Genomic DNA, 144,179 nt, shown 5'->3' on the forward strand with positions numbered 1-144,179 from the left:
GGATATTTATTTAAAACAGGCCACGCTTGAAAATGGGACATCGTGTCTCAATGAGATTTACCTGTATGAATAATGGTGAAATAAACTAAAATAAATAAACATTGGGGGTGAAAAACACAAATAAACATATCAGAAGGAAAGAAAAATCAAACAAAATCAACAATCTTGTACACAGCAAACAACAAAAGTCTTGAAAGACTACTTCTTTGGTCAAATATCTAGCTAAGCAAAGAACAGTCTCTATCTTTGTCAGAGTCTCCAATCAAGATTCACATTCATGAATGGAAATACACAGAGTTTACATCCTGGTGCAAACCTCTGGTTACACTCAAGAACGGAAACAGGCCGAGTTCTGGAAATGGTCAAATGAAAACTAGATGAACTTGTAGCAGAATGATGGAAGAGAAAAGTATGAAGAAGAATAAAAACAGCTCATGATCTGAATAATATCACATCATTTGTAAAATATGGCGGAGGCAGCAGTGAAACTGAGTCACTGGTGTTTACTGACGATGTGACTGCTGATAGAAGCAGGGTGAACTGTTAGGTGTACAGAGTTATACTCTCTGCTCAGAATCAGCCAAATGCTGCAAAGCTACATGAACAGCACTTCACAGTACAAATGAATTATGACTGAAAAGTAAGCGAAGAGTTTCTCAAGTCAAAGAAATGAAATATTCTTTGATAGCCAAGTCAGTCACCTTATCCCAGCCCAATAAAGAGTCATGTCAGAGACTGAAGGTAAAACTAATTACAGTGGCCCACAAACAAGTGAAAGTAGCTGCAGTAAAGGCCTAACAGAGCATCTCAGTGGAGGACACAAAGCATTCTGTGACATCCACAGGTTCTGGCGATCAGGTAGTCATTAACTGCAAACGATTTTTCTTCCAAACATTCCTTATACTTAAAATTATGCTAGTTTTTCCATTTAATTTTCAGGCTCTGAAAATGGGGGACTATGGATAAAAAATGCTACAATTCCTAAGCACTTACTACAATAAGAAACTACTTTCAGCTGCTCCCTTATTCACATGGGATTTGGCAGATTTGTACACCGGATGCTCTTCATGACGCAATCTCAAAGGGATTCGTGTCTCCTCCAGGATCAAAGCAAGGGATCTTTTGTTTGTTAGATAAATGTGTAAACCACTACACCATACTATTGTTAAACCCTTTAATTTAAATCTAAATCTGCACTTCAACCACATAATGACTGTTTGATTCAAACAGCTCTGAAATAATTAAGAAAAATAGGAGAAATGCAGAGATGCGAAATGAAGAGGAAATACAGTCACAACCCAACCTTCTCTCCCTGAGACAGGTAAGTGTTTTTGCAGAACATTATGATGTTGCAGTAAAGCTGAATATTGAGCTTTTGGATCAAAAATGCCATCAAGGCCTCATCTATTTCTATTACAGCTGCACACAATTTGTGAAATTATAAATTCCAGAGTTAGTGCCAAAAGCATGTTTTGTGAGGTCGCAGTGACCTTTGACCAGCAGAATCTACTCACTTCATCCTTGAGTCCAAGTTGGTATCTTTCCCAGATATAACGAAATTCCCCCAAGGTGTTCCTGAGATATTCCTTTCACAAGGATAGGACAAGGGGGATATATGTATAGACAGGAAGCCTGAAAACAATATGCCCCTGGCTATGGCCTTCAATGGCATATCAACTGACTGCTTTTAAATCCAGTGTCTGCAGCATTGACCATAAACATGCGTGAAGGCATTCTAATGAGACTGGATCATGTCGTAAAGTACGACTTCACTCTGAGCTTATTTCAGGAGGATGGAGTCAATCTCCAAGAAAAACAGGATTGGACTGTCTGTCTGATTCCCTGACAAGTTCACTCAACCCCAAGACAAATTTCACAGCTCTCCCTCTCTCTGGTTTTATATCATTCAGAACCGAAGAAAGACAGCGCAATCAAGGCAAGAACGCTAGACACTCCTGAGGCACTTTTCCAAAGCAGAGTCTAATTTCTCCATTGTTCTGCGCCCCACTTCTCCGGATATACATACAGACATTCGCCCTGATTCGCTCACCCTGCAAAGGGTCACTGCTACCGAAGGGGTAGAATTTTCAAATCCAATTGTAATGTCGGGGGCGGTTTTCTTAGGCAAGACAAATACTGCCTTTCTGATAAATACATCTTCTCGAGTGTGCATGATGACTGAAATCAGGCGTGGAGCAGAGCACCAGGTTGCGCTCTGAGGCTGAACTGAGTTCATGGCGCCGTCACCACAGAGAAATTATTTAACATCACTTTTAATTAAGTCAGCTAACACAGCAGCTCATTACAATGGAAGGTTGACTAACTCAGTGTATTTGGAGCTCAGTTCAGTTCAGTGGCGCTGATGCCTGTGCCTCCATCCGTTCAAGCTCACCCACACACGCAGCGGTGTCACTGTGGGCCTACCAACAGTACAACAGACATGACAGCAGTAATATGGGAACTGACAGCAGAATAAGAATAGCACTGGTCTTTGCAATGCATTAGTCTAAATGACCCCTTAAGAGATAGCAAGTTAAAGGCTGTATAGGCAGCTTGCTCATGCAGTACTTTTCTGAAGGTTAAACTTTCCCTTCATTGAATTAATTCATTCTTCATGCACCAGCTTGGTGAGCAGTTTAGCTAAATGTTTTTGAGGGCATATCATAGAGGTGGGACTCCTCATCCTGGCAACACAGTAAAGTAGAAAAAGGAGGCTTGTAAGAACGTGGAATGTGGTGAAAGGGTCTATTGTAAGATAAATGTTTTTTCCCCTAAATCTAACCCAAGAATGACTGGAACCAAAAGTAAAAAAGCTACTAAAACTAACGGTGCATCTAAAATAATCTGAACAAATACTAATGATCCCACACAGCATATGAATAGAAAACCAAGCAATGAGCGAGCAAGTGTGTGAGTAACAATGGTGTCACACAGGATCAAACTCCTACAGCTGTTCTCTTTTTACCTTCTTTTTTTATTTGTTTTTTGTAAATTACACATAATTTGTAGAGAAGAGATAAGACCAATCTAGCCATTAAAGACTTTGACTAGAAAGCCATGGGGGGGGGGCATCATTAGGAGTTGCTATTCTCCCTTGTTGGGCGACCAGCAGGGACAAACAGTCGGAGCGGACAGTAGATGTCACGGACGGCAGCAGTGGTCTCAACATGGGTTCATATCTAACGTACAACACAAGGACATTGGCAGTGCTAGCTTACGGCAAGAGGATTCCTGTGACCGAGGTTGGAGGCCAGAGATCGAACAGGCCTGTTTGGGAATTTGTAAACCCCCAACTGACCTAACGCTCTCCAGGAGTTCGGAAGCAACGCACAGAGACAAGCTGTTGCTGCTCGCCCACAACAAACAGAGAAAATGACTAAGTGTGTTTCTGCTGCTCAGCTATAAAGAGTGTTTTATGGGTTTTAAGAAGCTATTATGGCTTTGCTTTTTTTGTTTGTTTACTTTATTTTTCATGTGACTGCCATTTTTTAGCTAGTTCTAAGATCTTAAATGACATTTAAATGATTCTCAGTTGACAATAAATGTCCTGGAGTGTGTCAAGGGAATTCCCCCCACACCACCACCAGCCTGAACCCTTGATATATGACAGGATGGATCGATCCTTTCATGTTGTTTACACCAAACTCTACGCAACCTACCATCCAAATGTTGCAGACTCATCAAACCAGGTGACATTTGCCCAATTTTTGTGAATCTGAGCAAATTGTAGCCTTGATTTCCTGTTCTTAGATAACAGGAGTGGCACCCATGTGGTCTTCTGCTGTTGAAGCAGTCTGGTGATTCTCCTCTGACATCTGGCATCACCAAGACATCTTTTGCCCAGAGAACTGCCTCTCACTGGATTTTCTTTGTTAGACCTTTCTTGTTTCTACGAAAATAATCAGAATACATTTATACAGTCATTTATATCACCTTCCTTCCCCATTGTGATGCTCGGTTTAAAATTCAGCAAGTTATCTTGACTATGTTTTTTTACATGCCTAAATGCCTTGATTTATTTATTTAGCACACATGGGCACTTGAACAGGTGAATCTTAGATAAACCTCAAGTGGCCATTTAAGAAACAGCAGCTTTTGGCTCTTTCTCTGTGGCGCCTTTTTCAGCATCAACAGTTGCCACTTGGCATCAAACTGGACAAAAAGAGTGGCTGGCCAACTTAATTTATAAAGCACTTAAAAAGCAGCAACCACTGACCAAAGTGCTGAACACAGGAATAAAATTACACTAGAGTAAAACAAAATGAACAAAATCAAAGCATTAGTGCAATACAAGACATTTTAATATGAGTTAAAGAAAAGGTGAGTGAAACAAGGATAGTCAGAGAGACTAATCCATGTTTGTAGGGATTTATCTTCATCTTTCACAGCCTGTATCATGCTCAAGGCTGATATTTTCCTTCATTATAGTCAGGCTGTTGCAAATTTGTAACCACAGACAAAAAATCTGAACATCTTTAGGTCTTAATTTAGCTGTTTTGTTAATGTTGCGCTCTATGCATCTGCAAGTTTCGTTAATGTAACAGTCAAATTTAGGGAGGAGTTTTAATCTTGCCATTTTTACAGATTTGATTGATTATTGAATATCATCAACTTTAAAATAAAATGATGAACAATGTTAAAAATAGATTTAATTGTATGCAAGCTTAACGGCACAGCGCTCATCCAATTTCTGCCGTTGCTGCAGTACCGGCCTCGTCGTCACATAATTCCTGTCCAGATATTGTGCCCGTTTCGCAGAGTTTTATGAGACCCCGTTTTGGAAGCATTGGCATTTAGTTCATTAAATATTGAAATAAACATAATGTATTACCTCTCCACCTGAGGGCTGCATTAGCCACTTGCATTTGGATGCAGATGATTTTGGCCAACACAGCAAAATAGCTTCTTATATAGCTGGCAGAGAAAGCCCTGTTAGTGGTAAAGTACAGAATAAACAATTCCTCCAGTGTAAAGCGACATGTTTTTCACGGCAGACAAAGCTGGGAATTGATGGGGTTTAATAAGAGAAAATAAGCTGCGTGCTTTGTTGCTAGTTGTTGTCGTTGCAGGTCTCACAATTAACATGCGACACCAGCAACACGGAGCATCGCAGGGGAAGGAAACAGACCAATTAGTGATTTGTAATCTTGATACATACTGCTCTATCACTCCTGATTCTGGCTCCATTGAACTAATACCAGACTACTAAATTGGACATCATGTATATCCCAGACTGAATGTCACAACTTTCACAGGTAACCATGGTGACAGAGGCAACTGCCTGATTGGTAACCCATCTCTTTTTTAGAGAAAAGAGATCACAATGCCACTCTCTCCATTATGTATAGTAATAACGACACTGCACGCTGGTCTTTTCATCTGCACTGGTACCATATTAGGAAGCCCTCGCCCCGATCCACAAAGAAGACGTGGTTGTGCTGCGTAACCGTGGCCTTTGTTTCACCACCAGCCAACTCGCTGGACCCCGAGCAAACATACAGTTATGTGGTTGAACTAACTCTCGACCTAATTAGCCACAAATCACTGAGTGCATTTGAAAATCATCACCAACCTCACCTATAAAGAACACCAATAAAAATGAGCAGGTCTTCGATTAAAGCATTTAAAGCCCATATGTAGAGTGGGGAAGTGGAGTACATTAAGTGATTGTAGTGGATTTCTATTGACATAATGCTATGAGGAGAGAGAGAAAGGAAGCACACCCACACGATGCAACAACATTGAACTATGTCCATGCTTTATTGTGGCGTGCTATACTATACAAAAAAAACCTGTAAATTTGTTTGCTTTTCCATCATCCATTTAAACATTTCATAGGCCAAAAAAATAAAATAAAATCATACCATCATTCCAAACTCTGCTTTTCACGGCAAAATAACATTTCAAAGAAATAACGTTTCATAAGATGGGTCTTTGAACAATTTCAGGACACCTTCTCACCCCTGTCCCATTGAAAAATACAAACCAGGATAAACACTATTAGTAAAATCAATAGGTCACGAGCATGCCTCCCAGCAAGATATGCCTAAATAGCCTTCTTCACACCTTCCTTTCAGAGCTCTCCAAAATCCTCTTGACCTCTTAAATCTGTGTACAGTTTGTGTGAGACACTTACTAAACAAATAACGGTGTTGCTTCGCAGCCCGTTAGCATCAAGGCAGACATGTAAGGACACATTCCCTCAATCTCCAAATGCAGAGAATATGTCTGGCGATTTGATTAATGCTGCAGCTGGGAGCGAGATCTAATTGTAAAAGCAGGATAAACACTTACTCAGAGAAAGGAAACGGTGCAAATCAGACCACTCCCCAGAGTACTGAGGAAGGAAATTGGTTTAAGGATGAGACACAGGCTTGCGTACCAATGCGGAGCCTGTCACCCTCCTCTTACTCTCTCAATCTAACCCTCTCCAGTTCTACTGCAGCACCTCTGATTCAGATTTTCACTAGAAACTGGGGAAGTGACACAGCACCCCCCCTCCCTTATATTTGCAATGCTTGTCCAGCAAGCACAAAGTCAGATCCTTGGATCTGATTGTAACTGATGACTTGAGAAGATATAAATCACACTTGAATTGCAGCCCTGAGATGTCAGCCATTAAAATACAGTGCTGGCTAAAGTGGGTACCCAGAATATATATGAGATGATTGGTAGTCAGCAATGCTGTGTGACACCACTGGATTACCTTATGCAAAGGTGTTCACTTGAATGTTTAATATGTGGCTGTGTTTAAATAGCTGTCAGGATGTATTTCAAGTATCACTGAGGAAATCTTAACACCCAGAGTAAGGAATATATATATATCTATATACATTTAAATTAGCCATTCTACAAGTTTATAGAAATCGAGAGCTGAAGAGCTGGTCGAATAAGTCCGGCACCAGACACTGGATTTAGGTATTTGCAAATAATCCACTGGCCTTGACTGGAGACAGCATCGCGCCATGAGGGAAAACCTGAGTGCCACAAATCACTGGAGCCCAAAGTCAATTAAAGAGGCAGCTAAAAAGCATTTTACATCTAATTACATCGCACAAATCGTCCCAGACAGCACACACATGTTCACCACCAGTCATTTATGTGCAATACACTGATGGCAGCACTCGCTGTACGGCTTACAGTATTAAGCTTTTTTCCCCCTCCTAAAGCGTTTGTCGTGAAAGGAGTTTTTAGCATAATTACCTATGTCTGTGCCACTGCTGATTCTATTACTTTTTACTGCCTTTTTTTTTTCTCGTGATTCCTTGGGAGCTGATTATAGAAATGACTTTAAATGAAAAGATAGTGCCAGCATTAAAAAAAGCACTATTTCACTGAATTGCATAGCACCATATTCTACAATAACTTTAGACACAGATTCACATCACGGAAATAAATAGCCTGGAACTACACTCACATTAAAAAAAAGATCTCAGATCTCAGAAGCTATGACGTGAAAAGATGTGTTTAGTGATATTACTTCAAATTAGGATGATTATTTTAAAAGGGTAACAGCAATGGGTTTTGTAGGCTTTGTGAAGTCCTGTTTTTGAACTCTGATGTTATCGCTATGATCATGAGCATCTTTAAAGCCAAGAGCTTGTTCCTCTGCTGCCATATTTAGTGCCTCTTTGCTTTCTTTCAGTCAGTTTTGTCCACTGGTAGGATTTCCCAGTATCAGCCACTTCTTCTATCTGCCGGTGGTACATGCCGTGCAGGGGCCCGTCCTTCCATGATGGTTCCTCCTCTTGCTTCTCTTCTTTCTCTGGTTCTGCTGCCTGAGATATTCACTGAGCCATCAGTGGCCATCTTCCTGATGTATTTGCAGATCTTTAATGTCTCATCCTGGACTGTGGTATTGACACTCATTGGTCCTTGCCATCTTTCCTTCTGCTTAGCTTACAGTCTCAGGGTGCTGGACTTGGGGAGAAACCCTCCATGCATGGTAAGGATGTTCCTTGTCTTGATGTCACAGTTTTCCATCTTCTCCTTTGGCCAGCTTATTATCCCAGCCAGGTATCTGATCATGGGAAGGGCGTAGGTGTTAACTGCCTGGATCTTGTTCTTCCCATTCAGCTGACTCCTCAGGACTTGCCTGACTCTCTACAAGTATTTGGTGGTTGCAGCTTTCCTTACGGCCTCTTTGTGACTTCCATTTGCCTGTGGGATTCTTGTAGCTTGTACTTGACACCTTAATGTCTGCAATGTTTCCTTCTGGGTTTAAAACCTAGTGCTTTGGATCGTTGAGTCGATCTCTCCTTCACTCCTGGAATACAGTTTGATTGCATCCATTTAGAGGAGGTGACTGAGGTTTGCTTCATTCTGTAGACTGTATGTGTAGACAGTCTTGTTAATGATCTAGCTTTGGGCCACTGCAGAAGAGCAGCATCTCATTGGCAAATCCCACATTTGATGGTGACTTGTGCAGCTGGCTTGAGGTTGGCCTCTAGTGTTGTTCTCCACATCCTGAGTTCCTGATGAAGGCTGTTAGGGTCCTGTTGATCTTCTACAGTTTTAGGCATTCCTGGCTGTAAACATGTTTATCTCCTCATTTAAACATGTGGCTTCTAAAGGGCTTGAAAAGATGTAGGATCTGTATCATCCGAACTCTGATCTTCATGTCTTTTGAAGAACTGAGGCACAGATTTAATCTTTAATTTAATTTTTAAATATCTGCTGTTGAAATCTATTTCAGGCTAGACATTCTATACTCCTCAAGACACTTGCTGAAGAATTGTTGACAAATGACACATTTTCAGAATCATTACAGAGCCCATATTATAATGCATGGAAAGAATGTTTGGAAATCCAAGCAGAAAGTTGGGGGGTTTTCTTGAGGTGATATTTTTATGCAGTGAGTGTAACTCCTGCGGATTTCAATCATTACATGAAAATATACCAAGCAGAGGTCCTTAACGCACAGAGTGAAGGAACACTGCTTCTGTGTTTGGCAGAAAGACTGAAAAATTTTTGCGAATAGGTTTGAGTGACTTGTGAAGAAAATCTATTCAGTAGAAATTCCACTGGACCCAGAGCTATTTCCACTTGGTTTGTATCCAACACCACAGAGTTATAATAAAAACGAACCTTTTTAACAGCCAAAAAAGTAATAGCATTGGTTTGTGTGAAGTAACCCCACCCCCTCACTATTACTACCAACATCCCAAAGAGGAAAAACAAACAAATGAAAAAAAGAAACCAAAATATATTAATTTCCTCTTTTACTCAAATTTTGTGCAGTCGATTCATTTCAGTGCCGTGTGCGAGCCTCTAGTGCATTCTGCAAGCATTTATGCCTGTGCTAGTTTCCTTCCACTGCTGTCACTGTGTGTGTGTGTGTGTGTGCGTGGGTGTGTGGCACAAAGCACAGCACAAAGCAAATTAGAAGACAGACAGAAGAGAGAATAGCTCGTTAGTCTACAGTAAGCGCATCGAAAATTTTCCAACAAATGCTAATCCATCTAAAACCGAAGATGGACCAATTTCAGCCAACCACAGACATCTGCAAGTCCAGCGGTCCCCAACCCCCGGGCCGCGAGAGTTGAGGCTTGGGTGTGAAATGTATGGTTTTCAGGGTTTTTATCGGTTTTCAGCGTTATTTTGTTATCGTTTTTATCGTTAACTCGGTTTTCCTGGGTCTTTTCACGTGTGTTATGAATGAATCTTCTTTTTTTCGGTACCGTACTAGTTTTATTTTGTTGTATTTATCCGCGACACCTTAAAGGCCGGCCCGTGAAAATATTGTCGGGCATAAACCGGTCTGTGGCGCAAAAAAGGTTGGGGAGCGCTGTGCAAGTCTGATAATAGAGATGCACTGACACACACACCTTCATACATCAAGGTACTTTTTGCACAACTCACTGTCATTGTTGCACTTTTCTATTGCACTGTTGCGTCTGCACTGTTTTGTGGCTGTTTCTTTTGTAATTTTTGCACACTTGCACTTTATATAGTCCTATGTTGATTGTCTGTTATATGAAGCACCATGGTTGCCTTGCTTCACTGTACCATTGCACATAGTTGAAATGACAATAAAATCACTTGATTTGACTTGACAAGTCCTGGTTATAGTTCCCCATTGTGGACCTTGTACCTATGGCTTAATTTGCGAGCTCTGGATACAATACCGGCTGTATTTACTTAAAATGTAAGAATTACAAGGTAGAGTAAATAATCTATCATATCAATCCAGTGGTTTGCTCCCCAGCTCCTTCAGTCTGCATCTCAAATCCTTCGTAAGCGACTGAACCCCGAGCTGCCCCAAATGCATCCACTGGAGTGTGAATGTTAGACAGGGTGCTTAGGTATGGAAAAAAAGCACTTGTATCAATACGTGTATGATTGGGAGAATGAGGCTGGCAGTAAAAAGGGCTTTGAGTGCTTAGTTAGAGTAGGAAAGCGCTATGTAAGTACCAGTCCATTTAATAAATTACTACGAATATCAGTGCTTAAAGGCACTTCCCAAAGCCTGCAATATTTCACATTGTAGCCCAGTCTTTACCATTTTAAGCAATCCTGAGGGGCTGAGATGTAGTGATGCCTGGCATGGTGATGGTGAACCCCTTCTTGTTTTTGGCTAAAACAGCTGCAGACTGTAAAAAAATAAAAGACTCAGCAATCACAATAAAACCTCTGACCAGCCAGTAGATGAATGCTGAGGAGACTGAAAGCCCCATGCGCCATCACTAATTACACTTCCACGAGGAAAAGGAAAATGAAATCCCCCGTAGGACAATACTTATATTAAACATGACAAGTGGGTTACTGTGCTACTATAAACCTGACACGGCAGGCCAAAATACAATGCGGTAACTTACAATAGCTACAGTTTCTCCTGCTGGCCCTTGGGTGATTAATATTCTTTCAGATTCCCCTCTTTCCCAGCCTGTATGTGTGGTTTAGGTGAACTTGCGGTGCCCTTTTTTGTGTCATCTTATTAATGCGAGACTGTCAGTATTAATGACGCTCTTAGAAGGTTGAACTCGTGAGGTCAGGATCACTGATGGAAGACCTTGAAACTAGATTAAACACATCCCGTTTGTTTCCAGAGTTTTGACTTTGCTCGGATACCCCCACAGCTTAACAGAGAGGAGATCTGTCACTGCTCTAACTGTTGAGAGGCGTGTTTGAATAAACAGACTGTGATCCCTCGTGGTTTTAGAGTGTACAACTGAAACCTTCACCTGTCAAATTATCCCACTACAAAGTAGCCTGGCACCAAATAAAAGAGCCTCTCGGTGTGTTTGCTGGCATTGGAGAGCATTCACAAGTTCAGAGTGAATGACCGTCTCCCCAGGTGTCCCTGCTGGACTCAGTGGGCTACTGAATTCTGTGTAAGGCTATTGACATTTAGCCGGGTTAGCCGAGACTACCTTATTTGACATGATTGTACTCTGGCATCTGGATGGTGGGGTTCACAGGCCCTTTCAGCCAGTCATATATTTAACATTTATACTCCAGATAACAGAGCCAAATCTGAGACATCCACTGACAGACTGACAGCCCAGCATCCTGTGTTTATTGCCAGTTCTCTCCCACTTGGTTCAGGGCTAATACTTCAGAAGTCCCTCTGTTCCTCTGTTTATGTACTGCATCGCTCGACAGCAATAAGTTCAACTCAACCATTCCCCAACAATCTGCTCCCCCCCCCTCCTCCTTCACTCTGCCTCTCCACACCCCCACAGCGCCTTTCCTCTGGTTTTAAAATAATGCGAATCTCTCGGAAAACGTACCCTATTGATTAAACTGTCATACCTGACCGCCGTGATTGATAAAAGTTCATTCACACATGTCATGCAATGACAGCAGCCTGAATGATACAGCAAATGGGGGGGAAACTAGCAGCGGGGGGTTTTGACATGACGAGCTGCTCAGCGGTGTCACCTTTGCATCATATCTGCATTCAAATGCCTCATGAAAAAGAAACATCCTGCACTGTTTCACTTTACAAGTCCTCGGCAGATTTAGGTGTCCTCCTTCACGTCAGAGGAGAATCCGTTCTCCTATTAACTGTCAACGCTCAGTCTCTGGAAAGTGGGCGGCCATATTTACAGAAATATAAATTACATTAAAGCTAATCATACTTTGTTCTGACCAGGGGCGTAATTTCCAGGGGTGTTAGGGGGGCTATGACCCCCCCAATAATCAGACCCAGCCAATATAACCCCCCCAATAAAATTATAAATTATCTTGCATAGATAGGCTGTTGATTTTTTTTACTCATTTCAGTTATTACCAGCAAAACAGTTGCATGTTTAATCATCTGATTTATTTATTTACTTAGACAGAGATCTTGACCCACCCCAATGTTGAGCACAACGTTACGCCCATGGTTCTGACCGATCATATTTAGTAGAATTTAGTAGAACATGTTAAGGAGACTGCTGCAGCTCACCTGGAAACCAGGAAATCATAATATAAATAAATATGTAACTGCACATACTTGTAATACAGACCTTGCACACCTTTAATATCGGCACATCCTCCACAAAGAAAATAACTGTCAGTTATATAATATATAATATATGATGAGAGGGGCACCTCAACTTCAACTTTATTTCATATTTAATTTTCTGTAATATTTTGCAATATATTGTATTATTTAATATTCTCATTAACTCTGACTACATTATTTCCTCTGGAATTAATAAATTATTCTGACTCTGATTCTGATTCATTTCAAACTGAATTTTCGTTATTACTACGACCTGCCTGCAGTAACTTAGTGGCCCATCAAGAAGCTCCGGCACACACTTTGGAAATCACTGATCTAAGGTTTGAAACTATGTGTGAGAATAGTTTTAAAAGGTATTAATATTGAGTCTAGATGGAGACAGCCTCGACCTCCTAGTGCATTGAGTTTTTCATCTTTCCACCTGTTTGTTTCGCTGTTCTCTCTGACCTCCACACCTGTATCAGTGTCACACTGGCTCTCGGTCAGCTTACCCGCTGTACGGCTGATGATCCAGTATCTTTTATTTAGATTGAGTAAGGATGAACACTGTGTATCGTTTGGTCTGGTTCTATACACAAAAACACTGAAGACTGCTGATGTCACAGTTATCCAGACGTTCCCTGCTGAAAAAGCTGGCTGTTCACATGCACACTGCTGTATTCAAAGTGTGTTAATAGAAAGTTGATGGTAGGGAAGCAAAAGGGATGATGTTAGCGTTAGGGTTAGGAGAGGATTGCCGAGAAAAGTCAATTCGAGGAGTGGACCAAGAGTCAGCACACACGGGCTTCTTCAGGAAGGGAGCTATGAATGTCGCATTCCTAATATCAACCCACTCATCAACATCAGAAGCATCCTAGGTAGGATGAAAGGAAGGAGACTTTGTGCTCAGTTTGCTCAGCCGGTGGTGTTTGGTCCACTGTGTTTTATCAAGTCAAGAGTCAAAGCAGCATCTACCAGGAGATTTTCGACCGTCATGCTTCCATCAGCTGACTAGCTTTGTGGAGATGCGGATTTCCTTTCCTGGACTCAGAACCTGCTCACACGGCCAAAAATACAATTAAATGGCTTGATAACCATATTATTATTGAACTTGATTGGCCGGCAAACTTGCTTGAACGGAACATCGTAGACAAGTTCAGTGAAACGCTCGACCCAAAACTGCAGACGAGCTGAAGGCCACTATAGACCTCAAAGCACTACTGTATTTTATGGTAAAGCACTTATATATATGTGTGTATGGAAAAATGCATACAGAAAGTCATGTTTAACCTCCTGAAGATGATGAATTTTCCTCCACTTAATGTATTTAATTACTTTGAACATTCAGGTTTTCAGTGAAGACATAAGAACACCTGTATCAGCTTAAGGTCCTGCATCCTGCTTTGTGGAGAAACACAGGTGGAAATACCATGATGTGAGGTTTATTATTACCAGTAACTGATGTTTACGGTTTCAAAATTTACTGCTTCTTCCTACAGCCTGGCTAATTCAGGCTGCCCTGGATCTGTTAACATTAAGGGAGCAGATTTATTCCTCATAGCTCCTCATAATAGTGCGGGTTTATTTTAATATAAAGAGGAAGAGTTATACTTTAAGTACTTCTTACAATGAACTTAGGGTGCAGGCCCAAACACAGAAATGTAACGCTCTGTGAAAACCAAGGCTGCCAAGACAGTTTTCCTCCTACTCATTATTATGTGCAAGGGACGGCATACTTTATGACATGGAAGTTCCCCTGAAGATGCCAGTGAGTCGGATTGATTCAAATTTATTCATTTATTTTCAGATACTTTAGTAAAAGTAGCAACACAAAAGGGTGATAAAGTTCTGCACTGAAAGTCTTGCAAGTCAAAATTCTACCCAAAGCTACCCTTTGACTACCAAAAAGGATTTAAGCCTTACAAATAAATAAATAAATAAATAATAAAATAATAATACTACCCAGCTCTCATTCAGGTGGCATGGCTCATGTCGTCATGACTCACGTTGTCATGGCTCCCATTGTGGCCCATTTGGATGGACAGAAAGGTTCAACCTTGATGGTTTCAAGGTCAAAAGTACAAAAACATAACTGTATGAAGAAAGGCAGAAAGTAGCACGTGCACAGTGAGCAGGATAATAGCGGAACTGAACAGAAGCAGAATAAAACCGCGGGGTAAGAATAAATAAGTTTCACTCACCATTAGATAAAGTTGAAAGTGTTGAACCGTCTCTGGATAATATCCCTCCAGTCATTAGTGCACTTGGCAGGTAATGCTTCTCTCAAAGGTCAGATGGACTCCCAGCGAGGCTTCTAACTGGTCTTTCAGTGTGTAAAGCATGACTTGCCGCTAACACTTGAGTGCCATTTACCATTGTGAATCTCACTAGGTGTTGCCACACATTGGTTTGATAGTCCTCCCTCCCTGACTGCCACAGAACAGCAGAAATGAGCAGGAGAAGAGAGAAGATGGTGGCTAACATGCTGCACCCGACCAGAGTCAGCTGGCAAAGTCAGCTGGTGTTAACGGGTTCATCGTTTGGGTTATTGCATGAAAAGCAATCGCTAACACGAAATTCGATTAAGTCTGCGGCTGCAGTAAAAGCCAGGCAAACTATCAAGGGAGGAAATGTAGCAGTTGGTGACATCCACGATTCCCAGATTGTAGGCAAAGCATTTACACCCAAGTATTAAAATCAATTCTTGTGTTTATAATTGTGAAACTTAGTCCAATTATATTTGGGCCTGTGAACATGGCAGCACTACATTAAATGCTATCTTTTTTGCTTCATAAGGGAGCTGCACTTGCAGGATGTTCGGCCAGTACATTTAAAACTAGGCTCAAAGCAGTTATCGGATGGCAATTATACACCTGGTCTGGGTTGACTATACTGTTGGCCACTGTCTTTGTCCACTATGACTCTGCTGAAGCAACAACAGCATGCAGACGTTACCCTTTGCGCACGCTTGAAGCTGGAAACGAATCAGCGCTCTTCAGTTCCTGTCCTCTGAAGGAGACTGTGTAAAAATCCTGCATTTGCGAAACGGTTAATTCACTATTTTTTCCTTAAACCACTGCTGACTTTCACAAGTTGGGAGCATCGTGTCATTGTTCAACTTATGGAGGGGACTGTATTTCACTTTGACGCAGCTGCCCACGGTGGGGTATTCGCAGCCATTATTGTGACAGTTTGTAGATGTCTTCTTTTCACCAAGTGGGAGATATCACAGCTACCAAAAATGAACGATGGCCATCTTCAGTTGGAATAGCTTTGCTGGGACGCTTAATGGAACTGGGCTGTCATTACTCTCATTAATTCCACCTATGCTTCTCCCCGATCTGAAGCGAATATGTCTGCTGTGACAAAAGCTCATTATATCCTTATTCCATATCTGCTGTTTTTTGTTGTACCTTTCAGAAAGTTCCAGGTACAAATGTGTGAAGCACTGACCCAATTTGCTGGGTCCTCCTGCACCCTTTCAATTCACTACCCTCTTGTGCTTTTTTTCCTGCAGCTGTATGTATATCATGTTGTTGTCTGCAGTGAGATGAAATACCGTAATTGTAAATTTAACACGTCACACGGTCACGAGGGATTATATGACCTATAATCTTGCCCAGGGGGTCTTTTTTCCCAAAAGACCTTTAATTCCAACCCATGCGGAAAAATGTGTGTCAGTAGATACACAGCAGCGGCCCCACTTTAAGTCTTACTCTGGCTTTATGCTGACTTAGACACTTTTTATGTAGTTACATTTATAACTTTTTAACTGAGATGTACACTCACTGCCCACTTCATCAGTTATACATTGCTAGTTCCAGATTGGACCCCCGTTTTCTCTCAGAACTGCCTTAATTTTAATGGCATAGATTGGTTGATTGTTGTTTTGAACAGGTGCGCCAAATGATTTAATTTATTTTCCAGCTATCACCATGAATCAACCTTTTTAGTCTTTCTATTCAATGTTCCATGTTTGCCAATGTTTTTTTTTTTTTTAAGTAAATGTATTCACATCAAATCTTATACAAGGAGCTGGAAAATATGTATTCTTTCCTAATACCGCTTTGAAAAACAGTATAATTACAGCCATCAGTGATATGGAAATCTTTTACTGCATCCATTTTTGTGTGGTTTTTTTCTAAGTGATTCTGGGAAACTATATATTTTATTAAGTCGATTTAAATGAGGTACAGTTAAAAAAAAAAACAAAAAAAAAAACTGACGGACACACAATCTTGCAAATCACCATACTTAAACTGACTTTCATATTTAAAAATGTAAAAAAAAAAAAAAGGTGGTTGTGTCTTCTCAGTGTCCTTACAATGACCCAAATATACTCTGATGTGTGATTACTGCAGCAATGTAAATTCTTGGCTGCTTCACATATTGCAGTCCAACTTCACTGGCTATTGTTTAATAAGCACCAGCACCAGGCTAAAGAAAGTGTTTGATGTTAAAAGCTGCACTTTTAATAAACAACAGCAGCAGGTCCCAATGTATGTTGCAAAAGAATGAAGTCTATATGGGAGGCGTACAACATAATTATGCAGAGCAGCACATTACGCGGCATGCTAAAACTTGTTTTGAGAGCAAACATTACTCTTCTGGGCTTTTCCCCCCCCCACATACTATAATGTGTTACTACAAAACAAATTAAAAGTGGTACAACAGGGGGGAAAGTATGTAAGAAAAGCATGGCTCAAGTGAGGGGAGAAATAAAAATAAATTAAAGGAACGTGTTAATCAGAGTGTAGCATCATGTCAGTTAAACTTTGTAATTGATCTGGTCAGTTAAATATCAGAGGGTGTAATCAGTTTCAGCTGCTTTGGTGTTAATGAAATTAACAACAGGTACACTAGAGGAGCAACAATGACAACCCCCAAAAAGGAATGGTTTCACAGGTGGAGGCCCCTCACATTTTTCCCTCCTTTTCCCCACTAGTTTTGGTTAGGGTCAGTATCATTATTGGTGGCATGATGCAAAACCTGGACCTTCGCCCCTACAGAGGTTGCACAGGTAGTCCAGGATGGGACATCTATATGTACCAGAAGGTTCACTGTGTCTCCCAGCAAAGCCTCAAACATGGAAGAGATTCCAGTAGACAGATTGTTAATCAAGGAGAGCTGGACAGGAACATAGAAGGTCCATAAGTCATCGGCAGGACTGATAGCTGGTCTTTTGTGCAAGGAGGAACAAGAGGAGTACTTTGAGCTACAAAATGACCTCCAACAAAACACTGGTGTGAAAGTCTCTGACCAAACAATCAGAGGGACAGGAATGGTCTGATGAGGCTAATCCATTTGAAGCATGTACAGCCTAGGCAACAACACCCTGACTTCCATTAGTTATCGAGGATGAAATTGTCAGACCCTATGCTGGCGCAGTGGTTCCTGGGTTCCTCCCAGTGCACAACAAAACCAAGCCTCACATGTCGAGTCAGTGGGCACCTCCTGGAGGATAAAGGACCCCGTCCTCACCTGACTCTAATTCAGTAGAACACCTCTGGGATATGTTTCGGTCCACCAATGCTATCAACTGGCAACTTGGAGTATCCAGGGGCTCTGGCTCTGGCCCAGATGTGGGAGACCAGGACACAGTTTGATAAAGAGCGTGCATACAAGCATGTGGGGATCCTGCAAATGACTACCAATTTGTAATTCTGCAATAGTAATTTCAGCAAAATGGACTGGCTTCATATTCTTCCACTTTGATTTTTGGGGTGTCTTTGAGTTCAGCCGTCTGCAGGTTGGTAATTTTAATTTCCATCAAATGATGGTTTTCAAAGTGTTTAATTGTTTTGAGCAGTGCACATTACTTTAGTCAGCAGTGGTACAAAGACAAATTACGAAATAACAGATTAGATTCACTTTAAAGTTTATTAAGATATAAAGCAGACACATTAAATTTACCAAGTGTCCACTAATACGTCAGCTCTCAATAACAAAACAATCCACAGCAATGTAGTTTGATATCAACTCAAGACTCAAATACAGCAAAAGGTTAACAGTAGGGAGGGAAAAAAAACCCTAAATAACAAAAACGCTCAAAATGCTCAGTTCCCTAAAAAAACATGCATGCCCATCCTGCTATGGTTTACAGATGTCAAATGAGCAAAACAAATTCAGTTCCAAGATCAAAACAGCAAGATTTAAAGGCCTTGCTGCAAACCAATGCACCACCATACATGTCTGCAAACCACGCTGCTAACAACTTCTGCTTTTATTTGAACTCTGTAAAGTCTAACAAGTGGTTTGTGTGTTTTCTTAAAGACTGTGCATTATATATAAAATCTTAATTAGTTTAAAGGATAAGCAACAATAAGAGTTAAGAGGCAGATAATCATTTCCATACCTTGCCAACTTCTAAGATGTGAAGAGAAAAACATATTGATCCCTCAGTTTGGACATGTTGAGAATGTAGTGGTGTTTGGTCTCATTGACAGCTAATGAAAGCTTGTGGGCTTTGGACAGTACCAACAACTGTGTATTCATTCTTTAGCCCACTGGCTTCTCTTAAACACAGAGGAGTTATTGCTAATTAACAAAGTTTGACTCAACTGCTGGAGACCTGTGCCTTAAAGTGTAGGTTCACACAAGTAGATCAGTTATGTAGCAAAAGAGAAGGGTAAGAATAAACCGTCACCTTTGGTTTCTGAAGACAATACAATTACAGTAATAATAATAATAAAACTCATTCAAATACAATTTGAGATGGTTAAATTAAAAGGAAATATCCTTTGACAATCAAGGGGTACAAATGGATCAAATTGTACGGTGCTGACAACAAAGTTTAAAGTTGGTCTGATTTTTTTTATAGTGTCATAACAAAATACATAATGGCATAAAGAAAAATGCAGGCACACATGGAAATATCTCGACTTGGCTGAACCAAAACATGTTTAAATCCTACCAGTTAGACTCCCACATTCAAATTAACTGCAGTTATGCCTAAAGGTAAAAATAAGGCAGTTGAAATTTTGCATAGCTGATATCTGCAGTACAGAACTCATTTTGCCGTAATCAAGCCTTACACCCTGGAGACCCCACAGTTTTATTCTGAAACTGGTTAGGATACAAAATAACCACAAGCCCATATCCATTAAATTCACCTACTGAATAACATTGTCCAGTTGATTTCCCTTTCTGAAGAATAGACACTTGATACTAGACAAGAGTACATTTGAGCTGGTGGAATAAAAATGAGGCAGTGGAGGAATATATTGGGTCAAACAGACAAGCGGTCTATGGAAAGATAGAAGAAATATGCTAAAAGCTTCTCTCTTTGATAGAGTGACATGCTCAATCTATAGAAAAACTCATTGGTCAAAATCCTTTGTTATTTTTAAACAATAAATGTGTGGGGTTGGAGGTCAGGGGTCTAGATGCTATCCATAGCTTTGAATTCACTCAAAGCCTGCACAGGGTTCACGTGCTTCCTTTGAGAAGATCTCTTGACTCTGTTGGTCTGGCCATCATCCTGCTTCTCTCTTTTCACCAGAGGCTTCTTCTCAGGAGCTTTCATCTTCCAGGAAACAGCGGGCATATTGAGTGCCTCCATGCCCTTGTTCTTCTGGTACTTTGTAGACGCGACGTACGATGCCTTGACAGTGGACACCACGGCATTCATCAGGTTCTTTGCTGCTTGAATGAGTGACATGGCGCTGTCCAACTGATACGGTGGAGGAGATGTTGGGGGGGGGAGAGAAAAGAAGAAAAAAAAAAAAATAACAGGGTCAGCTTTGTAAAATGATAAAAGCAAAGGCTGATTAAATCGTCTTTAAGCTCATATCAAGTTAAAAATGAACTAAATCCATCTTTACAGCTTTGTGGGGAAGAGTTCAGACTAAAGCATTAACAACCAGTCCCTTGTCTGAAATACAAACACGTGTGACAAAATTTTGAATATGTAAAAAGGTCACACCAATTTAATCCCCACACTTAACAGCCCCAGAGACGCCACTCACACTTGACTCAAAGTAGTAGAAGGATATTCTCATTTCTGCCCAACAGAAAGGAGGAAGTAATTCATTATTCCCTGCACAGATATTTAAATGAATTTAACTGGCAAGTAAGTGGTTAATTAGTGCTTAAAGGACTTGTAATTTTTTTTTTATTGCAAAGTGCTATCTGAGGTAGTAAAAAGGTTAGGAAACATCAGGGCAACATTAGTCCTTTCCAGCACAGAGAAAGCCACTAAATGCTGTTATGTGTTTATTCAATTAAAATTTAAGCTGCAACTTCTAGTTCAGAGAATAAATCATTAAGTAATCACAACCAGCAGCCGGTGTCATTAAGCCTCTGTATTTTTAATTTATTTGGGCAACAACAGATAAAACTTTTAAAAGTAGCTGTGGGATTCTATTGATTTAAGAACTGTTGTAGAAATTAAAGGCATTCCTCTGAGATTTCACTATACACAAGTGCAGTTCTGTTTACATTGATTATCCCATGAAGCTGACAACAAAGCAGCTCAAGTTTCCTGAAACCTGCACAGTTTGCACCACTACTCAGTCTCTTCATTCTTCTCAATTACTGCCACTTTGGCCACGTTTGAAGCTGCATCACTGTCACCAAGTTTTACCAGCCTGCAATCTTCAAAACAAAAATCCGATCTCAAACTCAAACTCAGTTCAACACTCGTTTCAGCCTGATCCGATGTGAGGTTGAAAGATAATGAAAACTGGAATATGCAACTTAAAGTGCTTGAGGATAAAATGAAAAGGCTAAACTTACCCCAGAGACAACCAGCTCTCCTCCCAGGTTCTGAACTTCGGCCTTGACTTTACTGCAGATGTTAAGCTGGTGGCAATACAAGGCAATACGCTGCAGGTAGGCGTGCAGGTCCTGCTTACAGCTGGAGTCAGGACACTATGAGAGAAAGACACACACACACATACAGGTTACATGCAAGCATCCTTGTTATGCACAGCTTTCTATCAATAATATTACCTGTTTGCATGTAGCTGCTAATCAGTTTAGTCACTTGCTGGCACTGTTAAATTTACTATGAATGCAATTATGTTCAGCTTTATCAGGATAAGATAGTAGCATGTCTGTGAAGGTTCTCAGTCATCCAGGTCATCGTACTCTAAGGAGCTTGGAAAGAAAAGCGTCTGGACTTCGTTGAGTTGCTTGAAGACGTTTCACCTCTCATTCGAGTCCAGACATTTTTCTTTCCAAGCTCCTTAGAATAAGATAGCAGTGTGACAGGTAAGGTAGACACGCACAAAATCAAAGTGCTCTGAGCAAAAATGAAAAACACACGCCCACAACCTGGTAGATAACTCATTTTCACAAGGTTAAATATGATCAAGTCACACAGAATGCAAATTCTAGTAGGAGGCAAACATTGCTGTCAGTCAATTAGTGTTGATATGAATGTTGTGTGAAGTCTTTTTTTTTTTTTACTGAAAGTGTAAACCCAAGCACAGTTCATTGATTGTTTTCAAAATGCCTTCAGTAATTTGAGTTCTTAGAAGAAAAGAGTTTGAAAACACCTTCATGCCAACAACTTAAGCAATGACCTTGGGCGTGAAAGTGCAAATAAACTTCTCAGGGCTGGAAAAGCACTCAAACAGGCTTCGGTAAATACAGTATAATCAGTGAGTGAGCATGTAATGGTGCAGAGAAACCTTAAAATGCGCAGTTAAACAATTTGGAGACCATAGGTTCATGTAGGTTTTAAAAAAAAAAAAATAAAAATTTTTTTTTAAAAAAATTAAAAAAAAAAAAAAGGGGGGTCTTACTTTTGTTCCCAAGGCCTATCAAAAGCCAACCAGAAGCAGACAAAAAAAAAAAAAAAAAAAAAAAAGAATACACTGAAGCATTAAAGTTAAACGCCATTTCAAAGTGAAGAGCTTCAAAAACTGTATTCTGTTTAGCACTGGCAACCTTTTTGAATTATAGCATCGCAATTACACTTGGGCTCTACCTGGTTTGCTAAACAAGCCCCCTGCTACCAGAGTAATTAGGCCACAGTACTCTTAGCTGCTCATCAAGTGAAGGATCTAAGCAGTCTGATGGGGCTCCGATGCTTTACATCAGATCATTACAGTGACTTGAGTCACAGCTAGCATGTCAGCGACAATCAGACTGGCTATGCTATACAATCAAAGGCTGGCAATTGTCAACATCACCTACCAAACACAAAATATCTATGAAAATATTTGGGATGACCATGTCTGTGAAAAATGTCAGAGGGAGGAGTCCTTTGGCAGCTGTTAATTTTGAGCGCACAGAAAAAGGTGAAATAGAGATAATTAGGGCCAATCTTTTAATTGATAAAAGCTCTCTGGGACAGAGCTTGTGAGGTCAGTGCTAAAGAACACGAGTGTAAACGAGTGCTTGCATGTCTTGGGATAAACAAGAAACACTGTATATAAGCATGCAAATGACACAGTGGGGCATAGGGGTATCTCCCACTTGGCTATAATGGCTTTTACTCCTCTTCAAGTGCGTCAACCTAACCAAAGGCAACAAAACCCCCGTTTTCGTTTCTGTATCAAAGGAGGGAGGAAGAGGAAACATAAGTAGGATCCTGATTTTTGGACACTTCAAACAGACTAGGACTTATGATGCGTCTAATCCTGCTGAGCGCATCAGTATCCCTAGTGGGAGAACAGAGTGCACGGCTGAGTATAGTGCACTCACTCCCAGCCATACAGCCATGCATGCATGAATTTAAACACCATCCCACCCAGTACAACTGTACTCCTTCATACGTGATGGGTCACCACAGCAGAATAGAACATACAACCAACGCATCCTTTAACTACTCAAATAGACCTCATCTACATATAGGACACAAACATCCTAAAGAATCTACAATTACAATTTATTGGACAGTTCCTTAGATATTCCATGTACATTTTAATAACAACATTCCCGTTTTCTGTATTATCACCATCTACTGCTGACTAATAGGACAGGCTAAGCAGAGAGGACAAATTAAGTGTTGACATCCTATTAAAAACTGTATGGAAAGAGATGATTATCATTGTACAGCAGAGGACTAATACAAGGCTGTGAGACCACAGAAAATGGTAGAAAGAGGAAGGTTTAAAAAAAAAAAAAAAGAAAAAGAAGAAGAAGCAAAGGGGGGAAAAAAAAAAGAATAAGTAGGAGAAAAGACAGGGATGAAGAGTGAGCCAGAGGGGGAACAGAGTGGAGGAGTAAATAAGAAGTAGAAATCCAACTGGGGAAAAGGAAGGTAGACGAAAGGATTCAACTGTAGTTGGGAGGGGCATTTAAGTCAGAGAGAAACAGAGAGAGAGAGAGAGAGAGAGAGAGAGAGAGAGAGAGAGAGGCAAACGCAAAGACCTGGGATGAGGCTGAATGCAGCAGCCATGCTAATGAAGGCTTGGGGAAGTATTCAGATGGCTGGAAGCAGGGCACTGTGAAAGCATCACTTGTGCTCATACTCAGCTCAGCTGCTGGCTTCACTTAGCACTCAGGAAACTCTGCAACGCTGCTCTGACTGTGACATGTGAATACATAAGTTGCAAAAAGAAGAGACAAGAGCACCTTGAATTGTTTGGGTGCTGCAAATGAAAATAGAAGTGCGATAAATGCAGGTGGTAAAACCAAGGTAGTTCAATAACTACCCGCACTGTTACGTCAACGCTTCCTTAAAACCAGGTGGATCAAAGGGCAACATATCTCTGCTTTTAGACTTTATGCTATAAATAATTAATACTTCAGGTGTAGTTTTACAACCTAAATGTTATTGCATCTGCAGGCTGTGCAAGCACTTTCCCTTGGTAGTCAAGTTAATAATCTAGCCTGTTATTGAAACTGTTCACTCAACAAAATCTGCTCTTGCGTGAGTTTTTAACTATTAGAACACACCACTCCCTATTTTTGTCTTGTCTGTGTGCTGCTCTAAAATTGCATACAAGCCTTTTTATCTAACCTTTTAGATAAAAGGTTAGATAAAGTTTTGCAAGGATCTTGCAAAACTTTAGAATTATAAAAAAACTTAAGGATTTTTATGTACCACTCACTGGATGTAGTGGATTAATGTGATTCTTAGGAGATTTAGCGATTCAGGTTAGTAAGACAATCTAATGTTGGGAATGAGTGTAGATTATCTGGTGTTTGGGAACAAACTTATAAGCTGTGGGTAGTCATTTGTCAAATTGAGCTGCGCAAAAGCTTTCTTGTAAGTGATCATATTGGAATTTGTATTTTAATTTATTAGTGAATAAACTGAAATTAAAAACAGTTGTTTAATAGGACAGTCAACTTTGCCTTGCCAGCTACTGTGGAGAGATGGCAAATCAAGAATAGGTGCACTAGAGACAATTCTGGTTATCTTTTCAGAACAAACTAGAAGGACAAATCTTTTCAAAAGCAGCCAGCAGTACAGGCAGAAATGTCAAAGATTCTAGTGTAGTTTTGCCTCCCCTTCACTTCTTGAAGTACCTTTTAAAGAAAAAGAAAGGTGAAACAATGGATGACATGGGGACAATGGGTACCAGATCAGTATTCTAGTTTGCTAATTGAATCTCTTCAGTAACAATGCCTTACAAGACTTTTAGTGTACTACACATTTATGTGGGTCTGAAAAGAGTGGGTAGCTCTTTCTTTCCTTTGCATCAAAGCTGTAGCTCTAGAGAAGCTCACATCACAATCCAATCAAAAGCAAAATGTATTTCTTTCCAATCCACTGCACACAAAAAACAGGAAATGTGGCAATAAGAATGACAGTGCAGGATGCTGAACAAAGCTCTCTCTGTTACTCAACACAAAGCACACAATCTATGATTTAAATAATGATCGGATGGTGAGGTCCCATCATTGGCGAGTGCTATTCAGTTCTATTATACAGAGCAGAGGCAGAGCCACAGAGCTGCCACCGCCCAGCGCTGACCTTTCCGGACGCATCACCCAGAGGAAATGCCAATTTCCAATATTTACTCACGGTGCGGCATTCTAATGTGTCTGCCAGCAACCTGTTGGGGCGAGCCATGCAACAATGGGACCCAAGAAGCGTTTTCTGTTACGTTTGCTTTTCAGTCATGAGAAAATTTAGTCTCCACTGTCCTCAGGCAATTGAGTGTTTTCTCTTACTGTATTTATTGGAGGGACCTGTTGCTCTAGTCTCTAAATTTGGACTGCTTCCTGAAGTCTTCCTTCCAGTTATCTTGTTTACTCAAAATGACCCATTTATACATTCATTTAGATAAGATGACTTAGTTGTAAGTGCAATTAGAAAGTTTAACAAGAAAAAAAAAAACTGTACTGATAAAGCATCTTTCAACCCTATAAAAAAATAAAAATAAGAATAAAATAAAATAATAACAAAACAAAAAAAATACAATAAAACACCAATAGGTAATTTGTTCTCCAACAGTTGAAAGGCAGGCTTAAACACTCAAACATTTATTCAAGTGAGTTTGACAGTCTGGTGTTGTGGATGCATTTTAATAGCTTCAATGGGGAAAAAATAAATACTACAATACAGAACCTTGCCTGTCGGTATGCTTGTCTATACAGAATTACTGCTCAGATATACTGGAGACAAAGGTTCAGTCTGTCCAGGCCAAATTCAGTTAGCTTTTTAAGTCAAAATAACAAGCTTTGCTGCAAACATGTTTATGCACTACCAGTGTATACTTTAAATTAATTTCATATACAATTAGCAAACTTTTGCATACAAGTGTAAAAATGGTAAATGGCCTGTATTTGTATAGCGCTTTACTAGTCCATAAGGACCCCAAAGCGCTTTACACATCCAGTCACACACACACACACACACACACACACACACACACACACACAGGTGATGGCAAGCTACATTGTAGCCACAGCCACCCTGGGGCGCACTGACAGAGGCGAGCAACTACTCCTGGGTGGAGGAGAAGAAAAAAAAAGAAAAAAAAAAGACCAAGTCTCTGTCTGGTAGAAGCTTCTGGATAATTAACTATGCCTAACATAACAAAGGACCTTCAGGACAACCAGCCGCTGGGCACCTTTATCTGCGATTACACCTCAAAACTGCCACAGGGGTTGCAAGAAGAGATGAAAGAGATAGAATGTGCTTATAGCCACGGGAAAACAACAAAAAAAAAAAAAGGGGGAAAAAAAGATTCATGGCAAACTCTTCTGGAGATACAGGAAACAAAGCGCTGAAAAGACCATTCTGTTTTCTTTAGGCGAGAACTAAAGTACGAGATATGGCTAAGCACTGACGGGAAGTGATCAATTTCCAGCTATAGTCTGTGTAGACATCTCAAGATAACGCAACAACATAAACAATGCTTAGTATATGATATGGGGTTTAAAACTTACCAAAACAGCAGCAAAAAGTACAATAGTGAAAAAATGGGATGGCTTCAAAAGCATACAAACTGAAAAACCTCAGCAGTAAGAAATTCAAAGCAGCTTTACTTGTGGATAAAAACTAGATGGATTAAAACTTCCCAGGACTCTAAAGTGTAACCATTTAGGTCTCGCAACCATACAACCATAAACGTGCCATGTAAGACAAAGATGAGATATGCATTTTCCCATTGGTATGCCTGACTTGTTGTGACACAATACACTACAGGTTTCACCAACCTTATAAACACATTTGCATAACATTGCACCAATGACAAACAATGGGCTGTGAGATCAGTTTCATGATCATTAATATCCAATTGTCATGACCATTGATCAACAACCACTGATCAAAGTCCATTTGTCAGTGGTGCTAGTTTCAGTCATTATGTTTATAAGGCTGGGAAACGTGCAGTCAGCTGAGACTGAAGAAGTCACTTGGATGAGTGATGAAACGTTTCTCCCACTGAAAACGCTACGTCCAGATGAACAGAATCAACTTTTTGGGATTTAATTACATGGATGATTGAGCACTAGGGATGGGTATTGATAAGATTTTCATGATTCCGATTCCATTTTCGATTCTGTTTAACGATTCGATTCTTTATCGATTCTCTTATCGATTCTTTTTAAAAAAGGAGAACACTATGGTCGAATAGCTTAGAACTTTGTTTTATATCTTCTCTTTGAACAAGATAGAAATTTAGGAGTAACATGGCCTTACAAACCCAACAGTGAGATCTTCAGAAATCCAGCCTATGGCTCTTCAATGGGGTGTCACAGGGTCCCCAGGAAAAAAAAATTGTAAGTGTAAAATAATAAAATAAATATTCTTCTGTAGCAATAACAAAGTATAACATAAATTATTCTGTAGCAATTACACAAGAATATCCAGTAATGTCCTTGCCTACAATTAAACACATTCACTTACCAAAAATTGGGGGCACCTGCTGTGGCAAATGGGTTCAAGCCTTTTACCACAAACTTAGTCACTGCTCGGTGACATTCGTCTATCCTGGCCTGAAAGGAGACGCTACCGGTAGACTGCAGCGAGAACTGCCAGCATCTGAGCCAGACTCTGTCTCTCTCATCATGGTCACCTAAATGCAGCGCACAGTAATGGCAGGTTTTGTAATAAGGCAGATCGCGCTAACATAATATGCACTGTTAGTTGATTATTTACCTGCCGCATTAACGGGAGAGGACGTACAAATGTTACCGCTGCTGCTGGGTTGAGATTCACGAGTCCGGAGCAGAATTAAAAACACTACATTCATTTAAGGTTATCGTGTGTTTTGTGAGCAAATTCGTAGTGTTTCCTCCCTTAAATGAAATATCTACTTTGCAAGTTGCCCTGCTGTCATCCGTTCTCGTAAAGTATAATCAAACTTTTGAGCGTTTGAGCTGCCATGTTTACTGCCAGGTAAATGACGCTCTGCAACGTGGTGACGTCATTCGGGGCGACTGGAATCGATAAGGGAATCGTTTGCAAAAATGGCAAACAATTCCAAGGAATTAAAACAGTGGTTTTCAACAAGAAACTGTTTTCGATACCCATCCCTATTGAGCACGCATCAAGATAAACGAACACCATGAAAAACAAATTAAAACGGTGGACTCCATCAGTATACTGGTGGTGTATTATCCTGCAGCCCTGCATCTTCTTTGTAAGACCTCTGATCAAGTGGATATTCCTTTGCTTTCTGTTCACAGAAATCTTTCCAGTAAAGGTTAATTGTAAAGCCCATTCTTTTTTACTTTACCAAGCTAGTGCTGATTCTATTACTATTGAGGGTCAAGAATAAATCTGCCATGGGCAACCAACAGTTCATTTTAAACTATGTGATGATAGCTACATTTCTTAACTGCAGCTGCTAAAAAGAAGCTCCGTATTTGGTTTGGGCTGATTCAATCACACTGGCACTTGGGAATGTTAATGTGACATTGAAGCAGACAGGAGAACATCAAGCTGGGAGCACACCAGGAAGGGAGGGGGAAGGGAGAAAAAAAAAACCAAAAAAAAAAACAACCCACTGTCGAGGTAACCACAGGGACCAATTAAAAGGTCCTCATCAATTTTTAATGTTCACACTTCACCTGTCAGTCAGGCATTTTACTGTCGGACTTGTAAGCAAAACTGATAACTTAGCACGGCCAGAGAGAGTCATGTTAAAACACTTACATTTAACGTTGACGCTCTAAAGCAAATAGTTTCTGGCTCTGAATTCACAATAGGTGTGAATTCAAGTGTGAATGGTTGACCGTTTTTTCCCCTGTGTCGGCCATGCAACCTGTCCTTGGTGTACCCCACCTCTTGCCCTATGGTAGCTGGGGAGCAACCCTGGGAACTCTGAAATGGACAAGTGCAACATATGGATGGATGAAAATAATAAAATGCAACTGAATGGGAGCTGATGGTGCTTAGTTAGAAAAAAAGAAATCCAAAAAAGAAATCTTCATTTGGTGGTTGAGTTGAGAATTTGTGGGCTCTCTGGGCGACTTTCCTTCTTCTCTGCAGTAGGTAATTTATAACCCTGCCTGAGTACAGTGTCTAGGACCGGAGCCTGGATCAGACTGTGACCAGCGACAGAGCCAGTGGATCACCATAAATCTTTACTGATTGAATGCAAATTGGAAAAGTACATTATGTATGTCAGTAAACATCAGGAGAATAAAGCTTGCGCAACAAATGCATACAGCATGTGCATGCCTATTCTCCAAATATGTAAGCCTTATTTTATGTGCTCGTGTTTGCATGTGTACATGCAAGTGTTGGTAAGAAGGCAAGCAGCTGCAATTTATAGGCTATATAGCGGCTAACACATTTGCATTATAAATTTCAATTACATAGCATTATTTGCTTACTGGCCCCTCAGATGTAATTCTCATAAGGTGCCCTGCAGAGGAGGGTCATAAATTCTTAATAAACTGCAGTGCAGACCTTTGTACAGCAATGACCTAAATCCTGCAGCTCATCTCTGCACTACACTCATTTCTTTAAATTTTAATAAGGCTCCATTACACATATTTAACAGTTTCTCAAAACCCCCAAACTAGACCATGTCCACCTGCACATTTCTTTTGAACACAGCACTCGTGTACCAAGCATATCATGACACAGTTGTACAAAGAAGAAATGTGGGGTGAGATGCTGTGCTATCAGTCTGGGACCATCTGCCAATGTGTTTTATATGAGGAGCAAACCCTCACAGGCCCTGCAGGCCAGAGGCACAGAGCGCAAGTGATTAATATGCCTAGGTTAATGAGCAGTCCCAGCTTTGCCTTTGCTTCTCAGACTCTGTCAGTCTATGTGCATCCTGGTAGTGATTCACTTAACCACTGCTGATGGAGTATGCAGACCATCCTATAGCGCACTGCCTTTGCTGCAAGTGGGCCTGTGGCATCTCCTGCTTTGTTAAAGATATGGCCCTAAAAATAAACAGCCTGCGTAAATAAATTTTTAAAAACGGCCACCTGGCAATTATGCTGCTAATTAAAAGGCGAAGCACTCTTAATAGATTCATCTCTCAGGAGAGACATACCTCTCTCTCTCAACGCAAATGCAATGCCCCCTTTTTCTCTCTCCCCCATCTCCATCATTCCCCTCGTCTCTACCCCATGTCCATCCCTGGGAGCCTTGGCTGATGTGTTATGGGAGAGTGTCGCCTGATCTGCGAGTGTTTTGGTCTCTGCTGAGAGAGAAAGGCTAAGAGGGACAGCTGGATGGGTTCAGAGGCTGAAGGGGTCCTCACTCTTGGCAAAGACTTCTGTTTCAACAGCCAAAGCTCTTCATTTATTCATACTTTGAGTGCCTCCAACCCCAAAATCCTCTCATAGTGCGTACACATAACCAAAACACATACACAGAAAAGATAAAGAAACAAGTACCTACAATGAGTTTAGTACATAAATGCAAAATAGGTACCCGAATCTATTACACACACACACACACACACACACACACACCCACCCAAATGGAGAAGCATGTCAGTCAACAGACATGCTTGCATGCAGGCATGCACACACAGATATGCACACTCACACCTGCACAGTTACCCATCTGTTTTCTTTGGGGGATAGCGCTGTTTTCATTAAAGTGAATAAGCATCTTTAAAAGCAGCACTGAGGCATATAAAAGTCACTTTCCAGAGCTTATTCCCTATTCAGATGATTCAAATGCAATTAGGTCAGTACAGGTAGCACTGTTACTTTTTGATACACGTGGGGTTGTAATATTAAGGATCTGAGGCCATCTTAAATAAAACATCAGATATGCAGGGTATTAGGAGGCCAGCAGCTCATTATGTCAGACTATGGGGGGGTGGGGTGGGGGGTGGAATCTGCTTAAAGCTGAATGCAGATGTTTCTGCTACAAGAAGGAATAACCACGACCTCTCCCTGTGCAGGAAATATGGAAAGGATACTTGAAAAACCCCTTCCCATTTGAATCAGAGGGGAAATAAAGGTTACAGGAATTGGCAGTTCGCCAGTTAAAGTACATGTATAGTAAGTAATTAGAAACGGATAAATCCCAGATCAGCTTGTAAACTTATTGCCCTGAAGTATTTAATTTAAACTCTAAAAGAAACAAACAGGCTTCTACCTTTTGCAGCATTTCACCTATATTATCAGCTGTAAAAGAACTGTTAAAGTTTTGATAAAACTCGTTGGCTTCGACATCTAAAATGAGTGAGTGCCTTTCTGAGTGACTGTGTTCTTGAATACAAGTTGACAAAACCCACAGCTATTATAGTCAAACCACAAAAAGGAAGTGATGTATTTAAGGAGAAAGCCTCAAACTGACAACCGTGTCTTGTTAAAAACATCATAACTAAACTCTTCCATGATTTCACACCAAAATGTATACATGTTGGAGAGAAAAAGGTAAGCCCCAGCGTTAGAGACGGCACATGAATAAGTTGGGGGATAAATCATGTAACATGTCTCCCTGTGGAGCGCTACAGTGCAAGTATTTAAGTGAAATATGAGGCCATGGTAGAGGTGGGAATCACCATACATCCCACGATACGATATTATCACAATACTTAACGCACAATACGATATTATTGCAATTTTTTTTTTTTATATTTTGCGATATTCAGATTCTGTACATAAAGGTAAACTTTATCAATATTCATTTTATCTAATATCAAAGTCTCGCACTCAGTCTTTCTCTCATTTCAGTCAGTTTTATTGTTGACAAACTGAACGGTTTGTATTACAGTCTAGTCCAACTTAACTGAATGCAACCATCTGGTACAATTATAGCTATTCTGAACTATGCAATTTATGAAAACTATGCAGCCCATTCAGCAACTGAAGAATTTGAAAGTAAATTAAAAATATAATTTTACATTAAATAAAAAAGTTTTAAACGTAATTAAAATAAAACATGTCTTAAATTAAAGTAAACTGTCATGTTTATTGCTGCCAAAAAAAAGTTAAACACATTTGGACAGTGAAGGAATGTCAGGATTCTTGCTCAGAAAAAGGATCAACATGCTCTGAAGTCAGAGCATGTTCCAGTCCACAAAAACCTTTTTTGTAACAAAATATCGATTTCTGCTGTCCCTGTATCGATACATTATTAGCAAACAAAATATCACGATACTACACAGTATTGATTTTTTCCCCCACCCCTAGGCCATGGATAATTGAATGTGTGTTTCCTGATGTCAAGGACCATAGTCACTGGGGCAGGGAATAGATGTGAACAAGTGATGGAAGTGGGAGGGGGGAGATGGAAGAATGAGGGTTTAACACTGAAAGAAATGGTAAATACTGGTAAGGATTGCATCACAGTCACAACACTTTGCAGTTAATGTCTGAAAGGACCCCACAGCGCAAGCCTGTTTCTTTGATTTGCTTCTAAACAGACAAAAGAACAAATAAAAGAAAGAAGTATGGGGGGAAAAAAGTAATTCATGTAGTGGATGTTTTCTGTTTTTGTCTGTTAAAGTTTTGTCAAAGGAAAAAAAAAGAAAAAAGAAAAGCTTTGCAAATTCAGGTAATGAAAACCTTGACAGAACACCACCATGTAACTTGAAACACGAATTGTTATGTACTACTGTTATTTATTTATTTTTTTAAACAAAACAAAAAACAACTTTAGAAGACCTGATCACAGGGTGCCAAAGGAACTCTTCGGGGAGGGGTTTGCATTGCCAAATGTTGTAATGCAGGGAAAGATGTGGTGATATGAATGAATAGGACTTTAGAGAAACTAAACAAGAGTATTCCAATGCCAGCAGGCAGACCTTTACCATTTTCAATTAAAATTGTGTGTGTTTGTTTGTCTTTAAATGATGAACATCCAATCTAATTTGTAGCATTAGATAAACTAATCAAAATGTTAATAATTTTCCATGTAGTCTGAAACATGTGCCACTGATCTGAGATTGGTCCCATTTTACATTATGTATGAGTTAAAATGTTCTGAAAGCAGAACAAAATCTTTTATGTTACTACCTTACGAAGCTAAACATACTCAGATGTTAAGAATGAAGCTGTAGTCTACAGATTAATATTAACTTACATGGTCAGCGATGGTGCGGCCCAGCTTGTCCATTCTTGATCCTGCCTCAGCAATTTTCTTGGCAGCGCTAATGACATCAGACGTATTCTTCAGCGGCCCTTTTCCCCTGAGGAGAAGACGTGAAAAGATCAGTGACTGTTTTTGATCTATTGCAAGCTCATTCAATATGCAGGAGCAGCTGTTTGTTTTAGAGACCTCTTTTTCGGTCAGAAGCAAGAATGTATCGTGAACCGGGAACACCTCAGGGAAATGGCACCAAATTCAAAGTGCACGCTGGTACACACATGTCCATACACATAAAACACACTCTGGCATCATGCTGTTCTGTCAGGGATGAGAATGTGTTATAGTCCTTTAAAGTCAGAGGTTAGACTTTAAGTTTATTCTCAAAGAACTGGACTATAACACTGCACCATCAAACCCTTGTAGCACCTACGTGTCTTCTTATAAGATCGAGTTTTCAACTCATTTTTCCTTTGTGTTCAGTCTAATAAAACGCATATTAGCTTGAAAAAATATGCATAAAATTTACTGATAAACTGACAACACTTTGTTTCTCCACAAACTGCTTGGAAATAAACTGTCTAGAGGCCATTATATAGCACCACGTGCTTTCTATCACAACAGAAAATATAAGAAAAATCTACTTAGAAACTTTTAAGCAACTTTGAATCACAGCTTTGTTTATCACAGTGCTAAGACACAGGACAAAGGTTGATAACACAGGGGCAAGAGACTTTTTGGATAAAGATTGCGCAATAGTGCAATAAGTTAAATATTTTTAGGTTGCCGAGGTAGTTCTGTGCTTCTGGTCACTTGGCTCCATACTTGGTACGGTAAGCTGCCACTGTTAGTCTCTAGTTGCTGGAAGACTTTCTCATCTTCACTTCTAGAGAAGTGTAACAGTTTTTAATAAACAAATAATTGTGTTACCCTGTTAAATTAACAATCTCCATTTATATTACACATGGACGCAACTGATTACATTTGCTGCAACACTCCCACATTATTGTTGTTTTATTATTTGCCATTGCAAGCCTTAACGTAATGATAACTTGAAGACAGCTAATGTGGCTATCGGACAAAGTACTTTAGACTACTCCCTTATTTCCCAAGGGAATGTCACACTGGATGGACAAGCATACTTGATTTGGCAGACTTCACACCGGATACCATTCCTGATGCAACCCTCCCATTTATCCGAGCCTGGCACAAGCACTAAAAGGACACTAGCCTGTGAGCCCCTGAGGTTGGGTTTGTTTATATTGGGTAATTCTTAAGCCAGGTTGATAACTTTAATATTTTAATAATGCTCAAATGGAAACTTTACTGACTTCTTCCAGGGTTTGTCTGCCCGTCTGCATGCAGCACTGCCATGTAAAGTTGTCAACATACTACTGAATGAGTCTTAAATCCAATTTATTTGTTTTTGCACGATCAATTAGTATCCAAGTTTTTCTTTCACACACCAACTTCTCTCTCTTTTTTCCCCATCCGAGTTGGAGACAAAGAAGGCAGGAAGAGAAGGCAAGAGAATTGAAAGCAGCAAAATTGGTATCCAATTCAATTTAAGGGCTTTGGTCATTGCCACAGTATTACACATCCATTTCTGACCCGTCCTGAGCCAAACAAAGCCCATCCCAGCACAGGTCAATCCAGCCCTGACCTGACCCACTGTAAAGCTTATCAGCCATTTGCCACTTTTCTGCCCCCCCAAGGGACTCTGGGACACAGTTGGCAAGAGGCACAAATTGGATTCAAAGCTTCTCTCTTCAGGCTAAAAAAATGAGCCATCCAACCCAGAACAGATGGAATTTTGTGTTCTGTTCTCTTGCTTCCTCTTCCCTCTCCTCTCATCTCCAACCCTTCCCTTCTCATGCTCTCCCTCTGCTGCTCTGATGTAAAGCAAGCCAGAGTCCTAGTGGAAAAGGCCACGCGTCAGTGCACATACTGGAAGCTCCCTGGGGACAAGTCAACCCCTGGAGATGGAGCTAACTGTGCTGTGACGATATTTAGAAAAAGATTTGTAGGTTGGTAATATAATACAGACGTTTGCCCCCAAAAAACACATTAGAATACATAAACACAGTAATAATTTTTATACTGCGAATATATACCTATGATGTCCTCAAAAAAAAATTGTTTAAAGCAAAAGAATTAAAGCAACATTTTCCATATCTGTCCACACAGCTGTCCGTGTGTCAATGTGAAACATCCCACATCAAAAGACTGACAGGTGGCTTTCAAATATGTTGCATGTTCTCAAGCTATACACATATGCCTTATTCATGAGAGCTGCCATACAGCCATAAGCAATGCAGAGTCAACAAGGATCTCAGTCACTCTGCAGATTTGTCAGGAGGGAGGTCTGGATCAATTACCTCATACAGCATTAACCTTGGCAGTGCTTTGTGCCAGCTCAAGGTTGTGGGGGCAATAATTTGGACGCGGGCTGAATTAGCCAACTACTGACCTTCCATGTGCTACCACTGCATGTGAGAGTGAAGGCATAATGTGAAGATATTTATTCTGCCCGACAAATGACCATGCGTGTTCCCTCAGTCGACCAACCCGCGCGCACACATACACGGACGCATGTGAGACAAGCGTACACAGAGTCAATTCCAAACTCCCTGACAGTGCCAAATAAGAAAAGCCACAATGCTAAGTTATGGGATTAAATGAACAACTTCCACACAGTTACTGTGTGGACTGTTAAAACTATTTGCAAAGCATCATTTTCAATTTATTTCAAATGGCAGTAACATAGCAGAGAGGATATAATGTGCTAATTGGAAGAAGTATGACTTATATGTATAAATTCAATTCAAATATTCAAAGGATAAATAAAGAAATTGCATATAAGGTCAGCAGCTCATCACATTCATGAAGGTGCCTCATTTTCTATCTAATAGAGCACAGCATTTCTCTTCTTTTATTACTCACATAAAAAAAAAAAAAAAAAAAGTCCATGAGTTACCATTCACTGAAGTTTAACTGGGTTAATAAATTGACTTTGTGATTTCATTTTGCAAACTGTAAGAGAGGTGAAAGGCTACAAACAAAGCAACTCATCAAATGTTCACTCACATTCATACTGCCATTTCAGTATTTAAGTACTGACTGAAATTCTCAAAGATTTATTAGTCATGCTTATTTTTATTATAGCTTTGTCAATCTTTGGCTGAAAACGTATAACTAAAATATTTTCGAATGATAAAATGCATTTGTTAGATAAATAATGAAAGCTGAAGTAGGCATGTAGCTGTCTGAGTTCACTAAAAAGCACTGATTTTAGTCCAGGATGAGCAGTATCATCTGCATGTCATGTAAAAAATTTTCTCTTAATCCTCTGCATGAATAAGAAGTACTGCAAGCAAACATGACTGGTTCCTATTTAACCCTGGTCAGATTGCTGGTTATGTCAGTATTTCAAATCCTCTACAGCTTTCCAGCAATTCACTTTTTTTGGCCAAGGAGACGGGATCTTTGACCCATTCAGAAGATTAAGATAGAGAGGCAGCATTTCATCATCATTACGGAGGTGACTCACAGTTAGACACACAACGTCCTCTGAGTAATTCGCTTGAAAATTTAAAAAGGCACAGCCATACAAATATAGTCAGACGCAAATACAGGCAGCCAGTCAAAATGTCCACTTGTGCATGCCAACATACAAATGCACTCACACTGTAAGCTAGAAGGTAATGTAGAGATGGTGATGTTGGTGAACCATAATCAGTAATCCCTTTGGACAAGCCCCCACTGTGTACTTGGCAAGGGTCACGATTTACACTTTTCTATCATCAGCGGGTGAGAGAAAAAGCCAGTATCACATCCTTTGTGAATTTTCAAGGTCCTGAACTTACTTGTATATCCAACAATGAAACAACAATAAAGAAAGTCGGCACATGCAGCACTGAGAACTTCATCACTGAATTTGTTGTTTATGGTTTGATGCGTTTTGATGTGAAGTGAAAGCCAACAAATCTGTTAGCAAATGGCAAAGACCAGGATGAACTGAAAAAGAGCCAAATTTCTAATGAGGCCTTTGGAGGGTACTGGCTGCTACTTCTGTACAAAGGTGTGTGTGTTGCTGCAGAGTCAGAGCCAAGAGTGGCGAGATCTCTTATGTCAACAGGTTCACTAAAACAGACTTGACGAAAATTTCAGGATAAGGCCATGTTTAACTACATTTGCTACTATCTGTCCACAAGACTATCTGGGCTCAACACACTAAGGTCAATCTTTTCTGATTTTGCTGCTGATACAGAGTTTGCACATAGAAGTTTAGCAAATTTAGGCACTATTCACCATCTATAGCATAAAAACGCATGCCCCAAATGTGCACAAAAAAGACCGTGTACAGGTTAAAAAAAACAAAAAACAAAAACAAAAAACAAAAACCACTGGGAATCTACTACTTCAAGCTCACTTCCACTTCCAAGTAGTTTGCATGTTGACAAAAATGCTGATTTAGACAGTAATTACAAGTGGCTGACCAGCTTATAACATTATTAAATCATGACATTTAACAGGTCTTTATTTTACTTTCCTTAGACCCATAGCTCAAATGTAGTCTCTCTTTTTTGGTGTAAAATGTCTCACCTGTCCCTGCTGAGCTCTTCACCTCTTGAACCATTTACCAAGAGTGAATACAGCCACTTTAGAGCAGCTCTGTGGATGGAGAATCCCCACTTCCAGAGCTTTATTCATGTACCAGGAGAGAGGGAGATCTGACACACTGCTTATGGCTGTGCATATTAAGATTAAAGGAGGACTGAAAAATAATCAAGCACAAAATCCTACCAATAGTGCTGCTCAAGGAAAAGGGCACTGATGCATGAATGGTACTGCTAAACTAGGTGCACAGCATTGTGCAGATATGGGCAAATGTTGGGAAAACAAATGTAGGCTTACTGGCTGATTGTATTTGACACAGGCTTAAGTTAAATATGCAATCTGACTTGGAAGGCATTTTGCCTGAAGTGCACAAAAACAGAATATTAATGCGAGCAAGAGGGAAGTTGACATGCAGCACGTATTTTGTCCCCGTGCAAGTACATGAAAGTAATTACCAATCAAAGGTATTCTTTAAAGCAGTCCACTAACACTAACCTGGTGAAGTCTGTCATCTCCATCATGATCATGCACATCTGCTTGGCCAACACAATGATGTCATTGCCACTGTCGTCCCACTTGGATACCTCTGCATCCAGCTTGCTCTTCTCTTCCTGGAAGCTGGCCACCTGCTCAGCAATCTTTGCCTTCTGCTCCTGGGGCAACTGAGCCATGATAGCCTGAAGGAGGATTTATGAAAAGCATGGATGGTTAGCAAACTAGACCTAAACATACTGTTGCTGATACCATGAACATAAGTTTGGCGGCCATAATCCATGGGTGAGTCTTGTTTGAAACCACGCCTGAGAATACCAAGGCAGCAAGATATCCTACACAACTGTGTGACCCTTTATTTAGAATTTAAACACATGCATAATTGTTCACTATTTGGTGTGTAACTTGCTTTTCAGCAATGTGCCTGAATAACTGTTGCCTGAAGTATCCTCTGAATAAATAAGTAAATAATATTGTTCTCTCATCCCCAAAATTCAAAGCTGGGTTCAAAATTATGTTCAGAGCAAGTGAGTCATATGTAACATATCTTGGAAAAATATGAACTCACCACCTCTGGCCACTGAAGACCAGTATAAGGGGAGTTATTTACAACTACTTTATTCACGTTAAGATGTATTTATCACCATATTTATCCATCCTTTTGGACTGGAGTGTAAGAGGGCAGCTTCCAAAAAAGGCAATCAGACATCAGCCATTCAGTGAATGAGCCTGTCAGGCCAAAGTAGGCAGACACTTAAGAGCAGGAAATCCAATATCATCACACAAGTGTTCATTCTATTGCTGATAAATGGGACCCTCTCTCTAGAGGCACATAAGCTTCAAAAGAGCTGTTTATGCAGTGCACAGATGGAAAGACTGTACCTAACAAAATAGATCATCTTTGGCGATTTAAAAACAACAACAACAAAAACACTTGAAATGTACCGATGGAGCCATGAGGGATTTTTGAGATCAAGACATGTACAATCTCTCTATATTCTTAAAATATAAAGTTACAAGTAAGTTTAACCTTAAATTTAACAAATTTGGTGTGTAGTACAAATACTGTAGAACTGCAGTTCTGTCCTATCCAAGTGAATGTTGTATTGAAGTAATCTCATGACAAAAGAACACACAAAGCTGGTGTCCAGAGGCACAAAAGACTGGATTCGCAGTGTGTTACACCAGGCAGGGAAAACAAAATAACTAGCTGCTCAGTCTTTTTAGGTAGTTCACAGAGTGCAGACTGCTCAGTCAACAAAAATTCACTGGTTCCGTCTGTGACATGGTATCTAAGAGCCAGATGGCATGGATGACTGAAGGAAAGCAAACTGGAGGACGTAATTCACACGAAGTCAGTACTTTAAAGTTGACTTATTATCGTCATTTCTTAAAAATGTAAAATTTCTCCAACTCATCTGCATACATGTGTTGTTGCTGAGCTTTATATTTGTCTGCTTTTATTACATTTCCAATCTATGCTTAAAGGTGATGAAGAATGTCTCTGTTGCCATGAATACTGTTAAAAAGGTCATTTGCAGTGAAAAACCTCTACTATTTTTAAAACAGCTAAAATGAGTGAGCAAAAGATTATTCTGGAGTCACCAACTGTCTTCGGGTAATTAATATAGCTTATAAACAGGTTTACGTGTGCACAAGAGCTTGCATGACTCAGAATAAAAAAATAAATAAAAAAAAAAAGCTGCTTGGCTACTATGACACTTTTCTTCAATAACATTTTAATGATAGATTAATGGGGCCAAATATTAAGAAAAATATTTTAAAGATGCCAGTTTCCTTAAAACTCATGTAAAGTTTTGATCCTCCAGCATTGCTCTGTATCGATAGAACAGCTCATCTTTTAGCATTAGCCAAAAAGTGTCATACTCATCTATAGCTATCCATTCTTTGAGAAACAGAGAAAGTAAGTAAAAGCATAACAGGTCCATTTTAAGTTGAATATAAGAGCTCTATATGGTTAAACCTTTTTCTCCCCATAACTTGAGCTATTGAGAAGACAAGCCATCATCACCAAGTACGTGGGTGAAGTGTTTGAAAAATAAACAATGGCTGGGACAGCATTAATATTAGGACACCGTTAAAAAAAAGACTAAATATTTCCTGCAAATATAGAAAGACTAATGTATTGGTTCTACTTTTCTCATCTTCAAATTTCATTAGAGATATGAAATTGCTCTTCAAATAAACTATTCCAATTGATGTTATTGCACCAGTCAAGTGATATTTGTCTCAAGTATATTTTTAAACCTACCATAAAAAATAAAAATAAAAAAAAATTATGGAGTTGGATGACAATATTCAACTGTGATACTGAAATATGCAGTATCACAGCTAATATTTAACCATGTAAAAATACAGTTAAGCCGCACACTGAAGCAACCTATTTTCTCATAGGAAAATACATTTTTGAGATGCGTTTCTCTCTGGGATATTTCACAATTTTTCCCAAAGTATTGTTGCAATTTGATGACCCTTCGTTTTAGAGGAAGAGGAGTAAATACAGAATCAGAACCTCTGAACAACATACCCGTGCACTTTGGCCAGCAATAAGCTGGTCATCCTCTGTCTGCACACTGGTCCTGCTGCGAACATCAAAGTCTTCAGTCTCAAAGTCAGAGTCATCCAATTCCTCTGGAGTCTGTAACAGGACAACAGAGCATGAGAAGATGTCAAAAGAAAGACAAACATCCCAAAAAACAAAAAGTCCAGGAGGGGGGGGGGGAAAGAAAAATGGGAGATGAAGTGGAATAAGGTAAGAAAAAGCTGTTTGTACATAAGTGGGGAACATAAAATAATATTGGCATACTACAGCATTGTGAACACTATTAAATAACAAACCTGCTTACTATCTATGAGAAATGCCTTAGTGCTGCCAGACAGGGCAGCATGAGATAAATGTCTACCCTCTCCACAGCTTGGTAGAGAAACTGTAAACTCCAAATGAATTTGTAAATCAAGTGTAATGTGCTGCCTGTGCATCTTGAGAGGGAAAATGAAGGTATGAGCTGGTATGAAACATATTGGGAGCAAAACACTTTAGAGGCCCATCTGTCGCTATCTGTAGAAAGGCGAGTGAGGCATGAATTGTGTTTTTCCAGAATTTTGCCACTTCATCTCAGATCCTTTACCTCTTGCCTTGAATGCAAAACAAGCCACAGGGAACAATTTGCCATATTATTAATATATAAAATGAACTTTATCTTTGCCGGTTATGCTTCAGGCAAGGTACAATATTAAGTGATAGGCAAAAGTTAGTTGATATGTAGGAACAGGGGAGATGATGTGGACAGATAAAGGGACATTAGGATGCAGACGCCCTGGCTTGTGCTTATCCGGCTGTCTCACTACCTCCTTTCTGTAATGAAAAAATAGTTGAAAGTCTCTGAACAATCTTACTCTGCTTTAGGGAATGTAGAGATGTTCTTGTACTCAAGGGAATATGGGTATGGTTTCAGATACAAAAGCTGTAGTGACTCATCGGCATCGCTTTCAACTCAGACAATGCTGTTCAGTGGGGCAGAGATATCACCTGCTGCGGCCTGTGCAACAGATAACCTGTGAACGTGGGAGGCTCAGAAATCATAACTCATGGTGGGCACCCAGTGGGAAACTACTGTGAGAAGTGACAACAATAGCCTGCAGTCTAAAAAAAGACAACATATTGAAAACCTGCTGTCAAGGTAAATGAAGTTAAAACCCACTTTTTCCACATTGTGGGAAAATATGTTAATCAGGTTTTTAGGTGATAATTCTCTGTATTTCTACCGTGTCTGAAAGCTGCAATTATCCATGTCACCTGTAACGCCTTCATGACGCATACATGTACAGATGATATCTGAAATGCAATAATTACAAGTGTACAGGGCAAGAGGTGAAATTATAGCATTATGACAGAGCTGGAAAACAGACATAGCCTTAACCAGAAATTTTTTTTCCTCCTGTCGTAAATATGAATGAGACAGTTCAACACTGAAATAACCCCAGTTTTATTCTTTTTGTGACATTCTGCTCATAGCCTCTGTGGGTCGAGACAATTTTTTCTTCTTTTAGGACAGAGGCAGCAAAATCACCTTGGGCTGTGATGCACCGCACAAATCATACGGTAACAGCTGCCCTCTGTATCTAACTGTCAGTGGCTCGCTGACTTCGAGACCGTTTCATGTCTAGGAGGCATATTCTCTGATGTCACTGGAGGTTGGGAGAGGGGTCTGTCTGCCTGTCAAATATTCAAGGGACATCTAACAGACTGTCTGTGCACTACTTATAGAGGTTAAAGATGAGTCTATCTTAAGCAGCCCCAACCACACTCTTGTCTGTTTTGATTTAAGACTAGGGCCTTGCATGTGGGGATTTTTAGAAAGACAGCAAGAGGGTGGGTTTGTACATGTGAGTGGACATGCCCTGAAGAGAAGCTGTCTCGTGGCCATCTCAGCGCAGCTGTTAGGAGGATTTCATATTTCTTTGGACTCAGAATTGAACGTGCCCACAGAAAAACCCTTGAATGACAGTTTAGCCTGCAATTGAATCAGTCTAGATCAATGCTTTTGATACGCCTTTAATCTTATTATAACAAACAGTAATTAAGACTAAGATTAAAGAGTGTGCTGTGTAGATGCTGCTTGAAATAACATAAATGCAGAGATAACACTAATCCATTTTTTCCCCCTTTGCCTTCTCTAGAAAGTGGTGGGTGAAGGTTCAATCTCATCAGTCTCTCCAGCTGGCACTTAAAGGCAGAATAAAGCTAATAGATACATTATGAGCAAAGCTGCTTAATAAGTCCCGTTAACAGTCACACGTGCCAAATTACACCTGCCCACAAATCTACCAGGTAGTGTTCAGCCCAAACCATAAGCCCAATGTTCACCGCTGGGTCTGAAACAAAAAGGGTAAGAAGAGTGGAGCTAGGGCAGATGGAAATTGATGAAAATATAGTTCTTTGGCTTGCAATTCAATTAAGGAAAGCCAATTAAACCCTCCATCTTAAATCATTTACTTATTAAAATGCAAAAGCAGGATAATGTTCCTCTTTTCATTTGTTATTGCTTTTTTGTTGTTTATGGTTGAGCAGGATTATTAATAAGAGTTAAGGACCACTGTCAAAACAAAATGTGCTCTCAAGGCTAGTGTTTTCAATTAAAAAAAAAATGTGTTGAAAATAATAGAAGACAGCAACCAGCACTTTGTATCTTAGTGTGATAAATACATAATTTGGTACTGTTAAACATGACAAGTGGTTTAAAGAAATTTGCTCCCTACTGAGAAATCAAATTTGGCAGTTTCAGGTACTTTAGCTACAGGGGGCAATATGTTGAAAGACAAAAAAAAAAAAAAAAAAAAAAAAAAAAAAAAAAAAACTTTCCCCCAGAATCTTATTTCCTACAGGCTGTGTGGGTTCCCCCCCCTTCACTTTTCTTTATTTTAGAGGAAATATGGATTGAGTCCATTTGTGATTGAATGCCCGAACTGTTCTTAGTGATCTATGATGAAACGTTTTACCCTGATGGAAATGTTTTCTTCATCCATGGGACACAATGACTTACTACTGTCCAAATTGTGGCTCGACTCAAGTAAAAGGCATTATGCCACAGACAACTAAACCCATTGTTACCCGAAATTGCAAGTCTGGTCAATTAGGTTGGCCACTGCCTGAGACAAGTTAATCATAGGTTCCCAAGACTGCATGTGTACAGGTTCTCACAATTATAGATAAAAAGCTAATCTGGATATTACTACTCATGTGGTAACAATAGAGCAACTCCAAGAATATGACTTCTGTTCAAAAGCTGTTAAAAACCACATCAAAAATCCTCCGTCAGAACTCACTGTCACAATTTGAAAGAGAAAAATAGATGACAATATGAAGCCTTACTTTGCATTAGAAATAATAAATTCGATTTAAAAAAGAAAGAAAGAAAAAACATGCAAACAAAAACAAAACTGTGCAACTTACTCTGATCATGAGGACAGCCTTACGGATGTCACGAATGCCATCATACACCAGGCGCGATGCATCAATGAATTCGTTCTCATCCACAGGCTGTGAGGGGTTTGCACTCAAGGCTTCCACTGCAGACTCCACTTGCTCTGTAAACCGTGGCATGACTACAGGAAGCAGAGATGAAGTTGATCAGTTCCTTTATCAATCTGATGTGGCTTTTCCTGACAGCTGTATGTTGAAATAATTGTGTTGGCAGTGTAAACCGTACACAACTCACTAACATGTAAGCCTCATTTCTACCATTTCTGTACTGTCAGAAACAAATAATAAAGCAGCTGTATTAATGCTGAAAACCTCTGTAGGTCTTTTTTTCCTACAGTGAAAACTGATCAGATAGCGTTCCATAAGCAGAACTGACAATGTTGTTAGATACACTTCTGTAAATATTTATCCTTATATCAGAGTAATTTACCTTTGACCCATTTTTCATTTTACATCCATCACATTTCTCTCAGTGTAACTTGGGTTATAAAGCTACTTGACACATACTGTTAGTCTAGTAAGGAAATTACATTAATCGACTTATCAGTATCAATCGCCCCAGTGATAATATTGAACAATAGTTCTGGTCTGATGCTGAATTAAAATTAAATGCAAACGAAGATAGTGGTGTCAGAATTCATAATTATAAAGTGTTATATTAAACCTAATGAAATTTGCACTGGTGGTCTACTCAATGCCTTAAATGAATGCACAGAATGCTCTGGAGGACTCACCAGGACATATGCATAGACACCACTTAAAGCACTGCATTAAGAGAGTTGCATTTTGCTGCAACTTCATGAGAACATCATGGGTGTCAAGATGCAAATGTTGAGGGAGGGAGCAGCAGGATTAAAAAGCGGATTTGGTTTTGTGCTTACAACCTCCAGGCTTTTTCAGTCACAGTGATTACTCTCCTTAAACTATCACAATTGACTCTTTCAAGTAAGTTACCATTTAAAAAAAAAAAAAAAGTGTTAATAAATAACTGTATTGTTAGTGAATCCATAGATAATGAACTTTAAACATTCTTACTAACTGGAGGAAAACATTGTATAAATGCACCTCAACATTCAGACAAACTGAAAATAGGGGCTAATAAAGATTTTTTTTTTTGCCCTGGTGAATATTGTTTCCCCCCCCCTCTCTATTGCATTGCAAAATATTTTTTGGAATTTGTCCTTTGAAGGACAAAAAACCTTCACACATTAAACTGCAATATAACAGCACAGGTGGAAGGAACTGTAATATGACTCAGTCTTTGAACCTATGACAGATTGATTACGTCATAATTTGGATTAAAACTGAATACTACTGAAGGGTTAACAGTGACCGTCATGTGATACTGACTAGTAATGCAAGCTGTGTGAGAGACCATATCACACAATGCACCATAATGAATTGTGGAAGAGCTCAAAATGTCTCAGGCTCATTCAACAGAAAATTGCATTTCACAAGCCAATTCTAAATTCATACAAGTTGCCTTTTAAAATGCCACCAGCACTCAAATGCTCAAAAACATCCAAAGCAAAGACAAATCAAATAAAGGGCAGACTTCTGAGAAACAACTTTGTAGGCAGATACTAGTGTGGTTTTAGCACCAGGCAATGTACCAAAGATAAAGTGGATGGAGCAGGGTCTCTCCACCTTTTTAAAAATAAAAAGTAAAGATTTTAGAGGCTTTTTGATAAAATAAATTAAAGGAAATTCTTTATACATGTGTATGACTACTAATTTGTACACAAATACTCCAACAGTGCAGTGCACCACATTACAGACAACCTGTCTAAACATGCATACCTCTGGTTCTGTTTGTAAAAAGTGCTGCGTTTGTATTGTACTATTACTACCACCACCTATAATAAATATATAAGCATAACCAAAATAAGCTCATTCTTGAAAGCAACTAAAGCTATTCTCAAAATAAAAATAAAATCTTAGGAAAGAACAAACAAACAAACTTGTGATCTACAGATTCTCCTAGTCTGCAAGAGCTAAACTGGGGGACCCTATTATTTTAAAGCCCTTTTGTAGTTAATCTTTTTATACTCTTGTCAACCGTTTTTACACAAACACAAGACAGACATCAAAGAAAGACTATCACGCTCATGCCATTATGGCCCCTAGTGTGTCAGTCCATGTAAGTAGATCATAAATACCGTATTTTTCGGACCATAAGGTGCACCGGATTATAAGGCCCACTGTCGACAAATGGGTCTGTTTTCATACAGAAGGCGCACTGGATTATAAGCCGCATTAATCGAAACAAAACAGTCAGATAAGTCAAACTTTACTCAACTCATTCCTCTTGCTTCCTCCACTTCCTTACAATTGATTCATTAATGTTGAATTCGCTGGTAGCTGCTCTATAAACACTGGAACAACAGTATATGTTGTTCCAGTGTTTTTATAACTTTTGCTATGTAACTTTGCATTGTCCACTTTCTGCTGTAACAAAACAAATTTCCCACGTGTGGGACTAATAGAGCTTAACTTATATTTATGACTAACCTCATATTGTGGCTGGATTATCTCAGTTGTTCTCCCCTACTGAAGTTTGGTCCGTTTACAGTAATTTTCCATGCAATTGCATTTGTCAAAAAAAAAAAAAAAAACAAAAAAAAAAAAAAACCCACATTGGGAACTTTTATCAAGTGGAAAAAAGTTAGTGTCCATTCTCCAGGTTCACTGTGTTATGCTTTGGTATGCTAACATAGCTGTGTCTCTAGCAATCACTAGCACAGCATTATATACCATCTAGCCCAACTTCAGTAACCCTACAAACGTCACTATTGTGTCGTTTTCTGTCTTGATTCATGTTGGAAGTGATAGTAGAGCTGTACGTTTCCTTTTTCCCCCAGAAATCTCTCAGTCAGAACATGGTATATCGTGTTTAGTTAACTAGCGAAACTAGCGAGCTAACTTTCTGCTAACTTCTAACTCCGTTAAACTTAATATATTCTGTTTTCATGGATGCCTGGATGTTAAACTTAATTGTTACACCTGGTAAAGCAGCAACACTGATCATTTTATTAAAGATGAAAGAATTTACAGTGTTCGTTTGACTTTGGGACCTGACGCGGACTGAGTTTTGGACCCAGATTACTATGAGCCGCGAGGCTCCTGAATACGGTAGCCATAACGCTCAGACAATCCATCAAGCGGTGCGGCTTCGTAGCTCAGCAACGTCCTACTAAAACATTTTTTGACAGATTTTTGAGCGGCGTGTACCACATAAAATCGGCTCGAAGTCAGTAAACAGCCAGAATTCATAGATAAGCCGCACCAGATTATAAGGCGCACTGCCGATTTGAGAACATTAAAGGATTTTAAGTGCACCTTATAGTGCGGAAAATAAGGTATAAGTGTTAACCACAGAATGTATATAAAATATGGACACAGCAACCATGACCCCATCCATGCCCATGGACCCACTGCCTTCTCGTTTTACTTGGAGTAACCTACATTAGCAAGTGTTACCGTGTCTACCCTCTCAGTATTTTTGTCTAAATTTATTTAGTAGTAAACTTATTTGTTTCTGTGGTACCTGTATCAGTAAGGAGCTTGGTTGCCTCCAAAACCTTCTCTGTGTAGACTCCAGGTTCATAATTGTCCATCTCTGAAGTAACCACATGGACAACTCTGGCAGCACGGCCTCGAATAGCCCCGGCGGTACGGTCCAAACCATCAACATCCTTCTCTTGCAGAGCGATGACGCACTTATTCACATCCTCCAGGATGTGGTTCTCTGGGGACATAAAGCAGTGTGAAATTATTAGTGTACAGCCTGGACGGACGGACCTCTCCACACACACTTTTTTTTTTTTTTTTTTTAAATCAAAAACACTACAGTATAATATGACACATAATGTGACAGTCTAAAAAAATTATTAGGAAGTTCTCATTCCTGAGTTAGTCCTGAAATTAAAAGCCACTGGAAAAACTCAAGTACATAATATGCATTTGTTGGAAGGTATGGGTTTGAAAACCAATTCTTAGAATACTTATTAATGAGCTGCCTATAAAATGCAAATGTCCACTGTGTAAATTACAGTCTGTCCTTGGCTGGAGGTCAGAGAAGCCACTCTGCTTAATGCTTAATGAGGACTCTAAACCATTTGTGTACTTCAACATACATGACAGGATGTCAAATATAGATGTAGTTCTGCTCATGCTTCTGGGTTTTTCTCTACAGCGCATAATGATACCTTGGAGAGAGAACCGATGCTTGTTGGACAAAGGGAGAATTAAGATGGCTTATGCATCTTGCATACATACGTTATATTTTAAATCAAATAACAGTGGTTAGCACCGCACTACAATCTCAATCACTCTGTTGTGTGGATAGTGGTGACAAATATGGTCTTCTACATTTAAACATTTTGCTAAGGCCACATCAGATAAATATATATGAGAAGTGTACAGCGTGACTGCGACTCACGAGGAAACACTACTACCACAGGCTTTATAAAAAGGTTTTTCCTCCGTTATGCACTGCGTTTAGTCTATAAGCATCATGAATAATAAAATCCAGACCATTACAACTATTTGGAAAAACTTCTTTTGTTCCCTCATGGCTATGACATTCAAATGAACAAGACTTACCAGACACACAAAGGAAGTCATCAATGGAGGTTATGTCATCGACAGCATCAGTGAGGACACGAACCTGCTTCTCCCACTGCTCCTTGAACAAATCCATATTGTCCTGGGCCACCTTACTGTTGGGCTTGGCAGCGAGGGCTAACGCTGCATTAATCACCTGTAATCACCCAATTACAACCATTAAAGCTCAATTACAACATAGCCTTGAGCCACAACATTAGCATAGGTTGATTGCACGAAGACCCCATTCCCCTAGCTCAATGTTAGGATTGAATTAGGAAGAAAATTAATTTCTAGAGGTGATTACAGGGAGTGTTTTTAGATACTGACTAGGGCAAAAATAATGAATTGTTTGTTTTGGACTAAGAAACATCTGTGGATATCATAGCTCAGGATGAATGGGACTCATTAGATGAGCTTAAAAAGAGCGTTAGCAGCAGGTGTGTGGAAAAAATTGACTCAATGGTCAAAAGATTGACAAGCAAAACAAACTTGTTATTTGCGCGCACACACAAGAGAAAAAAAAAAAAAAAAAAAAAAAAAAAAAGGAAGTTAGAGACGTAAACAGATTTCAACTGTTGTTCGCTGAAGACAGTATGTGCTTGCAATTAAATTTATTGACTTTTGGATGTGCTCCAAGACCTGAGCTGGGTGACAGCTGGGGGCAAACATACCTGAGGGCAAAGACTTTCCAGTTGAGATGCAGCCATACGGACCAGCTTTACCCCTTCCTCATTGTTGGAAATTGAGCATGCCAGATTTGCCACCTACAATGAACAAAAAACAAAATTGTTAACCAAAGGCAAGAAATCTCAAAAAACAAAACAAAAAAACAACAACAAAAAACACCACGTGTGATTACCCTGCTTCAAAAAAAAAAAAAAAAAAAGGAAAGAAAAACCTTCCAGTGTTGTGTCCATTGATTCTTGATAATTATTTAAGGTGTGTGAAGTCGCTAAAACTACTCATATGCAAACTAGTATAAATGTTTGTTTTCAGTACAAAGCTTTGTATCACGCTTGGCTGAGGTGCTGGAGCTATAAATTATTCAAATAAAAAGGAAAGGAAGAAAACCACAGTCAAAACTAAATTGTTCATGTTTAGTGGTGGTCTTTTTTTGTTTATAACCCTCAATCAATATGACATTTGTTAAGACAATTTCAGTTTGTTTTAATATACTTTCAGCACATTTTCACAGCAAGTAACAAAACCGATAGCTGTGATAAATATTGATATTTGTGATAAGAAAATAATCACAATATGAAAATTTTAAACACTTAATTGCTAGTGTCTGTCTTTGCATTGCTTGAAATGGTCCCTCTAACTCACAGGAACCAATAGGTGCAGTGTTGGCTCAAGCAGAGTGTGTGTTAGCAACCCAAATCATTTATCCATTTTGTTACCATTCCTCTCTCCACAAATCTCAGATGCTGCGAGCCTGTTCTGAATAAAGGCAGCACTTTGAACGGGGCACTGCACTAATTTTGAGAAAAAAACAGAAACAAACGCCATACATACTGTAGATACATAATTAAACTTGGATAAGTTCATTATGGTAGCCTGGTTTAGGGATTCTTCCGTCAGAAATGGAGCAGCTCTGCAATACAACTAATCCCTGTGGAATACAAACCCACTGCTGTGGATTAATTTATAAAGCTGCTAAAAATGATACAATATGACACAGAGGGAGAAACCAAAAAAAAGTAGGAAGAAAAACAAAAGCCCAGCTGTTGGGAAAGTTCTGTATTCAATTCCCAGAATAAAAGTAAATTTCACCAAATGGAAATCTAAGTTGTAGCTGGTTAACTCAAGGATATCGTTATTCTCAGTGACTGAATCACAAGACTGCCAGATTGCCATTACGCTCCTGGAGAGGCAAATATTAATGACACTTTCAAAAAGTGAGCAGTAGAGTGAGAACAGGAGTGCTAAACTAAGCAAATCTTGCCTGCAGCTGCTAACATCAGTAATTTTTTTCTGTCTTGACTAAAATAAAGCTCTCCTACAATTATCTCTAAATAGTCTTTCATACTCAAGTTTTACATTAGACATCTACTCATAGCGACATAAATTTAGGTCAAAGGCTTTGAAGATTCCCATTTTGGTTGGCATATACTGGCAGCAATGCTGTAACAGAATGCCTGGGATGTGAGTAACTGCGCCAAAATGGGATTATTCAACAGATAGAAAATGTGCTGAAACATAATCAATTACAAAGGACTAAACCAACTCATGACAGCAAAAGCACGAGGAGTCCAACAGCTTTGCTCTTATTTTTGTATTCCCACACATAAATCTGTTAAAGTTTGGTCACTTATTTACTACTTTACTGACATCTGGGTCAAAAAGCGCAACAAAACTGTCAGCCAAGGTGACACACTGAATTTTAAAACGTACATTAATAATATGTCTGATTGGATCAAAAGCACGAGGTTGGAAAAGGAATGAACAAAGCTCAGCTTAGGCATTCAATTTATCTTTTTCCTTTAATCAACTTCTATTCAAAAACAGGTTTCTGTGATAATATACTTATTAGAAAATAATACTTATTAGAAAAAACAAAAAACATCTTATTTGATGGGCTGGTGCATCACAAAGTATTGCATTGAGGAGGCCCTTTCAAACCTTAAAATGTCTGAGTAATTTGCTGATGAGAAGCACTTTCTTCACTGTGTAGCTAAAGCACTGAAACACTGATATAAACATATCCTACATCGCTATTCAAACATACTGGAACCAGAGGGAGAACATTTAGTAATCCATGAGGACGAATGAAGAGTGGTTACATGAAGAAAAACTGGAAAGACCTGTGTTTTTACTTGCACGATCTTTCACATAAGCTTTTAATGACGCCCCCTGTGAACCACTGGGAAAGGAGATGTTTCTGCATAGAGAGAGATGCCATTCCACTTGCAACACTGTACCATACCATTTAAAGTATCAGGGGAGCCCAACTTTACAGTCTATGCAAACAATTACAAAAGTGCAACCGTTTTCTTACCTTCCTGTCCTACAGAGCTATTCCTTAATACACAACCTCTTGTTAAAGAAGTACTCTGTCATCAACAGTACGTACAAACCCAACTCCCAATAAAATAGAGTTGGTTCACACCTATAAATATCTGGGAATCTTAATTGATGACTCGCTTACCTTCAAACCACATGTAGAGAATCTTGTGAAAAACCTGAAGTTAAAACTGAGATTTTATTTTCAAAACAAGTTGTGTTTCTCTTTTAATACAAAGAAGCGGCTTGTTGCTGCAACATTCTTGCCTGTGCTGGATTATGGTGATATTCTATATATGAATGCTTCTGCTCAATGTCTTCGAATGGTTGATTCTGTGTATCATGCTTCTTTGAGGTTCATCACTAACCGTAAATTTCAGACTCACCACTGTGAGTTATACTCTCAGGTAGGATGGCCTGCTTTGGTAAGTCGGAGGAACTGTCATTTATACAGTTTTATATATAAGGCGATACTTGGGTTGCTGCCTTCTTATATATGTTCCCTGCTTGTAATGAAACATGCTGGTCGGTATTCTCTTCGTCCGCATGGTTACTTGTTGCTTTCTGTTCCATTTGCCCGAACTGAACTTGGTAAAAGAGCTTTTGTCCATTTAGCACCCTCGGCTTGGAACAAACTGCAGAAGGAATGGAAAATGACTGAATTCATTTCATTAAGTGATTTTAAATCTAAACTACGAATCCTTGAGGCCAAGTCCATAACATGCAACTGTTTCAATTAGATTGATTGTCATTTTAACTGACTTTTTTATTTTATTTGTATTCTTTCACTTATTGTGTGTGCATGTGTGTTGTTGCTGCCTGTGTTTGAGTAATTTCTGTAACTGTGAGACATCTGCTGCTGCCCTATCTTGGCCAGGTCTCCCTTGAAAAAGAGGTTTTTAATCTCAATGGGATCTTCCTGGTTAAATAAAGGTTAATAAATAAATAAAAAACTCCAAGAAAGCTGAGACAATGTGTAAAATGTAAAAGTTAAAAAAAAAAAAAAAAAAGGCAATGATTTACAAATCTCAAACCCATATTTCTCACAGTGAACATACCAAACATATGTTAAATCTGAGACACTGGGGTTGCATTTATTTGAAATAACTATGGCCCTGTAACAGTTATCCCAATCAAGCAGTTGCACTAAGGACAGATAATCCAACAAACTACAAGCTTATGCTAATATCATGGATAATATATTTACCATAAAATATCTTAATCACTGCAGTGGTTTAGTATCAGTGCTATTGAGCAAAGTATACAACTGCAGTGTGACAGTCCATACATCAAGCTTAAAAAAAAAAAAAAAATTAAGTTATCCATTAGACCTGAACATCAAAAAAGGTATTCAGACACCAAATCTTTTTAAAATGAAAGGGTGTACAACTGGTCATTCACGTGTCAATGACATAATACCACTGACAGGTAAGATTAAATACACTGATTAACTCCATGCACTCATGGAAAAGCTGATTACCAAGAGTTGTTTTACTGACATGAGGGAACACAATATTTAGTGACTGGTTTTAGAGTTATGGATAATGGGTGCAAGTTTGTTGTTGTTTTTTAAAAATTAAAAAAAGCAAACTTTAGGGCAATGCTTAATTTTTTTTTTTTCTTAAACAAAAGAAATCCTTAGGTGGGGTTTACCAGTAAATTCACTTTCCACTGCTGATTATACCATCAGTAATGCACATCTCTGCATCTCAACCTGCTATGTAGCACATCTTTATGACTTATAGTGGCTTCACACTCCAAAGCTTATATTTCAGAACTAAGTGTGCACTCAAAAACAAACAACTTATCTAAATGAGGTAAATAAGTAACCCTCTGCATAATGTGACAACCATCCCTTTGCCTGGATGAGAGCCTTACACAGCTTGGTGCATGCCAAATTGAATGCAGTTTTTTGTATCCCCCTCATTCTCTAAATATGGGTCAGTCATAATGTAGCTTTCATAAAAATGTGTGTAATGTAATAGGCCATTTGCCTTACGGCAGACTACAATTGCGCAACCTGCGATGTCATACAAAACACAGCCAGAGACTGGTTGCTCTTTGCTATTCCTGCTACTGAACAGAGGACATCCTGCATTTAAAGCATTTTTGTTCCATATGTTATAAAGAAACAAACATGTTTCAACTTGTCTCTCTAGTCTTTCCAGCTCTATTGATTTGCATATATATTGTTTGGCAAAGGCTCTAATCTAGAGCGGCCCACAGCACAGTTCAATACCTACTTCCTACCATGCATTTGAAGGTAAATGTCAACCATTTTTATTTAAAGGTGAAAGCCAAGAGTTCTACTGTGAACTGCTTACTGTTCAGCCGATTGTATTGATGTTGGCTTACAGGAATAATTTTCCTGAGAAGTGAGATAATACTTGACTGTGTGCTTTTGCCAATCATATTAACCAGGGATGGGATACATAAAAAAAATAATTAAAAAGGTTAATGTAAAAATGACAAAATGCAATATTGGCAGCTTCTAAAAAAGGCAGAAATCTTTAGCCAAAATGAAGAGTAACGTATGCCACTTCTGTCGAGGCTGTTGCAAAACATGATTTATAATTCCCAGGTCCTAGTTAGAGCTGGGCTCTCTCTAGGTTTGAAGGCATACATCAACTTAGGTTGTGAACACTTGTGTTGCAGCAGTTGATGTTTGTCGTTTTTTGGAAGGAACACACTAAAGAAAGTATGTGGAGGATAAACTGCTAGATTACACTGAATATCTCCTAATGTCGATTTTGAAATGGGAATTTATGGCAACTGGCTCCTTTTTGGAAAATGCCTAATGAGCAAGAAAGTTACTTTGCCCAGTGCTTAAAACTCTACCATAATGATGCCCATCAACTCAGTGCCAAGATGCTGTTCAGTGGCTTTACTACACTACTAGCATTCCTAATTTATGTATGACAAAAACACATTTTGCTGATAAATATTTTAGTACAACTAGACTGATGTAGGAGCTCAGTTCAACTGCAGATATGGAGACTTTAACTAGAATATTTTACTTCCAAAGTCATGATAGCAACAATTACCACAACGAACCCCAGCTTTAAAATACAGTATTTGGAGTTTACATTCTTTAAACATCATTTGTACAGTTTTTCTTTTGTGCTGCTGATAAGCGGTTTTTACAGATGCACCGTCTATTCTTAGATGGATATCATACAACATGTATATTCAAATGAAAATGAAAACTAAGCAAAAATTACTAAAATAAATTTATCCATAAAGTTCATAACAAATTTAAACCAAAACTACTTTGGTTTAAATGTAATTTTTTTTTAAATTACACACTCCCCCTTGTGTTTCTAAGTGTTACAAGCACAAATAGTAACCATGCATTAGCAAGGTCTAGTGCTCTAATGCCACATATGACACTCAGGCCTTCGGGTGCTACTTAAGGGGTTACTCCCCAGTGTTGTTGCCCACTCCCCCTTTCCTTCTGATGCTTCAATGGTTTCCCTGGTGAATATGCATGTTGCTTGTCCTGGCTAGTCTAACATGTCCAGCTACACTCATGGCAATATGCCCATAGACACAAGTCACTTTCAAATGTCATATGATGCTCTACACAGGCATTAGAGGAACGGAAGGAAAGACCACTAATGAGCCTGGCTGAATGTTCTGTTAGTTTCTTGCCTATCGAGTCCATTACTTTGCTTTTCTCCTTGCATCTTGAATTATTTTTTTACCATGTATTGCATTCTCGTCTGTTAGTGGAAGGTTATGGACTCAAAACTAGATTTTAAAGATTACTGACCTGACTACTATGACAGCCCGAAACAGTTTCATAATGATCTAAAAATATTTTTTGTTTCTCACACTCCACCAGTGTGTGAATGCGAGAGTGAATGAATAGTGGCATTGTAAAGCGCTTTGGGTGCCTTGAAAAGCGCTATATAAATCCAATCTTCTATTATTATTATTATTATTATTATTATTATTATTATTATTATTATAATAAAGAAAGAGCAATTTTGATGTCTTTGGCCACGTAGCAATTTTTTTATTATTTTTCATTTTAGGGGGAAAAGGATCCAGGATCTGCAATAGAGCTCCTTAAATATTATGTTTACTAATTATCATTTCTTTATTTAATGTTTGTGTGCGAGAGTGTGACCAACATCAGACTGAATTGACCAAAGACCTTTAAAGAAGCCTTTTAAAAGGGACAATAATGATATAGTCTTATCACAAGTTTTATCTCAGAGAATAGAAACTACAATAAAAATTAAATATGCAATACTAATGGGATAGAGTTGAAGCATTCGAGTGTTATGATCTGGGGGTGGGTCAGGTTCTGACTGCAAATGCACTGGAGAGAGAGAGGAAGGGGGAAAAAACAAAACAAAAAACAAAACAACACACAAACAAAAAACAAAAAACAAAAAAAACATACAATACCTCAATCAGTTTGTTGGCATGCTCACGGAACACCTGAGCATATTCCTTAACTTCTTTCTCATTGCCATTCTTAGCAGCTTCAATGAGGACCAGGAGGGGAACATTAGTCTCCAGGAAAGAGTCAGAGACATGGTCCATCACAGCTTTGCGCAGCTGTGAAATAAGATGATTTTTTGAAAAAGGAAGCGTTAGAATGCCCTTGGTGCATATCCTTTACATACAGACTGATGTCTACCACAGCTTTTTTTGAACTACAGATTACATCCTGACATTATGAGAGACAAGAGTCTCCTGAGGTTTGCTGGTAAACTTCAAAAGGCTGAAGTAAAGAAAAAAAAATATTTGATTTGTTTTTTCCAATAAAAGTCCACTGAGCGCAAACACTACAGTTTAAAGTTGAAGACCTAGTGGAAAGAGGGAAAAGGAAGTTCACCAAAAAAAGTACCTGTCTGCGAAGGTCTCTAGTCTTCTTTGTCATTCTATCAATGGCAGTGTTCAGAGCATCGCTTCTGTCCTTTCTTCCCGCCTGAAACATGGAAAAAAGAAGTAATTAGTGAGTAATATAACGGTGACCAGCTCATGTGTCAAAAATCCTGAAAAGTCTTGGGATCAGATCAAATTAAATCAATATCAAACCTAAAATATTAAACAGTCTTGAGTAAATAAAAGGCAAAATGACAAAAATATTCATATCTGTAAATCATCCCTTGCATCTTTTCATTTTTAAACCAACAGGGTAGTTATACAATTTATACTTTAACGTCACCCAAACTCTTCTAGAGCCGACTTGGGTCACCCTGTAGGTGTTACTCTGAAATGAAATGTAATTTTCAACAAGCTTGAGCTATTCTGCTTTGTGGAGCTAATGTTTGGAGATACCAAGTCCAGTTCATTTCTGAAGCCTCCAGTTATTGTTCATTTTGTTCTCCAATAAACACTGACATCCTCCACCGACTCACAGCAAGTAATGCACCGACAGAATACCAGCTAACAATTTAAATTAATAATGTATACACTGAAAGTAAACAGGGCAATAGCCACCATATTGGCTTTTATTTAAAAAAAAAAAAAAAAAGTTTCTTTGCATTATATCAGTGTCATATTTAATGTGCAATGCATCCTCTTACGTGCTTCTGTTGGTTGCAAACTGCTTTTAAAATCCAAAATTTTATTGAAGAGGGGGAAAAAAAAAAAAAGCTACCCAAATCCTTTCAAAGCCTCTCTACCACCACAGCGCTCTTCATGGATATGCTATAAAGACCTGCGCACAACATTAAAAGTAGTCTGATAACAGCCAACGTTTCTAAATCCAATGCACTGTCAAACTTGAAACTGTTTTAAATCATTTTATATTTGTCACATTTGTGATTCTAATTTGATTCAGGGTTAATAATATTACAAGTGCTCATTTTGTTTCATTATTCCCCCTCACTAATTTTTATTACAATGCTGCCCAAGTCCTTTGGTCATTTTGTATTAGAATAAGCCATTTATCTTCAAGCTTTAAAGGCCAACATTAGCTCCCAACTGTGGAAACTGTTGAGAACAAAGTAAGGACTGGATTGGCTATCATAAGGTGACGTAAGTAGAGGTGACTTGTTGCTACACAAAAGCACTGACCAACTTTGGGAAAGTCATAAAGGCCCAAAATCATATCGGTCTTATACATTTAAACCTATGCATCCATTTCTGGTTTAAATAAGTTCTTAGTTGTATCCACACAAGCACTCAGGGGCTGCCTTGCAGTGAACACATTCATAACTACTGAGTAGTTGTAGTAGAGAGATGTTTGATCACATTCTGCAAAGTACAAAAGAAAAACACTGAAAACTTTTAGAAACGCTTGAGAAGATAAAGTGAGAAAGAGTGAAAATTCCCAGATAGTGGAGAGCCATAAAATTAGAGCAAAATTAGATGGACAGGAAAGGTCTGAGTAAAGGCAAAGGACCAGTTGGACTCTGGGCTCTTCTGTCCCTTTATAATGCTTAAATCAACTGCAACGTAACACCATGGATGGCGGTAGCATTGACCTACCCCATCCCCCACTGCCCTATGCCCGTTGGGGGCTTGTGCACACAGTTAGGGGCCATGGAGCTCCACAGCACTAATCCCCTGTGATTTTGTGCTGGCTGGATACAGTGCTGTGGTAGTGCTATAGCCTGCTTTGCCCCAACACTTTCAATCCTATTTCATTCATGCCTAGCCTATATTTCATTTCCACGCCAAGGGGTTCTAAAGCACTTCTTCAGGTGCTCATTATGGAAGCAGTTTCTCTGCAGAATCTTTTATGATAGCCAGGTGAGTATATCCATCTCCTTTAGGACAGATTTAGGAACATCCCGTTCAACAAAAACCCACTAGTGTTTCAATGTAAACAAGAGTCTGCTCTAAGAGTCAAATAATATGCAGTCAATATTATTGCTTTTCAAAGTTCATCTTAGTTGGATTACTTATAAGTTATACATTTATTGAACTTTAAATTATACTTAATGTTTTTCCCCTTTTAAAATTTATTTTTGCAACACGCCAAATTGCCACTAAGCAGACGACACACAGACAGATGGAACATTCCTCTAAGTTCTTAGTATTTTTACATGTTTTCTCCCATTTTGAGGATGCAGGCTAAAATAGATGTGGAAAAATACAGCAACATGCAGGACAAATGACCTGCAAATTCACCGCTAGATAATGATGGGGCTTACTTTTTCTGTGTTCCAACTTAAATTGTGAAGAAACAGAAAATATGGAATTCACCATCACCGCCATCTACAATCAGTGTGCATTGTTACGTGCTTTCATTAAATAACAATGTTTAAAATCCAGATCAGATAAATTTAAGGAAACTGGGGCCGAAGAACCAACTTTGAGGAGGATACCATCTGTTCTTCATACCATTTCTGCTAAGTAGTCTGTCTGATTGCAATTTAATTTGATGCATATACCCCAAAACGCATCTCAACCAAACATTAAATAATGAAGAACTATAGGGACAAGGGATTAAGGAATTTCTCATCACCACGGTTCATTTCACACCTCGACTTTTCAGCTACCTCAGTTTTTCTTCCAAAAAGGGATGAACAGCAAAACAACAATAAACATTTAAAAAACAAAAAACAAAAACCCAACTCTGAAATGCAAACATTTTTCCAACAGAAAATAAAAAAAAAATAATCACAAAATAGCTTAAGGTCAAGTAGATGCATGTTAGCATTAGTAAATTTCAAATCCTTTTAATGCGTCACATGAATGACCCTGTATTTTGCCTTGACCTTTACATTTTAAAAGCTAGCCTAACTTAACTTCAAAGGAGCTGGCAATTGATCACATGCCTGTCCTCAAAAGTTAAAGAACTGCAACCAGGATATGTAAATTTGACACCCTTATGTTAGCACTGATGTAGTAAAACCTGTTTTGCTGTGTTCTCTCTTTTATTTTTTTTAAGGTTTATGTCCCGTGTATACATTTAAACATACAGTCTGCAGAACAGCAGCAATGCGAGACTGAGATTTACAGCTGTGGTTAATTTCAACAGCACGCTGCCGCAACACGTTCAAGATATCAATATTCTGAAGGTGACGAGCCAGTGGGAGGGAAGGGAGATGCAAGAGGGAGGTGGAGGAAGACTAAGGTGCACAAGCACTGTGTATGAGGCAGAGAGCAAGTGACTGAGCAGGAGAGAGTGTGTGTGTGTGTGTGTGTGGGAGAGAAAAAGAGAGAGAGAGAAACAGTAGTGATGATCGACGCCAGGCTGCCACCACTCTGTAGCAGTGAGTGGCTGCAACAAAAAAGCACAGAATAACATCCCTGACTCCCTGCTCTGCTTTTTTCTCTCTCTCTCCCTGCGTCTCAGCTAGCAGACGAGGGCTCCGCTCACAGCTCTGCAGAGGCTATGCTGAGACTGAGCCGGCGTCAGAAGCAAGATCTCTGGCTGCCATCAACAAGTTAGGGTTGGAGGACCACGGCAATGAAAGAGAAGCGCTTGATCTTCAATTAACGGTCTGAGCTGACACCATTGCGGAGGAAAGGAAACAAAAGGGTAAAAAAAAGAAAAAGAAGAAAAAGGGAGAGGGGGGGGGTCTGATCACTGGAGTCGCTCTGGATGCAACTGATCAACTTAAAAAAAATAATTTCTTCAAGGATTCGTGGGCTGGAAAAAAAAGACTCAATCTCTTCTATGAGCTTGGATTTTAAAGGACTAACAAAATAAAAGGAATAAACATCTAGTCGGGACATGGAATTTCATATTTTGTTTGAATTGGGTGGGTTCAGAATTGCTTTATTTCCCAAGAGGCTGATTCCTTTTGTGCTTAATCAAAAGGGCTTTTTCCCTTTGGATTTTTCTTCCATCTGGTTGCTCCAAGAGTCTGCGGAAAAGGACAGTTGAATGCAGCCTCCGATGTGCACAAAAGAATGGGTAAGTTAGCCCCTTTATATGACAGGTCTGGACATGAATAGGGAATACAAGTAAGAGTGAGGGAGGCTGAAGACTAAAAGCTCTTCTGCCTAGTCTATTTACTGCAATGGTCCTTCACGTTTCCTCCTTCAGACAGAAGAGTTGGGAAGACATACATTTTTAACATTTGAATCTTCTAGAAGATCTCATAAGTGAAAAAAAAAAAAAAAAAAAAAAGACTTAAAAGATTTTTTTGAAATTATTTTTTTCCTGAACAGATAACAGATCTATGCTTTTTTCCCCTCCCCTAGAAAAAAGAAAGCATAGAGCACTTGATTAAAAAAAAAAAAAAAAAAAACTAAAAAAAAAAAAAGAATGACAATATTAAGAAAGAAAATTATGCTCGAATGAATAGCACAAAATGTGGACCAAAACAGGCTTAATATAAATGGTAAGGGAGAGGAGAAAAAAAAAAAAAAAGTCTGCCTTATGTATGCAGCTGATCATTAGAAGCCTTGCTGAGAAAATGACATCTCCATTAAACCGAATCTCAAGGGTATCATGTTTACATACACTGTTAAAGTTGCCAATGTAAAATACCTTAGCAGCTATATGTAAGGACAAGACAGAGCGTACACAAAAAAAGCATAACTGCCAGCATGAATTAGTAATAAGTACTCTGCAGAGATTAGCTTTCCCGCCCCACAGTTCATTTTCTTGTCTTTGAACCCACCCAGGTTTCCATTCAAGGTGGCCATTGGTGGGACCTGCACCAGCGGCTCTGTCTGTGATCAGCATGCTCCTAGCGTGCCTGCTGTCTCCTGCGTTGTGCACAACCTGCCCTCAAAAATGCCGCTGTGAGGACCTGCAGTTTTACTGCGACACCCAGGGGCTTAAGGCACCCCCAGATGGTGTGGACAAGGGAGCCCTGGGGCTGTCATTACGACACAATAGTATCACTGAGCTCAGCCCTGATCAATTCTATGGTTTCAGCCAGCTCACTTGGCTACATCTAGACCACAACCAGATTACCACAGTACAAGAGGATGCCTTTCAAGGGCTCTATAAACTGAAGGACCTCAATTTGAGCTCCAATCGTATCACCAAGTTGCCCAACACAACCTTCATCCACCTCATCAATCTTCAGATACTGGACCTGTCCTTCAATCAGATGACTGCTTTGGAGCCAGAACTGTTTCACGGACTGAGGAAGCTCCAGATACTCCACCTCCGCTCTAATTTACTTCGCACCACACCTGTTCGGGCATTTTGGGACTGCCGTAGCCTGGAATATCTGGGCCTAAGCAGCAACCGTCTCCGAAGCCTGGCACGAAATGGATTTGCTGGGCTCATCAAGCTTAAAGAGCTCCACTTGGAGCACAATCAACTGACCAAGATAAACTTGGCCCATTTCCCTCGCCTTGTTGCCCTTCAATTTCTATACCTACAATGGAATAAGATCAGCAACGTAACATGTGGCATGGAATGGATCTGGACCACGCTGGAGAAGCTGGACCTCACAGGAAATGAAATTCGTGTCCTGACCCCTGATGTGTTTCAAACGCTGCCAAATTTAAAAGTTTTGCTGCTGGATAACAACAAACTGAGTAGCCTGGATCCCCAAGTCTTGGATATGTGGCAGTCTTTGGGTATGATTGGGCTGTCCAGCAACCTTTGGGAATGTACCAAAAGGATTTGCTCTCTTGCCACTTGGCTAAGCACCTTTAAGGGAAGGTGGGAGCATTCTATCCTCTGCCACAGTCCTGAATATGCCCAAGGTGAGGAGATACTAGATGCCGTTTATGGATTCCAACTTTGTCAGAATTTTTCAGTACCAGTCGTTCAGACCATTAGTACAACAACAGACGCTACTACAGCTGCAGAGATCACAAGCTCCTTGTTTGGAATTATGCAGCCGACCCCCACACCGGACTATGCAGAGGATTTTGGGAGCTTTACCACAGTCACTACCACAACAATCACAACACAAACATCACGCACTGCTCAAGCTACTACTGCTCCATTGGAAGAGGCAGCTGTAACAGATGACTTCGCAACTGCAGACAACACTGTTATGACTCAAAGGGTTATCATGGGAACTATGGCCCTTCTTTTTTCATTCTTTTTCATCATTTTTGTTGTCTATATCTCACGGAAGTGCTGCCCTCCTACCCTGCGTCGGATACGCCACTGTTCGGCTATTCAGAACCGCAGACAGATGAGGACCCAGCAACGACAGCCTATGGCAGACCTAGCTACGCAGGTACCCTATAATGAGTATGAGCCCAGCCATGAAGAAGGGGCACTCGTGATCATCAACGGCTACGGGCAGTGCAAGTGTCAGCAGCTGCCTTACAAAGAGTGTGAAGTATGAACTCTTATTTATTAATAGAGCATATGGTTTGTCATTTGACCATTTCAGATGATACAGGGTTTGATTTTTTTTTTTCCAGTTTATGTAAAAAGCATAATTTCTACAAGTGAGATTTGAGAATATGTGAGAATGCTACAATGGCAGAGGTTGGCCAGTTACGGGACGTTGTAGAGATAGTCACAAATTTATTTTTATATGAATGCAAGGTTGTTCATATCAGGCAGGGGCAATCATTTTAAAGAAGAAAATTGTAAACTGTGAGATCTGTCTCCACCACTGTCTCTATATTCTGCAGCACAGAGAAACTACTTTGCCAAGTGGCCCTCTGCTAACAGAATACATTAAGGGAAGATGTGATTTATGTATTTTCTTTTAAAAAGTAAATATTTGAAATGCTGTTTCTAACTACACCATAGGCAGTCCAAGCCAAACATTCAATCACTGGGGCAAATGAACAGAACCAATTATCAAAACATTTTGTTTTGTAGCTTTGTTTTGAGAGAACTATAATACATTAAAGGGCACTAAGACCAAACTCAAATTATGAATTATAACTGTAAAGTAAATGTCATCATTGTTATGTTATAAATAAAGAAATCATCTGTTACGGATAGAAGAATCCTGAAATTCTATTGAGTAATCACTTATGACATTACGTTTATCAAATCTGACATGGTTCCACGGTTTCCCACCAAGAATACATTTGGGTTGCCAAACTCAAATAACAGAAAACAAAAAGAAGAAGGAGAGGCTGTATTTAGTAAGAATGAGATTTTGTTTTATTTCTAAAAAAAAATTTGGATTTCCTCCAAAGAAACATTTCTGTGTGGAAATGCAACTAAAAGTGTGGACTGAGAATGGAGAATTTATGTTCAATTATATAAATTGGAGAAATTACCTCTTTAATCAGACGTTACCCCCGTAAATGAAAAGCTGTTTTGCAGCTGACTCAAGTTAATAGATGTTTGAGCTCCCACCCACGAGGGCTCAACACCACAAATAAATTCTCAATCTGTGGGACAGACTGAACAACTGTGATTAACTTCCAACACACTACACTGCTTAGGAAAAAAACTCATGGATGTCAGCCTCACCCTAGACATGGAAAATGATCTACAATGATCTGTACATGGATTCTCCATTTTCAACTGCCATACAAACTGTGACCATAATATTTCCAACAGCTTTAGGTGTTGATTACAATTAACTGATGAGCTATATTATACCAGGATCAATATACAGACAAGCTAGAGTGAGGGTAGCAAGTGACAAACTGTAACAAACAGCTCAAATGCCAGACAGGAGCGCATTTTATTCTAAATACAAAACCCCAGTAGCCTGTGCTCTTTACTGCTTACACACTAATAAGTCCTGACAGGCTCAAGATTGAACCAATTAAAGCAAGGCAAAATGAACTTAATATTCTGTCACCCACACCAGTGATCTAGAAACATTTAGTCATGCTACCACTGAAAAATAATACAGTATAGTAATCCTTGTGACCAAAAATCATGTGTGAATATTTTTTTTAAGGTTTTGTTCTTGTTAGCGAAAAATGCATTTCAGGTCCTAGGTTAGCACTCGAACGTGTCAAGTTAAACTGCGGTCAATACCCTGAGAGCAAATGGAGATCCAGTGATAAGCAAACAGCAAGCCTGGGTCAGGACACATTTGTATGCAGCAGGGGGAGGATGTGCATTAGCATCAGACTAAAGCTGCTGCAGTAGCTTCGCACTTCTTTGTGTTCAATTTAGTAGTGGGGGTAGGGTGAAAGAGTGGGGCTGAGAGGAATAGATAGGACGATGAAGACCGAGTTTAACAATGGGGTTATGTCTTTTTCTTAAAAATTCCGAGCATCCTTATGGGCAAGTAAAAGTAGTAGAGAATGGAATGACAGAATGACAGCACCTTAGGCATGAAATGTACACTGACCAGAGTAGCAGCAACTTCACAGCTAATCAAGTGTTGAGCAGTCCAATGTTTGAACACTGTAAAATTCAAGTACTCAGCGATTTTACGATATTCTTATCAATTCCTAGGACTAGTATTTTAACTCGTGTTTACTAAAGTCTGCAATTAGTGATGACAAGATGCAGCACTTTTAAGTGAGACGTCTGGTTTTCAACAATTAGGGTGCAGTTCATTGGCTGATGCCCCCTATAGGTAAGGAGGAGGTACCATTTGTGGGTTTGTCTTTATATTGAGCTTGTCAAAATTTGGCTTCACACTCAAATGAATGCTTGCGTGTCAACGTGTCTCAGCACATGCTCATAGGATGCCTAAAACAACTTAAAGTGCTTTTGTAAACCAAAAATTGTTACACTTCATGTCTGAATTGAATGAAAGCATTGCATACACTGATCATATTTTTAAAAGTCAAGCACCTCCATTTTCTAATTTAAGTCGTTTCCAGCTTAGCACTGCTTTAACTATTGCCCTTCTAATCTGTCTTGCATGTTCAAGAGTCAAAATTCAGTTGAATATTTCCTAATCTCATTCAGCAAACTTTATGGGGAGACTTCGTTTTTGATAACACCAAGTATGGGGATGTATATGGAATTCCTATGAAGTTCTGTCCATCATTAGACATTTCACTGTTTAATACTACAGTTGTACCAAGTGACTGAAAATCCACAAATTTGTAGAAATATGCATCCCTTTGCACTCTGGCTCTTTGTAATCTGTTTTTGTTTCCTCTTGTCATCCTCTAGCCCTTGTTCCCACCCTGCCTAAAAAATAAAAAAAATGGAAAATAGAAAAAAAAAAGAAAAAAAAAAAAAAAAGCAGCACCAATCCCCTCTAACCCAACCTCTTTGTGCAAAATGAATGCTTTTCTCTTCCCATTTTCCTTTTGTATTGTAATATGTACAATTTCATATCTGTATAGTGGATAAGATGTGCCAAACTGAAGAAAAAAAAAAAAAAAAGAAAAACAAACATTGTCCCCTCAAAACATATATTTTTTAAATAAAATGATTATAATTTACAAGGTGTTTGCCAACTGATGGATGCTCACAACTTGGTTTGATCTGTAATTGCACTTTAGTGCAGTGTATAAATCATGATACTGCAAAACTCTGAACATCAACAAAGTGAAATTCAACACTTGTTGACATTCAAGGATATTGTTTAAATATTTATGATTTTAAAAATTCAATTTTTTTTGCTATGCAGATTCGTGTTTATGGGTACATTCAAAAGTTAATTAACTTTTACTTTACCACAAGCTATAGGAAGCCAAGGCCATCTGTACAAATAGCTGGTTTTTTTGTTGTTGTTTAATAGAAGAGCAAATAGTGAAAAATCTACAAACTAACACTGCAATGAATAACCAGTAATTAAGCTATTAAAGCATTTCCAGTCTTATGCAAGACTGAATTGTTGAGAATATTAACTGCACCAAATTCGTGATTTTGCATCGACACTGGTCCTATGTGATTAAATGCCCAAAATTAAATGACCGATATATAAGCACTGCAGTTACAGATAATGATCATCAGATAACACCAGTAACATCCAGTATTGTCCATTTTTCTTGGATGTCAGAGCAAAAAACTAAAGATTAACTTTGGAATTAGAAACTCTGTGACAATGTCATATTTACTTACATGGAGAAAATCAAAACCACAAATTAAGACTTCACACTTTGTGTGGGCTAACAGATTGTAGGCAACATTAATGGCATGGGTGTTTCATTTTTCTTAGTTTTTACAAGTGACATTTATAAACAGTACTACTGTCTTTGAGTCTAGTTTCAGATTCAACTTTCAGATGAAAGAAAAAAAGTAGTAGATATAATTCATCAACGCAAAAAAAGTCTTAAGCTTCTATGTGCAAAAGATACAAAAAAAAAAAACTATCAAAGTGAAACATTCACACAAGACACAGTAAAGAAATTTACATAAAAACAACTAAAACAACAGAAAAGACTTTGTTTTATTATTTCAGTGTCCATATTTTTTTCTACAGTTGTATAACACTCCAGTAAATACAGTTATTGGCTATCTAACCTCTGGATTTTCAAGCCACTCTCTAAATCTCTGCTTAGTGCAAGTATTACTTCCACTGCAAACAACAAATCCAATATTGTTTTGATTTTAGACAGACTGAGTACTTTAATCCAGACAACTTCCAGATTTTTGGATGATTAAATAGAGTACAAACTGAACTCTACCATGTTTGTTCTCACTCACTGACTGCTCTAAAACAGCTAACTGAAAACAAAATAATAACATAAACACCTGACAGGTATTTGTTCAAGAAACTTTCCATAATTTACATATTTCTAATCATATTTTTAGTGCGCACTTGTGTTATATTATGTAGAAATTATAAAAGTGGCTATAAAAGCCATTTTCTTCATGCAACTATTTCATCTGAGGATTGAAATAACCATCCAAAAAAACAAAAAAAAACAAACAAAAAAACCCCCCCTCTAACCTATGATCTTACATTTGTCAGAAGGTTCAGATAATAAATAACTACAAGAGCCATTTCAATTTTACCTGCTCTTTTCTGATGAGGTCTACAAAAAGCAAGCTTCCGTAATTAACCTGGAGGGTGTACCCAAGTGAGCAAGGCACAAAACTGACGAGTCTGACAGCACGGCTTCGGCAGTGTGGTTCAAGGACTCAGAACCCATGTATGTTTCAGGTACTCATTAGAAGACCTCCAATAAATCTAGAAAATGCTTACTGACACATTGATCAGGACTCATCAGCATATAACCGCTAATGTATCTATTGCTTAAATTTAAAGCCATTCTCCAAGGATATCACTGGTGAGTCCTAGCAAAAACAATTGAGAATTACAAACCAATAGACATGCTTGAATATTTAGCCTAATAAATTAAAATCCAATTCAAACTTAGAACAGCACTTTTATTCACAAAAACCTATGGCCGCCATGTTACCATATTACAAAATATCCCAGACCCAGCAAGTCTGCCACTGCTGTCATAACCAGAGAGAAATGGTCCAACATCAGGCCTGTTTTAAGTAAACAGCAAAAATTCCAACTCCCGCCTAATCAAACCATGTTTTCTACAAACAAACACCAACGTTGCTTACACCACTTAAACCATCTGGTACTTAACTGAGGGGTAAGCTTTGTTTTCTGAAAGGTACCTAAGCCCTTAGTTTTAAAGCTATAACTTTTTCTGTATGCAATATACATGTTCTTCGCAGTCTGTTTAGGTTTTAGATTCAACTATAGTTCCAAGATACAGGCACTCAAAGACAATGGCCTTACCTGGCTAATAACTGGATTCCACATTCTCAGTTAAATCCATTTTAAGATGTGCCACTTTGGCTCTGAGGCAGCCACCTCTCTACGTAGACGGACACCAGTCCTTCTCAATCTCAACAGTAAAGGAACATTAGTTTTGTATTTGAAAGTGTTTGAAACTTAGAACAAGGAAAGAAATGAAGGCTTCTTAATTTGATCTTGTCACTTAACAGTGTATTCACAGCTAGAGTTGTAACTCTGTGTCCCCAAAAAAAAAAAAAAAAAAAAAAAAAAGCAGTATTGAAAGAAAACATTTAAACTGATGTACAGTCATTGAAAATGTTATGGTGCTAAATATGAGTCTACCTTAAGAACAACTACCATCAGAAGGACCATCTGCATGCTTAAGCTGTTGCGTCAGTATATTACACTTATAAATTGTTTCCTCAGCTCTCAAGTGACCAAGAAAGGGACATGGCAAAAGGTCAAAAGTTGACACAGAAATTTGTAATCTGAATTAATACAAATATATTAATATACAGACAAAGCTTGTCACAGCTGCCAGCAAATTATTTAAAACAAACTGTCTAATGCAGTTCACAACACACCCTGTTAAAGAAAGGGTGTATCTCATTTACCTGACAGCAAAGCTAATCAAATAGCTTGGAATTCACCAGCAAAAGATCACCCCATCAATGAAATGTAGCCTGAAGGGCTTTTACTGACGGACCAGTGTTTTATGGAGGCTGTAAATACAGAAAAGCCTTTGGGACTCCAAATCTTTCCCCTGTTACATTGTGTGGAGTGCAATTTGTTTTAATTATTCATTGAGATGAGATTACAAATAGATAAACTGAAATGCTTTCACACAAGTGTTTCAAAGAAAAAAAACCAAACAAAAAAAACCAAACAAAAAAAATAAATAAAATAAAATCAAAAACCCTGTCACTCTCCCACCCCAATATTTTTGGTAAAAACAGTTTATAATAATCACAACCTCTGGGTACAATATCAAACACAATCTTTGTGTTTTAAATATGTCCAAACAAAATCCTCATGTAAAATGTCAATCAATATCCTCATTAGTGTTGTGAACTTGTTATTAACACACACCCTATAAGGGTACCAGGTAAGGCGGGTACATGGCACAAGATACAAACCTAAAAAGTATTTAAAATGAGAGGCACGCACAGTGTAAGAATAAAACAAAATTCATTTTAGATGCCCAAGGCAAGAAAACAGCAAGACTTACGGAAAGAGTGAGGCACTAAGAAAAGAGGGCACAAGCAGGAAGACTGAAACTGCAAAAGAAAGTGAAACAGAACTCAGCAAGGAGAAGGCAGAGTGTGGGAAGAGAGCTACACCAAAAACCACAAGCAAGGAGGACAAGTTGGGTTCCACTACATTGGCCAGGTATGTCTTTTTTGCCTAAGGTGAAAATGATAATATATCCTATCCAGTTGAAGAAATTTAAAGGTCAGTAGCTGTGTATGTCAAAACAAGCAAGTGTCACTCTCCAATGTGAAATGAAACCCTGACAGATGCAGAGAACAAGGGATGCATTATTAATAAAAAGTGGCAGAAACAGTTGCACTCGACACGTGCCATGCCAAACTGTCATGGCAATATGGAATAATTGAGGTCACACTATGTGGCAGTGCTGGGGCGACATTCCCCCCACCCACCTTTCCACTTCACTGGCTGAGTAGACAAGCTCTAGTCTTATTAAATGATCATCATTAGCATTGCCCTTACAATTTCTACTCTGGGAACACGAAAAAAGAAAGACACTTGGACATATCCAAGTGATTCATCCGCATAATGTGCTTGATACATTTAGACATCTGTAGCTAGTGCATCCCAACTTTTCTATTCACTTAGTTCCATAAAATATATATAGCTCAAATTTATAAAAGTCAATACAACTTGTATAAAGTGCCTGCTGTATACAAGATAAACAAATATTAAATGGTGTTCAAATCAGCTCATAATTTCAACTGCTCCTCGAATAACTCTCATGGTTGAACAAACAAATGAAACAAACAATAAATCACCTGCTGTGAATGTGTATAAAAGGCACAGTTTGAAAAGCTCAAAAACAGACCTAAACAGAACATTAAAAAAAAAAATGCTTATCAAAACAACTTTAATATAAACCAAGCTGGCTTTGAAACAAAATGTAACACAAAACCTGCTTTCTAGACAACATACCAATTGTCATTATCTATCCAGCCCTTTTCCATATAAAAATGATCAAGATAGATTTTTAAGAGGGTATTCAAAGTACTTTTTTTTTTTTTTTTTAAATTATCGCTTTAATATATTGTTGCAGCATGCCGCAGCCAGATCATTTGTATATTACTACTGGGGGTTGTACAACTTGTAATATGCCTAATTAAACAAACCTACACAAAACGTAATGAAAAAGATTAACAAAAGCATTTTTGTTTCATGGCCTAAGGGATGAGGAACACACTAGCACATAAATGCAAGCTCCAGAATTTGATTCTTGGCCACTGCTGTTAGCACATTTTAAGCTCAAAGCAACTCAAGTCGTACAACAAAGTATAGTACAACAACCCTACACTGAACAATTAATTATACTCCAAGTTAAATCCTTTCAACAAAACCTAAGATTCAATGTTTGAGTTTTACTATACGATACTAGGAAATCTTTGAGTCAGAAGGAGTGCAGGAAAAAGAAGAAGAGGGGTAAACAAGTTGTAGCTAGAGGGTATGAAGAAACATAAGGGATGGGAATGAATGAGTTAGGAGTCTTTCCAACACCATGAGCTGTGAGTGTAAACCCATATGCTGTAATGGCTACATACTGTTTATTGACTTTCACTGCTTCATCTGCATTCAAAATGATCTACAGTTAAAAATCAAGGACATCGCGTAGCAAGGTTGTGCCAAGCATAGGCCTACACTGATGTCTTTCAGGGAGGCAGTCTTTTTCTTGCCTAAACCACATATTATTATCTCTCTGTCTTGGAATAATTTGACACATCCTCAAACAAGTGTGGTTTGTTTAGATGCTTAAGATTCATAACAAACATCTACCACAGCTTTAAAGGCACCATTCTTAGAGGCTAAACTACACCATTAAAGCACACTGTGGACAATGACACATTATGCTTCTCATCTGTTGTTTTCATTTGGCCAAATGAGTGGTCATACACCCATCATGTCCACTTATCATCACCATGCTGATGAGTGGTGTTTCTCTGTAAATCTAACATCTCAAGTCATACAGGGTAACATGACTGGCATGGATGAGTCCAGTGAAGTGGAAAAGTCATTTTGAAGCAAATCAGAGATGCTTCATGAGTGTCTTGAACCTTAAAATAAACTGAACGTGTTGTGGATGGACAACGAGTGCAAACCATGACTGCAATTCTTGAGGCTAGAATAAGAGAAAATGACATTCAAACTTAGTTGACCCACAACTGCTAATTTTGTCAATGTCCAATGGAAACAAATTTTGAGGCAAACCTGATCTGCAATCAAATGCGCTCAGCCTGGGGGCACGCCATAATACACACACACACACACACACACACACACACACGATGTTGCAGTAGTTTGCAATCATGAAACTTAGCTCCTGGTTTTGACTTCTTCCCCTCTTACATAACAGCATTTATGTGGCGGTATTCATCCAGCTTCTGAGCTGGTTGCTGTGTGCAGATTTGCATGTACATACAAAACATGTCTTATCACTGGATTAATGTGACATCAGCACTTGTGGAAAAGTCTTCCTTTTGAAGGATAAAAATCAACAGTTTTTGCCATTAAGGCATCTTTTTTTTTTAATATTAGATACTTCCCCAAAGGCAAGTGAACTCTAAAAAAGGTTGTGCTCTTGGTCTTTATATGTCCACTGAATCCTTAAAATTCTAAACAGATTTCACAGGAATGGCATGCAGGGCCAAGGCCAGGTATAAATATTACTTTTTGTTACAGACAGAATAGTAATTTTAGCATTTAATAAATCAGCAGGCTCAGTTCTCACATCCAGCAATGGTGGGTGAAGTAACTGCTGGTAATGGCTGAAAAATCAACTTCTCAACTTTGAGGCAAGCAACTAAAGCAGCTACCAATGAGAGCACAGGATACAGTAGATTGACATGACAAGGTAGTAAATATATTAGGGGGTCACCAAGGCAACTTGGAGCTTGGAATGTCCACTAATGACCAACCATCAGTGACCAAGAAATGACCATCAAGCAAATAGTTTCCTGTGTGGACTGGGCTTAATTGTCTCTAGCTTGGTCATTATGCTCTGCAATATTTAGTATTGTAATTTTTCTCATCCTTTCAATATGTGTATAGACTTTCCTAAGTCTTTTCTTTCCGCTGAATTTCAGAAACAAATAACTATTCACACTAGAATCTGTTATCTAGTCACACTAGAACCTGATCGGATTCACAGCCGAATCCGATCAGGTTGCTACACCTGTCTAATCAAGTGTTCTCCTGTACCAACCCACTCTGCTTGTTCTGTATTTTTATTTTTCCCCCTCCATCACATTTATTCTGTCTTAAGTGACTGATGGGAATGAAAGCCATGTAACTAGTACTTCAGTTTAAAAAGTTGTTCACCACAACAAGAAATATTGAGTAAGACCACGTTTCGCAATTTAGTTTATATATTGAGTACTATACTCAATATATAAGCAAGGTCAAGGATTAGCTATGTAATCACTTACATAATCGAATTAATTGTCACTGACAGTTATGTGTTTGTATTGGTGTGCCTGCAAGTGGAACCGATTATGTAAAGACTCACATATTACACTCACACAAAGTCAAATGTTAAGAGTTTAACTCAATCCATGCTAGAATGAATTGTGTTTGTAGTCCGTTGCACAACCTTTGACCTTAGAAAATTGTTCTGCCTACAATAAAGAAGATGGGAGGAGATAACATGACAAGAAAACAAAACTGAAAACAGACTTACATTGCCCATATACTCAGACAGAAGGTCCTGGAGAGCCTGGCGCACAGAATTGCATTCGGCCACAATGCGCTCCCTGCGGTCATCACGTGTGCATGAAGAGTCAGCCATGAGGGCAGCACCACTGATGATGCTCTCAAGGCGCTCCTCCAGGGAAGGGCGGAAGCGCTCCTCGCTGAACGCCAGGGGGTCCACAATGATTTGTTTCTGTAAAGAAAGGGTCAGAGGGAAAATTACACAGGGAGCAAAAAATGCACAGTCATCATGGTACACTGATCTCTCCTTCACAAAGCCCAGAGTAACAAGAAAGGAAATGACTGAACTGACTGACTGAGGTGAGGTGGAAAACCAGAAGGGAGGAAAGTGCCATGTTGTCTTTTTTTTTTTGTCTCTGTACACCCCGAACAACAACTTCCTTTTTTAGCGCCTTTCAAAGGCAGTGTTACAAAGTGCTTTCCACATGGCAAAGAATAAAACAGATGTGTCCAACCAGTAAAGTTCATGGAATATGTGTAGTGATTAAATTCCTCTATCTACACCAATTTACGCCAGTATTCCCCACAACGCCAAATTCTATCCCGACTTTATGGCTTTAATAACGGCCACAAAAGTGTTTTTTGCAGAACATTATGAGCTAATAATATTTTTATGTTAAGCTCTTATATCTGGCTGAAGCCTGTTGAGTGATTTTTGATTTACACCTGACACAAGTTCACTTTAGTGGTCCCTGTTAAGGTGTTTACAGTTCAAAAAAAAGGAAACTGGTCAAACATTTAAAGTACTAAACCTTGGGGTAAAGAATAATGCAGTCTCCAATTGAACAAATACAAACCAGTGAGTATATACAAAGCTGCATATACTCGCTGAGCAAAATTCAAATCTCTTCATCACGACCCACTCTATAAGATGCTGAAATAAATTAATGTAAACTGAAAACAGAGTAGTTTCCAGCAGTAATACAATAAGAGGCCTGGTGTGACTGAGGCTTTTTATAGAGCTTGTCTGGAACTGTTGTTATCTGAGTGTATCCAGAAATTGTAATGAGACTGGCAATTCTAAGATTTTGGCAACAGGCAGTTATTTGTAAAATGGTCTGTAGTCCATGAAAGCATGGCTAAGTTTTTTGGGGGTTTTTTCTTCACTGACAGTCCACCCTCCTGCATTGTCTCTCAAACTCAAAGATGGTTTATTTTTGTTGTGGTGGAAGGGCAGCAGTATCAAAGGTAACGTTAAAGCCACAAAAGGAAAAAAAACCTGTATTAAACATCAGAAATTGTAAAACAAATCTTCAGGGTTAATGATTATCCGGGACAAAGTGAAAGTAACTTTTGCTGTCAATTTAAATACACTGCTTCAAGTTAAGCAGGTAATAATGATAAAGTCGAATATACATTCTCTCTCTCTCTCTCTCTCCAAAGCAACATGTCCTGGTTTAAAATGGTCCTACCACAAATGGTGAAGAAAATAAATTCTCAGAAAAGGCCACACTTCACATAGTTAAACACACTCTGCTAAAAAGCCATCAGGTTCCCACACAGAAAAATAAAATGGCTTATTTAAAAAAAAAAAACAAAAAAAAAAAAAAAAAAAAAAAAACCCACCTAATTTAGGGATAAAGAATTTAAGAAAATAAGGCACTGGCAAGGAAAATGGTTTAAATGGTGTAATTTAAGGCATTTAAAACAGGCTGAGCCTCCACTGTACAGTTTAACCCTGGGGTGGATATACCTTTTGCAGGTTCTTCATGGGAAAACCAAGTTGCAAAATGTAACCTAAATGTTGTTTCTAGTGTAATAAAAACAGTAACAGTAGAGTTTGTGATTGAGAACCCCATTAATTTATTAGCTAAAGAATTGAACACAGTAGCAGATGAACCTGAACGACTGGTGACGACTTAAACCTTAGGTTGAGAACTGCTGCAAGGTGCCTTGTTTTGAGTATTTTCTCTCCTTTCAAGTTCAAACCATGCAGCAACCATTTGTGCATTACTGAAGGGAGCATAGTCATCCTGGAAGAAATCGCTTTCATCATAGTTGAAATGCTTTGTCTTGGGACGAAGATGACATTTATTTTTTGCAGTGACTTTTTTCCACCATGTCATATATCTTGTCTTAGAAACTGTATTAAATAAACGCCTGTTTGATGTTTTTTAACCTGAGACATACTAAAGTAAAAGAAGAAAGGGCTCCTCCAATTAATTTTGTTTAGGCACTGCTCGTTTTTCTTAATTTAAGCTTGATTATGTTCAAGTAAGGTTTCAAGTTTTTGTTTTTGTTTTTTGTTTTTTGTTTTTTTAAATCAAACAGCAGTTGAAAAACAGTTTCCAACTGTTTTAGGCATGTGCCATGCTTGCCCAAAAATATCTCAGAAAAGGGTGTGGCAAAAAAAGTTCCTTGACAAAGAAGAAGGAAAACAAAAACTGCTGTGATATGTGCCTATAGACCAATTTCCACAGGCTGTATTTTTTGCCGTCTCAGTATATATTTTCTATACAAGTCCAATGAACGTCAGCACTTACAAAGTCCTTAGCGCAAAAAGGCCGTCAGCATAGGGATTTCTTTTTCCCCTCCTCACTGTGCTCACAGCGTTCTTTGTTATAAATAGTTCAATTTTTGAAACACTGCTGCCCTCAACAATGTCACTTGCCTCTCAACCAAAGTCAAGAAGGTTTACAATATTAACACTGTAAATATTGATGGACTGAACTCAAGTAACCAAAAACAGGACATCATCGATACTTCCAGCGCAAAAAAGACAAACCAAAAAAAAAAAAATATTTTCTTTTTAATTAAATCAGATATTCCATACTTTTCCATGCAACTGTACAACTTTCTTTTCTTTCAAGTATTAGTTGGGTAGCATTTATCGCTCATCTCAGTCTAAGAGGTGCTCCAGTAACCCACACTTTTTTCCATATATCTGTAGGACAAGGGAGCCAACTTAAACGTTTCACTTCACATGGGTAAATCTGCTGAGAAAGGCTGCTGGTGGTGACTGCGGAGGGTTAAGGTATCAATACAACGTTTGTGACAGTCTAAGACAGCCAACTTACTCGGGGAGAAATGAACTCTGCAATACTGCTGCAGATGCCCTATTGCTGAAAAATATTCAACAATTCAGCTGTTACAATCGTGGTTTATTAGGCAGCCCGCCCTCTATCACTGCCACCTCCAGCCCCCCTCCGTTATGTCTCATCTGACCTCCTCTGCTTGCGTGTCATATCACCATGGCAACAGGCACACGAGAGAGACATGGAGGAGGAAAAAAAAAAAAAGGAGAGAGAGGGAGAGAGATGGCGGGGGTTGACTCATTTGCTAATTTTGCCTTGCACTTGAAAGTGGGCACCACAACTAGGTATTCTGGAAAAGGCCTGCATTCTAGTTTATTTAGAGTGTGTGTAATTACCTGTAAAATAATCACTGATGCAACAGATCCAAGGGCCTGTTTTGTCACCTGATCAATATTGATTAATCACTCAAATGATGCCGTTAGGCAGAAAAGCTTTCATACTAATGATCTTTTTATTCTAGAGTGAAAAAAAATATTTTAAACACAAAAAAAAAAAGAAAAAAAAAAAGGGCTTGACGCAAGCCAACTATGATATCATCAAACTTTCTTTTCTTTCAGCCATCAGCCTACCCTTGCCCTAAAAATACACATTTGTTCAATGCACAAACGGCATTGTTTTATATTCCCAAGTGGGACTACTTTGAGAAGTAATGCTTAGTTGATGAAGGACACTCAAAGAAGACCGTCTTATATAACACATATACTACCTTAAGTATAGTTTTAGTCAAGTGTTTGTTTTTTTTTTCTCCTATTCTAGCGGGTACTGAATCAAACGGAGAGCATCTTGCCTTTTGGCTTATTGAGTCCACCACCTCCACAAAAGAAAAGCAACAAATCCTTTAGACATTGGAATTCTCAGGCACCCTAACCGTGACAAAATTTGAAAGCCTTTAATGGTTTTGTCCAGGGGTCATCTAATACATCAAGACACTAGCAGCAATATAGAAATCAGGGAATAGAATGCCGCTGAATTTTGGCGGCCTACAGTCATGGCAGGCGAAATAAGCATTAACAACCAAGTGAGTAGATCCTGAGTCATTTCTCTCAACTTTCAGGTGAGTATTTCAAACAACTACCCTTCAACAGGAGTTAAGGGTAGTGCTGACATATGAGGGTGAAGTAAATACATTAGAGGGTTACCTAGTAGCGTTAGCAACTGCCTGTGACCAATTCGCTAGTTATAGGACCCAAAACAAGATAAATAAACAGCAAAAAGACTAAAAACTGTAACAAAACCACTTAAGGGCCTTCCGAAACCAATTCTTCACTAAAATACAAAATGTATCACATCACACATAAGATTGCACACACGCACAAAAAACTAAATAAATAAAAACCTGATTATTAGCCTGCAGAGTGTGGTTGACATTAGCAGCGCAAACAGCAGGAGCCTTCTTTTCCCGCATGTTAGTGTAGGTTCACATTTCTCCACTAACAACCACACCAGATTACACCCTACATAGAGCCATTCATTTTCTATATCAAAGTTCTGAAACATGCTGGTTCACGTCTGTCTTTCAGGTTCCTCGTTTACATCTCCCCTGAGAGAAAGTGCACAAGGGGGGCACTGCAGCCTGGTGCATGGCATAAGATCTCAGAAACAACAATTAACTGGTGTTATACATTAAAAATAAATAAATCAAAAAAGGTTGTTTAACCAAAGATGTCCATCTTTGTTGGTACAAATCTTTTAACTGTCAAATTGACTACTAATTTCAGAGAGATACAAATAAGTATCTCCCAGCTCTAGATGAAATAAATAGGTGCTTTGGCCATTACCAAATAATTTTTAGAAAGCAAATTTTGTTTAGCAAATTCAGTTAACTCGAATTTCATTTACTGAGGAAGAAGCACTGCTTTCTTTTACTAATGGCAACACAGACTCATTACCTTTGCATGCAGATCTTGCTTACGCGCAGTCACCCTTCCCACAGGTCACATTCTAGGCCGGGAATAACTGTGCAAGCAACTCCCAAACCTCCCATGTCAACCAGCAGAAATACCATGGTCTGCAATAACTATGAGTAATTAAACAATGCATCATACAGCCACTGGCTAATAAAACATGAGCATGCGAATTGCATCAATCACACGAATGCACAGTGTCTCAGTATGAGCAACACATCAAGACACTGCTACTTGCGAAATGACTTAATAACCAATACAAGATGAATAATTCATTGAGCAAAAGAGAGGACACAACAGAAACCTGTACTTCTGTGGAGCTTAATTTGTCTCGTGGATTTGTTGAATGTCTTTGGACTTTATCTTAACATGAAAAATCTCTTGTAAACAATAAGTTACTTTGCAAGTGTGACAGAATAAGTGACAATGGAAGAGAAATCAGGTTAATCTTCTCTGCATTTATCACCCCAGGCTGCATTAAGTTGATTAGCTTTGTGTTTTCCAGCTGTTATCCTGATGTTATCCTGATGTTGTTTCCTATAAATATTATGAGTACATTATCACACGTTTTATATACCTTTCAAGTTCATTTTTCTTAAGCAATACATTTTGTAAAACCTGACCCATCACACAGCCTCATCACAGGTAAAAAATACTTTTCCATTTTATGCGACAATAATGTGAAGCTCTAAGACTCATGTTACTTTAGTCATTTTTAAAAGCATATGGCAGTTATACTTTTACTTTCGTGGTTAAATTTGACTGATGCTGTGTCACTACCTCTGCACTGTAATGTTGCTGTTGGCAACTTGTTTCAATAAATACGCACTTCAGATTAGGCAGTGCGTCATCAGTGACAGTAGCTCATTGGAAAAGGACAGAAGATGACCTTTATTTTCTTTGCTCTACATGTTGATGCCTGCAAACTGCAATAACTGATTTATTTTATTTATTTAATTATTTATGTCATATATCGTCAGAAATATAGCAAATTTCCATTGAATGTTGTGATACAGCTTTGAGGCTATATCTCCACCCCCTCTCCGCCCCCCTCCTTATGATGCGTTCATAAAGACTGACTAATCTATGTCCTTCAAAGAATGGAGTAGTAGTGAGTCAAGCATGTGCCTTAAAGCCATGTCCCAAGTTTGTCTATGTACCTCACTAACTTTGGGGGGGGGGGTGGTCATTTCATGAGTCAGTTTGGTTAGCTCTATATACTAGCATTCTGACCCAAGTCTAATGTTTCATCCTAGTCAGGCCTTTGTTGTTAGACTTAGGAAAAATGTCATTTTAAATGTCATGCTTTTCTAGATTAAGCAGATACCTGGAAGTGTGACAAGTCAGGTTGTGACTTGTAAGCCACTCATTTGACTTACATCAAAATTGTTGAGGGCATCGGCAAGCTCTCCACCCCCTCCTGACTGACTGAGTGCTGAATCTCCGGTGGGAGTGGCCTGGGCAGCATTGGAGATGCCGGACACTGCAGACTGCAGCTGCTTGTAGATCAGGTCACGGTTGGCCTTGTATGCTGCCACGTCAGGATGCTGCAGGCAGGCACGGGATGCTGTGTACAGCAATGGGATGTTCCTCTGTAGCACCCCACGGGCAGCAGCCATTTGGTCCTTGTGCTGAACGTCCTTTAGTTCCTAGAATTAAGAAGAATTAAATTTTTTTTTTTTAAAAAGACCAGAAAGAACAAAAATGATAAAAATGTTCAACTTTGAGGAGGAACAGCTATGGGAGGTAGTGTGGTAATATACTTTATATTCAAAATGGACTTGTCATGCCCTTACAAAGACACCAAGTGTAGCAGTTTATTGTAGATGACCCAGATTTTTTTCTGTCCCTTGCAGAAATACAGTCATAATCAGGTCAATATAGAGTGCCTTTGCAATTTAATACATCACTATTCAGACCATAGCATTGTACTCTAGTTACAGATTCACAGGAGGAGGAGAGGAGATAGCGATCACTACCCCATTGTAGATTTATTATACATTTACAACAAAAAAAAAAAAAACTAGCTTACATTAACTACTTCAGCTCCAACTGGACTACTCCCAAGGCTTTTATCTCTACTACTCGTTTGCAATTAAGCCCTATTTCTTCCTGATTTCACTTTTGTTAAACATTTCCATCCACACCCAAATGTTGTAGTTAAAAAAGTAATTTTCTCTCAAAACTATTATCAGTTAGATGACTCGATGACCAAGAAGGGGAACATACTACTGGTCACCAATTCCCAAAGCAGTGAGTCCACTATTCAAATTCCGGCACGCTGGGACATTGGCAAAAGGTCACAACCCACTTCCTCTCCTCCATCTCCATCAGCAAAGTCACATAAATGTCCAAAAGCAAGTTTCAACACATTACACCATTAAAAAAAATGTTATAGTATGATGTGCTAAGTAGCTTAAGATAATAAATGTCGGAGGGCAATTGACATTTTGGTCTGTTTGACCTTCATTTTCAATTGCAAACAAGGTTTCACTTTTATATTATATTCACAGCCCTATGACAGCTGGAATAGACTCTAGTGACTCTGAACTGAGTAAGTGGAATAACATTGATGGATGAATGATTTGGGAGTGTACAATATTTGTGTAGATTTTAGCATCATTTTATTGATGCTAAAATCTAAAGTTTTGATTTTGGAGACAAGCTAGTAACTGATTTCAAAAAAAAAAAAAAAAAAAAAAAAAAAAAAAAAGCCCATTATAATCATATATATATACACACACACACACACACACACACACACACACACACACAGCTCTGCTATAATCATTTTAAAAACACAAATCACTCCGATACTTGTATACTAATTAGAAGGCTGAATTTACTGTAAATTTTGGGACATGTTTCTTTCTCACTCAAGACTTTTATAGTCACTTGTCACTGTGCTGTTTGGAGCACGTTTTTGGTTACAAGTACTGAAGTCACTCAAAAAATTTCCAACCGTGTTCAAGCTATAATACAGATTCTGTAACTCTGCTCCTGTCTATCACTTTTTTCAATTACCTGCTGTCTCTTGGCAGCCATGGCATTCAGCTTGTCCACTTCTGGTTTCAAGGCCTTGTATTGGATTCCCAAATCCTGTTCTGTACCTGCGTTGCGCACTTTGGCCAGACTGTCCTCCACCTGAGCCACACAGATAGAAAGAGTTGCTGCAATACTGAAGACAGTAATTGAAACACAAGCAGTACTTGACTGAATTAGCAGTTTGCACAACATTAAGTGTTAACTTAGATTAGTAATGTCTATACTTGCTTTTAAAATCCAAGTATGAGTTAGGTTTGATCAATTAAGACATCATAGCTGTTCCCAAAAGTTTGAGAGAATGCAAGATTTCAATTTGCACTTGAATGAAGAGGTTGAGGCAATTACTGACAAATAGAAATATTAAATCAAACTGATTCTACCAACTCTGCATTAACTTCATTGTTAGTGACACTTTAATTAGAATTATCAATGTATGTTATGCATGAGAATTCAACATCTCACCAGTTTAAGTTGCACGAGAAGTTTGTAGACATCAGACATGTCTGCCAGCACCAACAAGTGCGTAACTGCTGACAGGAGGGCCCTGGCTGCACGAACCATATTCCCTCTCTTCATAGATGAACAGGGGTCTTCTGCAAATTCTCCAGAGGCCTGACGCATTGACTCACCTTCAGGTAGAGAAACAAAGCACAAAAAAATAAAAAAAAATATCAGTTCCAAATCCAAGATTTAAACAGAAACCTTACATGAAAACCTGTTCAAAACATTTTTACAAGCATTTGTCCAAAAGCAACCATTTTAAACCATTATGACCTTTTCTTTCTGAACCCCCAGGCATCTGTGACTGGGAAAGAGTTTTCCCATCTTTCACAGTAACAAAAAGAAAAAAAAGAAAACATGCTACTGAGCTGTTAACATTGATATCACATTTATTATGGGAAAAATAGTGAGTATTATTTGGGACAATATTTTATTTATTTATATTTGTGTTTTAAATGTAGATACTTTTAAATATAATTCTATTGAGAATTGTAAAGTTATAAGACAAAAATATTTTTAGAAAACTGAAATGGACAACAGCAGCTCATCCAGTGAGGAGTTAGGCCCTGACTAGTGATTATAAAGTCTGTCTCGCATGGGCAACTGCCAAGTCTCTACCGGCCTGTATTTACTGCAGAATGTCTGCAGGTGCAGAAGGGTGCAAAGGGAGCCACAGACAGCAGCGGACTAGTGAGCCCCGTGAGACTTGCACAACAACCATACGGTGAATGACAGAGAGACGAAGCCAACAGCCAACTGTCATCTGCTACTGCAAGCAGACTAGTCGAGAGACCCTGAGCAATCCAGAGAAAAGACAGCTGTAGACAACTGATAATCCTTCCAAGGATTGAACTACATAAATGTCCCGAGTTCTGCTTCCTCTAAATGGATACTGTTGACCGAAGGTTCTCCTTTAGTCAGCAGATGAGCTGAACCTTTTAGGAAGGGGGAAAAGTGCACCACTGTGTTTAAAACAAGGACAGCATAGCAAAGATGAAAGAAGAATAACCACTGTATACCAATTATTTTGTTTTCATAAAATGCCAGAAGCCCATATGACAACCAAGATGAAAATCTGATTATTGCCCAGCCCTACCAGGCACATGCCTCACGAAGGCAGTGATTTAGAGATATGAGACACACATTCGTACACAGCAAGCCATGTATCACAAAATCTGCATAAAATGCTTTTCAGTGGGACTTCCGGTTGAGCTTTGATGGAGTAGGACGCGAGTCTATGCAATACAATCTTCTCCAAGCTTGCTGCATTGATTTGCATAGGACTGGGTTGTTTTTTGTTTCTGTTAAACTTTTATTTATTTATTTGGTTGTTTTTGTTTTAATTGTTTATCTTTTTTTTTTTTTTTTTTAATTTTATGCACTTTCGGTGATTTGTTGGAAAGTTCTCCTTCTGAGGAAGTCATATTTTGTACTGTGAGATCTTTTTTGGTTGGTTTCCTTTTTATTTTTTCCCCTTTTTTAAAAAAAAAAAACAAAAACAAAAAAACCCAAACATGTTTACTGTTACGCGCACACTGTTATACTGTAGAGAAGTTGGCGAGAGGTTATTTTTCCCCTCTCTCGCTTTTATTTAGACTCCAATTAGTCCAGTCACTTCGGTGAATCATTTTTGCTACTTTGGGGGTACACTGCTGTCTCCTTTGTTCTGTTCTGTGGAGACTTGGGGTGTATTTGTGTTCAGGGTTGGGGGGGGGCTGTCCCTATTTCGGCTCTTCATGGCCACTGGCATTTTGGTTTGGTCTTTTTCTTCTTCCTTTTTATAAATGGTTAATGGCAATATAGACCCCAACATTGCTGGGTCAGGTATGCCTCTTAGATTCATTAGTTGGAATATCAGAGGTATGGGTAACCCTGTTAAGAGATCTAAGGTTTTTACTCACTTGAAACGTCTAAATTCTGACATAGCATTTTTACAGGAGACTCATCTTCGCATTAAGGATCATTATAGGTTATATTGCCCTTGGGTAGGTCAGGTCTTTCACTCAAATTTTAATTCGAAAGCTAGGGGAGTGGCCATTCTCATTAATAAGAAAGTTCAATTCTCTTCGACCAATGTTATCGCTGATAGGAATGGTAGATACATCATTGTTGCTGGTACCCTAATGCAGAAAACGGTTGTTGGTAAATGTATATGCCCCGAATTTTGATGATGCTGAATTCGCTAATAGATTGCTGAGTAACATCACCTTTCTGAATACACATTTGCTGATCCTTGGTGGTGATCTGAATTGTGTTTTTGATCCAATTTTGGATCGATCTAGTCCTCGTAATTTGACTCCATCATCTATGTCTAAAACATTCTCAGATTTTATGAAACAGAATGATCTTGTTAATCCATGGAGATTTCGCAACCCTTCAATCAAAAAAAATTTTTCTTTTTCTCTCAGGTCCACCAGACTTATTCCAGGATTGATTATTTTTTCATCGACAGAACTCTTAATTCATGTGTTAATTCTTCCGACTATTCTGGTATTGTAATATCTGATCATTCTCCTCTGCTATTGGATGTTCAGCTTTCTACCCATAAACATAGTCCTCCACTTTGGAGATTTAACTCTCTCCTTCTGGCGGATAAAGAATTTTGTGAATTTATTTCAAGCTCTATTGAGTTCTTGTCCTTCAATCAGGATGATTCCGTTTCATATTCTCTGCTATGGGAGACTCTTAAATGCTACCTGAGAGGTCAAATTATTTCTTACTCTGTCCGTGCTAATAAAAAGATTAATGCCAGGCTTAAAGAACTTATAGCTGCAATTAGTAATCTTGATCAAAGTTATACACTGAACCCTTCTCCAGAATTACTGAAGCAGCGCCTTGATTTGCAAGCAGAATTTGATCTTATGTCAACCAAAGAGGCTGAGCACTTATTACTACGCAGTCGTGGCTCATATTACGAATATGGTGACAAGGCTAGTCGCTCGTTGGCACATCAGTTACGACGTCAGGCCTCCTCGCGTGTGATACCCAGTATTAAACACTTATGACAATATTACCCTTGGAAATTAATTCTACCTTTAAAACATTTTACTCTTTGTTGTACAAGTCCGAATTTCCCACGGATAAAGCTAAAATGAATGCATTTCTTCATAATCTTTCAAACCCTGTTATTGGTGCTAATGATGCGGGGCAATTGGACTCCCCATTATCTGTTGAAGAAGTATTAAAAGCTATTACAGTTATGCAGTCTAATAAAGCCCCGGGCCCGGATGGGTTTCCAATTGAATTTTATAAAACATTTATTGGTAAATTGGCACCATTGCTTTTGTCTGTGTTTAACGAATCCTTGGAAACTGGTTCATTACCACCTACTTTCACACAAGCAACCATAGCGCGCCTTCTCAAAAATGACAAGGACCCAACCTCCTGTGGCTCCTACAGGCCATTATCTCTGCTTAATGCCAATGCAAAGGTATTGGCTAAAGTAATTGCATCTCGCCTTGAGGATGTGCTTCCTCGAATTATATCTGAAGAGCAGAATGGCTTTATAAAGGGACGGCAATTGTTTTTTAATACCCGTACACTCTTTAATGTTATTTACTCAAAGCGTCTATCTGAACTTCCTGAACTTGTGATTTCTTTAGATGCTGAAAAGGCTTTCGATAGGGTGGAGCGGGAGTACTTGTTTGCAGTTTTAGAGAAATTTGGTTTTGGCGATAAATTTATTTCCTGGATTCGGCTTCTTTATTCGTCCCCTAAAGCCAGTGTTCATACTAATGATGTTTACTCTGATTATTTTGCGCTGGGTCGTGGTTGTCGTCAAGGTTGCCCTTTGTCTCCATTACTCTTTGCCATTGCCATCGAGCCTCTGTCTATTACATTGAGATCTTCTTCTGTATTCAGGGGAATCATCCGTAATGGAATTACACATAAGGTATCATTGTATGTGGATGACTTGTTATTATACATGACTGACCCTGCATGCTCCATCCCTGCTGTTTTAAGTATTCTGGAGAACTTCCGTTCGTTTTCAGGTTATAAATTAAATTTGGGGAAAAGAGAGTGTTTTCCTGTTAATACGGCAGCACGTCAACTTCAACAGTCCGATCTACCCTTTCGTCTCAGTCCATCTGGGTTTAAGTACTTAGGGATTAACGTGACTCGCTCTTTAGCTGGCCTTAAATCAGCAAATTTGTCTCCTCTTATATCAAGGATCACATCTGATATTCAAAGATGGGGTAATCGCCCCCTCTCTTTAATCGGTAAGATTAATGTTGTTAAAATGAACATCTTACCAACGTTTTTATGTTTATTTCAGTCAATTCCCTTATTTTTGCCGAAACATTTTTTTGTTTCACTGGACAAGATTATTGGTTCTTTCATTTGGGGAGGGAAGCCACCTAGGGTCTCTAAAACTTTGTTGCAGCGATGCAGATTTAGTGGAGGACTTTCATTACCTAATTCTTTAGCCTACTACTGGGCCGCTCACATCCATAAACTTTGCTACTGGCTAAAATCTTCTGGTTCCTCGTGGTGTAAATTGGAGCTATCGTCATGTAAGGGTTCTTTACCGGCTTTGCTCTATTCCTCTTTACCCGTAAAACCCTCTGTACACTGATAATCAGGTGGTTCTTAACACACTCAAAATCTGGTTTCAGTTTAGACGTCACTTTAATTTTGTAATGCCGTCTTCCTCGGGTCCTCTAAGCGACAACCATTTGTTTCCCCCTTCACTTTTGGAATCGACATTCTCAGTGTGGTGTGACAAGGGTATAAAACAGTTCAAACATTTATATGTGGATGGTGTTTTCGATAGTTTTCCCAACTTGTCTTCTCGTTATAATCTCCCTATTACCCATTTGTTTCGCCATTTTCAAATTCGAAATTTTGTTGCCAAGTGTTTCCCAAATTTCCCCTCTTTACCTCCAGAAGAGCAGTGGGAAACTACGTTATCATTTATTCCTCATCAGAGGAACCATTTCGAAACTCTATGATGCTATTCTGTCTTTTAGTAACCACTCTAATGTTAAGCTTAAGTGTACATGGGAAGGAGAACTAGGAATTCGAATACATGAGGAGTCTTGGGAACAGGCTATAGCGAGGGTACGATCTTCCACCTCCTGTGCTCGTCTTGGACTTATTCAATTTAAGGTCATACACAGGGTGCATTTCTCTAAGTCTAGACTTTCTGAATTGTATCCAGAAGTGGAAAATAAATGTGATAAATGCCATGGTTCTCCTTGTCACCTTAGCCACATGTTTTTTCTGTGTCCTGAGCTACAAGGTTTCTGGACAGGGTATTTTGCTATTATGTCAACTGTTCTTGGGGTAACTCTTCATCCTTGTCCTCTGATTGCTGTATTTGGGATTCCTGTTCGCTCACTTACACTTGATTCCACACAAAAGGATATTATAGCCTTCACATCCCCATTAGCGAGACGTCTAATATTGTTGCATTGGAAGTCTGTTAAGTATCCTACTATTTCCCGGTGGCTTAAAGATGTCATGTTTTTTTTTTTTTAAATTTGAAAAAATTAAATATACGTCGAGAGGTTGCACAGCCAAATTTTTTTTCCCACAAGTGGCAACCCTTTATCTCTTATTTTGCTAGTCTAGAGGTATTGCCTGTTTAAATCTACTTCTGTTACTGTTATATTCCTCTAATATGTTTGATGGTTGTGTTGATCTGTGTGGGACTGGGGTTGGTTTTTTTTTTTCATATATATTAAGTTTATTTACTTAGGAAAAAGAAAGGTTGATTGTATTTCGGTAACTGCAAGTACTGTTGTTTTCTTTTTTCAAAAAGATATTTTCAAAAAAAAAAAAAAAAATGCTTTTCAGTGCAATAAATCACTTTTTTGTGGTTCATTAAAAGACAAAAAAAAAGAAAAGTAAAAATACAGTCATTAATAGTAGTAGTTGCCTACAGGGAGTGACCAATGACTGAACACATTTTGTTTTTGAAATCTTCATCTGAGATATAGGCATTTGTCAGTGTTTCTGGTTATACATGGATAAACACAAACACACAAGGACACACACACACACACACACCAAAAAAAAAAAAAAAAAAAAAAAAAAAAAAGGAAGAAGAAGAGGTCAAAACCACAACAAAAGGCTCGGTGTCTGCTCTGTCCAGCACCATGCTTTGTTCTACATTGGATGGGTCTGCACAGTTGACTGGGCACATAAATAAATTCTGTAGTCGTGAACAAAGCAGGAAATCAGTAGTTTACTTCAGTGGAGACACATTTAACCTCAAACTCTGAAAAAGACCGTAAAACCACCATCGTTGTCCCAGAAATGCGCAGCCACAAAAAGCAAAAATAAATAAATAAATAAAATAAACAAAACCCTGTTGTGTCTACCTTTCTAGCATGTGGTACAGCTTTATAGAAACTGGAGAGGAGATACGACAAGCAGAATGAATAATTTTCTTTGGCCAGTGTGATGTGGAATAAAGATTAATTAATTAAAAATTAATTTAGCTGTTAATGTTTACCTTCAGTTATTAGCATCTTGCCAAACACTTCACATATCTCAACCTGATTATTTAGATAGCAGGTCTATTTTTTTTTTTTGGGGGGGGGGGGGGGGCGGTGAAATATAGAAGTACTAAAACAGAAGCCATTTTCCTAGCTTGCCTGATGCATGCTGGAACTGACTGACTAGTTCTGAACAGTATCTATACTGTGGTGTACGTTATTGCATGGAAGCTTTCAAATTATTTACACAAAATGTAAATAAAGGCCATTGTTACACTGTCACACATTTTACTATACAAGTGATTAATGTTTAACAAAAAAAAAAAAAAAAAAAAAAAAAAAAAAAAAAAAAAAAAACCACACACACACACACAACACAATTCTAGGACAAAATCCTGCTTGAATTAAACCTAATGAATAAACCAAAAAAAACAAGATTTTTTTAAAAGGCATCTTCCCCCAAACTGTCAAAATTTCATGTTAAATTTCCATTTTGACAGAAACATAAAGGCAGTTAAAATGACTAATTTTACTCACAGTCTTCTAAAATTTCACTGTTCAAAGAAATTAACACAAACAAATAAGCAGAAATGGACGGATTTAACACTTTGGGATCCAACGTGTCCCTTCTAGCTTGTAAAGGAAGATAGAACGCTGGAAGCAAAGCAGCTTGGCTGCTGTGTTCACACTAGATCCACGCTGCCAAAATACTGCTTTGTGGTTTGTTCAGAGAACCAGTTTTAAAGTTTATATAAACACTACAACGTCAAACAGACAAGCAAATAGACTTCCTCCCAGAAATGATACATTTTTTACTGTATGTGGCAAATGTAGAAAGCTTCAGTCATTCAAAGGCGCGTGTATCTCAACGGACAACACTGCTGTGACCATCTGTGAGCCAGAAGTGGCTGTGGCTTTAGCAGCACCACATCAGCAGCAACTGTCATGTCATTAACTGGCTTCAAAACAAAACTACAGTTACAATAACTCAGTCTCCAATATACCACCAACAGTCCAAAAGATTCATTAAATAATCCCTGCAGATCTAAAATAGAGCAATACTACAAATACCTAAGAAAAGTGAGTTATAAATAGGGATGGGTACCGGTATCCGGTGCGATGATGGCACCGGTTCTGACATAAACGGTAGTAACCAGACCGAAAAGCCGCGCACATTTCGGTGCTTTATTTCGGTGCTTTTTTTCCCCTGAGATGTCATACACTTTGAATTCTAGCCAATCATTTTACGTTTCCGAGGATAGTAGGCGGGTCCAGGTACGTACGTTCTTTTAGAGCAGAGCTACAGATTAAAATGCCCAAGGCCAAGCGGTCAAAAGTCTGGCTGTACTTCACAGCAAAATTTGCAAACTCAGCAGCCTGCAACAAGTGCTTTAAGGTGATACTGTGCAAAGGAGGTAACACCTCAAATCCGATGAAACACCTGGCAACGCATAGCGTTTTTTTTAAAAGCCGAAAAATGCGCCGTATTTGATAGCTTGCTGTGAGACCTCACACCGAGCGCATCTACTGTGCGTGGGTTGCCTGTTATCAGACCCGGAGTTAGCAACATCCCCCAAAAACACGAAGAGGAGAGTCCTGCCTCCTAGCCCTGCCAGTGTAGCAGAAAAGATGACGGATGATGATGGCAGCAGCAGCCGTTCTTCTCTTCGTGAGTAGCTTAATGTTGTCCGTGTGTAATTTACGTTGAGTAGGCTAACCACGTTATTACATTAATGCATGTAAGGTGAACTAGCAAACACCGTCATAGTTACATGCAGCTGTCTTCTTGTTTGATGGCAGATGCTCCCTTCACCCTGGCCAAAAAGGCTAAAATGACCAAAGAAAAAGTGGAAAACAGTTAAACATGAGAGGTTTTGGACAAAGTTTGTGTTTTTTCCATTGATTAAGCACTGCTTCCAGCCAAGAGTGATACCATATATGCCCCATAGCTGCAGAAAAGGTTAACATTTTTATCTTTTTACAAAAAAACAAAAAAAAAAAAAAAAAAAACAAAACCCAACAACAGCTGAACATGAGGTTTTTGGACCAATTTTGTGTTCTCCATTCTTTAAGCACCGGTTTGAGCACCGTTTAAGCACCGGCACCGTTTCAAAAGTACCGGTTTGGCACCGGTATCGGATAAAACCTAAACGATACCCATCCCTAGTTATAAAGAAATTATTGAAACCTCAGATTAACACAAAGATGTAAATGTTTCCTGGGACATTTACTGAGACACTACTTGCTACCAATAAAAACTTTTTAATTAAATTTAACAAAATCAACCATTTCTCTTGTAACTTCACAGTAATGAAGGTATTTTTAAAATGCACATTTGGACTTTTTCTTCCTACTTCAGTGAAGCATTGTTTACTTAACTAAAAGTTGCACCACTAAAGGCATAACACACCACTCGCGCAGATTCTGCCCATTTTAGTCTGACAGAGCGAAAGCAGTTTGTGCAAATGATCGACAACACAAACCTCAAACAGTCTGCTACCCTTAGGATGTTACTCCCCCCTGAACAAAATCAATAAGGCCATTTTCAGGGGACAGATAGTGATCAGTGCTCCTTTAATAAACTTCCATCTGTTTAATGCTCACCTGCGGCCCACCAAGTGCATGATGAAATGATTAAAATGTATATCACACAGTAAGGCTCCAAAACAGCAGGACAACAAAGACACTGAGAGGGAAGGGCAACAGAGACGGAACAAGGACAAGAGCAGACAGAAAGGACTGAGTAAACAAAAAGTCTTTAAAAAGGAAAAGAGGGCATATTTGCTGCAACAACCACTTGAACATGCAATATATACAGAGTTTTTATTTATTATTATGTCAGTGATTTCTTTCTGTTTCCTTTTAAACAGCTGGTAATCCACAGCTGGGTAGAAAATGCTTTCTGAATCCAGGATGGTTTTACCCTACTCAATGGCTATATTATCAGTCTAGGCACGCTCCACTGAGCAGCATGGCATAGCTGACAGCCAGGCCTAGGCACCAGCTAACAACAGTCACTGAATTCCAGCCCAGTGACAGCTTACCATAACTACAGTAACATTCCTGGGCACTGAGCACAGCACAGGCTATCTAGCAACATGTCTTCTACCTCCCAAATACTCAGAGCTGAGCGGGGGACATCTAACTCACTGGGCATCAGGGGGAAGGGGGGCAGAGGGGGGAAAAAAAAAAAAAAAAAGAAAGAAAAAAAAAAAAAAAAAAAAAAAAAAAAGGGAAGAAGGACAGAGCTACAAAGATGTCACTTCAGAAGGTGATAACAGCCACCCTCCAGTCATAGCTCCCTGGTCTCAATGGTCTCCTAGCGTGTCAAAAGACTGATATGATATACGGAAAAAGAGAGAGTCAATGAGACTTGCTGTGTGGTTGTTAAGATGATGGAACCTGCTATCGCAAGACAAATTGTAATTGCATTGGCTGGTGATTTTTATGGTGGATTCCTGTCTTGAGACTTGAGGAAGTCATGAAATTGAATTTGAAATGGACTGTGCGTGGGAGGCCTCCCACCAGGCAGGTGGATATAGCCATTTAAATAAATTTGACATCACTGGTGACATCTGCAAACTTTTTTCCCTTCTCTGGTCTCCGTGGCAACAACTAAAAAGGGAAGCATTCTGATTAAAAAGCGGGAACAACAGTGCACAGCTCATGTGTCACTTCTGCCACATGAGTTTGTATACCACCAATCACCCCAGTAAGATGACTAATTACACAGAATAACAGACATCTCTCCACCAACACAAGCCTCCTCAGATCACTTTTGACGTTATCTGCAATATCAGGGTTTATTCTTTTTTTTAAAAAAAGAAAAAAAAAGAAAAAAAAGAAAAGAAACTTTTTGGCCTTAGATAAAAGCAAAATGATCAGGGCTGTGATTTTGAAGTTTTTCCAAGCTAAAATGCATTTTGTTTATCAAAACAGTCCAAACCACAGGAAGTGTATTGACCTCTGTTAAGGCTGCTAACACACTCTTTGGCTATGTGAATCAATCAGACTTGTATACAGAGTCAAATCCAAAGACCTATTCTGAGCCAGGAAAAATCTTGAATACCGCCAACTTTGGGTACAAATAAACCTTACAGACTTGTACGCAGATCCAGGTGTAGGTGCAAACTTGTGCCCTGTCTCGGTTCTAACAGTGGGCTGTTAACGGGTACAGAAACCTTCCTCAACCCACTGTGCTAATCATAAAACCCCAGTTCCGCAGAGATGAGCACAATAATGTAGGGCCCAGATAGTGTGTGTGATATCACTCCAATGTTAGAAGAAATATAATAAAACTGTAAATCAGCATCAATCTTTTTGATGCTAACCATAACATAAATCCTCTAAATTTTCTATCATACAAAACCTTTTTTTTCCCACAACTGTTGATATTTGGCAATCAGTACAGAACGTGCAATTACATGTTACACCCTAATTTGTATACATTTTATGATTTCTGGCAAACAAGATTTAAATTGGAATTTAGTTCTTCGTGTGAGTACTACATAGTTTATAGTAGACTGCTCGGTAAGGATTTTTAAAAGCCAAGAATACCCCACACACTACCCAAAAATAAGTTCTGAACATTAAGAAACACAAGTAAAATAATACTGATTTGATGTTATGCAAACCTCTATAATATAACCACATCTTGGTATCCTATAACAAAAACAGAAGGACAAGAAACGGGAGGAAGCACAGAAAATACAACACTGAATATGGTGAGGTTGATTCTCAAGTTCAGATAACTGGGGAGTATCCTAACACTGCGCTAAGAGAACACGCAGGCTTCTCTGGGAAAAGTGGTTAAATTTGATCCCCACAGAAGGTACGGGAATGACACCATCTAGTATGAAATGAATCTGAACCATGTGCATGCTTAAACTGAAAGTCTATTAATGGCCTCATTGAAAAACCCATTTCTAAAAGAAATCTATCAGACTCAAACCATATTCTTATTTCAAGGATTTTTGCTGGAGCAGATGATGTATACATAGCTTATGGTTTATTTTTCCATCCGTCCTATCTTAAGAGGCACTCTGTACAAGCATGAAGCCACACTGCTGCAATTCGTATTTTCAATATACCTTGCTTGCGGACATCTTCTACAGCAGCAGTCAGCTCATCCTTGAGGAACTGACTTTCCTTTGCAATCTTTTCGCCTTTTTCAAGGAAGTTCTCGGTAGCAGTCTCCACTGATGCAGCCAGAACATGGGCCTTCTTGGAGCGTCCCTTCCTCTTGTTAGATGGGCCTTTATTGCTGGTGTTTACCAAAGTGGTGACCTATGGCAGAGATTATTAGGATATTATGTAGCTGCCTACAGTTAATAAATCGTGATAAGTCTAAAAACCAAACAACATATGACATAGTAAGGCAAAATAACACAGTTCTAAAATGGTGAAATGCAAGAATGAACCACAGAAATAAATCACATTTTTTCACTTTGCTGTTTTGTGAAATAAGATGTGTAAGGTGCCTCATTTTAATAATATTAATACTTGTTGTATTACCTGAGTGACCAGAGGCTCCAGTAGCCTTTCCACTGCCAGAGTACGGATCTCCAGGCTCTTCGGGTCCCATTTAAAGTTGATGTTTGGTGCGGTGTTGCTAGTCATGATGTCTAGTTTACTGGGTTTAAAAAAAATAAATAAAAAATAAAAGAGAAAAGAAAACAAATGACAAATTAATTCTTCTGAAGCAGAGAATGTAGACTACAGAAAAAAATGGACATCTCTGTCCTTTGATTAATCAATATTTGCTTCCCTGAATGACTTAAAAGTTATAATTTCTCTTCACAAATCAAGATTTCTGTCAGATTATCAGACTAGTGTCTAGAACTCGGTGCATTAAAAAAATTATTAAAGTCCTTGTTAGAGCCAGCAGTGCTCCATTGCTTTCAGAATGAATGCCAACGGCAGAGCACAGCAACACAGTGGCCCAATTTCAATTTCTCTTTTCAGGCAGTGGCTGTGACTCCATTGATTAGCTATCAAACATGGAGGGGCAGGGATAATCAGGATGGCCCGAGGGCTGAGAGGCTTCAACTGAAAAGTTGGTCAGCTGTATTATGTGAGGAATTACAACACTAGCTATTAGCCTACATTACCAACAAAAGTACAAAAATATTAAGAGAGGAACATGGCAACCATGGCTTTCTAATTTTATAGTGAATAGTTATATATTAGAGCTATTTTCAGTTCTACTGTATAATTAACCACTTTTCTTCTTTCCAATATACACAGAGTTTCTACCCATGAGTTAACACGCAGTGAAACTGATAATGTTGTATTGAAAGAAAAAGTGTATTGGGAAAAAAAAACAATTTCTGTAAAGGTTGTTTGAGGAAGACGTCTGCTTGTCCAGACAACATGACGCATTTCCACTGAAAGCAACATTAAAATGCTAGTCATGAGACGAAGGTTAATCTGGGCCAGCGTGGGAGAAACTGCGTTCGACTGCTCTGTATGGGCGTGGTACATGTCGCAAAGTGATATCTACAAATCTCTGCAAATTAAATCGAAACCGTCTAGCAGGTTTGGGATTGAGGGTTTATGTACGTGACTTAGGCAAAAAAATAATATTAACGGTTTAAAACTGTCAAACTAAGCCATGTGTAGGTACCAAGAAGTGTATATAATGTATCCAAACAGGAAAAATTACGTAACAAAACAGAAACATGTTAACACTTGCTGAGAAGCACTAGGGTGGGTCAAACACCTGGTGTGCTAACATTAGCTCAACTTCCACCTGTCGCAAAAACTACCTAAACAAACGTCGGTTTTACCCCGTCAAAAAGCGTTAAGCGAGAATATACAAAGCAGAAAATACTCGTGTACACATTTAACAGCCAATAACTGTCCACCTTAAGTCATTTTCAATACTTTATTAACAGCAGGCTACAGGTAACATTAAAACCAGCTTAGCTTAGCCTAATGCAGGTTGCCTGCTGTAACACGGAGCTCTCCAAACACAGCGATGAGCTAAAGCTAATGCTAAGCGACAAACAACTGTTAGCCTGCTTTCTGCGACAAACTTTACCGACGGCCCAAACAACTAGTCCACTCATTTTGTTTAAGTATTCATTGTTCATAAAGTAAGAAAGACTCGTTATATACTCACCGACAACAGTCCGCTAGACAAAGTGAAGTTTAAAAGTTCAAAATGGAGGAATGGGAATTACGGAATTCCTTGCGTCAAAAGTTCTCCTCCCGTTTCCTCACCCCACGGACTTAGTTTAACTGCGCCGCTCACTCACGATAAACACCAAAGTTTTCCTCCCTCCGCTCGACGGCTATACAGAAAAGTATCACAAGAGCTCCAGCAAGTCAGCTGAAAAGTTTCGGTTAAGAGAATTTCGATGGAGTAACGTATTGCCCAACAATAGATGAGGTAAAAGGAGGAGGAGGGGGCGCTGGGCGGTAACCAAGTTCCTGAACTTCCAGGCAGCGGGGAAGGGAGGACACGGGCCACAGCAAGTTCGTAAAACCAGGAGGTGTTTTAGGCGTGGCGCTCGCTGTGTATGTCCATATATGGATTAATTACTGCTTCCATAAAGGCAGGAGTAGGGAAGAGCTATTTAAACTGTTGGGCGAAAGAACAGACTTCTGACAGAGGATGGAAAATAAACTGCAAGTAGTTATTATGAAGAAATCTGATTTTTAAATATGACATTTGATTTGAGGGGATTTTCAGACGTGACATTTTGTTGTAATAGTTTTTGTTTTGTTTTTTCTGCCAGAATTTCTTCGACATTCAATCATACCGGCTAAACTAGAAAGCCATAAAAAGATTTACTCTTCTTAAGTCTGTCACAACAGAAAAAATAATCATTAAAAAACAGTGAAATTCTCCGTAAGCAAATCAGTTCATTATCTCGTATTATTGCTAACTCATGTATTGGACCTTTGTCTCCTGTCTTTACTTTCCTCTCTGCACTGCACCACTCAGTGACAGCAATGAGGTGGTGTCGATAACAAACTCCAAGGTTTAAGGTTATTACCACAGGCAGTGGCTCTTTTGTCTGCTGCTTATTTTCTTACTGACTCTCTGTGTGTGCGTCGCTAGCAGAATGTAAAACAGAGGCTTTTCAAACTGAAACCTTCTTTTTGTGAAGTATCACGAAGACTCACAAATAGCTATTTGCGTTATATAGTGCTGTGCAAAAGTCATTAGAATTGTGCAAACTCTGTTTTTTCCTTATTTACTGTACTTCTATTTATCTTAGCACATATTTCATAAAACATAAATATGCAAAACTAGAGGGGTGAATCAAAACTTTTGCACATTTTGTACCTTCTGTTAACTTGCTGATTATCTTCCTTTCAGTTGATTTAATTTTTAATGTTAACTCAATTTAGAGCAGCTCGATTTGTTTTAAACTAAAATTATGTTTATCTCTTGTTAATGCTAATGGGTTTTACATGTTAGCAACTCTGTATAACAGAATCCCCTAGGGAAAGCCAACTGATGTGGCATCAGGTGCACAGACACAATGGGCACATTGAAGCGCCATTTACTCATTTATTATTAATAAATAAACATCATATGAAAACACTGCAGGCATTCAAGACAAGTAAATTAACCAGCATATCTATATCTAGAAATGCTTTGTGGATACGCAAACATGTGCAAATTCAACTCTTACAAGGTCAAGAGCAAATATATCTCACATATGTCGTGGAGTAAGACATTTGATAAACATATTCAAGTGCTGGGTATTTTGGTTCAGGCTTGATGAAGTGTGAAAGACATAAATAGATTATCTAAAGAGGCCAGGTGCCACCCCTCTAGCCTCACTTTTCTAATTCACACATACACGCACACACGTATAGCAGTGGTAGCTTCAGTGCTTGGTTCTTGGTTGGATAGAACTAGCTGCAGAGCTGGCAATTAATAGTTTATTAATTAAGTTCAATCTGTATCCTCCTAATGTTATGTGTGTTTTTGGCACAAGACACCTCTTAAAGAAATACAGTACTGTGAAAAAGTCTTGAGTTACCCCTCATTTTGTAACATTTTGCTTCCAAGGAGCCAGACTTTCTTGCAATATTGCAAAGTGTTTGTAAGTAAAAGTCCTCCAGGCTTTTCTTTTGCCATTGTTTGCTTTTTAGCCATTTTCAGTCCAGTCCTTGTACCTGACCACTTTCAGAGGAATGTGTTTTTGCGTTTGTTAAGCTACTTAACATGGACCTGTGAAAATCATGTGCTTGAGAAAGGGGGGAAAAATCCAGCAAAGACCTGACCTGAGAGGTACAACTGGCCTACTGTTCAGGAAAGCCACTAAAGGCAAACAGAGGAATAAAAAGACTGAAGTATGCCATATTAGATAAGAGCTGGACTAAAAAATCTCTTATCTCTGTGCTGGTGTTGTTAATGTTGGTCAGCATTGCTACTGACCAGTCATATTGTTGTGACGTGATAGCTTTGGAATATTGAGAAAAAAGAAAACAAATTACTTTGTTTATATTAAACTCTTATGGAACAAATGGTAAGTGGTTCATTTTTTAAAAGTTATTTTATTTAACAAACATATGATCAAGTTAGCGTTTCTTTTAGCCAAATTTAGATTACTTGTGTTGGTTTGCTCAGACAGCGTGACTGGTCAGTTGCAATGTTGAGCCAACATTGTTATGATGATGTTGTACACACAAAACCAACACTGGGGTGTCAGTTTAGACCTAAAAAGGAGTCGCAGCAGGTCTTTTGGAGCGATTAATCCAAGTTTGACATTGTGGGTTTTAATTTTTATGAGAATGTATGGAGTAGCTCAGAAGAGAGGAACAACAGTGAGTGTCCACAGCCATGTGGAAAATACAGTGGAGGCTCTGTCGTGGTTTGGGGCTGAATTTAATCCAGTGGTGTTGGATATCTTGTCTAAACTGACTGAATTATGAATGCAGAAAAGTACCATGAGATTTTGATCCATCATGCAATACCAAGTGGAAAGCATCTGATTGGCAACAGCTTCATATTCAAGCATAACAATGATCCCAAACACACTGCCACTGCAGTGAAAGCATAACTGAATAGAAAAACACACAATGGAACACTATCAGTCGTTGACTGGCACCCACAGAGCCTGGACCTCAACATTATTGAAGCAGTGTGGTTCAATGAAGCTTCAAAACTGTTAGAATCGCACAAACTATACATGTTTGCATGTTTCAATAGATCTCTGCACAATGGATCTGTATTGTCCAAGCAAAATATGAAGAACTGATGGGTGAGATAAGACTTTTCTACAGTGCTTCACGTCATGGTTCCAAAAAGAGAGGACAGTCATCAGTAATTCAAAGCAGTGGACACACAGAACACTACAATCAACAATGCTGTCTTGTCCTGCAGCCAAGCACAACTAACACACTTCTATTTGTTGGCTTGAGTAGGTGTTAATTAAGAAGCTCCACCAGTGCAGCATGAATTACGGTCTTGGAGAGAATGAGCTTACAAATGTACTTATCAAGCTCTTAATGAAGGCCTCGGAATATAATTATCTTTCAGAAAGACACTCCTTAATGTTTTTGGGGTTTTTTGTGCAATAATAATTTGTGAAGTAATTGTTTTCGCCATAGAGTTTTGACCATGCTAAAACTTAAGGAGTAATGGATTCAATTTCCATATTAAATTCTTTGGGATGGAGATACAGCAGTGAACTATCTTGTGTACATTATTAATTTCAGTGTAGAACAGAGAAAACCGGCATGTACATAGTGTAACAGAGATCTGTTTATCCAATTAATACTCCATAGAGAAGACGGTTTAGATGTGGTGTAATTGTGTTCTTGAATGATGAATGTTTGTCTAAGTAACAGCTTGCTGGGAGGACAAGTTTGGGTGTCCTTGAACTTCATCTTTTTGTACCTGTTGGGCCCGACAAATGATAAGAGCGCAGCATGCTATAAATAATTCCTTCTCATTATGTGGAAGTGCACATGTTTGTCACATACTGAATGTATAATTGAGTGCATGCAAATCTTCAGAGTGTGGCACTAGAAAAATAGAAAATGCGGCAATATTATTTTGTGCTACGTCAGGTGAATATTACAAAAATCAAAATACAAAAATGGTATTTATGCTATCTTTCCTCTTAGATTTCATTGATTCTATAGATTAGCTCTACATTTCTATTCAGGGGACACAGCATCTTATTGAATCACAGTCCTTGGCACTGCTCCACGCCGATAAAAGAAATGCTCACGGTGACTACTAAAGGTAAGCATCTTTCACAATTGTGTTATTATCTATTGTTTTTTTCAGTCATGGATGCTACTGTATGTTATAGCTTCCTGTCAAAGTAGTTACTCATGCTTTGACGGTGACTGAACTGGAAGCTGCCTCGTTGCTGGAGGAATTTTGTTCCCTGACATAAGGAACACAGCGACTATCAGTCTGCCTAGGACCACCTGACTCATTCTGACAGCTGTCCATGGAGCTGCATGATGTCATCTGCAGGCTTTCCCTTTCCTAAGCAAAACCCTGTACCTTGATTAGAAATGAGTGTGTGGTGATGCATGGCATCAGAGTGAAGTCAGCCGACTAGTGACGCTAATGATAATCAGTCATTCATCGAGACAGTCCTGCAAAGCGGAACAGAAACGTACATTATTCCAGTGGACAAACAATAAGCCCTTATGACATATCAGACATGCCTACAGGTAGGTGTTAGGACGGTGATGTCATAATATCAGAGGTCTGCCTTGCTTGTCTGATTGGACATATCAGAAGGTCACAGTGACCATGACTCAAACACTACTAAACTATTCTTTGCAGTCTGCTGAGCTCCACCTGCTGGTTTAGGCTTTTTGATCACACTCTTCCCTGCTGTCCCAGTGGAGCTGCTTTGACAGAACCTCTCCTTGACTTACAAAAAAAGGCAAGGAACTAACGAAATAACCCTTTTTCTGTTTCTGGGTCAAGTATAACAAGTATAGCTATGAACTGATCTGAACGTGCCTCCTTTTCACTCTTCACACGTTTCTTACTGTTTATTCAGTAGTCTGGCATTTGGCTAGGGTCAGTGTCACTACTGGTAACATGAGCAAGGGTTGCACAGGTAGTCCAACTCCTCCAGGATGTCACATCAATACTTGCCATTGCCAGAAGGCTGGCTGTGTCTCCCAGCGCAGTCTAAAGAGCATGAAGGAGATTACAAGGAGCTGAGAACAGGCTCGCTAAGAGCACATGTGACAGACTGAAAATGTCTGGAGAAACTGTGGAGAACATTTTGCTGTAACATCGTTTAGTATGACCAGTTTGGTGGTGTGTCAGTGATGGTCTGGGGAGACATATCCATGGAGGGACACACAAGCCTGCTATTAGGTATCTTAGGATGAAATCCTTGGCTCCACTGTCAGACACTGATGCAGCGGGTCCTGGGTTCCTCCTGATGGACAACAGTGCCCAGCCTCATGTGATGAGAAATGCAGGCAGTTCCTGGAGGATAAAGGAACCACTGACGGGATCCCAGTGCTCACCTGAGCTATAACCAACAGAAGAACTCTAGAACATTATGTTTCAGCCCATGCAATGCCGTCAGGTTGCACCTCAGACTGTTCCAGAGCCTAGCAATACCTTGGTCCAGGGTTAGGGGTTAGGAAGGAGACCCCCCAGGACACCATCCATTATCACACTAGGAGCATATTGTCAGGCATGTATACAAGCATGTGGGGGGCATAAATACTACTGAGTAACACTCACAGTAAGCACTTTCAGCATTTTCAGGGTTTCGTTGCATTCAGTCTTCTGGAGATTGATCATTTTCATTTTCAACAAATGATTTGGCATCCTTTCATGTCTAACATATTTCCCAGTCGAAATGAGTGTAGATATCCAGCATGATTCACCCCCCCCCCCCCCCCCATTGAGATCTGATGTGTTTTCAAAGTGTTCCTCTAATTTTTTCAAGCAGTGCATTTCAAACAAATGTTTTTTGCAGAGGTTCTACTTGCGAAGGTGGTGTTAATATTAGGTGATGTTGATAATAGGTGATGTTAATAGGAAAACAGTGATGCAGACTATACTATACAAGCATCTCTATTTTTTTCTCTCTCCCTCTTACTTGTATTCATCATGTTACCTCTATTGCCAGATGGGTTTCGCTGATTAGAAGACAATCGTGTGTTTATAATCACTTTCACATAAACAGTGATTACTGACTGGTATGCAATTACCACCAGGCCACCAACCACGAAATCACTTGTCATTCACAGTACAAAGAACTATTCTAGAAACCTTGTTTTATTCCAAAAGTCTCTTGAGACCCGCTGCCCTAATTTCTCATTTTCCAAGTGGGATTCAGGCTAAAAGGAAGGTGAAGTGTGTGATGGAAGCCACAGAATGAAACATAATGAATTTCAAAGCGATAATGAGTCACAGGTTTAAGCAGCCGCCAAAGTGTTTGAACTAAGCACATTCGCTAGCTTCAAAAATACAGTAGGATGCAAGCTTTGTTTTGCATTGAAGCACTAATCGTGTACACACATACACACTCATAGCATTACCAGCAGTGAAATGACTGAAGACAGCTTATATAATATCAGCCTCTACCTTACAGAAGAGATGTTTTTTTGTTTTTTTAATAAGGGACGCTCGGGAAATGTCTGCGCCACAGGCTGTTTATATTATAATCTGTGACTTCTGATAGAACATTTTATACACAAAGCGTGTATATATTTATACATATGTGTTTATAGGTAGAAATGTAATTCAAGTCATATGTGTCACATAACCAGGCGTGATTTTAGGTGGAACTTGAAGAGAAATGGGTAAAAAGAGAATCCACAAAAGGATTTGGGCTGATGGAAAATAAGACTTCTTTGAAGTTCAGAAACTAATCATAAAAGTACCACAGTAACCTAAGGGCCTTATTAAAACAGCCAAAAGAAAAAAGAAAGAATATGTTTTTGCTTGCGACTTCTAATGCGCTGAAAGAGCTGAAGCAGTCTATGTGGGAAATAAAACAATAAAACAAGCAATAAATAGATGTTTGTGAATAAAATAAAAATGGATACTTAGTCATATTATTAAAGCCTGAAATCCAATGTGGATTTGGTGTGTGTATAGTTATGAGTATGACTACTCACTAAATATTCATTTCATAGAAAATAATAAAATGCCACTCTGAGTCAATGGCTCTATAAGCAGAATAGAGGAAATAGAATTTTACAACACTGTGAGGTGGCGTTCTCTCAGATATACAGTAAGAAAGACCTCGAGAGTTGTGTGGCAAATTGGAAATTGAATCCGGCCTGTGATAGAGACAACTTCCAAGCTGGGGAAATGACCTTTCAATATTAATGATGCAGAGAGCTATGACATCATCAGGACCTGATTGGGTCCATGTGATGTGTAGACAGGCCTGTAGAGAATATCAGCTCTCCCCGGCTCCACTCATGCCATATTTATTATAATAAAAATTTATCAAACCAACTGCTCGAAGCGTCACTCAGTGCAGCAGCAGAAATGTGGCAATTCAGCCGGCACTACCTACCATTTTCCACACAGCTGATAATAAGTCAGATGATGTCATTTTTTTCTGGCTGTAGCTCGGGCAGAACTGAAGCTCAAACATTTGTTTGCTCATGGCCTGTTTAAAAGGTGCCTCACACAGTGTATTGTAAAATCAAATTACTTCCACATATAACGAAATGTAATCACCGTCACAGATTTACAGAAGTCTTCCTAAGGCAGTGAAACAATGGAAAAGAGGGGAAGTAATGCTCTTTCTGTGTAGTCAGCCATGACTTGTTTTTGCTGTGCTGCAAAGCACGGGTCATTGAAAGCATAAAATTCTCGCACATCGCAGAAAGAGCAGCGAAGGAAAGCGAACCGCCGCCGTTCTGATGTTGATTCTTTCCGATGTGAGGACTTCTGGTGGAGGAGGTTGTCACCAGAATCGTCGTTTATGTGTAGTCAGTCACTTTCACTTGATATGGCACTGTGCTGTTTGAATGGATGATGGATAAAGTTTTCAGAAGCACCTGATAGTGTTTGTTTGTTTGTTTGTTTTTTGAATAATGAATAGAAGATTGAAGAGCTGATCTACTGATAGGCAAAAACCTTTTACGAAGAGAAAAAGCACACAAACTGCAACGGAAATGGTTATGCATTTAGTGTTGACATTTCTGCCGTTTTGCCAAAACTAACATGGCAAACAGCAGTTTTCATTCCTCCAAGAGTACTTACAAACCTGAAGGGAATTCAGCAGACGTGTTGAATGTCAGAACGCGTATGGATAATTACCCATAAATTATCCAAAATGACAGGTTTTTTTTACCCGGTCTGTAAAAGCAATACCTGCAGGTGAAAACATCAGTGTGAAGAGGTGATAGCACAGGTAAACACGGCAGGGATGTGCTGCGGTTTGGAAACAAACTGGTACTTGGAAGCGTGTGGTTGCTGTGTAGCTGCTTGCTGATAGCTCTAAATAGTGAGATACAATGTTGAAATACTGCAGGACCAGACAGCAATAAACACCCAGTCGTATCCAGGGTCCACCACAGTAAACAATCGCCGGGTATCTGTCAGCTGGATGTCTAATCAATCACCAGGATGTGTCCAATTTAATGCGCTGTCAAGAGAGGTTTATGGATTTCTATTTTGACGCGTCAGTGTTGCCAAGCGGGAATCCCGCACGTCCATTATCAAAATTCTGTAATATATGAGGAAATAAATTCTGGAGTAGCAGAAATCAGAGTGCAAATTTCTTAGAAGCAACGTATTAATTGACTGATTTGGAACATGAACTGTGCATCACATAAGCAAAAGAAACGTTTGTTACTTTTTATTCCTTATAGAGGGTGCATACTGTAGCAGTTTGTGTCAGATGCTGGAGTCAGGAGAAGTTCAGAAATCATACTGATCCATGAAAGAAAAAAAACAACTAGTGAAAAGCAACTGCTTGATAACCTCAAAACAAGCACAAAGAAGAGTTGCAGATCTAAATTATTAACATTCGCTTGATAAAGATGAAAAGTAGTATAAATAAAATATTTAAGAAATATGCAGAAGCCCTGGTGTGTCCAATTAAGAAGACTACAAACAGCAACTGAGGTAGTCAGACACTTGGTGAGGCATTCCTATATTTTATGTGATCTTAAAATTGTTGAGGATCTGTTTTATTTTGTGCTTATTTGTACCGTGTTTTTTTTTTTAAGCAGTCAAAGAATAAAAATTTTACATTGGTTATCTATAGACATGATATTTAGAGATTTCTTCTTTTTTTTTTTAAATCAGGGGAGCCAAGAGAGTACACATCCACCTATCCATCCATTTCCACAACTTCTTATCAAACGTAATGTCACAGGAGGGTGGCTGGACTGTCCCAGCTCTCATATAGCGAGAGGTGCAGTATGTCTTGGTCCAACGTCTTGGGCATGCACTGTATACATTATAATGTCTGCACTGAAAATAAAAAAGGCTGATGTGTTACACCCTCTTAGGATTAATCAACGTGCTGTCTTATATTAGGTTACTTTACAGAGCTGTGTGCTTAAATCAGATACTTTCAGTTTGGGTCTGTGCTATTTCAGTAGCTAATAAGAGACGGTTTATGCAGACAGGGGGTTGAACCCCTAATTGGCTGTCTGAAAAGTGACATCATTATCACAGGGCCATCAGTAATTGCTGTCTCGCTTGTCCACACCCACAATTAACTTTATGGCCCAGCACTCACCTCAGCACCTCATTAGTTTGCTGGTGCTACAGTTTAAGTGTTCGCTATCTATCTATCTATCTATCTATCTACCTACCTACCTACCTACCTACCCGGGCTCAAGAGGTAAAGCAAGTCATCCACCAATCAGAAGGTTGGTGGCTCGATCCCTGACTCCTCCAGAATGCTAAAAAGCACTTAGTCACAGATAAAAGCGCTGTGTGACTGGATGAATGAGTTCAAGTGATCTGATTGATTTTGTGATACAAAAGTGCACATTGCAGTATAATGTGATCCAATATTTCTTTAATGCGGTGACATAATAGTCCCATCCATATTTTAGTAACTCAAAACTAAGGGAAATAAACACTTTCATTATTATTCTGATAAAAGAATATACATACATTACACAAAACACACTTCCTTCAAGAGTGCATTACGAAAATGTCTTGTGGACAGGATGAGCTGTCTTCATCTAATTATTTAATAATTATTCTAAGCAGCTCAGTGTGTGATTGTGTCAGCTTGAAATTAACATATTTACTCTGGGTTATTTCTTTAATTTTTTGGGTCAGTTTGTCCACTTCTTGGCGCTATTAGCAGATATTTGGCAGAACTTGGTGTGTCTGGAATGCCATGGCACACAGTGTCACTCCCCCACCCCCAAAGCCTTGGGAACTAATGTGTGCGCCTTTAGCTTATGTTTAAATATCTGTTTACTTGGCTGTGAAAACAAGTTAGAAGAAAAATTCTCCTTTTTTCAAAATGTATTGTTGTCCAATGTCTCATAAAGCCACAAAGAAAAAATTAGCACAAACTGTGCTTTGCTTGCAGTGGCTTCACTTCTCTCTTGCACTGGGACCCATGGATCACATTGCTATGAAAATAGCACAAATACATTCAAAAGCATTATTGCTATGTCCTTGCCTTCTGACTGGATCGGAAACAATCAGATTGAACAGCTTAATTCGTGTGCTAGCATCTGTGGTATTTCAAATCTATGCTACGTCTTCAACTTTAAACACCATTCCTAACACAGTTATTATTTTTCTTGATGTTTCAGTAATGGAGCTTTCATTGAAAATTCTTCTAATTACACTTTAATATGTACATGTAAGAACCTAAGAGAAAGAGAATGACTTATGTCCAGAAAAGGATCCCACCCTGTCAGTTTGAGTGACACAGCTGAAATGCACTCTGTAGCGGCACATCAACAGCGAGATAAAGCCCATGGCGGAGAAAACTAATCCGAGGGTTAAACCACTGTTGACTATTGCACTGACGCGTCTTTGAAGAAAGACAAAGACAAGACAAAGCGATAATGAAAGGCGTCACATTGCAGTTTCATCTGGGGAAGAACTGTAGCTGCTCCATTTAACATACCAAGGTTATCTAGTGACAGCAGACAAGCCTGAAAAAAAAAATACAACAAGCCTGTGACAAATATAATGCAGCCTATCCAAAAAATGTGTCATCTCTTAAGTATAATGAAACCATTAGGCATGAAGCATGAAGAGATGAGAATAACAAGTGCAACGGGAAGAATGACCCAGCTGTGTTTTATAAAGAATCCGAGAGTGAGGAATGGGTTTGGAGGAGCAGAATAAAAGGGAAACAGAAAGGAGGGGAATGGACCTGGTTAAGAAGAAGCAATGATCAAAGCACAGGAATATGGAAGAAGTCCTCGTCCAGTGTCGGTGTTGCAGGATCAGGAAACCACATTGCACGTATGTCAGAGAGCTGCGTCCTGCTACAGTTAGCACCTTCAACCAATTTCTCGGTGATTTCTCGCCTTATTTTCACAGATTGTGGTAAATGTTTCACACATTATTGAAGGGAATATGGCCACAAGTAGGACTTCCTTATAAAAAATTTATCCCGACAGATGTGCACTTCTGGCTTCCCCCTGCTATGTAATTCACCAGGCAACAGAATTGAGTGTAAAGCTATCTGTGCTCAAGTGCATCAAAAGCTGCCTTGCACCTGGTCGTATTGGAACAATACGCTGACTCTGACAAAAAACAAAATTACGGCTGGGAACGAGCCATTAACATCAATATAATTGAGTCCCTTTATTGTGTTGCAGTGTGTATGCAAAACATTCACTGGAGTGGAATTATGCATACATGCAATTTTAAATAGCGTTTGGAATGAAGAAAATGTTCTGCTTGTGAGGAAAATTGAGCAGCGGGCAGTTAGAAACAGATATTTTTCTCAGGGCTTGATGAAGCTTATAAACAGAACTAAACTAAGAGGAATATTTGTTGCACCAAATCAAGACCACTACTTAACCGTGCCTCCTCGGTTTGTACCTTCTTGCATGTCTGTTTTTCTCGGTTGATTTGGTTCAATTGTCGGGTGATGACAGTTGACTTTTTCAAAGCTGTTCGTAATGGTGCGCGTCAGAAAAAGCATTTCTCGTTGCTCATTATTTAAAAAAAAACATAACCTCCACCAAGGAGGTTGTGTTTTTTTAAAAGATCCTTTTTTGTAGCATTTTTGCCTTTCACTGTTTAGCAGTGAAAATAGGAAACTAGACACACAGCAAGGGGCTGCAGGTCAGACTCAAACCCAGCTCACTGCCCCCCAGCCATCTAACATGTGATCGCCTGCTCACCCACTGAGCTAAAGTGGCACCTAGAAGGTTATGGTTATGGTTTTTGCATGCATGTCATTCTGTCTGCAAACACGACAGCTCAAAAAGCCTTGAATGTGTTTTGATTAAATTTTGTAGGTGTATAGAGTGGGGTTATGTTAACATGACCAAGGTCTTCATAGTCAGCTTAGTTTTTATTGGTCAGCAATGGACCAAAAGTCTTATAACTTAAAAATTATGACTCCTACAAGTCTGGTGTGTTTTGTTAACATAGAAAGTACCACACATAAAGATTTTAAATATCACACCTGACCTCCGACCTCTCCTTCAAGGTCAATAGAATGATCTCAAGGTTAAAGTAATAAAAATGCTATATTGATCTATTTAAAACTATGTTTCTTACTTCCATTGTTTGTATTGATGACATATAGGCATATAGAGAATGATATTGGGGATTACATAAATAATGCTAATTTAGACCTCTGACCTCTTTTTTTAAAATCAAATAAGGTCAAACTTTCATTAAATGCATTTTATTTTCAGAGAAGTGATGCTTGTCTACAGTTTTTCTTCTATGTTGATCTCAGAGTGTGTTATTTTTACTGCACTGTTTACAACGAACAAAGAAAACAAAATGAATCTATACAAAAAAAATACAAGACTGTTCTCTCTAAAGTAATTATTGCTGAGAGAGTGACCAGCCTTCGTGAAGGCTTGCTTTCTCTGAACGCTTTGTGTTATACATGTTTTAGGAAATGGAGGCAAATTGGATTGAGTACAATTATCTAAAGTCCATCCATCCATCTTCTTCAGGGTCATAGCTTGGCTGGAGCCTATCGTAGCTGTGATAGGGCAGTGGCGGGGTACAGTCCAGACAGATCACCAAAATATCACATGGCTACCACAGAAAGGTCCCATCCAGCTGATGGATTAGAACCCAGAGCCTGCTTGCTGTGTGGCGATGGCACTAACCTCCACACTACCAATTATCTACAAATTAAACAAATATTGGTTGTGTATCTATTTAAGTCAGCTGAATAGTTTTAGTCCTGTTTAAATAGTTTCACTGTGTCGTGAGTCAAAACATGCAGAATAGTTAATCTAATCAAGGATCAGCCTCAGCATGAGTGTTTTCACCTCTGCCAGTTTGGTGATTTGAACTTGATTTGAGCAGTGATAGGTGGATGTGACTGACTCATTGGTGAACAACTTGTGACTGACAAATCATTAGCCACTGAGTTTGGTAATCCTCCTTTCTGACTCTTAGAATGACCATAAATTGCAAAATGGACGTAATGTTCTCTTTCAATGAGAGACTGAACCCAATTACGCCATCACACAACAAAAGAGCCTAGGGCGTTTTCCCCACATAAACCTCTATACAACCAGAAGTCAATTTGGAGGAGGAGGAGGAGTCGCCCCCCCATCCCCATAACGATTTAAAGACCTTAGCTCTACAGCTCTTCTGCAACACTTCATTTTCCGACCTAAGTCACAAGTATGAGCGCTGTAAACTGTCTGTAAAGAACTCGAGCGAAAGGAAGTTGCAACTATTTGTGAACATGGAGAAAATAAACATTTCACAGGGTCAGCATGTCAGCAGAAGACGAGCAGGGATATGTTGCGGCATGGCGATGAAAAGACAAAACACACAGAATGATGCGGAAGATGGAAAAGGACGCTCGCAGGGTTTCGGTTCTTCCCTTGTTATGTTGCAAGTTGCCGCATCAGATGTGAGCATTAGGTGGTGAAGGACGTCCAGTGATTTCTAGCATTTTGCTACCACAGTGTACTCTTCCAATAAGGGTGATGATTTATTTCCGCAGTGCATTTTGTTGGTACTCACACTTTACATGGCTCAGTTTGTGCAGTGCTATGTAACTATTCTTCTTTTATAGTTACTGTAATGGTAGATTACATTGCACAACCACTACTCTGCTCCACCTGGCAAACTAAAAAAGCTGGACCATCATGGTTTACACACTTTTAAAGGATGGTAGTAATTAGCTATTCATTGACACAAAAACTTCACTTTTAATCAACTTAAATGAACTAGAAAAGAAAAAGCATTTTGCTTGTTATCTGTGTTTTGCTGCTGTTTGGGGGATTTGCAAGTTAAGACGTGAGAACTTAAAGTGGACATGAAACACTATTTATTAAGGCTATTTTACACCTTGGATTAGTAATCCAAGGTGTCCGGTTTGTACTGTCGACAAAGCTACACACATGCTTTAAATCCAGCTTCATAGAAAGTGTTAAATCTATGACGGCTCCATGATGTAAATTAGCCCTAATACATGTAGTGTTTCGCGTCCACTTTCAAAGACTGAGAAACTGAGAAAAACAGCATCTTGTTTTTATGCTTCTGCTGCCTGCCTGAAAATCATCATGTATGCTTGTTAAATTGATTGATGGCTTTGATGTCCTTTCAGCCTAATTTGTGTTTTGCATTCCATTAACATTCATTCATATTTGTAAAGCACACTGCCATTGTATCAATTACTTTTAACGGCTCTGATGGCAGCACCTTTAATATATGTTTGTGCAAGTTTGCACGGAATGCTGTGAAGGCTGATAGTCTGACTCATTGCATTTTCAATAATAAATGTCCTTTGCTCGTCAGCAGATGTCGTTCTGTATAGATAAATGAGCCATTTCTTAATCCCTTAATGACTACAGTTTCTTAAGTAATTTAATTATTTCAGCAAATTTGTCCTTTCATGCCGTATAAACTTTCAAACTTAACAAAATATTGGGATAGTTTCGAAAACTCAAAGTATGACATCAGTTTTATCTTCTCAGGGAGAGACATTATCAGTGGGTGGTGATTCAAGATCAGCCTCAGCTGCTGCAAATCCAAGTTTTATGACCAGCACGTATAGCATCATTAGTATTGTTTCCACCCTGTGAGTCTGTCAGTGTGCGTCATCGTGGCAAAACACACTTCTGGAGAAACATACTGTAGGACATGAGCATTGCAATCAAGCAGGATGCAGACAAGAAATGTTACAGCAATGCAGTTCAGACCAAAATGAAGATGGTAGGGTGTAATCTATAAGTATGGAGTAAAGGGAAGCTGAAGTGGGAGGGTCAAGGGGCCATTGAACATAAGAGACATAATAATCTACTTGCAGCATCACAGAGTTGAACAGTTAGAGGAACGCTGGGCAGGCGCGCACTGGAGTTCTTGAGTATGACCTTAAAGTACAATTAACCTCTCTGCCTGATGCTTTCAGAAACCAAATGCGCTAACTAACTATTTTACACTTATGACACTCGGTGGCCTCTATGCTGCTCCTGATTCTGATGCTTGATGTTCATAAATGGTCCGCTCCCCAGCTTTGAGAATAAAGTTGTCAGACAGGTTTCCAGGCTTAATTCTTTCTGTGCAGTTTGCATCATCGTTGGAGCGGTTTGTCACAATATAATTTGATTTCCTCTCACAGCACACAGACCTGTCATGTTGAATTCATGCTGGGGAGTGATTCCAAGGTGCAGATGTGACATGTTACTTTAACATCATCTCATAATTAGAGTCCGCTGTGCTCTATTCTGATACGGGAAGGCGATTGCTATCAATCAGCGCCGCCGGGATCGTCATGATGTTCATTCTCATTCTCTTTCCGTTGAGATCGACTTTACACCCAGGCTGGAAATGCTGTTTACTTTCACTGTAGTGTGGTCAGAGTACGCAGTTAGCACAAGTGTCTCAGGGCCTCATAGTTAACATTAGGTCAGGCTCTTGCTGATTGGAATTGATTTTCCCTTTTTTGGTTGTGTTTCTCTGGACTTCAATTTAATCATGTCTGTGCAAATGAAGCTAAATGCACCTTCTCTATGTGTGGCTGCCCACAAACCATTCATGTATTAATTATGGTGCAGTGCTATTAACCATGGATAAACAATTCTGACTTAATAATAAATGAGTAGCCATTGATTAAACTGAGGTTTGGGGCTTTTAATAAACCTTTAAGCCTTATGTATGTACTTTCACAGTGCAAAACCCCTTCCTTCTAAAAACATTTTATTTTTTTTACATACACACCAATCTATTTTACATTCTCTCATTTCAGATTATATTTTTAGATGCTCAACACTAATTTTGAAAACAAGACTGGGCCAAATCGTTGACACAGGTTTGCTCATTGATAGGCTTACACAGTGTTCTTCCTCTGACCTTCCTCTCTGCACTGCACTAAGATGCAAATTTGTTAAAGGCAGAGTGGACAGGAATGTTGAGCAGCAGAAGACCAAGAGTTCAAATACAGATATGATAGCCAGAGGTATCAGTGGGAGAAAGCAATATCATTGTCAGCACTTGTGCTAACAGTGTTGAAACAACGTGTTGATCTGCCAGTGGATTCAGCTAATCAGTTACATTCACAAGTGTGGGACAAAAGAGTGTGATTAAAGTATTAGGTGATTGGTATGAGAGGTGTGGATTTTCTATTGTCGACAAAGAAAATACTTTTTTTTTTTTTACAGTGAAAACCAGACGGCTTATGTAAAGGTGATAATATATCAGTGGATTTTCAATCAACACAACATGGTCTGTTGTGAAATCTGTCAGGAGCCCGGCATGAATGTGCTATATGAAAGCAATGAATGTGAAAAGAAACTGCTACTTTTTCCCTTTACTCTCTCCTCCTGTGTGTGTTGCTGTACGTGTGGAGAGTAACAGAAGAAGCTTTCCTGTCTCATACGTAGTTGGACACCAAGTAATACCACGTCTGCTATTGTGACTCCTGATTCTGAGAGTAATTTAAAGTTATATTAAAACTTTTCTCAGCTAAAAATTCCCAATCATTGTCAATCAACCTCGCTGCAAATCGCAGTGTGCGGGTTAGCAGTTTCTTAATGAAATATCCACGGCTTTCCCTGAGAAAGATGTTGTTTGGATTGGAGCAAATGTTACTCTAAAGCATATATACATACAGTACACTATATAGCCAAAAGTATTAATTCACTTTCCATATGTGGAAGCTGACAATTCTATAGGCACAAATGCACCTCCATATATCATTGAATGCTGATAACAAGGCAGATACTCTTCATATATCTGCATCAATGACACCCCCCCTCCACCCCCCCTCCCCAAAAAAATAAAAAATAAAAAAATTAACCTACATTTGTCAATGGCTTTGTGTCCTCGCCCATACAGTGGTTTCCACGAAAGAAGCCTTACTGTTTTTATTGCAGCAAGGACCCCAAAGATCATGATCATCATTGACTTTTAAACTTCTACCATGTGCACATAGATTTCTCCAGATTTTTGTAATCATTTAAAGACATTATGTACTGTAGATGATAATTATGTTGAATTATTTTATTTTGAAATTACTTCACAAATTGTAGACACAATGTTTTGCAGATCGGTGAACCTCTGCTCATCTTTACTTCTGAGTAACTCTCTGTGCCTCTCTAAGTTGCTCTTTTTATGCCCAATTATGCCAAAAAACATAACCAGTTGCACAATGTTCCTTTAGCTTTTTATTTTTAGTACCACTTACTTTCCCAGCCTTTTGTTGCCCATGTTGCTGCCATTATATTTGACATGATATTATTTTTCTACCAAAATGATTTTCTGACTTTAAACATTTGAGATGGTTTTGATGTTCTATTGCGAAGATTTTGTGGTTTATGAGATTTTCACATCATTGCATCCTGATCTTATTTACATTGTAAACAGCATCCCAATGCTGCACTGTCAGCACAAGTAAATGTAGTTCCTTGAAGAACATTTCAACAACCTAATTTTATGCAATGCTAACCGAACCTTGGGCTATATTAATGTAATAATAAAATATTATTAGTAGATAGGACTATAAACTTAATTTCAGTCTAATTTTTAATTCTAATAAAGGAATCACAACTCACAATATTTGTCTATTGAAAGCATCAGTAGACTTTTTTTAATTCAACGAAGTGTAAGCAGATGTTTTTATCAGTTGTCCTGGCTGAATTCCATCCTCTACACTGACAGTTCAATGCCTATCCCGTCTTTATATTATACACTACACAATCATCATCAGCTTAGCTTCAAATTCATCTCTACTACCCTTTAGTAGAAGTACAGATATTTGTTTAAAAATGTAGGGAATAAAAGTAAAAAGTTGACAAAAAATACTCAAAAAGTACAGATACCTGAAAATTCTAGTATTTGTACTTACTTAAATATTTCCTACCTCTGACTGCCAATGATAGATGGAAGTTTTGCCAGCTAATGCACAACAGGTCATGGTGCAGTACTGTTGCATTTTTTTTTATTTGCCTCCAAACATTGCATCATAAAAACTGCTAGAGCAAAGATCTCACCAAAAGTCATCTTGATGGCGAATCATCCATCATGATTTGGGCAAGGTTATTGTACAAGGCCACTGAATTTGTTTATGATGGTGCACTGAGAGCGAGTTAATGTCAACTGTACTTGGAGGTTGTAAATGCATATGCAATGGGCTGTGATCATCCTGCAAGTAGTTGAGGACATGATGGCAGCTTCAGTCATGCCATTCACACTAATGTGCTGGGTTATAGGAAGTGAACGACTGGCCATAGATACGTGAACCCATTTGAACTTAAGAAGACACAACACAGGTGAGGAACCGCTAAAGCAATCATGCAAACAAGTAAAACATTAGGAGGCTTTTCTTCCGTTTTCATTTCTTGGTGCCTCACAAACAACTCGAGCATTTTATTGTAATGTTCTGGCCTAACAAAGCTGAGATTGGAGATTTATTTTCTTTCCCATTATCTGCCTCTTGATAACAACAAGGTAAATTATTTGGTGATTATGGCGGATGGGGATGCACTGAGTCAATCAGTTTCCAAATGGAAACTGGATGGAACAAACACAAATTTAATATGGGGAATCTGTCTCCAGGGACTCAGGCGATAGATAGACGCGTGGCCAGACTCTCAGCGCGCTAAACAACTCCTGGATGATTTTAATTCACACAGCCCGCCCAGTGGATGGCACCAGCCAATTCAGCGGATAGTAAAAACAGCAGAGGTTAAAGCTATACTGAGGACCAATATAGCTGGGGAGAATTTTCATTAAAAAGGCAACAGAAAATGAACAACTGGCTGGAGCCTGGCTATAGTCGTGGCTGAATTTCCCTCACAAAACCTTCATCACAACGCTCTGCTGATTTTGATGAATTTCAATCCACATAACTTGAACCCCCTGATGCACCAACAGCCTCCTGTGCACAAACACACACGAGTATTGTATGCACAATCATGTGTGCACAAAAGAGAAAAAGAAACACTTAAATTTGATGCTTTCAGAATGAATCCAAGAATCTATACTTGCAGTTTCATCACCACTTCGTGTGCGGCATTTCACCCTCACCTGCAGGAACCCTGTTCTCCAGGACACAATACCGTCTGTCTCATACTATAGCTTTTTAATAACTGATAGGGATCTGTGATCTCTGCACGGTTACGTGATAAGTTTTCACTATTAGCATGTTCTTGGGTGAAACCTCCTCTTTCACCCGTTCTTCTAAACCCTTCTGAGGCGCTGGCATGCCATAACTCATCCAGGCACCCATGCTTTGCAGCCAAGCCCCGAAGCTTTCTCGGAGGAGATTAAAGAAGAAAATTCTGAATGCATGGGGAAACATTTGCCATGCTGAACACTTGTCTTCGCTGTCACAAAAAAAAAATAAAACCCCACACGCACACAGACAGATGTGAAGGTAGAGGAAAGTGATCATAGGTACACAAATGCAAACAATGCAAAGCTCTACAGTAATCACTCTGGTTGTCACTGTTGTTATTGTTGTTGGGTTTTTTTCATGAAAGTCACACAGAACTCAGTTTTCTAAACCTGGTTCTACTCCGACTTTTTCTCATCGACTGCCGATGTAGAGACTGCTAAATTAAATCTAGCCTGTTGAGAACAGGGCTATTTTTACCAGCATCATGAGACTGAGAGTCAATCCAAGCTGAAGCTGCCTATAAAGAGGAGAGGCAATCTTGGTTTTGAATAGGTCTGAACGCTCAATCAGCACTCCAAAGGAAATAAGGCATCTACTTCAATTCTGAGATTGATTTCTTTCTCTTCCCTCTCAAACATTGTCTTCATGATCACAGCCAGTCGCATAACTCCACATTACGCTCAAAAAGGAGAGCGTCTGGGATGTTTTGCTGAGATCAAACATCGGTGCCACCCTTGCACGCACATTTATCTCATGAAATGCAGATTCTTACGCACTGCCCTGGCTCAGACGCAGCCTCAGTGCGGTTAAAAAAAGAAAAAAGCGCTAATGACTGGGCACAGCTTAAAGCAGTAACTGCACAAACCAATGTAATAATGCATCAAACCACAAGAGGGGGAGGCACCACCTGTTTTTATTCCCAATAGCCGAACAGTCAGAGCAGGTCTGGATGACAAGCTTAATTTAAAATGCACTGCAATAATGGCTCACGCACTGTGTCATCCTGTTTGAGAGAAAATTTGCAGCTTGGATATCAAAAAAAAAAAGGGGGTGTGGGGGTGTTCTGGACAAATTACATGCAGGAACACCTGAGAGCAGAGACACAAATCAACTCAGGCCTGAACCAGCCCGCTTTTACAACCTCTATAAACCCCTGAGGCAGCCTGTGATATGCTCCACTGGCTGCAATCTATTACATAAATATGCTCAAATTTTACATGCATGTCTACTATCTGCCCGAATCTCTATTTTGCAGCAGTACTTTAGATTTGTATCACAGACTGACAAATAAGAAGAAAAAAAATGGGGGTGGCGGGGAGATCATGATGTGCAGTGTTATCCCTTGACCAGTAGGTGGAAATGCATGCATATTAAGTGACTGAGTGAGTGCCAAGAGGTTTTGCTGCAGTGCCATCTTCCTCTGGTGGATAATGCTCATCCACGGAACCCTGTGTGTACATGTTTAAGCTGCTAAAATGGGTGTCAGAGAAGAGGAAATCTGTCCTGAGTCGTATTTTATGGCGGCTGAATGCTGGCTGAACCCGGTGCCAACTAGGAGGGAATCCAGCTCCACCGCGATCTTTGTTGGATAAGGGGACAAGAAAATGGATCATTGGTTGAAGGCATGAATGGATGGACCATGTGTGATCCCATCCTTCAGCAGTAATGCCAATGAGTTACCCATCCTGGAAAATAGTCCGTATTCGTAAACTCTAAATGGGAGTTACAAATACACACAAAATCTTTCACTGAGCACTCATAGGCCACCCATGACCTCATCCATCTTTGAACTTGGCCTTCACTTCGATCTTTACACACCTGTAAACTTTAGCGTCTGTAGCTTGACATTATTACATCATCTAAAGCTGTCCACAGGCAGGAATATAAACAACTGCCAATGAGCTTCGAGAAAAAAAAACCTTTTTGGTTGGCAGGTCCTGGGTGAAAATGATGCCAGCTTTGCTATCATGGGCTGGCGACAAAGACAGTTACGTGTCGGGTATAAACCTGGTCTCTCTGGTGTTAAAAAAAAAAAAAAAATCTTTTATTGATTCCTCTTTCTTTGCAGGCTTAGCGCTTGTCCGTATCTCCACAGTGAAATCACTGAACTCCACAGAGGATTATGTATAAAGCGGTGACTGCAAGTCCCGTGTGCACTAAGGCAGTCTCTGCTTCTATAAAGACAGGTAGGGATGAGATGTTATCTGGAATGACACTGTGTTTGATATGTTCATCTTTGATCCACGGGCTGACAGGCAGGAACGGGAATGTTCGGATCAATGCTTTTCTAGAGGACGTTCGCAGGATTTGAGGGCTAGCGTGTAACTTTAGAGCGGTATATGTAAAATCTAATGAAATAAACTTGACAATGCTCTCTATCTGCGTCAGCACCTATTCAAATTATTCATTAAGTTTTACAGCTAGAAGGGAAAAAAAAATCTGCGCAGCCCCCAGTTGATTGGAACAACTGCGTTGGTGCCTGTGTATTACTCATAAATATAGCAATAAAGTATAGATCAACAAAGGGGCGGGGTGGGTAGGTGGGGGGCATGCCACAGAGTTATTTGCAGACCTGCAGGCGATGTGTGCCGCATACTGATAGTGCTGGAACCCCACAGACACCGTGTGAATGCTAAGATGTTACAGAGAGGTGAGACAACTCTTTGCGGAGATGGCGAGCTCTAATTCAAAAAGCCCCCGAGGGCGATGAAGGATCAATACGGTGTTTGTCTTTTTTTATTGTTTTTGTTCTCTCCCGCCACCACCGAAACTATTTTCAGCCTTTTAGACTTTTGTTTGTTTGCGTAAAGCCGAGTGACGTGCCTCTTCTCTTTTCAAACAGTCATCAAACGAGCAACTGCGCACAGGCATTTTACACCCTCGAATAAAGCCACTTTCATGACTGTCGAGAAAAAGAAAGAAAACACAACATAAGCCTGGAGAAAAGACTAATTATGCCATTAGAAACTTAAAATCACATCAAAAAGGAAGTTCTTAACTTCAGCGGCGCAGTTTGGCGCTCAGCATGGGGAAGCGGGAAAGGGGATGGCAGGAAGACAAACTGCAGTTTCATACTTTGATTGCAGTTTGCAAGAAAAATGTGTAACCAAGTGTTGCGCACGCGTACTCTGCAGCATAACCGATTATCCACATCCGACAAATTTTGGCAGACATTTTTAGTAGAAATCTGTTTTGTTTTTTTTTATTTATATCACTCACTCTCTGTGCTATCAGTGGGTGTTCAGGAACCAGGATGGGAACAGGGGAACCGGTCATTGAGGAAAAAGCAATCTCAAGTTCTCCACCAGTGGCCTTGTTGACACAGTTGTCATGAAAAATGGTCCTTTGAGACGTTGTTTGATACAATAACTTTTTTTTAGCAAACATTTTCGTTCTGGCTTTGCTCCTAAAAAACGTCAAATCTCTAATCCGAACCTTACTTAATTCGTCCCTTTTACTGGAATGACTCCATTTCCAGAGGGAGCTCTGACACAGACTGGCATACTGATGTCCCCTCACAAAACAACGCATCTTTGTGGCTCAGTTTTCATCCTCTTATTTAAAATCCAATTATGAGAGGCAATGTTTGTTGTGGCTGTGACAGGTCATAAATGGGCAAAAACTATTCCAGAGATTTGATGATTGCGCATGAAGCAAAAAATAAATAAATAAAAATGATGTTTTCACAGTGAGCTATTGTTTTCCTGTTTGTGTCGGGGTGTTTTCCTTTTGTCCTCTCTCTGTGCACTGAAGTAGGAGGAGAAGACCTGAAATGACTGCAGTGTCATTGTTAGTCTAGTGGCATCTGGCAAGTATAGTTTGCAAGATTCACTATGTTTTTATTGTGCTGCTGCACTTTGAGGTGAGAATAGTGGCGAAATTATTTTTCTAATGCTTAAAAAGAGCTGTGATACTACACGCTAAACTCTTATTTGCATTTCAAATCTGCACAAAAGCAACGTCAATATCCCAAAATAACATCTTGCCCTCTTGTGGTGTTAATAACAGTGCAAACAAATCTAAGAGGACACTGTTGCAGCACACAATCCCTGCTTTCTCCCAAAATATTAAAGCTTCATCTGTTTTATGAAACAGAAATGCTACAGTTTAGACTTGTCAAGTTTCAGGCACAGAAATACCTCAGTTCATTTTTTAAATTAAACTTTGAAATTACAGCTAGGGTACCTTTATTGTCTTGGTTTAAAGAAAGCGAGGGAAGAATTGTGCCCATGACTGAATAAAGCCTTCATTGGGTGTCACTGCTCTCCTATGCTACCACAATGTGGTCAGGCATCCATCCTCCCCATGCAGCCATGTGACAATGGAGGATTTTCTTCTCCTCTGCAGTTCCTATTTTTGAGTGACTCACGATATCAAAGCTGTGATTATGCAAGCAAGATCCAGTGTGGATCCTTGATTAAATCTTGAGCACCCACCATAAGACCACACAAAATATTATGCTTGTCTGCACATAAAATTGGTCGGGTATGACTCACTATTTGCCATGGTTTTCTGTGAGTCTGTGAGGCAAGTAATCAAATAAATCAATACACAATTTTGGGTAAATCAAATACTGCCATTATGGAAATGTGCCACTTCATATGTGCGTGTGAATGCTTTCTTTTTTTCCCCACTGTCCAGTCGCATCCCACAGCCCTTCTTGAATCGCACAGAGGTGTTTCCAGGCTATGTTCGAGGTGTAATCCCTCCGTGTTTGCTCGGAGACTGCCGCAAGTCTCCGTCAACTTAGAAATGTCTAACACGTGTTTGCTGACGGTGCTGGTGATGTATTTCGATCACATTTGACCCTTTTTAAACCAATAGCTTTACCCGTGAAGACAATCTAAACTGGATTAAAGCTCAAGTATTCCCATATGGAAAAGATATATATAAATCTTATAAAGTTTGCATCTGTCTTGTGTGAAACTTGTATGAAAAGCATACAAGAGTGAAAACAGATATAAGATCCCTTGAAAAATTATATAAATGAAACTTGTATGTTTTGGATACTTACTAAAACAACATATGAAAGTAATGAGAAAGTGGCCACTTTCATGAGTAAATCATATAAGCCTTATATGATTCACTATATGAAGTAGGCCAAATCTTATGCAAGTTTTTACTATTTCTTTTCCATATGGGTTGATAGAGAAGACATGCAGAAGAATGGGAAAGTACCGAGCTCCCTTTTTTAAAAATATCTAGTTAAATATAATTTAATTAAACATTTTGCCTGCAGGGGGCAGCACAAGGGGAGGGGTTATGGTTTGTGTTGACCAGAGCGTACCCGGTCTTGTAACTGGTGTCTGCTGGTGGAGGCTCCCCTGTGACCTTAAACTGGATAAGCAGTAAACACAATGAACAGAGGAGCAAATTCGTTCATTTTATCTGATTTAAATGGGACATACACTTAACAATGCTAGGTAAAGACCCCACACTAATAGAGCGACCTCCTATGAGCAAGGGTTAGAGTCACTGAGCCTGCTCTCAGTATGGACCGAGAATCGGCTCTTGCGGTTCGCTGTATAATGAGCACACAAATAACAAAAAAAAAAAAAAAAATCATTTGTGCAAATGCAGAATATTCAGAGACAAAACGAGACATAAAAAAACCCACTCCAGTTACAGCTCGAGCCATCCAGTAATGCAATTAGTGACAACAAGGGAGAGCTGCCCCTGTGGAGTGCAATCTGTGGAAAAACAAATTACAATCTGCAATATTTCCTAATAGTTAACAGTTGCATGCACGCTAGTTTCTTTAAAACGCTGGCTGAGAACGGAAGTTTGGAGGTAACACACAGAGCTAAGTGAGGATCTAAAGAATGACCTCTGTGCTCTCTTCCCAGAGTATGTGGTTTGGTAAAATGTCTTCACGAAAACGGTGTATTGTGAAAAGATCATGCTGGCTTCTGGTGCTTCACTCAGAGCTGTTTTAGGGTTAAAAAAAAAAAAAGCAGGAAAAATTATTGTTTCCCTCGAGGCCACTCAAAGCGAGTCAGTCCTCATAAACTCCTGTTTTAAAATGCCCAAATTCAACCATGAAAATAACATGTTTACAGCCTGGTTGTTTGTTTTTAATCTAATTTAAAAAAAAGAAGCCTTTATAACTAACCCATCAGGGCTTTGTTATGGCTTAAAGTTACCACTTTAAATGAAAGGCATGCCTGCAGCTGCCGGCGTCCTCAGCCTCCGTCACTGAAACTAAAACCACTTATGCTGCGTTTTATTTAGTTATCATTTTAGAAACGTTTTATCAAACATGTTCGGCATTTTGTAGTCTGTTTTTTGGCACTGCATTTGTGATGTGGGATTAATGTCTGCTATTAGTAATTAAACATTCTCAGGATTGCTTGAAGCCTTCATTATGAACAAAGAACTATTACCTCTCCTTCGTCTTCTTTTATCTTAGAATATGAAATCAAATAAAGCATCAGGGTGGCATCAGAGAGCTGTGATGAGTTACATGTCACATCAAGGTTCATGGAAAACACTTCCATTAAATACTGGCATTCAACAGTAGATGTGATTATATAAACAGTTCCTTAAGCTGATGCTAAATGTTATCAAGCTGGGTTATTGTCCTTTATTTTTCTTTGTAATTTCTTCATCCTACACCCCGCTGCCATAAGAAGACATCAGGAATATGAAAATATTTGTATTTCCAAACAAAGAAAGAAAGAAAAGGAAAGATTAGAAACTGCTGAGAGACTCCTGAGAACTGCCAGGAGGAAGAAAGGAACGAAGGAAGGAAAGGAAGGAGATTTTTTTTTAAAGAAATCATAACTTGGCAAGTGTGGCTGATTCTTGTTTTACATCAAATCTATAATCAGATAAGCTGCAGAAAGAGAACTCTGTGCTTTCTAAACCACTGTTTTGAAAGGCATTACGAATCAAACAGGAACCGCATCAGACTGCTGTCAAAACCCCGCAGTTTGAGGGTAAACAGAGGCGCACGACATAACTGCAGATGGGTGACAAATTAAAGGAAAAATGGCAAATTAAATGAAGGGAGAAACGCTACGAACGCAAACGGTACCACACAGCTGCACTGCGTGGTACAATTAAGCAGTTAACATCCAGCTGTGCTCTGTGGTGTATGAAAGCGCGGAGGAGGCCCAGCGGAGTCTGATTCAGTATTGTGATTTGGGGGTGGGGGAGGGTCACTGCTGTCGTAGATGGAGCATCGGTCGCCGAGATGAGTAGGGTGACTAAAACGTTATAAATAAATAAGTAAATAAGGTAGGAAGCTCTGGATGACACTGGTGGCAGAGCAGAGCATATCCCAGATGAATACACATTTGAGAGAAACCACAGCACTGGTCTGCAGAGATGGGAGAAAGTGATAAAATCAGATAAGTCCTCCTCCAACATGTGTCAAAAACTCTTGACCCCAAGATCTAGTGGCACTGTTATGCTGCAAGAGGAAATTTGCAGACATGGTTTGGCTTCAGTCAGAGCCCTCGAATGGTGAATGTGGGGTCATCGTGTGATTCAGATAGTTCCTGGAAGTGCTTAACAGGCAGCTGGAATATTCAATTTATAAGATTCAATTATATTTATAGACCCTCAAATCACAACAGCAGTTGACTCAAGCTTTATATTATAAGGCAGAGAAACCCCCAACAATCAAGTGAGCAAGCACTTGGCAACAGCGGGAAACAAAAACTCCCATTTAACAGGAAGAACCAGGCACAGGTAGAAGGCAGACAGACAAGACACTGTGGAAGAGCATAATAGTAACGGCAATTAATAGTCAATAAATTAATCAATCTATAATAATTGTTACCTCACAGTGAAGCATATGTTGCAGCATGCTGCTGGTGGTCATTTTTATTGTTAATATATTGCTAATCAATAACAATTAACTGTGATATAACTAATTGTTATATTTTTATGCAATAAAATTTATATTTCACAATGAATTATTGTCTACCGACCATTTTTTCTTCATTGTGTTTTCAGTAATCTCCATGATTCACATCTCAGAGTGAAAGTAATCTCCAAGACTTGCAGGTGGGACAGAAAGAGACTGAGGGGTGGTTGTCAGTGATTGGAAAAACTCTAATGATAGAACTTTGTGACGAGTGTCATCACTTATTATGAATTTGTGTAATTCAATACATGTTCAATAAATACTAATACTGTAATACAGGATTAGAGTTATATAAGTTTTACGTATTTAGTCTAATTCATCCATTTAGTCTTGAGTATTTGTTTCAGACCTGGTAGCATATTATAAATTTACCTTGTGTTTTCAGTCTCATTGGCTCTCCTTCAGCAGTCAGCTCAGCTGTAATACAGACAGTAAACAGGACGACAAAGCTTGAAAACATTGAAAACATTGAGGATAAACAGAGCAGACAGCCGTAGGACATAATGTTTTATTAATGTTATATTTAGCTAATATTTCAATCCAGCAACCCAGCAAAAACTCAAAGTCTTGTTTTTGAACATGTCATGATGTCAATGAATGAAATAACATTAGGATAAAATATTTGGTTAATTGATAAATGAATGTGTCGTTCCTCATTGCGTTTACGAGTTTGCTAGCCTAATATGTCCACAGTGTAGTAATTTGTTGCTAGGTAAGCCACAGTTTTGTGTTTCAATACACAGATTAATTTGATTTATGTGCTGATAACATGCAGGCTTGCTCATTCAACAAACAAAAAAACATCTTACCTTTTAAAAACGACCTCAAACATCAGTGCTGCTTTCTATAGTACTCAGCAACCGTATGTCGCTAACTTCCGGGAGCAATTGGTTTTGCTCCCGTCAGGCATACTGAAAAAACTGCTGGTTTTTTATTTATTAGCACACTTCCACAGTAAATGCCAATGTGCATTAAAACTGTTCTTGGAAAGTGGTGACATTTTCCTGGAGCTCAGCACCTGTCTGCGTGTTTTCACTTCACTTGCTGTATCTTAAGAAAATAAAATTTTCATGCCACTTTTCTTCTGGTCGTTATTACCCGAATTACCAGCATATATAACTTAAATGGCAGCCTATTTAAAATGTCCACAAATCTAAACTTTGTCCCGAGTTCGTAGGAAAATACAATGTTTTGATTGTTAATTCTTGGAAAATGAGATGCTAGTAAAGTGAGTTATTTGTAACACTAGAATAGATGTGTGGGTATTTTATAAGTGGATGCTTTCCCTGCATACAGTATGTGAATTCATCTTGCTCATTCCCCTGAAGGAGATCATATGATGGTCCAAAGAACCTTCACAAGATCTGTGTCATCCAACAACCAGAGAAGAACAAAACAAGCATGGAAGGACAAGTCGTACAATCGGAGTTTCTTAAAAGACATGCGCGTCATTCATTCTGTGATCCAAACACAGACTGAGATATCTCGGGCTGAGTCCGAGTCTGGTAAGTTTGTGCTGACATGCGCTGACCTATCGTTCGTTCTTCTTGCCTGGAGTGAGTCATTGCCTAAACAACTATTTAATCCGAATGAATCGCACATTAAAATGACAACTCGCGTGGGACGAAACATACAGGGAGCGTCGTTGCTATATGTAAAGAGAAAAAACCCTAAAGCCACAGTATTGTTCTGGATTCATGCTTTGTAATAGTCGCGGAATAACATGTAATTTATATTCAGATCTTTTCTTTGTTCTGGGTGAAATTGCCATGAATATTTCATCAGGCTTAGTCGGAGAAGAAGAAGCCGAACAAAAAGCTTCCTTGTGGCCAGCAGTGTTACACAGCTGAAAACAGCACATAAGGAAGAAACACAAATTCATACTGAATAGCCAGAGGAGACATGTATGTGAGGTGGTGCACCACTGGGAATCCCCCAAAATAATAAGAGATAAAAACATGTGGGGATGCATGATATGAATCCTACCAAGTTCAGATTGACCTCTTGCTTTTATGTATAATTTCTTCATTTTTTGTGCTAAAATTTAAAAAAAAACACTGAAAAAAAGTTTCGTGCACTCTCGTTATACAGTCACGCAGTATAGACAGAACAGCTTTGATAAACATTGCTTTCATATCCAACACATTATAAATGTGTTCACGGTTCCTTAGTCAACCTCAAACCGTGCATACTGTTCATATTTCATGCCCTCACATTAGACGGCCAAGAACTCCCTCATAATAAGTCTCTGTGCCAAGTTTCGAACTACAGATGTATTTAGAATGTATAAATAGCCAACCTGACATTAATACATGAATGATTAAGCCTTAATTTATGTTTCAGAGAGCAGCGAAAGTGTACTTTTACATTTCTACAACATTTCCTGCACATCCTGCTTTCCCCGAAGCATGAAAACAGCCATGGTGATTTAAATATATTTAACGGAAAGTCAAAGTAGCAAGAAAATTCTCAAGTTGCTGAGATTTACAATATATAGATAACCATTGCAGACATTAAACACTGTCCTCACTGAAAAAAGAATAATCTATATGTACCATAAAAGGATTTTACTTTTTTACGACCAGTTTTAGGACTCATGGGTGCTTGTCTCTGTAGAAACCTGTGCAAACTCGGCCATCACTGTCCCATAGAAAACATACAGACGTGGACAGGCATGTAATAACGTTTTTTTTAAAAACCCTGAAACCGTAGATTTCTTAATGTGAGCCACGCCGGTGGATCTAAAGTCCAGCTGAATAGATATTGACAGCCTCAGTAAACAAAATCTTGTAGCACCTTGTAGATTTGCATTGAATTTCCAAATACTTTAGCAAATCTGTCACATGCTGTATGTAAGGCTACAATGATTAGGTTCAGATGCAAGATGGTCTTGGTGTTTTAATAAAATTATAATTGCAAAAGTGGCTTTTTTAATATTACTAATTACTAATTGGCAGATGTGAGCCAGAGGCTGCAAGCATTAGCTGATACCTCAGTACTTCACTCTCTCATCCAAATCCAGCATAGTCTGCCTGCCATGCAGCGCACTTTCATCCAGTGTTGATGTCAAGACCCTGAACCACTTCCATATGAAAGATTGAATTATTAATCACCTCAATTTAAATCTGGTTTCCCACAAAGACAACCAAATATGTAACAATGCAGAAATCCTAGACCTAGAAATGTAGCTTTTAGGTAGGTAGGTATTAAATGTTAACTGATTGTTATCAGTCACAAAATGGTATCAAAATTCCACGAGTCTGTGGTAATCCATGGCAGGGTAGCTACACCACAAACTTTCATTTAATAAACATAAAACAAAGAAGCTGAAAATATAAAAGGCACATTTCCTTGAATCATGGGATTTGTGGCTCAGAGGAAATCACACACAGGTCTAAAATGAGGTTAGCTTTTACACACCGCAGTCAAGAATGTACAAACTAGCCACCTCCAAATTCAAGCTTAATGAGATAAATACTTCTCTTATTAAGCTTAATGAGTCTGAATGTGGCCAAGCAGGTCAAGTGTTTCCCATGTGTTTGTTCCAGCTCCCCGTGAACCACAACAAAAACTCTTAGGGACTGTTCAAACTGTGACCTGAAACTACCTTTGGCTGGTTGTCCTCTTGCATCTATTTACACACTAATGCCATAATCAAATGCAGACCGAGTCCTTTTTCCATCACTATTTGAAATATTGCTGTCATCCTGATCAGACTGTGATGCATGGCCACAGTGCTGCACTAGAGGACTGAATAATCTCTTATAAATCCTCTTCCCTACCCCGCTCCTTACACTCTTTCCCTTTATCAGCTCTTAATGGCAAAGATGGTTTGTGAATAGCTTTTATCTTTTCCAGCATCTAGTCTCAACTGTGAGGGCAAATTGTTACTAAAGGTCCCATTCTAGGAATTTTCATAGCATTTGATCAATAGGAGAGGCAGCTCTATAAATAAGGTCAGGGGGCTGTGGTGGATGCCTTTTAACCCAGTGACCACAGTATAACAAGGGGCTCATTCTCATCTGAGGGATGTTTGAATGTTACTTTATCTTGTGTGTTTCGTATATCTAATCTGGAATAATGAGCGGCTTCAATGCCCGCTGAAAGCAGATTATTTAACAAAACGTAATGATATTGTAACTTTGGACAAATCTACAAGGATTGCAGCACAGTGTTAAACTGTAGATCCACAGTTGTTTCTGTCACAAAAGTCACAACCTTTGTGAAGCTGGGTAGTCTTCCATAATGAGGGGATTTTGCTTAGTTTGATTTAGTAAGATATAGCATCCATCTGTGAGAACTCTGAGTAAACATCCACTATTAAGGAAGGACTATCAGAGGGAAATTTGTGCTAAGTTGAAGTTTTGCCTTCGAAAGCTGGCAAAGATCTGTTATCAGAAATGTCACAAGGGGCAATAAAATCATTATAAGCTTCAGTCATACCCTAATGCCACATTTAATTATGGTGGTAGCAATGTGGAGTACTTACCTCTTAGCTCTGCCTGTCAGCGTTTTTTTTTTATTTTGTTTTTTTTCACAGCTCACAAGTTTCTTTTTATTACTTGCGGCCAATGAAAATTCAGTAGAACCAGTAGTTGGATGTATTTCAATTCTATATGTTTTGGAAGTAGAATGAAAGCCAGCCATGGCTGTAGAAAGTGAGGGTTTGAACTGTAGAGGGGACTAAATTTAGTTTCCAGGGACTTTTACTGCATTTGAAAGTAATGAAAAGGACAGACAGTACAGTATCTGACATTTGATTGCATCCAACAGTCTTACAGCTCTGCCGCGGCGTGGCAACCCCACTCGGAGAAAAACCACTGTAGGACTGATCGTCATATATTTGCTAATGATCATTTTATACTACAAAACACCATTCTGGTGTTTTGCCCGCAGGAAAACCACATAGGCACAGGGAAAACATGCAAACTCTGTTAAGGCAAACAAATAAACAGATAACTCCACTGTAATACGTTAAAGTAAAAGATTGCATCATGGCTTTGCGGTAAACTAGCTGCAATTCAAAAATACAGGATAAGACTAAAAATCATATTAAAAATCATATTAAAAAAACCTCACAATGTAAGCTGCTTCGGGTACCAACAAATCTGTGCCTGTACTTTTAAAACCATTTGATGTATTTTTTTCCTAAACACACTCTTGGCTGCTTCTCTACATTTACACACCAATAAATAAACCCAGCACACCCACTCCAGCTTCAACTTTGTTGGCAACTTTAAATAATCAATGCACATTTTGCCCTTTTGCCTTAACCTTGCCAAGTCAACCATGTTCTGTCTTGTCTTTATTCTTAAGTAATTACTTTTACTTATGCTACTACTACTACTACTGATAATAATAATGATGATCATGATGATCATGATGATCATGATAGTATATATATATGCATTTATGCATCTTTTCATTGCAGAGTATCATGCGACCTCTCAGGCATGTGATACTGTTAACTGCACAGTGGACAGGCTGGAGTTTCATTTTCTTTGGTTCATGTTTTGCAATTGAATTGCAAACAGACACTTCTACCCTGGTTTAGTTTAGCGTTGAGCACATTATACGTGCAGCCCATACGTTACTGTATCTGCTCAGTAAATTGCAGCCTGCTCAGAATGTGCAGGAAATGAAACATGATCCTTCGAAATTAATTTAATTTGAAGTCTCCTTCGATACTATACATTCAGCTTGACGTATAGATACAGTGGCAGTTTCTCTGTGGCATTTCACACTTTCAGAATTTAATTATCGGCCTAAGGCATAGCACTATATTGCATAAAAGATGTTCCTAGATAAGTTACTCAGACACTACATTATTTTTTTTTGCTACACTTGCCACTCACTGCTTTCAGTTCCATGTCCACAGAGTGTACCACGGGCACAGAGCACAGGATGTACTCAGGTTTGTGTCCTTTGATGTGATGGAGCATGGTTTGCTGTGGAAAGGTATTGACTGGTTTTAGTGTCTGTTTTTGGATTTTGTAAAATAATCCAAGTGAAAGGAGGAATGGGATGTCAAAACAGGTTTACAGTGCATGCTTGTCGAAATGTTTCTTAGTATAAATCTCTGTAGATGTACTCTACTAACACAGATTTATGCTCAATCTGTGTATTTTCTAGGCTATGCTGCAGTGCGGTTGCGGCCACACTTTTGACACACTTATGATGTCAGGCGATAATCTAGTGCCTATCTGCATGGATATAAATCAACCTGCATGTGTTTTACATGCGCATTTGATACTGACTGCGATACCATGAAAACACAGGTAAAAACCTGCTGTGCGCAGCTCAGTGCCAGCTCCCCGCTGCTCTTTTGAAATGATTCAATGTCACAGCAATTATACACTTCACCATAATGAGTGCTCATCTGTACTGATGTGAGAAAATTCTGGAGGGCATGAAATGTCAAAAAATAGGACAGGGTAGCATCTAATATGTAATGTCTTTAAACTGTCTGGAGAAGACTTGAAACCACTTCTGTGTTTGCATTGAGGAACTTTCTAAGAAGCATGGGTAATTTCACTGAATGCTGTAAATGGTGTTTGTCACATGGATGGCATTTGGATTACTTTATTTTACTAATTCATTGAAGAGCAAAAAGGGAAATTGCGATTGACAGGCAAATGGTAATTTGCTTTTATCAGGTTAAAAAATAATGTCCGTGTGTAGATCAATATCAGAACGTTCTGTTTCTGAATGTGTTGCTTCTGTTTGTCCCGACAGAAGCCGTGTACAAAGAACTTCTTTGTAAAGGAATGAAACCCAACATAAAAATGATTAAAGCTGTCCGCTGCAGCCGCTTCTCATCTCCGACTCTTTGTTCTTGATTCTTTGTTTGTTTTCCCTCCTGTTGTCACTAGACTCTGCTGTTGCTGTTCTATTTCCACTTCAAGGCAGCCTACCTGACCTATGGCGTCTGGGCAGTGTCTGCAAAGTGTGCAAAGTGTCACTGGCCAGAGGAGACCTGCTGTTTGCGTGCTCAAAGACTGCACCCGAGTGAACTTCCAAAGCATTCACATTGGCTCAATTCCCGTAATCCAGGCTGGAGAAGTAGACAACAACATGAGACCATAATGAAGCCTTTGAGGACACTGGTGGCATAGGTCACATGATCATTACCTAATATACTACAGACTGAGTCACACTAAAGACAATATTTTTGTTTTGTTCACTTCTTTTTTTGCTCACTGTTTGGTTAGTCTGTGGGGCAGGCATGATACATGTGAGTGAGTTTCCAATTCATGCTGTCACCAAAAAAAAAAAAAAACATTCAACAGTTTGTGTCAGTTCATCCTAAATTGCCGCAAGACCAGAGGCTTGCATGGATTGGGATCTGGCAAGTTTGGATATATTGGTGGGATTCTTGATCTAAGACAATGTTCATGTGGGTGTTCTGCATGAATGCCTTGATGCAAAGTTTCTCAAGAGGGTAATGCATGGTAAAGCATTATCTTCCTGTGGTTTTAATACACCTAACCCTTCTGGTTTAATCTGTACCCAGAAACTTGTCGGCACACTCCAAACTTTAACAAGCTGTCAGCTAATCCTAACTTGATCCAGGCTTGGTCTGTCACTCTCTTTTTTTCTGCAGTGTACTTTTTACAGTAACACACTTTCACGATCCATGGGCTAGACCAGGGCGAGCGCCGTCCTCCGCGCTCGACCACTTGAGCAGGTGTGAGGTAAGACCCTACTAACCCTGTCGCGCATCAGCGCTCACAGTGGCAGGTGCCGAAAGAGAGACTCAAACACTGCGCGCCTTTGGAGATTTGTATCAGCCACAAGCCCAGCTCTTACAGCTTTGGGTACGTTCAGCCCACGGTAGTCTATCATTTATAGCACAAGAAGCGTGCTGCTGCAAACAATGAGATCTGTGTCTTTTTTGTACTATTTTCTACTAGCCTTCTAAGAAACAGATAGTCACATGAGAAACACTGTTATTCTCTAAACAAGCTATTAAAACACACACACACATGTACACACACACCTACACACATACACACACAGAGCCGCACAGTGTTGTGTAAATGTATTTGGTTGTTATCAATGATGCAGAGCCATCAGGATGTTGCCTGACTGGTCCCAAATTCAGTCTGCAGCTGAACTATCCTCTGTTACAAGAGGAACAATCAGTCCTAAAACAGATGGCACTGCGCCCGTGGACCTTTGATTTCAACATCTTGCAGTCAGTCTAGGATTACACGAGGAGACAAAAGACAGCGAGACTGCCCAAATCCACAGAAGAACCGTGGCAAGCTTGGAACAAACTACCTGCCAAGTGGGCCCGCTAACATTAGCAAATCTGCACTAAACACAATGTGCAGGGCACAAATGGAAATTTTGAAAAGAATGGAAATGGACAGCTTTTGTAGTCACACTAACCGCCTAAAGCCATCTTTCACAACAAGCCAAACTGATCCATTCACACATACATTGATTCTCTGTGCTTCGAGAGCTTGATTCATCTCACACCCACACCTACAGCCGGTATGCCAGTTTAGAAAATTAAACCAACAAACTCTGCCTTTGGACTGTGGAAGAAACCCAGAAGAAACCCACGCAGGAAAAGGCAAAAAAGAAGCTGTCCAATGATGACTCATGACGTCACTGATGCTGATATCTGTAAACTATCAGAGGACAATAAAAGTCCTTAGAATTCATTCTAGGGGTAACTTGTGTAGGGGAGCATCCACCCAGTGAGATATACAACGAAGAAATATATCGAAAAGAAATCAGGACCTTCTGAGGGACTCGCACTTCTTATATAATATTCCACAGGAGCCCATGTAGAGAGTATGAAGTTATGCAACACTAAATAAAATAAATGCAAACAATGGATTAGTCCTTGATCTCAAGGATTTGCTCAAAAACATTTAAGCAAAGCAAATGACTTCTGATACTGCGGGGGGACATTATTATGCAAATCCTCTATTTGAAACGTAGTCACATCTCCTGTCCTTGAATTGCTGATATCAAAGTGGAGGGGCCTCAGTCAAAACGCAGCGAACGGCCTTGCTTTTAGTCACTCTGCATGTTTTTGACTTGTAGATAGAATCTGCACAGGTACTCTAGATCACAGCAATTACCCGTCCATCTCTGCATGAAGGAGGGCTGGTGTGGAGGATCAAGATAATTAAATGCAAAACTCATTTCAGAGCTGAGTTTAAAGAGCTTGCTGAGGCAGGTGGGCTGTGTGTTTTGGACAAGAGAGAACTGGCAAAAGTATAATGTATATTTTATGTGGAGGACCTGTGTGAAAAATAATTATATTATATGCGTCTTTGAATGGTTGGTGGAACAGAAAGAAAGCACTACGGGGAATGAACAAACAGCCCCTGAAACCGGCACGAGGAAACCTCCAATATATATTCCTGCCGGATGACCTGTGATGAGATCCCAGCAGAGCCCTCTCTACGTTGAGCTGCTTCAGATTCTGGATCAGCTCCTGTCCTTTATAGCTGCTCCCAGCGATGTCAGAACAAAGCTCCAAAGAAAATCACATCTTTGATAGCAGGGTTAGACAGGAGCCTTTAGGGCTTATTCACCACAGGAAAACTTAATTGCCAGCGATAGCCTTAATTTGCTGAAGTTGAAGCTAATCATAATTTAGAGAAAGCAAAAGAGAAGAATGTTTAAAGATCGTCTGGAAATCTAGGTAAATCCCCCAAAGGGAGACAGATCTTTTGTTTTATGTAAAAAAAATTAAGTGAAACAAGAGAAGGGTGGAAGGGGGGCACGCTACAGCTATCTGCAGTCTGAACCTCAGATTTGTTTCCAACTTTTTTTTAACGCCTTAAACGCTTTGAAAGAACTTGAAAAGAGATTCTTTCAGTTTGTCGTCTTAAAGTTTAAGCAGGAAGTCCTCTTTGATCCACGAAGCTTGAATCTTAACCTACACCCAGAAAGAAGTAGAAGCGTAAAGGCGCAGAAACTGTGGGTGTGCCGCCTCGTTTAAATGGGAAAAAATCCTGGAAACGCCCCTATGATCAAAAATGTCTCACTAAATGTTTTTTTTTTACTCCCCCCCCACATTTCTTGTCATGAGGTTAAAGTGCCGATTTGTGATTTGCTCCTCTCATTACACAACGCGGAGCGTGATCCTCTACAAGGAGGGAACACTGGTGTCCGTTGAAGCTCGCGGCAGAAGCGCACAGTAAACATTTGGATCCTAATTTGCTCCCACATATAAACATCTTCGGAACGATATCTTTGCTAGTGGAGTCAGCCTGGATTGGACACTGCTTTTTTCCCTCCTCTTGTGCTAAATCATATAATCCTTGTAAGTGAAAGCCAGGGCAGAGAAGCGGATACGCGCTTTTGGAGAGAGAGCCAAAGTTTGCCGCCCTAAGTTTGAAGCTCGGGCTTGAGGGGATCCCGGAGCGCACGGTGCGCCACTTAATTACTGACCACGCCGAGGTGACTGTGAGGACGAGCTGAAGATGAATGACACTGGCATGTTGTGCAAAAACAACCAAACAGACAGCTTCGCTGATCAGTCATGTCAGAATTCAACTCCCTCGCCTTACAGTCAGATCGACATCACCACTTTCATGCACATATTCCCTTCCATTTATGGCATCCTGTGCTCAGTTGGAGTTGTTGCCAACGGGCTGGTTATCTACGCGGTGGCAGCGTGCAAGAAGAAAATGGTATCAGACATCTACGTGCTTAACCTGGCAATAGCAGATATGCTCTTCTTGCTTGTGATGCCCTTCAACATTCACCAGCTGGTCAGAGACAGGCAGTGGGTTTTCGGAAACTTCATGTGCAAAGCGGTCGTTGTGGTGGATGTCAGCAACCAGTTCACCACAGTGGGGATTGTCACTGTGTTGTGCATTGATCGGTAAGTGTTGAAATCCACACATCTCACAGAGTTGTTCCCAATCCATGAAGATATTTTAATATTTTTTCTTTTAGAAAAAAACAAAACAAAAGATATCCTCCAAAGCATGCTAACAACAAATAAATGTATTTATCCGTGCAAAAAATTAAGATAATAACAACCCAATATTAGCTGAAAATAAGTAAAAGTAGTTGTCTGGTATCCACTTTGTACTCACTGTCTTTATTTTATTCCACAGTAGGTGTTTTTAAATCTCATTTCCAGAGTTTTCTGTTTGAAAACAGAAATCCATGCTCATGCTCATTTGTTCAGCCTCATACATAGCCAGCCTCAGTGGGTGCAAGTGAAGCTTTCATTTCTTTTGAAAGGCACTCCTTCTAAAAATGTACCACTGAGTGGGTTTTTTCATGCGAGTAACAACCCATGAAAACACAATCTTCCCTATATAAATGTGTCGGGTCTGTGAGCTGAACACATTCAGGACATTAAATGAGCCCTCACGCCGAAGAGCTGAAGTGATAAACATCTCCATTTAGACATAATCTGGATCAGGTGGCTTTGACAGAGGTATGATTGCACACATCTTCAGAATAATACACATAATACATTTCTGCAAGGGGGGTCACTGGACCGGATAAATCTGCTCCGATTTAGCGGCACCACCTCCACAGGAAGAATTCCTCACAGGTTTCTTATTTGCTTTGCCATTTAGGTTGTGAATCATCGGAGCTTTATATCACATCAATTCAGCTTCATCATTTTAAATCACTTCTTTAACGGGGAAAACAAAGACAAAGGCTTAACTGTAGCAAACACTGAGGAAAAGATCAAACAATCCTTTTTAAAAAAAATCAAAACTTCTTCCCTTTCAAGGCACATAATTTTAGTCTGTAGTCTTGAGTCAAATGGCAGTGAAACTCATGGAAACCTAAAACAAAAAGCAGCTGATTTTCCCGAGTTTCCAAATCACATTTTTGATATCTGATTATCGGAGTTTATTTGAGTTGCCCCTTATTTCTGATATCAATGTTACCTCTCAAAGAAAGCATACATCATCTGCTCAACATCTGCTCATACTTTAATTGCATAATTTTTTTCCCTTAATTTCTTATTAGGTAAAGTCCAAACTGCCATTACGGTGCTTTTCTTTGAATTCCCTGCTGTTTGTCCCAACAAAGGCCACTTTATCTCGGGCTGCTGTGTAATTTCATTTCATGGGAGGTTTGTGGATACCAACATGATCGTGTTCCCAATTAACAGAAGACCTAAATAATTGTAAAAACATTTACAGATGAGTGACTCATGTTTTAATGCCCCAATGCTGTTGGATTTATAGGTTTTAGATACGTACAAGTGTTTGTTTATTTGAAACACAATACCCAAAGGGCTGCTGGTTCTTTGCATAGAGGTAAACTGTAGTATTCTTCCTCTATGCAAACCTAAAAATCATCTAGGGACAACTTTTTAGCACATAAAATAGTGCAGGGCTATCTAGTGTTTTGACAGTCTGAAGTGGGGGTATTTGGGCATATAGCAAACATATTCAACCTGAGCTCAGGACACGAATGGCTGTGAATGATCAGTATACTAAATTAATGATAAGAGAGCAATGGCAATTTAGCAGCATGTCATGGAGGAAATTACAGGAGTGTTTTTGTGTCCACGCCTGCTAAATCGCAACAGAAAGGTCAGGCGCAAACATGCAGACAGTCCCTGGCTCTACTTAAATGATTGCATGTAATGGCAAAATGATTTTTCTGGCTCTTCAAACTGAAGCACAATCCATATGGAAATGTGTTTACATCCTCTTGCTAAATGACTCTTATTAAATTATGCTGATTTATCAGTGCAATCATCACTTTAATGATTGTGTATCTCTGACATAGTACCTTGTATCTCATTGGGTAGCCTGAGCTCATCCAGCATGAAAATGACCATCCAAGCAAAATCCTGCACTTGCATGCACTCTGGCAAAGCTGCTTTTACCATTTGTGTTCAAGAGAGTGGTCATACTTTTTACACAGTGCATTGTCCCTCACAGGTACATAGCTATTGTCCATCCCACCTCAGAAAAGAGGACCGTGCAGTGGACCATCATCATCAATATTCTGGTGTGGCTGGGCAGCTTCCTCCTCTCCGTCCCCGTCATGATGTACGCCAAGGTTGTGAGCAGGCAGCATTTGGAGGTGTGTATGATGTACCTGGACGGGCCTGAAGATATGTACTGGTACACTCTCTACCAGTCTATCCTGGGCTTCATCATCCCCCTCATCATCATCAGCACCTTCTACTCGCTCACCCTCTACCACGTGTTCAGCTCCATACGTCGGGTCAAGCGTAAGCAGTCTGTTTGGGCTAAAAGAGCCACTAAGATGGTCCTCATGGTCATCGCCCTGTTCCTGATCTGCTGGTCGCCCTACCACGTCATCCAGGTGATCAACCTGAGCAACAACAAGCCAACCGTCGCTTTCGTCTATGCCTACAACATCAGCATCTGCCTCAGCTACTCTCACAGCTGCATCAATCCGCTCATGTTGCTCATCTTCGCCCAGAATTACCGTGAGCGTCTGTGCCGAAAGAACGCGCTGCACAGCTCCCAGCACTCCTCCAAGGTGACGGTGGTCAAAACAGATGGCTCCAGCACGACAAACGACCCCAACTACCGCTGTACAGTCATCTAACTTTTTTTTCTATATATACACATATGTACATGTAAATATATTGCTGCTTAACACAGAAGAAAGGAGCTCGGATGGATGGAATCACCATAAACTCATACCACCTAACGTAATGGCATGAGCAGCTGAAGCACGAGCAGCAAAAGCAACCGCAGCTGAAAAAAACAGGAAAGTGGAAGTAATGTTCAATTTCTCTTTTAGCCTCAGTGTTTCCATTAGCCTTCATAAACTGTACTTCCAGTCTCTTGCTGGTCAGTTGCAACACTGAAGTGCAGCTTGCTGGATAAGCGTTCACATGCTGAGTGTGTGAAATGATGTGATGTTCAGGACTCTTTCTATGGGAGGGTGATAGAAGGAGTCAGCTTTATTATGTGTTTGACGGATAATGTTAACACACATGGTGGCATGTTCATTCTGAGCGTATGTGACAGCTATCAGCACCATTTTCCAAGAAGGAACTATTTATAAGGGCTCCTGTGTTGGAACTGATGGCTTTACTAATGGTGAATACATAATTTACATCATTATTTTGCATATCCATCCATTTACTTTCCACCTTATATGAGGCCTTGGTTGGCGATCTACTAATAATTTCTCATGGTTCTTCCACCAGCAGCTCAGACGTTACCAAAGAAATAGGTCATCAACCCCTACTGTATCATAATTGACACATACAGTTTTTTTTTAAACATCTACATCACCAGTGTGATTTGTTCCCCCCGAAACACTGAAAAAAAAATCACAATACATTTTTAAGCAATGAAAAAATTGAAAAAAGTCAGATATAGAAAAAGTCATATATGGCAATTACTTCATATTTCAGACTATAAGGGGTTAATTAGGAGTAGTAATAGGGAAATCAAAATAAGTCTGTTTTCATCATGGGTAATGTTACAACAGTAGAGTGTTATTTTGATCTGTAAATCATTCATTTTTCTTTATATAGCCAAATCAGAACAACAGTTACCTCAAGTCGCTAATCTTGATCTTAAACCTTACCGAGTAGTTTTGGATGCCTAAGCCTAACCAGGGAGAAAGTGAAAGTAAAAAGCATACGAAAAGGAGATTAATCAGGGGTAAAAAAAATAAGGGAAGACAAAAAAACTCCAAACAGGACACAAATCCATGAGTTCATCATCATCCAGCCGACCTTCTAATTAATATTTCTTTAATTCAATCTTAAAGACAGGCAGAACTTCCCTGGTTTAAGTCCAGGGAAGGTAAACAAATCTTCATAACCAAGAGGATTAGGGCCACTGGAAAAAAAATCAGAGAAAAAAGTCAGAATTCTGAGATTAAAGTCAGAATTCTGAGATTAAAGTCAGAATTCTGACTTTTTCATCAAAATTATTTTTTTTCAGAATTCTGAGAAAAAAGTCAGAATTCTGACTTTTTTCTCAGAATTCAGGAAAAGAAGAAAAAAAAAGATGTGCCCACTTTTTTTTCCCCCCAGTGGCCCTAATCCTCTTCCGTACCTAACACCCTGCCAACCCACAATCAGTTTTTAATGGTGTGTAGAGCAAGATCAAATTATATATTCACCATATAGAATGTAAATATTGAAAAGCATTAGTTACAACTACTAAATGTACACACTTCTTAATCGTGGGACCCAATAATCCAATATATGGTTGTTTTATATTTGAAGGAAACAGAGTAAGAAAAAAATTTAAGACGATTTTACGGCAGACAAACTTTAGAACAAACAGTCATGTAAATCCTACAGCACCTCAGGCGGCCTGTTACAAACTACCGGATTGTTGTACAAAGTACTGTAAGTCATAAGTATTTGTTCGCGCGGTGTGGTTCGCGGTGTGGTTCGCGCACTATTTATGAAATGTGTTTGTAATGAATGTAGTATTTAAAGAGCAAGACTTTTTCAAAAATCACAAAGACAAAGTCAAAGTCTGTTATTGTGCTACTCCCGACGCCCCCAGTGAACAGCCTATTTGTTTTACCCTCAGATTGCTGGTAAATTCAGCATAAAACACCAGTGACGGATTTAAACCCAAAAAGTAAGACCAAGAAGTGTTGTGGTTTCCGCCTTAATGAATGGTTTCCCAAATCATCAGGCATTCTGTGTTTTATTTCTTTATTTATTGCCAAACAGCTCAGAAACACTGTCCTGCTTTTCCTAAAAGAAAGCTTCAAAGAAAGGCCGTGGACGCAGAAGCGGACGTCTGAAAACTGGCATGTTTTTTTATTGTTTTGGGGTTTTTTTTCTTGTTGAGTGTCAGATTAGGAGAAACAGTGTTGATACTGTATATTGAGTTGAGATAGTTGATTTAATATTGGTGTTCTTCTCTCCTCCCATGTAATGTATATTTGATATGTGCTTCAGATTGTGCCTCTGACATGTAATTTTGTGATAAGAAGTTGTTGTTTTTTCTCATAAAGGGCTCAGAGTGATATTACAGAGACAGCAAACTCATTTCCCTTCAGTGTAACGTTAAAATGCACAATGAAAAGTGAGAACGTTTTATAAGTATAACGCTTCCTTTTAGATCTGTGACGCAGCATAAACACAGAGGAATAAACTGTCACTGTATAGTTTGGAAACAGCTATGACTGCACAGTAGATGACCATCACTGGTTTCTTTCATAAGTTTTTAAGATGAATTCTTTTAATTTTGAGTGTCGTTTATTCATTGTGTGCCAACTGAGGTGAAGGAGCCTAGTGCGTTTTTAAAGAGGAACGCACATTCATTAATTACAGGTCATTCCTGAGTCCTCGCACACTTGCTCCTCAGTAAATAATCACAGTGTGTTTCAGTGTGTTTCTCTCTGCGCTGTGGATTACCGGCTGTGCTTAATTAGGCGACTGGGCCCTGGATGCATACAAGTTGGAAAATTAGTTTGTGGTAATTTAACGACATGTAAATTCGTTTGGAAACTCAAAATACAAACCGAGCTCAAAGTGTTGAAGTGGCTCTCAGAGTCTGACTTCATATCGAGGCCCTGTATTGTGAAAGGGAGCCTTTGTCAATGAGTAAGCTCACATTATCTTTGTCAACGGCCCTCAAGTGATTCCTTGTTGCATTTCAATACAAACTCACAAGAGAAAAACGGGAATATCCCAGTTTCTGTCCATTTTTTTCATGGCGGCAGCAGCTTAAAATCTCACTAAACACGACACAAGTGTTTTGGGGGAGACGATAACGTGAAGGAACAGTCGTGGAGTGAACAGTAAACAGGCATCTGTGTCACCGATACCGATGCATCCTCCTCTTCTTCTTTTAAAGCGTGTGTCAGTGGAGTCCTTCTTATATTTTGGCTTCTGTCATATCTGCACTAATGACTCCCCAAAAACACTTCTATTGTGTTTTGTGACATTTTTTTTTTCCATTTCCATTGTGTTATATTTTTACTTCTGCTGTGTTTCGTGTGTTTTTGCAGCATTTTTCTACATGCTGGTGTTTTCTTAAATTACTGTGCATTTGACCTGTCAGGGCCACCGTAGTTACCTTCAAAGGGAATGTGCCCTGGAAGAGATCATTATTAGATGTCTGAACTACCACATGTAGCTTATGTCAATAGAGTTTGAACATGCAGATTTACCTCTACATGTCCAGATATGTCACGTTATCTCAGCTCAGCACAGCCACCCAATGGAGGATATGCAATGCATTATTATCAGGTTCTTCTAAAAATTCTCCAGTTGATCCAAAACGCTGCGGTGAGAGCACCAACAGGAACCTCTTTCTCTTCATTGGCTCCCTGTTGAACCTAGAATTGATTTTAAAATCCTTGTGTTTGCATGCAAAGTCTTGACTGATCAGGCCCCATCATAGCTTAAAGATCTTATAGTATCATATTATCCCAACAGAGTATTTTGCTTTCAGACTTACTGAGGCTTTGTTGTGGTTCCCAAAGTTTATAAAAGTAGAGCGGTAAGCAGAGCCTGTATCTGTGGAACCAGCTCCCAGTATGAATTTGGGAGATAGACTCCCTCTCTGCTTTTAATAATAGACTTAAAACTTTCCTTTTTGATAAGACTTATAGTTTGGGTTGGATCAGGTGACCCTAAATCCTTTCTTAGTAATGCTGCTATATGCTCAGACTGCTGGAGGACCTCATGCGATGCACTTAGCACATCTCCACTCACCTCTTTTCACTCCCTAGGCGTTTATGAACCCCTGCAGGATGTCGTTACATTTTTCTCTTTTCTCTTCGTTACTCCGTGTTAGTCTGGTTTCCTGCTCCTCTCTTTCTTTTGTCTTCTCTTTCTTTCTTTTTTTTCTCTTTCCCTTCACTCCCAACTGGTTGTAGCAGATGGCTGCTCCTCCCTGAGCCTGGTTGTGCCGGAGGTTTCTTCCTGTTAAATAGGGAGTTTTTCCTTCCCATTAGTTCAAAGTGTTATCTCGAGGTTTTCTCCAGAATACTGTAATGTCTTTACTGTACAGTATGAAGAACCTCGAGGTGACTGTTGTTGTCATTCAGTGCTATGTAAATAAACGTGAACCGAATGGAAAATGAACTACTCAGTGCTTGTGACTGTTGTAGAAGGCTGGAAAACTGATGGACTGGTAAATGGAAAGCTTTGTCATCTAGCTCGGGTCTGTTTTCACCACAGTGGAATTAATCAATCCACCCATCCATCTCAAACTCGGTGTTAGCATCACTCGGGGATGGTCAAACTCCTTCCCTTGGGATAGCAACTCTTCCCCAATGCTGAAGGAGAACCATTTTCTCAGACTTGATGGGACAAACCTTGTGTAACTTTCAATGTAAGCAACACTTCCCTCATTTTACAACCTCTGAACTCAACGATTGTTTATAACAATAAAGGGTTTTTTTCAAGTGAAAGCTAAAAGAAATTGGCTTTAAGCAGCTTGATTCATCTTAGGGACAGACTATGATTTGGATTAAAATTTGCTGCTTTATTAAGGTAAACAAATCTTCATAACCATGGTTACAGTAAAATCCTTCTACCAGAAATGACCAGAATGGTGCATAAAAGACACTTTGTTGACACAGGAAATGGGAGACCGTCTGCAATCTCTCACATCTTATTAGTTTGCTCATCCTCCCCGATCCTCTCTTCCTCTTTGGTACTTGACCTTATAATAGTGACACTAATTATAAACCACTAGCTTGTTGTAAAAATATTGTTTTGGGAAATTTGCTGGAAGAAGCGCTGCTGTTGTTTCTGCTGGGAGTCTCAATTTCACAGGTTGAACCAGACTAGGGCTCACTACCTGCGTTTAATGTGTGAAACTGGTGGCATTTCCCTTTATTGTTTCTGTTGCCATTGAGCTTACATCCAGAACAAACAAGTTTAAGTGAAATCAAATAATCTAAATAAAAATAAATAAAACTGATTTTTGCCCAGGGACCTCAACATTGGGTTAATCCAGCCCTGACCTTGCTTTGCTGTGGTCTCCTCACTGTCTGTATTGTAAAGTGTTTTTTCTTTATTTTCTTTCATTGCTTTATGCTGAATTACTCAGCCAATGAAAGCTTTAAAAGCCTCTTTAAAGCTTCTGTGGCTTCTCTAGCTTTTGGTATGAGTTACATGTCAATCATATATATGAACTCTGTGAGTTCTTTGTGAATTTCTTGTAAATGCTCAGACCTGCAGCATATTGTACAGTATAACTGCATCCTTCCAAATCATTTCCCAGTAATTCAAGCAGCATTTCATTTAATACATCGGTGCTCTCGATTCTCACTTTAGCAACCATAAAGAGTATCCATGGAGAGTCAGACTTTTAATCAGTAGTTGGTGCAGTGGCAATATTTCAGATTTATCTTTGATTATCTTCAGACGCATCAAGCGAAAACACTTGCCTCTGCTATTTACGGTGACGCTCGTACAGTAGCTCTTGTGTTATTTAGCACTCCAGCAACATGCCAGTAATGCCAAAAGAACAGTTGAAAGTGCCAGCTTAAAAAAGGAGGTACTGGGGAAGTGTGCTTGGCCCAGGTTAGTCTAGTGTTTTGGGACATGCCTGCGTGCCTTCTTCGAAGCAAGAGTCAGAGCGTCAGCAGCCAAAACAGCTTCAAAGTCACACCAGTGCACTGAAATGACCCTGAATTATATATCGACCTCTGTCTTTGCTTTAGTTAAGTGAAGTGAAGTTGCAGAGGATTTCATCAACAACCACCACCCCCACTCCTCTTTTCTTTGGATCTTTGATTTGAAAGTTGGGAACACAGTTGAACAAAATTTTCCTGATAGCTAAAACAGGAGTTTTACAGATTTTTTTTTTCCTATTAAAGGAGAAAGTAAAATTCTTAATCTTTAGACAGGATAAGACTGCTAGTTTAGTTTAATATGACAGCTGGAAACTGCTTATAGGGATTTTAACAGAATTAATTAGTGAGCATTGTAAGTACTAGTAGGCGAACTTTTAAAATCTTCAGACAGGGCCTGGCTGGCTGTTTCTGGTCTGTCTAACTGTCTGCTCACTCCAGCTGCACTGATCCAACAGGGGAAATAAGTTTTTGATCCCCTGCTGAATTCATACGTTTGCCCACTTACAAAGAAATGAATAGTCTCTAATTTTTATGGTAGTTTCGTTTTAATGAATAGGGGCAGAAAATCAACCAAAAATGGGGGAAAAAAACCCAAATTACATAAAATTTAAAAACTAATTTGCATGCCGTGAAATAAGCATTCGATCTGCTAAAAAAAAAACCCATGAGTAAGTCCAAAGCGCTGTCAGTGGATCATCAGCTTGGTGAGAAGGTGCCGACTCTGTGCGCTCAGAAACGGTACGCACAGAGATCGAAACATTTTACTTTGTGCCCTTTTTTCTGCTGAGGGTCCAGGAAGACTTCATCCTCCCTCAGTCAGAACACTGAAGATGGGTCATGGCTGGGCCTTCCAGCATAATACTGACCCAAAACATATCATCAAGGCAACAAAGGAGTGGCTAAAGCACATTAAGGTCATGGAGTGGGCAGTCTCCAAACTGAATCATGTAGAAAATCTGTGGAGGGTGAAATCTAAAGGATTTAGAGAGTTTCTATAAAGAAAAGTGGCCCCTGAGATGTGTGCAAACCTGGTGATCAACCACAAGAAACATCTTACTGCTGTGCTTGCCACAGAGGTGTGGACTCGAGTCACATGACTTGGACTCGAGTCAGACTCGAGTCATTAATTTTATGACTTTAGACTTGACTTGAAAAAATGTTCTAAGACTTGTGACTTGACTTGGACTTTTACACCAATGACCTGGGACTTGAATTGGACTTGAACCGGTTTACTTGAAAAGACTTGATATTTCACCCCAAATATATAATTTAACATGCATATTATATAGAGATTGAAAATGTGACGTCACTCAGGGGTAAAACCGCAAAGGATTCTGGGAACTCGTGGCAAGAGGTACTAGCGCACGCAGGCTTTCAATTGAAATCAGTCACACAGCGATAAAAAGAAACACAAAAATGTCAAGAAGCTGTTGTATTATTAACTGCAATAGCCGGTCGCATGACAGCCACGGGAAGCCGACGGGTAAAGAGATCGGTTGTTATCGGATTACGTCGTTGAAGAGAAATTGTTCGAGCCATGTTTCCCAAGTAACAAAGAGGCGACGGATGGCCTGGATTGCAGCCATTCAAAGATCAAATATAACGTCCCAGAACACTCCAGCTCACAGGTTAGTCTGCTCCAAGCATTTCCACACAGGTCAGTCTGCTGTAGTAGTTAATACGTCATTTTTCTTAACATAATTGGTGATATAGGTTACAAGCAAGTCTGGCGCTGAACAGAAATTG

The 144,179-nt window shown here is 39.2% G+C and overlaps 3 protein-coding genes across 3 annotated transcripts; 2 read left to right on the forward strand and 1 right to left on the reverse strand.

Moving 5' to 3' along the window:
- Positions 1 to 18,294: 18,294 nt before the first annotated feature.
- Positions 18,295 to 95,820, reverse strand: ctnna1 (catenin (cadherin-associated protein), alpha 1). The gene is made up of 18 exons (XM_040016077.1): positions 95,479 to 95,820; positions 93,870 to 93,987; positions 93,446 to 93,641; positions 81,874 to 82,040; positions 81,391 to 81,510; positions 79,746 to 80,015; positions 73,396 to 73,599; positions 56,885 to 56,965; positions 56,440 to 56,592; positions 49,692 to 49,784; positions 49,018 to 49,174; positions 47,960 to 48,160; positions 44,383 to 44,534; positions 40,957 to 41,067; positions 38,412 to 38,593; positions 33,294 to 33,399; positions 21,170 to 21,304; positions 18,295 to 20,105 (listed from the first exon to the last, which is right to left on the reverse strand). Exons 2-18 carry the CDS (start codon positions 93,972 to 93,974, stop codon positions 19,815 to 19,817), a joined length of 2,724 nt encoding a protein of 907 aa, XP_039872011.1. The 5' UTR covers positions 93,975 to 93,987; positions 95,479 to 95,820; the 3' UTR covers positions 18,295 to 19,814.
- lrrtm2 (leucine rich repeat transmembrane neuronal 2) lies at positions 60,177 to 64,272 on the forward strand. Its single transcript, XM_040016078.1, has 2 exons — positions 60,177 to 60,853; positions 61,570 to 64,272. The coding sequence occupies exons 1-2, from the start codon at positions 60,850 to 60,852 to the stop codon at positions 63,204 to 63,206; spliced, it is 1,641 nt and encodes a 546-aa protein (XP_039872012.1). The 5' UTR covers positions 60,177 to 60,849; the 3' UTR covers positions 63,207 to 64,272.
- A 37,106-nt stretch (positions 95,821 to 132,926) lies between the features above and the next one.
- Positions 132,927 to 136,908, forward strand: LOC120724110 (melanin-concentrating hormone receptor 2). The gene is made up of 2 exons (XM_040016079.1): positions 132,927 to 133,776; positions 135,818 to 136,908. Exons 1-2 carry the CDS (start codon positions 133,373 to 133,375, stop codon positions 136,455 to 136,457), a joined length of 1,044 nt encoding a protein of 347 aa, XP_039872013.1. The 5' UTR covers positions 132,927 to 133,372; the 3' UTR covers positions 136,458 to 136,908.
- Positions 136,909 to 144,179: the final 7,271 nt, after the last annotated feature.

Source organism: Simochromis diagramma, unplaced genomic scaffold (genome assembly GCF_900408965.1).
Source record: "Simochromis diagramma unplaced genomic scaffold, fSimDia1.1 OVJJ01000685.1, whole genome shotgun sequence".
Taxonomy (NCBI): domain Eukaryota; kingdom Metazoa; phylum Chordata; class Actinopteri; order Cichliformes; family Cichlidae; genus Simochromis; species Simochromis diagramma.

What these genes read in the sequence shown, in the direction of transcription:
- ctnna1 (XM_040016077.1), bottom strand. Translation starts at nt 93,974, where the DNA reads ATGACTAGCAACACCGCACCAAACATCAACTTTAAATGGGACCCGAAG. An exon ending in ATGCCAACAAACTGATTGAG is followed by an intron (nt 49,785 to 56,439) that starts GTATTGTATGTT and finishes TGTTCATTGTAG; the next exon opens with GTGGCAAATCTGGCATGCTC. An exon ending in TTGCTGGCCAAAGTGCACGG is followed by an intron (nt 38,594 to 40,956) that starts GTATGTTGTTCA and finishes ATCCTCCTTCAG; the next exon opens with GCTATCATGGCTCAGTTGCC.
- LOC120724110 (XM_040016079.1), top strand. Translation starts at nt 133,373, where the DNA reads ATGAATGACACTGGCATGTTGTGCAAAAACAACCAAACAGACAGCTTC. An exon ending in ACTGTGTTGTGCATTGATCG is followed by an intron (nt 133,777 to 135,817) that starts GTAAGTGTTGAA and finishes TGTCCCTCACAG; the next exon opens with GTACATAGCTATTGTCCATC.